The sequence below is a fragment of the Lonchura striata genome, chromosome 4, assembly GCF_046129695.1.
Source record: "Lonchura striata isolate bLonStr1 chromosome 4, bLonStr1.mat, whole genome shotgun sequence".
Taxonomy (NCBI): Eukaryota; Metazoa; Chordata; class Aves; order Passeriformes; family Estrildidae; genus Lonchura; species Lonchura striata.
In genome coordinates, this window is record NC_134606.1 from 47158676 (window position 1) to 47283785 (window position 125110).

The window sequence follows — 125110 nt, forward strand, 5'->3', positions numbered from 1 at the left end:
TAAAATTTAGTCTATGACAAAAGAGAGGAGTTTCTCTATTGCACTGCAGGTAATGTTTCAATGGTCTAACCTGAGCATTATTTCTGCACAGGGAGGAAAAATGGACCTCTTTCAAACGTCTCTAGTTTTCATTTTTTCCTTTCTTTTTGCATTTATTCGTATTTCTGCAAATATTTTTAATAATCTTTTCCATTTTTTGAGACTATTGATTGAGTCCTGGAGATACTTCTACAGTCAGAAACTTCCATCAGGGAGATGTTTCCCCTTCTGATATTGTGAAGCAGCAAATGATGAGGTAGGCAGTGGTTTATGTGAGGACAACACTGCTGAATGAAGCAGATGGAGGCAAAGTGCAATAAAAATCTGTTTTGTTGTACTTTAGTCTCCACTCCAGGGGCATCCCTGACTATTTGCTGCAGGCAACTTCTGAATGCCTTGTGGAACAAAGTTGCAGCTTGTCCCAGTGGCCAGAGACAAGTGTAAGGCTGGAAATGAATAATTTTTTCTTGGCTAAGCAAAACGGATACCCTCTGAATAGGCTTGAGGTGCCTGCTATCTACACATGCCTCTCACAGGTACATACAGAGATTTTGCTGAAAGCAAGAGATGGCTGGGGGAGTAAAAAGTTCATGCCACGAGTGCTTTCTTCCTGTGACTTGACTGTGGAAGCACAAGATGGATGCTCCACATGTGGAAGGATTTCAGGAGCACTGGCTGCTATTTGGAACATTGCTGGAGCACACAGTCCCAAATATGAAAGTATCGGCTAATCTATGCAATATTTGTATTCAGAAGATACTATACATGACAAACCATGTATATTTGTAAATGCCTTGTAAATGTTTTAATTGACTTTAGATTTTGCCCAGATATTGCAGGTGAAAGAAAAGAGCATTGGAGCAATTAAAATATACAATTTTTTCATTATTATTTTGTTCCGAACTTCCAAAGAGCAAAGCAAACAGAGGTTTCTCAGACCAGCCAGAGGAAGAAGGGTTGTCATCATTCTCCTTTTGCCAAATAGCTCACAGGGTAAGGAATGCTTTGAAGATTCTGTCTCCTGCAAATGTGATGTAACCAGCAAGATGAAGTAGGCAGACCAGATTACAAACATCTCTGAGAAGCTGTCAGGGTTTCTCAAGTGTAGGAGTGGTGTGATACCTCCTATCAGATCATACTGAGGAGAGTACCACCCTGCACTGACCTCCTTAAACCCTCCTGCTCAATCTTCTCTCTCTCTTGAGAACTCCCAGGATGCATGGTCTTGGGTTAGGAAGGTGAGGGAAGAGGGGAAAATCCCCAAGTCTGAACACAGAAAGAATCTCTAAAATGTTTACAAGACAGCAGCCAGGTGTCTTTGCAGTCAGGCTGGATGGGTTCAGCTGGGGAGAGGTGTTTCCCATCCTCTTTCAGGACTTCCAGCTGCAGCAGAGCAGAGCAGGAGGTCGAGCTGTGAGGAGGAGAGGCTTCCCTCCTGTGCTGGGAGAGGTCTCTTGGTTTCCAGTGTTGCTTTTGCTTACTTCCCCTGGCATTCCTCTGGGGTGGTGGAAAGGTAGCTGTTTCTCTTTGTGCCACTGAATTGAATTAAGCAGCTGTCCTTCAGACTGGCTTCAGCAGGACAGCACAAAGAGGGGCTGAAGTCTGGCCTAAACCTGTATTTTGCTGTGCATTTCTGAAGTTCAGGTTTTGTCCTCTTACATCTATATAAATTATTTGGGCCTTTTCTGTGTTTGGATATGACACAGAGGGGAAGTTAGCTAGACATTACACTTTATTTCCTTTCTCGCCCCATCTTTTGACATTTTTAAAGTGATTGACTGGAAGGAGTATAAAGAGGATGTATTAATATTTAACTATGCTGCAACAAATAATTGATGCTTTTAAAGTTTTCTTTCATTCAGACTGGTCTGGAGCTCTCTAGCCTAGTTTATTTTTGATTATAGAAATTCATTTCACTTAAATCATTCTATTATCAGCAGGATCTGCCCACATTTGGTTAGACTAAATAGCTCTATAAACCACAGTGTTTTTTCCAATTGCTTTGAATCAAAGTTGCATTAGCAAAAAAAAAAAAACACTTTTGCTGAGGTTGGCCTGGATCTTATTAATGCATAAAATTCATATTAAGGGGTCTTTAATGTGTATCTGTGATGCTGTGCTAGTCACAGCTTTATCTTAGTTTTGAGAAAAGTCTACTGAAAGTCTCTAGTTTTCCCACTTACAGTCTTGTTCATGCTCATAACTTTCAAGCTTCTACTGCTCTTTTCTTTTGCCACTCTTTTGATCAGCAGTGTCCTTTAGTCCTTTGGTGCTTTACAAACTCTTATCTTCTGGCAGGTAAAGCTTACAGGTCAGAAATGAGAAAAATCTGCCTTATTGTTTCAAACAGCTGCATTTATGTTGTTAATATATCTGCTTTTTCTGAATGGCTTCATACTGCTATGTAAGACATGTTACATTCATTTTATGAATCCTTCATGGGTCTCGTCTGACCTCGTAATTGTATATGCCATCAAATGTTGAGGGGGTCTTGAGGAGAAGGGGTAAGTTGCTGGGTTGTAAAATTGGGGTGGTCTTCAAGTTTTTTGATGCTGTAATATTGTTTTGTGAATTACTCCAACAGTAGGAAAAAGAGATACAAGTTGATTTCGAGGTTATTTTCTGTACAGCTCTTCAAGAGAGAATTGATAAAATACCTTAGAGCTACTGAGAGAAGGACCTCTGAGTGACACTAAAAGGGTTTTAAATCTGTGCTTAACATTACAGTTTTGCACATGATACCGAGATTAGAAAAGGTGATAAAAGCCTTCTGTATATTTACAAGGCCATTTTTTAACATTGGGTCATGTTCTGAATCCCTCTGCTCCTGCCAGTAATTGCATTCAAGTATTGTGATGGATTTACAGAACTGCATCTTATCTTTTAAGAGCATTAAGCAGATGTCAAAAGTCAGAGAATCCCCATGGTTGTGTTTATTTATTTATTAGTATATTGTCTTCTAAAGTGTTTTTATTGTTCTTGGTAACTAGTAGTATTGTCTGTGGTCTGATCTCCACCAATCTCCCCTGTTCTATTTACGTATCTGATTAGTTCCTGTATGAGAATGTATTAATATGTTAGTTGCTCTGTAAGTTCCTAACTTGCATGCCATGTGTTTATCCTGTTGGTGGTCTTAACTTTGGAAATGCAGGAAGTTTTTTACTGCTTCATGGCACTGCAGATCATATCTTGTATCTATTGAAATTACTCCTCCTCCTCATTTTGTTCCTGCTTTAATTGGCTGAAGTACTGAATTAACACACAAACAATTTAAAAAATTTATTCCAGGGGAGAGATAAATGACATTTAATCTCTTTGAGACTGCATCTGTATTGTATTAATAGATTGAATTCAGGATCCTGTCATTCAAAATATTATTTATAAGGCACTTTGTCTTATCTTTATGGACCTCTGCTTCAGCATAAATAACCCTTGAGACAGTGCTGAATGTCTGAGGTTGGTGCTCAGAGAGAGGGCCATATTAGATGGTAAGTACCTAAAATAACTGGCTTTAAAATATATTTTATATTGTACATTGCTAAGTAAAGTAAACTCATCTCTGGTTATTACTTTTAATGTAGGCTTCAGGTTGGGAAAATGAATAAGAATCATTATGCACTATACTTCATGCTGAAATGTCATGTTCTGCAGGCATTGGCTCTGTCTTAGGCTTCCAGTGTAACGTGGCCCAAAACCCTGGAGTTAAATTCTGCCCTCTGGCAAAACAGTCCTATATCATGCTGGCAAATGCATTACTGCATAGAAAAATAAATGAAGTGTAGTTTTCTCTGTGGTAGTCTTAACAATTCTAAGACATGATCAATTTAGATGTGTGAAGCAGAAATCCCTGTGTTCAAGGAAATTAACTGGGGTGTGGGAATGTTTCTTGTGCCTCCCATCATGTAAAGGATGTGTTGTGGTTTTATTGGGAACTGGCTGAAACAGCAGCTTTTCACAAGTGAGCTGGATCTGAGTCGAAATGGACAGCTGTTAGGAGAACACACATGGCACCTGCAGGGCATAGCTCCTCAGTTTGCTCTTTTGTTTAAAAGATCAAAATGGCTTTTCCTTAGTTTTAATGGGATTATGCCTCTATCTTTATTTGATCACACAAAGTTCTTGTTAGTTTCAAAACCTCTATCCTTATTGCTGCACATTAGACCTATGAATCCACACGTTTCTTGCACCCACTTTCCCATATGAAGCATCTGGAAACAGATTTGGATTTGTTACATGGAAATTCCAGGGAAAGTGAAGAAGTCAGCCTTGGATAAAAGGGAACCATAACTGGGGAAAGTGGAACTGAAAAAATCCTAGATGTAGGGGAAAAAGAAGTCCTACTGATGAGATATATATTATGCTGTGGAATAGTTTCTCCTGATTAAATCCTATCATTGAAGGTTTTCCTTTATTTAAATAATATATGTAAAAATGTTTTTGGAAGAAATCCTGTGTGACTGAGGATATGTTGACCTGAGTTCCAACCTTGCTCTGAAATTTCATATTTAGAAATCATCAATTAAAATAAATAACAATAACAGTTAAATTATCCTCTAATTTGTAGATTTTTAGGGCTTCCATATTGGGCTGATTGATCCAGTTGTTCAGTTGCTTGCCATCATTCTCACAGTGAATATGCAGTTATTTGCACATGTAACAACTTTGCAAGTCTAATTCCTGAGAGTTCACTAATTGTACATGTTTGATGGCTAAAAGTGCCTTATTTATGCCACAGTTAATTAGCTGTGTTGATTTGCAGGACATTAGCCCCAGTGCTTGAGCTAGGAACACTCCATTAATATGTCCTTTAATGTTATTGGGAAAGGTGAGCGTAGCTCCTGGTATAAACTATTAATACACTCTTATGTGTTCTCTGCAAAGGACTTTTGTTTTGATGATCAGACCTGGCTTTTCTGAAGAACTCTGCACCTCACATGTATTAATTATCTAGATGCTGAAGTGAGAAAATGTTACCGCATTTTAACAAGAACCCTTTTTCCATTTAAAAAAAATAGATGTTGCCTGCAGTTAAACATCAATAGTATGAACTTTCTGAAGACTTGGTTCAGGAAAACAAAAGAAAAAATAGCAGCTGTCATGGCAATAATAAGATCGACTTTTATAGTAAGGAAAAAACAGTTTCTGTGTCCACATTCTGCGGGCTGTGCTTTTCTTTCTCCTCTCTCAGTTATGACTCGCATGCTACATGCTGTAAGCAGTCCAACCTCACTAACAAACCACATTTTGGGATTGATCTAGGAGTTTCTTCTTCAATGTCATGTACAATAGGAGCAGGGGAATAAAGCACACTAATCTCCAGATGAATTTGGCATCTCTTACTCAAAAATAATTTTATTTTCCTTTGGACCCCCTTGAAAGTCAAGTTTATATAATAATGAACTCCAGGAAGGAGCTGGAGCTCATTTACTATTTGAATAGTACAAAACCTTTCAAAATAGGTTGACATTATTCAATATGCAGATAAAGAGAACTGGTATAAAACTGCTTTTTTCCTTCTTTTTTTCATAAATACTTCAGTTGTTTGTTACCATGAGAAGTAGAGATTAATTTACAAATTCATCTTTCCTATTCACAATTTCAGAATTTTTATTCCACTTGTCTCTAGGTACTGTGTGCAATTACTGTGCAGCCTGCCAGGAAGAGAGACATAATGAAATAAGAGTGTCCTTCAATTAACAGTGGCAGGTTGAATGGACAGTATGACCAAGAAAACATTTCCCACCCATCCTTCTGCAGAGCACACAAGTGTGATTAGGGACTGAGACATCCATTCTGCTGCCTGTTGTAAGGCCTAGTTATTTGAAACAACCTGCTTAGGGTGAGAAATAATCCTTAAAATAATTTCATAAGTGGACAAAATGTAGCCCACTTATGAAATGCAAAGCAGCCAGCCTGGAACTCCTGGATTTACCATGCTCTAAGAACTGCCACACAGATATGCTAATAAATTCTTACCAGATTATTATCTTCTGCAGTTTGATTAAATAACTTATCCTTTATTTAAAAAATTACATAATTTCATACAACAAAAAGATTCCATTTGTATTTTTAAAGAAACTCTTTTAATCTGCAGTACAGAAGATTTACATAATTTTCAGTGACAAAACTAATCTGTACATAATTTTCTTTCTTTAAGAATCCCTGCATCAAATAACCTAAATTATTGAAGATCCACAACCACTTCTAATTGTTTATTTGATTTCTTTGGATCAAGCGATGTTCCAGTTTGCTTGAACACCACCCCAAATATGTAGAAAGGGCAACTTCCAGTTTTTTCACAACAATTCTCTTAGGATCACCTGTATTCCTCAAGTGCTTTTATTGTTCTATAAAAAACAGCTTACACTAGGGATACACCTTAGCTCTATCTTAAGATGTCTGGTCCCTGATGAAAAGCTATAGGTCCATTTTGCTGTTCAGTCTAACTAATGACCAGTCACAATAATGAAAAAAATTAAAACTACTGATGATTCATCAGATTTCTTTTTTTTGCAAAATCAAGGCAATGCAACAGCCTAAGTCCAAATGTTTTCATTGTCCTTGAGGCTGTTGTTTTTATTCTATTTCCCTTTTTTCAAAGAATATTGTTTCTGCAAAGATGACAATTCAGGAAAATTCAGGAAGCAGTGAAGCCTCACTTACTAAGAAGTCTCTGCTTTTCCATTAATAAATGGCATACTGTCTTCAGAAAAAAAATCTGCTTGGATGTGTACACATCAGAAGATATCAGTAATGAAAAGCCAAGAACAAATGTGGTTGCTTCCCTGAGTGAAGAGAAGGAGTCTGACACACTTACTGATGTTTTCTTTGTCTTTTATCTCTTGAGACCTGAATATTATTGTTCTCAAATCTGTGTTCCTCTCTTTGGTTATTGCAACAGTAATTGTTCAGCAACTGGACTGGGGATTGCTTATGTTGTGCATGGCTTTTGGGGTTTTATATTGCTTTGGGAGATCCTTCCTGGGTTTGATGCTAGTTTAAGGGAAATGCGTGCAACAATTAATTTTTTAGAGATGGATCTGAAAATCAAAATCTCATATATATATTTTTAAGTGTTAGAGCTGATATTTGGCTTCTGCTGCTTAGGACCACATCTGGTGAAATGTACTGGAAAAAAATCTAAAGGTAAATTTTATGATTTGTTCAGATTTATGTTCTGAAATAAATGGCTTCATTTTGGTCAGTTCCAGGCCAGTAGCAGCACCATTTCCTTGAAAAAGGACCTGCTTAGTGTCCATTGCTGAGGAACAATGGGGAGAAATAAGCAAGAAAGTTATTGGGATTGGGGAGCAGGAGCAAGTCATGGCACGTGAAGCTGAAGTCATAGGGCATCACAAGCCTGATTGGGTGAGCTCTAGGAAAGAGAAGAAAATGGAGACTTTACTGATAGTTCAGTATTTACAGTAGAGGAATAAAACTGAGCACAGGATCAAAGTAACAGCAGTATAGCTCGTAACTAAACCTGTTGTCTTGCCTGCTTATGGTTTTAGAGTAGTCCAAATTGTAATTGAGTAGCTCACATAAAAGAGAGCACGGTCTTGTACCATTTTTAGACATTAATCTGAGTGCATTCTCTTCAGTTTATCTTCTTGGGCATCTTACAACATTTTTTTCTTACATTGATATTTTTCAGTAGATTGATTTATTAATTTGTGTTCCACTTATCTGCATGTCAGATGACTAACCACTTCACAAGGAAAACAACACAAATAGAATCTGGCTTTAGCAATCTACCAAAGTAATGTACTTCCAAAAGTTTTCACTGTTATCTAATTCTGTGTCACTGATTTGAATCCAATAGCAGCACGTGTGGTGCTCTGAAGGGTAGTTGCTTGAGGTTTTAGTTTTACTAAGTTTATGGCACTTATGGATCTGTAAATGCCACTAGTTGACTGAGTAATTTTATTTTAGACATCTTTCCCATCTTCACAATTCTTCTGGTCGGTCAGGAATATGTTGGGCACTTCATCCTTTACAGGGAGTTTAGAAAATTCTCATGTGTGATGACTGTTCTAAATTTGGGGGCACTGGCTTGTCTTGACTGGTATAGTTGCAAAAATTAGTTGCAAACAAAACATTTATATCTGGTTTTGAGAGCATGTTAAAACAGTAAGCATGGTTACAAGAGTGATGCCTAATGGTTCCATACAGTTTTTACTCTAGCTGGAATTGGTACATTCTCTGTTAAAGCCCTGGCTCCTAGCAATGGGGATTTTGTGAAAGGTGCTATTAGCAGCTGAAGTCAGGCATAAAAATCCCTCACTTTCTTCTAAGCCTTTCCTCAAACTTTTACAAAACCAGCTGTTGCAATAATACACACGGTTCTTTTCCAGTTCAGCTCAGAACTCTTGTTGTTCTCCACCTATGAATGTAGCAGGGAGGGCAAGTTAGGCTTCATTTTGCTCTTTGTACAAGACATTTATTGCATGGAGCTCCAGGACTCTGAAGAGCAGGCTTGGCAATAATTCTTTTTGTTTCATTTTTTCTGAACTTGAGAAATATGTTATACTTCCTAGTATGCCCTTCTCCAAAGATTTTTGTCAGTTAATAGCAGCTGAGGAGCAAGTGGGTCTTCCCTCTTTGTAGTGGATTTCATGTCATTCACCATTTTCCATTGAATGTTTGTGTTTTCCCCATATCTTTGAACATGCAATTTCAGCTGAATATGCTTTACATAATTTATTAGCCTGATTCTTTGTTTAGCTGCCCTGTGGAAAAGGGTCAGCAAACACAATTGTAATGGCTCCTGAGGAATTTCTTTGACGATTGAATAACTTCAGAGTGGCACAAACCATTCTTTCATCCCCTGAGTCCTCCTACTTTGTGTGTTTCCAGTGTACAAGGAACACAGTTCTATTACTTTGGGATTCAGCTATTCTCTTTTCTGCAGCAACATTATTCCATAGGAGATTCTGCTTTTAATTAAACATTTGTAGCCTACACATAAAGGAGGATTGACTGTCCTTCCCTTTCCATTTACACTTCCTAATGGATGTATATTCAGCAAAACAAGCTGACACTATGTTTTTTCAATTGAATTCTATGACAGAGACCAATAAGCAGAGTGTGGTTGTACCACAGAGTGGTAAAATTCAATTTCTGAGGAGATGAAGAAAAACAAAACATGCAAGAAATATAGGCATGAATGGATTAAGTAATGAATCTGATAAAAAACTGAAGATTTCCCATTCTCCAGAGAGTTATAACAAAGTGTAGCTGCATCCAATACATGTATTAATAGATTGTGTTAGTTGGTCTAGGGACATCAAGGTGTCACTGTAGGCAGTTTAGTGGGCAGCTGTGTTTAAAAATGTAAGTTATATGCTAGAATGTATAAGGGTGAAGTATCATATGGAAAATATTAAAGGTCTTTATAGAAACATATGATGCTGTATCATTTAGAATAATTCTTTGAGCTAGTTATCTTGTGGAAAAAATTACTCATGCAAGTAAAAGAAATTAAAATGGAAAGGCTAGAATTGTTTCCTTAGACAAGAGGGGAAAAGCTGCCATAAAACTGTAAAAAAAGGTTTCAGAGAGAGTAGTGCAACAAGGGCACATTCATGACAATTCAAGGAAGCAAATTCAAAACTGATGAAAAGAAATAGCAACAGAATGTGTGGTTAGACTGGAAACTCCACCATAATAAGTCAAGGAAAGCAGCAATTGAGCGAGAGTCAAAAAAGGAACGGAATGCTTTATATAGATGAAAAATTCATTTTCTGAACTGGTTTTAGTAACTGTAAAAGTTCTGTTTGTTCTGTTCCATGTTCCAGCGATTATTTGCAATTTTGTATGAAAGAGTAAATGGATGGAAAGATCCTGGGAGCATGAACCTTGACCGGGACACTGCACTGCTATCTGTATGCCCAGTTACTATTTTTTTTTTTTGCACGTCTAGCTTCTGGACGTGTTCTTTATTAAACAGAGGTACAGATTGAAAGGGTGGCTAGATGGCACTTTTTTTCCTTATTAGCTCCTAATTTAAATGTTTTGACACTTTGCTGGGTGATGGGAAGTATAAGTTTGAATCTTCTCAGCCTAATGAGTGGATTTAAGAAAGGTTTCCCTATTTTTTTTTGTAATTTCTCTAACTTCTTTTCTCCTTTATAGTGGGCTGAAAGCATTCCTCTTTTACAGAAAATATTTTAAATCTGTTACATCTATATTCAGCAGGAGTGGACTTCAGGTTTTGTGAATGAAAGGCCTCTGTACTGTTGTTTCAAATATCTGAGTACAAGAGACAAAGAAAGAAATCAGAGTGTAAACAGTCCCTAAATTTAGATTCTGTCTTAGAGCAGAGACAGAGGAGCAGATGCTGCAGATATCACCTGTGGGTGTCCAGAGCTGTTATTGGCTACCTGCCCATCTCACGGTGCACACATCCCATATACACTTGGGATTTTGGACCAACCTGTTCTATGAGGTGCCGGTGACTCTAAATGTTAGGATAGAGATCTACTGGATTGTGGGTCCAGTCCTCCATTTCAAAGCCACCTGCTGAGTATATACTGTGACAAAACTGAATGTTGCATTTTGCTCTTCATGTGCCATGACACTATAACTACTTACAAAACCAAAGTCATAAATCGTTTCCTCTTCATCAAAATGAAAATAAGGTGAAGTCCTTGGTATGGGATCTCATCCAAATTGCAACATCCTTACTGATAGTCTTTCATTTATTTCAGAGACTGTTGTAACACCTAAGGATACAGTAGTAAGAGAATAATTACACTAACATTTTTCAAATTAAAAATAAAAATCCATAGTTCAACATTTTTTAATTTCTTGGTAACAAAAGTGATTATAGAATTGAATGATCTCAGTAGGTGCTTGCTTGTTAGGCTTTGTGCAGCACAAACAAGGCAGCAATGAAAAGAATAGAATCTCAATTCAGTTTATCTTATTGCCTTTTCTAAGAGCATTTATTATTTTTAAAAGTTAGCTTTAAACTATGAAGATTATAGATCCTAGATATAAAATGCCTTCAATTATACTCTTTAGTGATGTCTTTTATGTAATAATTTTCCTCCTTTGCGCTAGTTGTTTTCTCATGTAATAGTATTGCTTAATGTCTGGGGTTGTACTTCAAGCACAAATGAGAATACTGGAGAGAAAAAATGGAACCAAACATCAAATTAATCAAAAAGCAATGTGAACAAAATAAAAGCTCCATTTGGGAGTTTGCAGGTATCTGCAGCCTCAGGGCTGCAGTATACATTTCTGTCAGCACTGTTTATGTGAAAAATAGCATTGACATAATGTAATTGGTGCAGTAATGTAGCACTTACACAGTTGTGTATGATCACTTAAGACATAAAATGGAAAGTTTAAGATATTTTATTTGAACAATCCTGGTGCATATGGTACACCATTTCTTTTTCATATAGACTTGGGTGTCTATCTGTGATCACCCAAAATTAGCAGCATGTTGTGATCCTCTGTCTGGGAATGAGCACATTGCAGGTTCATCAAGAGCAGGGTGGGTTAGCATATGACCAACATTTGCAGTCAGATTTCAGGGATTCTAAATGTTCATCAGCTCAGCAGAAAACCAAGGAGAGAAAAAAAAGCCCATGCCAGAATTTTGCTCTTTGGTACAGAATATTCATAAAGTAATGCTATCTTTATGATGAGCTTATTATCCAGCTAATCTTGGATTTCTGTTTCAAATTTAAATGTTAGTGAAGAAAGTGGTATCTTTAAAGATGAGAAAAGTAGAGCAATGCTGTTGTTGGGGTTTATTATTTTTTTAATCATCTAACAACCCTCATTTTTCTTCATATGCCCTAAAAAAAAAAAAAAAAAAAAAGGTGTTTTTCACTTTTTTTCCTGTATTCCAGTAGATGTTTCTTGAACTGGTTGGTTTTGGGGGCTTTCTTTGTTTGTTCTGTTTGGTTGTTGGTATTTTGGAGGGTTGACTTTTTATTTTTCTTGTTTCCTTTTAACTGACACTATATATCACTATATAGAATGCAGAATAAAACTTGGCACATAAAAATAATGCTGAGAAAATAATTTATTTTCAGAAGAGTTATTTAGCAAATTATTGGTTTTACGTTTTCTAAGCAACCAATTGCAGCTGGTACCTAAGCAGCAAGACTTGGAGCTTGCAAAACTCTAGGTGTAAATTCTGTATCTTAATTGGTGCTCATCTCTCTCTCTTCTCATTTATTTTTAATCCTACTTCATACTGTGGATTATGAGGTGTAGTTTACCACTTCAATGATATGATTCCCAGTCTTTCCTTCTTCAAATATTCTCTTAACACCAGAAGAACTGGTGGTGGGCTGTATTGTCTTTATAATTTGAAACGTATTCCTTTATTTGCCTTAGGTCCCTTATAACAAGTTTAATCTGTTTTGCACCTCCTTCTTCACTCCTTCATTAATCTTTATAAAAGTAGGCTCTGCCCCAAATAGATTTAGTGTTCCAGAAAGAGAAAAGAAGAAACCCTGATTTATTTTTTCACTGGGGCTGTCTTTTTCTCCCATAAGAGTGAAAAATAAGAATATAATATCTCTGAAGTTTTGTGTTCTTAGGGGAGTTTTTGAAAAGTACAGAACTTTTTCTTTCAGAGTCTCTTTTTCCTAAAATTTATCCCCTGTCATTACTGAAATGCTCCAGAGATATTAAGAATACATTTATAAAGTCATACTTTCGGACAATTACATTGATATTATTAAGTACCCATGTAATTCTTAGCTGGCAAAAAGAGGCTATGTGCTACTCCATTTTTTTCATGGTATCACATCTGTACACCTTAGCATTACCTATGTACTGCTGTTTTTGGTCCAGTTCTGTTCCACTAATTTCAATCATTACTTGGCCAGCTGTAGAGGGATTAGGGAGGCAGTTAAGAATGTTTGTCAGCTATGTTTTATTTTTGTCTATAGGAAGCATATGTGTCATTCAGCATTGTCAATACATTACTCATATTATTTAAAAATGGCAGGCTTATTATATTTACAATAGATTGTAAATGCTGGAAATATGTTTTTAATACACAACAAATAATATATTACATTAGAAATTCATATTTCTTTCCCATGCATCCTTGAGGAGCTGAATGGACACTCTATACATCAGGATTCATCACCATCCACATTCCAGTGTCCCAGGCAGGCACATGTGCCTGATTTGGTTGTTTCCTATAGGTAAATGATGCTGAAGCTGAGTGAGGTGCATGTATATCCAGCTGGATGTCACACTGGCATTAACCCAGGTGTATACCCACAGGCATATATCATTTTCTACTTGGATGAATGTTGTGCACTCTACGTTAAAAACATTCTTTGTGTATTTGTCTCCATGCAGACAGTCTGATTTTTCATCCTTATGTAGTTTTCTTTGCTTAAAGCATATATAAAAATGCTCCCTGTTCCATGAGAAAGAAGCTGAAAATACATAATAGTTCATTTTATCCTAAGTCTTTTAAGAGTTTCATCAGGAGAAGGGTGGTCCATTTGTAGTAAGAAATATGCAAATGTTGTCTTTTTTCAGTTTGCAGTCTATTTAAGTGCAAGGCATGGATTTTTATGCATTTTTTCTTTGTTTTGAAATTGCTGAGAGAGCATTTCAAGCAAAAGCTTTGGGATTATAAATTGTTTCAAAATAATTTATTTAAATTCAGTATTCATTATTTATAAATTGTTGTTAATTCTTGCCCACATGGATAAAACTTGCAAAAACTTTGGGAAGAAAATCAATGGCATTTCTCAAGGGTGCAACCATTTTTGGGCTGAACTTTCCCACATATGGGTATTTATGATTTTCATAACTTTGCAGAATCTGTGTGTGTCTAGTGTGTTCTGGTTGACTTCATGGAGTAATAAGACTTTATTTTTTTTTAAATCTCTTTAGAATGTGTTTCTGATGCTGCTGTTCAGGGTTTAACTACATTCCCTGTAGACCAGGAATACCTTGTAGAAGTTAGTTGTTGAGACAGAAATAACTTGTGACAATGGGCTAAGAAAGCCAAGGCTTTTTTTGCTTCCTATCTTCAGGCAGGAGTTTTGAAGTAGTGGAAAATTAATAAAGGCAGAACAAAGAAGCCAGATGTTGTAAGAGGGACTAGAGGAGATTCAAAAAATACTTTCAGCAGAATGAGAGAAGATATAGGCATACTTATAGGATGGGAGGTAGTTTTGTTGACTGAGGTCAAAGACAGCTAAAGTGGGCTGAACTCTCTCATTCTGAGAACTACTTCTAAATATTTGGGAAGGTTTCACTTCATTGGCAGACTTTCTCAAACATATTGAAACACAGTCAGTTAAGACAAATGGTGTTTTAATCCAGCGTGGAGCCATTTTGGATGTCTGGCTGTCTATGTGTGCAGTGCCCTCCAAAAACATAAGTGGCACAGAGGAGAATAATTCAGGTTCTCCTTCAGGCATAGAGTTATAGAAAAATGTTAGCTCAAATTATGAAGTTGCCTCAAGGACCTCCCTCAGGTGAGATCTCAGGAGAGAATCTATGCCCCAGAAATGTTTATAATTTCATAAATACTAGAGTTTGGTGAGTTATGTGCAACATGGTGATCAGCCTAACATCACAGAGGTTGTAGCATTATCAGTTCTACATCACCTTTTATCCAAAAAACCTTTAAACACAGCAAGGGACCAACACAGTAATGACTAAGACCTGCTACCTCTAGAAGCTGACAACAAGTCTAGAACTGTGGAAAAGACTGTTTTTAAACTGTTGTCTGCTTGAGCCAGACAATTTAAGCTGTTTCATCACTGAATGGAGTATAAATTTTAGATAATTCTTTAGGGAAGACAATGTGGTTTTGGAACTGCAAGCCAATAACATCTATTATAGGTGCCATGGATCTTGCAAGATACTTTACTTTGACATTTTAAATTATTACTATCAAAGTAATCTATGTTTATTGACCAAACCTTTTCATTAGGTGAAAAGCATTTGCTTGTGTAATTAACTTGTGCCTGAATAATTTATTTTTCTAGAAATTACCAGAATAAGATAGCTTTAGGAACTTCTGAGATGAACCAGTAAAGGTTTGTGAATGAATAGCAGCTGTGAGACTGATAAATGAAGATAAAAAGACCAATGCAATGGCATGACTTTACCATCTCTCAGGTGTAATCTCTGGTGTATTTAGCAAGTAAAAAAATCTGGACTAAATCATTCCCTGATAAAGCAGTAGTATCTGTGGGACTCCTGTGTATTTATATAGATTGTAACATGAAAAGAATTTTTGCCAGCTGATGTTAATGTATTGAATTGTGGGAATTAATTAATGTATTGAACTTTGTGAATTTTTTTATTTTTACATGTGTTTTAAGTAAATAAATGGTTTTCTCATGTACCTTGCAGAAGATGGAAATGCTTCTTTCAGGCATTTATTTTTGCTTTGATATGAAAAGGAAAATAGTTTTCAAACAACCATTCATCTTTTTATGTAATTTACTTACTATGTGACACATTTCTGTAGTGTCAGGATCTATTGTTTATTATAATCTGAACTATTTAGTACTCTAACCATTTAAACTCTGTCTCAAAAGAAACTTGGAAAAATAATTCAGTTTGACAATAATAATTTGAAATCTCCTTTTTCCTACAAAAGTAATTTCTTGATATAGATAAGAACTTTTTGCTTAACTGCTCCTGTCCTATCACATTTTTCTTTCCTACATAGTAGTGCATTTCCATTTTTTTATGGCCAACAAGCACTGAAGGAACACAAGGGCGAATGCACGGTAGAAATAAACAATCCATTCAAACATATGGGAAAGCCAGATTTCTTAGAAAAACATCATTTCTTTACTCCCTTTTAAGGAAGTCTTGAGGAGAATGTGTGTTTTTAAAACATCAAGGCACTTTGCATTTTTAAGAACCGTAAATATGTATAGTTTGTCTATTTTGTTCATATGTGCTAGTAGTATCAGCCTTCCTGAGGCCAAGCTCTCACTTTTTGGTCTCATGTCCCTTCCAGGCCCCTGGTAACATACTGCCCACATTGCATTATGGGCTCAGAGGCAGAATGTTTCCACAACATGCCATAAAATTGTGAATTGTGGAAAGTACTAACTGCTAATAATCTCTTATGAATGGGGTGAGGAGAAACCCTAAGGTTAGTATTTTGTGCTTTTCCAAAATGATTACAAGCAAGAGGGCTGCAATTCAAAGAGCATTCAGTAGACTTGGAATGTAACCTTGAGATGCAAAACCTATTGCTTAGTCAGAAAAATTGCTTTTGTAAAAATACAGTTATTGTCTTGTTTTCTTTCTTTAGGGAGTTAGATAACAAACTATGAGAACTAGAGAAACAAACTAGAGAACTGAGTCTGTGATACACAAGGATTTTGTGTTTAGAAATTACTGTGGTGCCAAGGAGAGGGTCCTCGAGTCTTTCTCTGTAGCATTCAGCATGCACCACCTCTTCCACCTTCCTCTGGAAACTTGAGCTGTAAGAGGCACAGAAATCATTTAGGCTCCAGCTCCTTTCAAATGCTCATCATCTGACTGTAGGGTTCCTCTTATAGCAAAGTTGAAAAAAATAATCTGTGAGACTTCGAAGTGAAGGATAGGGACACTGTATTCTTAAAGCAATACAAACAGTAGCATGAAACATATACACAGTGAACATAAACAGCAACAATTGTGTTAAGAATAAAATATATAAGGAATTGTAAAGTTTTGCTTTATGACATGGAATAAAGGCAGCACCAACAATGTGTGAACTCAAGATTTACCAGCGTAGCAGTCAGAGGTTATGTCCTGTTGCCTGCCTTGTTGGCTGGGACTAGCACCCTGCCCCTGACTCTGCAGCTGGAAGAACATGTGTTAGCTAGATGCCTTGTACATGGAATGGAGTCTGATCTCCAATGCACTATGAATTTCCTCTCAGCCTGTTTCATGCTAGGTCTTTGGGTCCCCCAGCCATGTATAGGAAAGTTAACCTTGAGATTACTATGGCTCTGAGTGACAAGGTGTCTTGTTCTGAGTGGAAGGGACTCTGTACACTGAGCTCCAGCCACTTTCCTAAGCCATTCAATCACTAATATCATTAATGAAAGAAACCTGGAAATTATTGCTAATTTTTGTAAGTTAATAGGAGATAGAGCTGCTAACATGGGACTTTATAAGATGAAGAATGTTAGAGGACTTCTTTTCTGTTAACCCTGCAGTTAATTGCATAGCAACTTATAAACTTCTGGACTACTATCCTAGCAGTGGAAAATCACATCTACCATTCTTGTTGGGCTAATGGCAGATATACCAGTTTGTGCTTTTAAATGAATCCACCACTGTGATATGTGTTGTGTTAACAATATTATTTTAGTGTGTATTTATTAACCAGTAATACAAGACATGAGCTGACAGCAGAACTAGCATTATGTTTTACTGAGGACAACAGAATCTCCTGTATAGGACAAATTTATGCCAATGGTTTCAGAATTTTTTTGTTTATACTAAAACTGGTGTATGTGGAATACAGAAAATTTCTTTCCTTCTGTTCCATGAAAAATAATTAATATTATAAGAAAATCTGCTGGTTGGAGCTTGTAATAACTACATTTATTTTCCTTAGTTGATAATTCTTGTATCAATGAAATTATGGTGAAATCATATTTCTTACTCTTTTCTTACTAGCAAAGAATTTGGGAAAAATGTTTTCTAGAAAATAACAGCCTACTTCTAAAAATAGTTTTATGTGGAATGTTGGTCTTTTGGTCTGGGGTCTGTAGCTGATAGGTTCTATATTGAACTGGTGGCTTCAACTGATCCTTGCTAGAAATTTCTGGAAAAAAAATGACTTAAGTTAGTGCCCTCAACTAGTATCAAAATGGTATGAATTCAGATGCACTCTCTGTATTTTTGTTTATATTCACCTTTAAATCATGTTTGAATATGTGATAAGAGAAAGGAAATGAGAGGAGAAGAGGGAAACAAACCATCACTTCTCTAATTCTCTGGGCTCATGAGTCTTAGGTAAAAGTGAAAAGTAAAGATATTCATAACAGAGAATCTGATTAAAAGGTCTGTTTTAGATTGCAGTGTAAGCAGGAAATGATGAATCTTGGCAGAGTCTCAACTGTGAAACAATGCAGTGAAGAAAGCTGATGCTGAAGCTTTGGATAGACAGGAGAAAAAGAGGACTCAGAAAATAGGAAATTACAGACATATTTCATTTTGGCAGAGCCAGAGAAATTGGTTATTATTACCACCATTATATGAACAGTTACTTATTATCTGTCCTGAAGAAAAACAGGGGCAGGTTAATTCTCTAACCGATAGTCTGAAAATAAAACCAGTGACCTGGGGATTGAGTGCTAGCATAAAATATAGCTAGACTACTTTTTCTCTTTCTGGAGAAACATAATTTTGAGAGGCAAATCATGGACTTGTAATTAGCAATAGGAAGCTCAGCATGGGCATTGGGGTCACACTAGACAAATTCAGCAGTTGATATGCCTAATCCTAGTCAATCCTCATCCTTAACATCAAAGGGACACTCAGTGAAATATATGCTTTTAAATTTATTCATGGTTAATTAATTTCTTTTGTTCTCTCTGCTTTTAAGAAAAAAAAAAAAGAGGTAGTATGCAGATTATTCTTTAAATTATTATATAGTATTCCAGTAGAGTAGGGAGATTCTAGACTTTCTCAAAAGAGAGAAAAATCAGTGACTCCTCATATCTTCAGGCCAGCTTCCATTGCTTGCTGAAACCAAAGGAAGAACTGCAAAGGGTGGGAAATGACAGAGTTGTAATATTCTGAGTATTTCTGTTCTTATGTTATCACACATGAAGATTTGAGCTATTTATATTCAAAATTACCTAATGAAAAATGTTGGGAACCTGATTTTAAAACAGTAAGTTCCTTGCCTAATGATCTGATGCAAAATGAGGTACACTTGAAATGTACCTGAAAATGTAACTATAAAATATTTATTCCTTGTCTTAATGTTTCCTACTGATAAAGACTCTCTTTGTTGCTGAATGTGATCTTCTCTGAAGTTCTTATTTTAATATTTACTGAATGAATGTGGCTTAGTAATACCAGTCATTTCACATCCCTTGGGCAACTATCTTAGTGCTTTTTACATGTTTGAATTAAAATTGCCTTACTTTATATAGGAGAGAATATTCTCAGTGAATATTTTATGTCCAAGAGCTATGACTTCCTTCCTGATTGCCAGAGATGACATTTGTTGACATCTTCACTTTGTGGAAACCACAACCTTTCATCTTTCTGTGAAATATGAAGATGAATGGTACTATTGCATTGTGCAGCAGTGCTGGATTGGGGTAAATCTCTGAAATGTATGGAACTCCTGTTTTTGTTTTCTTGATGAACTGTGTTTTTGACTTGATATTAGCAGTGTATTAATTAGTTCCTGCAGTTATGGAAAATGCACGTACAAGGTTTCAAAGGAATTTTAAATGTGAAAAGGTGGTGGCGTTGGTGTGGTGTTGGTGGTGGTGGTGTTGCTGCCTGACATGTAGGAGTCTTCCTAGTAGTCCATAAATCCATAAACGTCGTGTGTGTGTGTGTGCACTGGAAAAGAAGCTTAAAATATGTGCTGGAAATATTAAAGCAGAGGAATTGGGATTTTTGATGCATGCGGGATGAAGCTTGAATGAATGTTGGTGAAGTCCCATGTTCATCAGTAGTCTCTCAAATATTAAACAGTAATTTGTTACCCTAGGTGCAAGGCACCCTGTAGATCTGAGCTGTACTTCCTGGAGCATCTTCAGGTGTATCAGCATCACAAATGGCCAAAATATTTTTAGCAACAGAGTTATCAATTTATCATTTCTTCTTGATTATACTTGATGGAGAATTTCCTTTTGAAAATAGAGAAAGTTTCTGCTTATGTATTGGACATTTCTTCCATCTCTGTGCTGGGCAGTGGGACTCCCCTAAAGGGAAAAGTTACCTCTGTCTAGTCCAAAGAGCTTTTTGTGGCTGACCCACCACCTTTTTTATTTCTCTCAGTCCCCGCCCAACATTCATACACATCAGGGATGTTTCTTGTAGTTGCAAAATAAGTCTGGTAAGATTTAACGAGGTCTTTAACTTTTTTCTTCTGAAATGTTTCTGCCTGTTTCTGAACACTTAATATACAGAAAATCCATTTGCTAGAACTTAGGGAGTTTATAATCCTTGGGAAGTTTTCTGCTCTTGTTGGTTGATATCTTTGGATTGGTGCAATCATAACAGGAGTTTTAGAGGACCTACCCTTGAACATAGTAATACTTGGGAGCAATTGATCACTGTATTCCCACTATTGTCTTAGTGGCATTGCTCTGAGCTCTGTTACAACAGTATCTGGCTCCTTAAAAAAAAAAGTCTTAAATACAAATGAAACCATGCCATCTCTTTATGAGTCTCTCTGAGGTTTTATGGCTTTATGTAGAACCCTTTAACTATGTCTTTGAGAAGCAGCTGCATTTGCCACACTTAGAAATCATCCCTAATAATTTTCCTACTTATGCCAAGCTAAAATAAAACACCTCTGGTGCTCCCTCTGAAACTTTCCACTCCGGATAAGGCCAAATGAGTATTTTTGGAAATGTTTCTTAGAAAGGTTGGTATAGTTAGGCTTGCTTTCTTTTTCCTTGTCTGTTTATTTATATGGCAAAAGGCATTTTTTTGCATTGATCTGAAAGGGCAGTATTCCATCTGGCCTCAGACTCAGCATTCACCCCTTTCCTCAGTTTGGGCTTGAGAAACTGTCTTGTAGTGTATATGAAAATTTAATCTAATGAATCTCTCTGGTTATAAATAGCTATTTTTAAAGTACTGGTTTGTAGTGCATGTACTTGAATAGACAGTTGCCTGCTTAAGAAACAGATTCATTACCAACCCTCCTTTTGCAAACTCCTGTTTGTGATAATGCTATATATTATTATTATAAATGGCTGATAGCAGACCTTTGTTTCCCACAAAACTGGGTGAAAAAATAGAGAAATTGATGATCAGACATTGTTTACTCCTAGTGTCCTTGGTCTTCTGTATGCCTTCTGTATTCTCCACATTTTCACTCAGCCTTTGTAATTTGCACAGTTATACCAAACTCTCTTATTTTCTTCTAGTCTTGGAATAACTTTTTGATAGGCGAGACTAAATTATTGGAATAGTGAGCAATATAGTGTTACAACAATGTTGCTGAAATGGTAGATTGGAGCTTGATAGAAGTTAGTGCATGTCTCTTGTAGCTTTGATTTCTCTAAAATTGCTTCTGTTACATTTTTGGAAATGTGGCTGGCCAATCAATTGTTTTCTCCACACCTAGACAAAGGAAAAGCTAACGAGGAAAGTTGAGGCTGAGCAGTAGAGAAAGTAATAATTAAGTAGTAAAGGATTCTGAACCAAACTTAAAAGTTGCCCAAACTTTCTAGGCAAAAGGATCTGTTGAAATGGTCTTTTGGGTAGTAATTGAGAAATACTTGCCATATTTCAGTTTTCCTGGAAAAATGTATGGAAAGAGGCAGTTGACCATATTTTGGATCCACATAAGTGCTTTTCCACATATGTTCAATCCCAGCAATTTGAAATACTTGCACTTGGTAGGAGATGCAAAGGAAATTCAGACTTTTGATGCCTTCATATGAGTAGAAGTGTCTAATGTTGCACAAGTCTGAGTAGTTTGGATAAAGGGTCTAATCTTTGACATCTGAGATTGAATCCCATATTTCTGGCAGACATTGGAAAATTCTTCAACTAAAATCCTAGGTGTATTTTACTTCCCCAGGCAATGCAGAGCCACATCAGACTCGAATATTTTTGTCCCTTTCTGCCACTGTAAGAATTTCTCACTGTAATTTTCTTCCCCTTGTTATCTGCAACATTTCCTCTAGTTTCTCATTCTTGCACTGCTCATGCTCACCAGAATGCACTGCAATGTGAGCAGGAGGTGTGAGACTGACTCAGTTCAGCAGCAGAGAGAGTAGAAACATCTGGGAAGACTTGATAGATCTGTTGCCTTCTCTGTGCAGAACGAAGCATTACTCTAATGAATAGTGCAAGCATTTGCACTTGTTTTACTGAAATCTCGCTGCCTCTGCTGAGCAGTACATTCTTAAAAAGCTGAATTCCACTTCTATTATTCCAGGTCTGTCTTTACTTATCTTATATGGCAACATATCCTTCTTACACATTAGTTTTACCTGGTTTATGCTGAGAGAGAATAAATAATACCATGACTTACCTGTATTCTTTGAAGTAGCATAACTAAAAAAATAATTAAGCAACCAATGACTGATTTTTGTTAGCATTTAGGGTTGAAGTCATGCTCAAGATCTGTAAATCTTACTGGGCTAAGTCTCTTTGACTTATTTACCTTTGTAGTTGTGGCTTTGTTCTCTTCTTTGGTGTGCTATTTTCCACATTGTGCACTTCCCAGTCTTGGCACATGCATCCATTTGGAGAAGATACTCTCTGTTATGATTACAGCAGCTGCTCTGCAGATACCTGTTTGTCCTGGCCAAAGCAAAATCACCAGTCATGAGTGAGTAGCTTCAGGTTTGGTTGTTTTATGGACAACATGAAGATCTTTCACATTCATTGGTCATACAAATGATTGATAGACCTCATTATTTTAAAAGAACTATTGTACTGTAATGTTTCCAGATGTTTTCCAATAGAAGCTGTGTTATTACTATGGGGAAGTATCAATCAGTAAATAACCCATGTCACTCGTTGCCCTTCTATGCAATCACAGTGTTCTGATCTTGTGGTTTGGCTTCATTTACAAAGGACTCATCAATTCAAATGGATTATTGTTCTGTATGTTGCACTGCAGAGGGACAGCCTGAGTGCAGGATATGATCAACCTACTATGAACTAAGTGCAATCAACTGTGATCAATACTCAAGTGTAAAGTCAACAAGCAAAGCTGAAATGCTGCAAAAATATTATTTTAAATGAACTGGTAGAGGAATTTGGCCATCTGTTATTCAGCCTTTGCTCCACTGTTGTGCTAGAAAGCAGTCTGCTCTTCTTTTCCTGAAATGACTGTGATGCTTGCAACTAGAAAATGTGAATTTGTTTCCAGCAGTCTTATTTACTAACACTGCCTTCAAAACTATGATAGTAATTGTAATGTAAGAGCTAGACAGTTCTGATGTCAGTCAGGAAAAAGCATTGATGCATTGATTCTCAGTGTGAGAACTAGCGGCTTGGAGGAGTTTTACTTTCTGTGGCCCTCCCAAATTAATAGAGACTTCAAAGTTTCAGTTAACTGAAATAAAATCAAGAATGGAAATTTTGTTCAAGAGCATGTGGAAATCTGTAAAACCAAATCTGTAAGCAGTGTAATGTCAAATCTAAATGAGTTTGTCCAAATTCATTCAAAACAAGGATTAGTATCCCTTGCAATTCTGATGCTAAGTTCTGTGATGTTTAGTAATACTGGTTTTTAACCCTCAGTCTTTAGAGCTGTTTTTTTAAAAAAATATTTTTAAAATGTGTTGAAGCAAAGGTTGTCTCTGGCATAAATGAAAAGTGGCATTTACATTTTCTAGTTTTTTTGAGGTTTAGATCCAGAGAAGAAAATAAATTAAATGGGCTGTGGTGAAAAAATCATATTCATTTGAGTACTCACACCATTCAGAAGGACCTGGCCCATGAATTTGAAGCACTTGGAAGGTTCTGTTCACAGAAATTGCTTGCAGGAGGGGGCTCTGCAAGACTTCACAAAAGTTACTTATGGAGCTGTTTCCAAGTTTCCTCTGTTCTGATGGTTCTGTGCCAGTTCCCACCCTCTAGAAGCAGCAAAGCAGCCTGAGTAACCATTGCTGGTAATATCTGTATTTTTTGTGATGGGCTTTGCAGTCTTCATTCATCATTAGACTGTGTTGGCCATTTGCTCAGACTTCTGTTACCCTCTCTTAGAAGGAGAGAGGATAGAAGGTAAAACAAAAGTGTTCATTCAGTAGCTCTTGAATCATCATGTGAGAACCAAGTATTGATTTGTTACGAGGCAAAGTGCCTTGATAGAAACTTTGGATGTGTTCTGCATCCGGATGGTGGGTTGTACTGCTTTAGCACCTATGCATCACTATTGGAGAAGGTCATCACCTCAAAAAAATAGTATTTGATAACTAATAATACCTGTTGTAAAAGAGATTTTTTGAATATATAGATTTTTATGTTGCTACTGAGGTCTCTAACCCAAGGAATCTATTGCTGCAATTGCTGAATTAGTGCTCGTACCAGCTGCAGCTTCATGCATGTGCTAAGCACTCACGACTAGTGTTCCCTTGATTCACTCAGTGTCTAAATGACTCTTTTGTCTTGTCTGTCCTTGATCAATCTTTGTCAGCCTGCCATTGCACTTGCCCATCAAATTCAGCTTTTTTTACATGATTTTTTCACAGAGAAATGTGAAATTTTGTTGCACATGCCAAAGATGGTGAGTTTATGTGTGAGTACATGGGTATTTGGACTATATAAAATATTAATAAGTGAAATTTGGGGTCTTCTTTATTGATTTTTACTATTTACCTGAAAGTTGCTCAACTTCTTGTATGTAGGGAAATGACTGGGACAAGAACAATGTGGCTCACAACATACAGAACTGAAGTGGATAAGGTGATCTTACATGTAAGATGTCTGTCTGCATCATAAAGACATCTGGAATGCTGCTTTTCTGCATGGAACTAACTTTAAACTGAAAATTGAAAAGCGTTATGAAGGCTAACTCAGAAGGTACCGCCCATAAGAAGAATTTTCATTAACAGTAATCCCTGAACAAATATTTGTATATGGACAGAAACTGCTTGAAACTCCATCTAAACATTCCTTCCCATTAGACCTTTTCCTTTCCATATTTCCTTTGAACTTCTTAATATGTTTAGAATTCTGTTTCCTCTGAGCCAACTGGGGGCAAATGCTGATTTCATTTACACTGGTTTACTAATATTACTTTGAAAAAACAAATGCATTATGTTTTCTATGGTACTTCACTACTTCCAGTGGTACATTTTCCTATGGTACTTCACTATTTCCAATGTGGCTGAATACACACACATCTGCAGCCCAATTAACTGTTCAAACATGGCTTGACAAAAAAGTGTGGACTGTTTCTCAGAAATAATATTGGTTTACAAAGTGCTTTTATTTTACCTAAGATGTTTTGTATTTCTGTAAGGAATATCTTTACTATATCCTTGTAGTGAGTTATCAAATTTCATTTGCCTCTTGGGAAGGCTTTTTCTGTTTTTTGAATATGCTTCATGGTTCTTTTTTGGAAAGAAAGGAATTTAAACTGTTCTACCACTACAACCTCTATGGTTCTGTCCCTGCTTTTCTGTATTAACTTTTGTATTCCCATCTTGTCACAATCTCTTTGGTCCTTGACAGTGGCGATATCTTTTCTTTCAGGCATGCTGACCTCTCTCATTCCCTTTGAAGCACTTAAGATCATATCCAAGAGCTGCATTCCAGCTGTGGTGCCTTCTGAGGTACTGAATATATTAAGATAAAAAGAAATAAGCTCAGCTATATTAATAAGAAGCTGAAATGTTTATGCAGGCATGAGCTTTGAGAAATTAGATACTCAAAAATAAAGACTTGAATAGGAAGGATGAAGTAACTAAACTGAAAGTATGAAGAGAGATGCTCCTTTTTCAACATGTTCTGGTTGAGTCAGTGGTCATATAAAATTTATTACTACTGTAACTATTTAATATCTAAGAGAAAAATACTTTTCTTAGAGAACATAATGTGAAAAACTTGCAAATTCTCTAGAAGTCCTTTGACTCGTTTATAAAGTTCAGTGAGGCAATTGTAACTGGCCTCAGTTCTCATATCTCGTGTTTCTTATGCTTCATAAGAATATATAAACCCATGTGGGGATAATTTGCATAATCATAAAACAAATGCAAGAGGATTTTTTTCCAATTTGAGCATTGCAAAGTCTGTTCTCTGCTCAGACTCATATCTGACCTCAAAGTTGATAGGTGTAGGAGATCAAGAAGAAGTAAAAATGAGGAGTGGTTAAACAAGATGGCAAGTCCAGTTTTAGGGATCCCAGTATAGGCTCAAATATGTTGTTGGGAGGCATTATAATGGATCAAACTGACCCAGAATAGTTCTACTAGTTGAAATGTGCTTGGAGAGAGTAACTTTACCCTGGTGGGTTTAATTTCCTGGCAGAATAGAAGAGATCACAGGTTCTTTGGGCCTGTTATTTCTGACTTGTGTGTTCAAAGAGAGCTCAAGACTGAAAACTGCCTGTGGCTCCATTTTTTTCTGTGACATCCTGGATGTCTAACAGGAGGCTCACACACTTCCTCCAGACTATGGTAGCACTCAGAACCCTTTTTCTCAAAGCTGCATACAAAGCAGTGATTTTTTTCTCCAGCACAGATAAAAACTCATTAAACAATGAGGAATTCTGCCATGCCAGGACTGGCTGCCTTCTTTGGCCCACTCAGAAGGTACCGCCCTTAAGCATATATTTCCTGTATCTTATTAAATTGAAGTCAAATAAGGTGTTTTTCTGACTCACATCAGAGGAAAGTTATATATACCTAAAGCTCCATTTTGGGAATAATTCTGTGTTAAACCAACGTGATCAAATCCTGTCTTTAAAGTTATGCACATGTCTAAGTGCTTCAGTGCACTGAAAACTTTCAACATTTCTAAAAGCATTTAGTTGGAACAGTTTTTAAATTGCTGTGTTTAGTTTCTGTTCTTAAAATTGGAACAGTTGTATTTTCATCGTGGCAGGAATGAACAGAAACCAGAAATAGCGACTTCTCTGAAATTAGTTCAGGGGTGATATACAGAGCAGTGGGACTTGCCAAAGTTATATTCTGACTCTATTTTACTTGAGGGGAAGACAGTTTTCACTGTTGATACTAAAGAAAAGAAAACCACATCTGATATAGATAACTAATTAGATTTTATTTTTCCCAAAACAATTTTTCCAGGAGGTCAAGGAGTTAGATAGTTGTTAAGACTTCCGTCTAAGGAAGGATCATAAATATAAAAACTGGTGAAAATCCTGTTGTGTATTGGTCAGTATATTCCTATGTGTCATGTCAGCTTCAGGTTCTGAGGATGTGAACAATGCAAATGGCCTGACCATTAATGTGGATTTTCCCATAAACAGAGCATTAGTAAACAGGAGAGGAGAGCAAGTAGACAACAGTAAACTTAATGAGAAATAGGTTTGCATATCACAAAACAAGTTTATAGGGTTATTGTCTGAGAGCTGTATAAGAAGCATCTCTGGTTTTTAAGTTTTCTTTTGACCACAAAGGATTTTTTTTATGTGCTATGCAAGAATGAAGACCTTAGACTTCAGATGTTGCCTTCTTTATTTCATTAATGTTAATACAGGAAATCAAAAAAGATCACAAAAACACTATGTCTCATTATCAGGATGTTTCTTTTGATTCTGAACATGCCAGCAAAGCATGCTTGATCCAGCAACATCAAAAGATGAAGCCATTTGTGCTTCGTTGGTTTGCCTCAGTTTTTTTTTTTTCTTCAAGGCAGAAGGTTTAACTTTTTTACTTGAGCCCCAAGTCATGAGACTGCAAGTGTACATCTCTTATTGCATCTGTATTTTATGGGAATATCTTACTTGAAGCACAACAGATGGACTCATTTTAGCCAAGACTCAGAACCTTCAAAAGTTACAGTATTGATATGTGGATACATAGGGACATACTTTTATTACTGAGGGGCAGAGATTGTTGATTTTAGTGCTTCTATACCACAGAGGAATAGACAACAAGAAGGCTTGCAGCAATACTTTTGTTTTTAATAACAAAAATGATTGCATGAGGAATAGTTGCTGAATCAATTATTTACTATTTTTATATGGCTACTGCATTACAAATTTTATCTGACCATGCAGATCACTTAAAATCATTTTGGTGAGTCTAGCTGTGCAGGAATTGTCAAAAATTCATGCTGGGTTTCTGCTAATGCATGCTACACTGCATTAAAACACAGAATAATGTTATAACTAACACATATATTAAACTTAGAAACATATTCTAACTAGCACATTTTAAATTACAGCAATACCTATATTTTACTTGAGACCATGAGCCAATGGCTGTGTTTCAAGTATTCAGAGAGCAGTCTTGATCATATTACAGATGAAATAAAGCAAATTTTTGCATAGGTGGTGTGGTATAACAGACCTGAGGGCTTCCATTGGAAGTTCCTGAAAACTTCCATTGGGTAGACTTCAGTGAGCTGGTATAATTTGCTAAATTTAACCATCCACATTGTACTGAAAGATGCACTGCAGGCTAAGTGGATGGCATACACACTGCTAAGATCCATGCTTTATCACAGTGTGATAAAATATATTTCTGCAACTGTAATAATATGAAAATTGGTAGAATTTTTTGTTGAATGGTTTTGACCCTTGATGAAGGTTCTGACATGGTCACTGTAGCTAGCTGCAAGTCAGTATAAATGGTGTAGGGAGACACCTGAGAGTTAGTTAAACATGATGAAGTGATGCTTTGCTTATTTTGCCAGTTTGGAAGGTATATATTTCACCTCTTGACAATTTTCCCATAATATTCCACATTTGATGACAAATCCAAGGTGACAGTTGGAAGGCTCTTTCTATTGTTTCATGCTTACCAGTAGGCTTGAAGTGGACCAAGGTTGTAATGAATTCCAGAAAGCCAAGAGATTTTCCATCATGCACAATATCAAAATGTGGATCTATACTCAACACGAAATGCAATAATGGAACAGTCCATGGGGCTGGGGAGCGTGGGGGATTCATAATAGGAAATGTACCCTCTTGTTCACCTTTCAAAATCCAGACCAGGTGAGCAGCAGCTAATAGATTTTCCTGTTAGCTCCTGGGTGGCCTTTGTGAGGAGAGAGTTGCACTGAGGAAACACACGGGCTGAGGGATGGAGGATCCAGGTGATCCCAGAGACATGCTGGGTACTCCTCTGTGGGGCACCAGGGGGGCCACAGGTGGTTCTGAAGGACCTGGGACTGCTGCACTGCACCCACCTTTGCCAGAAACGGTGTGTGAGCAGCAGCCAACCTTTTAGCCTCCAATACAGCTGGTGCAGGCTCCAGGTGCAGACAAAGCAAGTAGAGGGATGATTCCCAGAAACACCAGTGTGTCTTATTTGCCAGTACCATCCCATGGAAATCCTGCGTGTGAAGCCAAATAATGCAGGGGGGCAGCTAGAAGTAAGGGCATGGAGGGAGCAGCACTTCCTTGATTTGTCATCTCAGCTCTCTAAATTGTCTTTCTCCCAAATTCCCCATTTGTCTTGAGTGCTCTTTCTTTTTTTTTTTTTGCTTTTCTTGTGAGTGCTTCTCATACTTATAATTTGCATTACATCTAATTAAACACCACTTCACTGCAGCAAGATGCCTCTCAGGCTCTGAAATATATCACCTGTCTCAGAGTTGTGTAAGTTGGCAGCTGAGAAGTGACTAGACAGATATTTAAATACAACTGTACTATAGAGTTAAATTCAAGTATATTCATTAATTCAAATAGCTGGTAATTTTAAGATTTTGTGCCACCATTTTTACATCTTAGGCATGTGTATTAATTTTCCCCATTCTTTGGTGAATAGCTGAATATTTTCACCTCAATGCATGGTTCATGTCCCTGAGGATGTGAATTTGCCTCCTTTCTTTTCAGGGAGTTACAAAAGAACAGTTTTCAGGCCATTTTTTCTTCCCCTGATTAAAGCTGTTTACAGAAAGTGTGTGAAATACTCAAATCAAAGTATGAAATACTAATGCTTTAACAAATGCTCTAGTCTGAAACAGGTACATTTGTCTGCACTGGAAATTTGAAGCATGAGACTGAGTCCAGGAGGACAATATAGACAAATGCTACCAACCAAATGCTTATCTTATTAAAGCATTTATTAAGCACTTGGGATCTTAAACCAACATGGTCTTGTTACAATACTGTGCTGATATTTTGTAGTTGTTAATTGAAGTTCTTTTTTTTTCACTGGTTGTCTTGCTCTACTGGAATGTACTTTACTGAGCCAACTCTGTTACAGGAAACTTGGGAAAATTTGCACAGTGCTTTTGTGGGGACATCCTGAACTAAATAAACCTCAAACATTTTAGTTTGTGGTTTTTTTAAGTGATTTTAGATTAGTCTTTGGTTCTACATGGAATTATATTACGTTTACATGATTAAGGGGCTGGAACATAAGATCTGATGTCTTGGCATTTTAAATATATCAGGGTTTTATGAATTAAAACTGTTTTTTTTTTTTTTTTTCTGGAGGAGGGTGGGGCTGGGTTGAGGAAGGTTTGTATGTGAGGGAAGTAATAAAATCAAAGAAGTGACCAAAGAAAATATTTGCCTGAGTCTACTGGCTGTCTTGCATAGCTCTGATTGCTAAAAACTGAGCAGATCTCATGATATTTTATGATACAAACTAACCAATTAAATTTTTCTGTTTATACATTGTACTTTTTCTACTCTGTTTTCATCTGAAATGTCTTGATAAGAAGCAGTAAATGTAAGTTGGGGTCACAAACTCATAATATTTTGGCAGTAGATAGCAGTGTGAGAGCAAATTTGAAAGAAAGTGTTAAGCTTTAAAGGTCTGCAGTTTGACAGGCTGTTATCTTTTATCCTTCCAGCACAAATCTTTATGCTGACTTTTCTTGTATCCCTTCATTCCCTGAGGGAACTTGAGTTCGTTCACATGTTGCTGGACAAGAGACAAAGAAGATCTGTTCAACACATGCAGAACAGATGCTCAGGGGAGGAGGGGGAATTTTCCAGTGCAGTTACTGTAATATCCATTGCTGCTGTCTTGCTCTCTGTGTAAGCTCTGCTGGCCTCTCCAGAGCTGGTCCTGGGGATTTTCCCATCTTGGAGACAGCCCACCCAAGTCAGCTGCTCTTGAAGACAATTGCCTATCAAAAATACTCTCAAAGAGTGTCACCTGTTTCCATACTTCCTTTTCAAGAAGGGAGAATAAAATAGATGGAACCACTGAACGACTTGTTTCTCAAAGATGCAGCTTAAGGTATACAAGATGTAGCGTGAGGAGAGAACACATGCTGCTGGTGCCCACTCACAGCAATGGTGCTCAACTTTTGCTTCCCTTTTCTACGTCGTGTGGTTGAACAAGTTGTGGACTTGTTCCAGCAGGAGGTGAGGAGGTGTTATGACTCCTGTGCTCATCTGAGGCACATAGGCACATGATACAGAAGGCACACAATGCAGGCAGATAAAGTTAGAGCTATGGCTATTTAAGAAATACATTAACTTTTTCAGCAAGCACTTGATCCTGTGGAGCAGGGAAAGGCACTGCTATTGATGTGAAAAGAGATGACAGGCAAATGGTCTTTGCAATTTTTCTAGCACCTTTTGCAAAGATCATTAAAGGAGTTTTCTGCCAGGGTGGTCAAAAATAGTTTGAGTTGGTTGTGCTGACTTCAGTCCTTGGAATAACAGCACTGAAGATGCTGTTAGTATAGACAAATGGAAATTAATTGTTAGCATAGAAATACTGAAGGCATAGAGAAATTACTCTTAGGTGTGAACCCTCAGTAAATTACGCTTAATTTTTTTCCTGTTGTTTCCAACAGTACATGGAAACACATAAAAAATGTATGCAGAAAATAATTAGCTCTTTTTAATCAATATCTCTAATGTTGGAGTCCACCTCAGCCTAGCTAAAACAGCAAATACACATTCTGCTTCAGCTCACCAGAGGATCAAAAATTAATTAGAAGTAAAAATACAGTCTACTGCTATACATCACTTTTCCCCAGGCTCCACCATTGCATTTGACCAATAGAATGAAGATTCACATTTAAAACCAGCCATAAACAAGGCTGCTATAGCATTATATGACTACTGAATGGCTTTGTCACAATGCAATAAGGCTCAATTACTACTTGCACAAACCAAACTTTGGGACCCCTGATTAGGAACAGGGATTTAGGGACTTGAAAAGCACCTTTTCACACAGGACAAATATTTTAGGTAGGGAAATATTTGCACAAGCTCCTAGGAAAGAGAGGTCTTTCTTCAAACATTGAAAATAAAGAAAAAAAAAAAAATAGAAACCATCTGGCCTTGACAGAAAGCAGAAATGTCCTTGTGACACAGTGAAACCTGGCTAAAGTGGGGAGTGTAAAAATTTACCACCCAGCCTGGGAAATGGTCCAGGCTGCTTCCTCTCTCTCTGAGGAAAGCTGTGCAAAGCTGCATTTTCGGTTGTGTGCAAACAGATATAGTTCGATGGGTTTATTTTGTTCTCAAGGAGTGATGGAATGTGTTCTGGCTCCTCCAGACCATTTGGGTTCGTGAGGGCTCTGGGACACTTGGGACAGGCTAAGGCAGATGAAGCATTGCCTGGAATTGATGAGTTGCAGTATATGATTTTGTTCAAGTGATTGAGACTGGAAAAACCCCAACATTCAGAGTACTTTCCAGGTAGGCACTGTCTTCCTATTTGGAGACTATCTCAGCTGGCCTGAAAGAATTGCTTGCGTTTCCTCCCTCAGTAGTTCTGCCCTTTTGCAGTAGTTTCCTGTTTGATGTTGACTAAGGGGAAGAAATGGCATGTGTTCAATAGTTGCATTCATTTCTGACAGAGACATCTCAGAAGACAAAATCTGGACTCCTGCTCCTTTTTCTTCTCTTCTAATTTGCTACCTGTTTCTGCCTTGTTACAAGCAGACTGACTACAGTAGGGGATGAACTGTGAAAAGTCAGTGCCATCTGGTCACCCTTGGCTGGAAGAGCTGTTTGTTGAGATGTGCTTGTGCTGGATTAATTATTGCAGCTTCCTTACAGTTTTTACTGTTCTTCCTTTTGGAAATAAATATAACACAACCTGTAACCATATTTGGTGTTATCAATAATATCTTGAAACAAAGTTGTAAGAAATGTGATATATTCTGGTGGTTTTATTTATTTTGTTTTGTTCAAATGACTGAGGACATTTAATGTGTGATGCTGAGTGGGATTTCAGAGTATTTACTTAATTGATATGGAATGTTTTAAAATTATTAGGCTCAGGACAGTGAGTTGTAGCTTGATATTGTGATGAAACTCATAAATGTGAACTCCCTTTACACAAATAGGATGATCAAACAACAAACAAGAATGTGCTTTGAGTGATAAGCTTCTTTAGTGATGTTCAATTTTCATTCACTTTAGGTGGAATTATTTACCTTCTTTATTACTGAACCAGCTAGTAGTTAAGTTTATGACCTTTCCTAAATAGTTTACAAAAATGTTATTGCAAATGGAGCTGATAACAAGCAAAAACCTCAACAACCTGCATCAGGAAAAAAAAACCCTGTAATGTAACAGTCATTTCAAAGTTTAGTAAAATAAAATTGTTAGAAACTCAAATTTCACAGAACATAAAGGGATCTCTATGCCATAGAAATGTGTATAAGCTTAAGTTGTGCATTTTCTGGAACATATTTTCATAAACCCAAGAACGTAGTCAAGTGGTTTTACTCTTATGGTTTCCTGGGGCTACTTCTAGTTTATAGAGATTAGTCCAGGGAATATCCCAAGTTTTTTATTTTTATTATTCACACTTTACACTGTGGTTTAGATTAAACTACCCCTTGCCAGTTTTGGAAGACATTCTCTTTACTTTCTTGATGCTTCCTCATATTCTAATATTCTATTAGATACCATGGCGAGTTAAATTTTTGAGAACAATAACAATACAAATACGGAATTTTCTTTTTCCTAGTCTTGCCTCCTGTTTAAATGCACATTCAGTAGCTTTTTACTTTCTTTCTTTATTTTTTTTTAACATAATAGAATCATAGTGCTTATTAGTTGTGCCATCTGATTTCAAAGTAAAAGTTATTTAGCCACAGAGGCCACCTTTGAATCCTTGAACTGGCAAGAACAGTACTTGCCCAGTTTTAATCACATCAGCTGGATTTCAGCCAAATCTCTTTGAGCTTAGAGTTTCTGTGTTTAAGCATCTCAGTTGTGATTCCAGGATCAGCTTCATATGGTCCAGAATATTCTTGCATTTAAGTACCTTCTAGTTCTGATCTGAAGGGATCATCTGGACCTTCTGTCACTTCAGCTGGTTGTCTGAGGGTATGAGGCTCCTGGCTCTGCTAATGTAATGAAAATAGGCAACTTGCACAGCTGTGGTTCATATAGAAGGATAGTGCATTGCCAATACTTTTACAGGATGTTTTTTGAACTTCTTGTTAGTCTAAGCTTCTCTCCCTTTTCCTGTGCTTCTGTGGTTGGATATTAATATATATTAAAATTTAGGATTACTCTAAAAGTTATTTTTGAATGCAAAGTGAATACATATTGCTTAGAGGAGACTTGGTATCTCATGCCTTTGGTATTACTACTTTATCTATCTTGACTTAAAAAAAAATAAGGGGGAAGGAAGAAAGGTTCCTCTGACCCTAAAATTCCAGATGCCTGAGATTAAAAGAAAGAACTGGGTTATCCCATAATCTATGCTGGCACTATAGCTGCTAAGTAATTTAATGTGACTGCTGTGGAAATGATGATGTATGCCATCAATTCCTGTGAACACAGCTGTGTTTCATCAATCTCTATTTCCCATGAGACAGAGAACTATCAACGACTTTTACACACTTGATGTCAGCATTTGGGTAGGTCTGAAGTTTAATTATTTTATGGAGTTTTGCATCAGTTGTTTCTTGGTCCCCACATGTCTTATGATTTTATTCAGTAGCTAGTGAGCCACAGTTTTTTAATAGCTAACAAACAGAAATCTCATAAAAAAACAACTGCTTTCTTCATAGGAACTGAGATAGAAAGTGACAATATCCCACTTTTTGAGCTGTTCTGTCATACATCAAATGACAGTCAAATCAGCTCCCTTCCTGACTGTCAAGGTTTCCCTAGTCTGGGGTGCTCAGCCTTTGCACCATTCTAGACTAAATTTTGCTTGGCTGCGGACTTCCACTTCTCTAATTTTTTCCTCTCACTGCTTCTTTCTTCTTCCTCTCTTATGCTTAGAGGTGTTTCTTTATTTCCATCTCTTTTTGCCTTGACACCATAATGAATTAATTTCAAGTAATAATTTTCTTTTCTCCAGAGAAAATTCTCCTAATTCTCACCTCAAAATGTGAAGTCCCCTCAAGCTGCAGTCACTGACAGCCAATAGTCCCAGTGACAAGGTTCCCATGGTACTGCACTAAATGGACAGAAAAATCCTAAAGGAGGTCGTTCTGATTTTGCTACATTTTGTGTTTGTTACAGAACCAAAAAAGGAGTTTTGATTTACTGTGACTGAATTCAGTCATGACATGGGGCAAAAAGTTTGATTCCAGTTGTTGGAAGGCCCTAGATGTAATTCTGCCTCCCTGCCATGTTTCAGGTTTTATGCAGGAGCTGCTGCCAGGCTGTACTGCACACACAATGTGCTATGGAATGTTCCAGTGGAACCCTTGTTATCTAGATCAGGCAGGGATTTATCCTTGCTGGATGATTTAAAGCATCTCATATACTTGCATATATTACTTTATTGTGCACCAGCTCTGTTTATCAGCTTCTCATACATGAAGAAATAAAACCCTCATATGCTTCTCCTAACACCTTTGCAATGCATATCAGGAATATAACATCATTTCTGCTTGAGTAAAACGAGGCCTTCCAGTATTTTATTTACTTCTACCTGTTGGAGCAAATGTAAGGTTTGTTAATTTACACTTCATATTTTGGCTTCATATTAGACTGCATAAACAATGTGAGATCTCCACAGATAAGAGAAAAGGAGGAAACTCTGCATGTTAGGGTTTTCCTCAGTTTAAATGCTAAAGATTCTTACCTGGAGATGTTTATTCAGGAAAAAAAAAGTTTGACTATATTTAGACATTTATAACATTAGTGCAAGTGGAAAAAAAAAAATCTCAGTTCTGCTATGTTGGTAAAAATTTCTAATAGTAATACTTCTGTTTACAGCAGAATTATATTTTTCAGCTCTGTTTTTTTAAATCATTTTTGCCTTAATGTCTCTCTCCCTTTTAGTCCAAAGTGCCTAATTTTGTTTTTAATTTATAAGCACACTGGATATTGGGCTGTATTAGAATACTAGAATGTTCTGGTGCAAATCTGTTGTACAATACTGATGGGATGATACAAACTGATGGGATGATATGTGCAAACACAGACAATCCATTACTAGATTCACAACTGAGCTAATTAAGTGTTATAATGTGGGTGACCCCACAAAGCACATCTTACTTGACAGTTGTGATGCTTTAGCACTTTAGTGAAATGTATGAGGTTAGAGGTGGATTTTTTAGTTACAGCATCATGTTTTGCAACATGAATTAGACTTGGAAGAAGGTAGAAAAGGCAGCAAATAATATTTGGGGTTCCATTTTTAGGTATTGCTGGGCTTTGGTCCAAATACTAGGTATAATTTTACCAAGCTCTTTGTAAATATGACCCTCAAAAATAATTTCTTCTGCTTGTCTTTTGCTAGAGCAGAGATACATGTCTCCCCAAGTAAGCCCAGAAAGAGACGTAGAAATCTCTATAATATGCTAGGATTTGACTTGCAAGGAGAAGTGAGTTATTAAAAGAAATAGAAGAAAAATGAAGGAAAACCTATGCCTTTAATGAACAGAATAAAGGAGAAAAGAGAACGTTGATTTAATCTATTGATTTGCTGTGAAGTAAAAGAACAGATGTTTTCTGTTAGGTCCCTGGATAAAATTCAGTAGGCGCCACTAATACTTAGGGACTGGTGACTCCTGATAAGATTGAAAATTGATGTCTGCTCTATTGTAACCAAATGGAGATGGCAGGTTAGGCTGCTTTAGGTGACTCATTTCAGAGTACTTGAATACAGAAGAAATATCTCATTTTCCTAGGCTGAGACACAGATGAGAAATGTTTTGCCAACAGTTTCCAGCTCCAAAGATATCAGCCATGAAGAGTTTAATACTTACGGTAGGCAGTGGATCACATAAAGCTCCTTTGTTGTAGGTCTGAATCCCTTTGGGTGAAAAAGGTAGAAAAATGGTAGATTATCTTTATTTGCCTGATTTCTGTTTGTCAATCACCTCTTTGAATGTCTAATCCAATAATTATCTACAGAGGTGCTCAGGGAGATGTGATTACACTGTAGAGGTGTTGGAAGCAAGTCCATTTCAACATTGGCCCAGTTTATCTGACTGCTTCTCCTTCAACAGATCCAAACATTAAACAGATCACATTTAATGGAAGTTCAAAGGCTTTCCCAAAAGGTTCAGAATTCTCTGTGATCAAGGAAAGAAAAAAACGTTTCTTGTTTGCCTTCTTGGAAACCACTCAAAGCAATGTAATTCTGGAATTCAGATTGTCCCATAGTGCTTTTTGAGAGAACTGTGTAAAGATTGCTGAGGTCAGTGTGTAGATGTTCCCAGGTGTCTGGTCAGCTTTAAGGCAAGGAGAGCAGAAAATCCATGCAGAATACCCTGTGAATGCAAAAAAAGCACACATGTGGTGTGTGTGTGTTACGTACATGTGTGTATATATGTCAGGCAAAGGATTTGAATTCTTGCTTTCAGTATGAAATCCACCTCAGAAACTGCAGTACTAGGCAGGATCTTTCTGCAAAGTGACTGGAATCTATTCTTCACACTTCTCTTACAAGCAAGACTAGAAGACCTTCCTCCTCACCCTTCCTGAGATTTTTGGCACGGGGCTTTTACTTATTTAAATACATGCACATGCACACCCCTTCATATTTACTGCCATGCCTTGCTGCTTCTTCTCTGCCTCCTAAAAGGTGCTGTAAGCTGCACAGAGAAGTATTTTAAATAAGAGAAATACAGGTTTGAAAGCTGTGTTTTCCTGATGAAGTGACTTCTAAGTATGTGCTTGGGCTTTTCTAGTTTTGTTGTTTAGTTATTTTGCAGTAGAAGATGCCATGAAATGGCAGACAATTCAGATTTTGGTATCATCCATAGAAAGTGGCTGTGGCAACTGTGGGACTCCTCTGCAAGATGTGGTGTGTAAAACATGGCACTTGGACTCCAGCCTGGGGCAGATTAGTTCCTACTTGTGGGTGAAACTTGTAGAGAAGACAGAAAACCTATAAAGAGCTCTAAGGCCCTTAATGAGAGACTTATGTAGAATAAAATGACGTACTCTTTAAAAGACTTGAAGAAAGCGAGAAAGAATTTGAGAAAAAGCATGGCATAGTTTTGATGTGATGTCTTAGGTATGAGCTAGTCAATACTGTTTATAAATCTCCCCTTTTTAATGCATCAGGTCAAAAATTATATTGACCTCTAAACATTGCTAACTAGTTGAAATGAGTCTCAAATATAATCCAGCTGATGGGTAATAGGCATTACAGGCTTGGAATGAAGTCAGATGAATGGAAACATAATTTGACTTTCCAAGTTTCTTTTAGTTTTAAAGTATTTTAAATGTCTGATTATAACAGACTTTGTACAGAGTGGTTTACTTTCAGCTGTTAGGCAGATCCACATTTCTAAGGAGGGTTTCCTGAGAGTTGCTGAGAGCTGGGCAATGTTTCCTATTCTTCTTGAGAAAGCTATAGGGTTTTTAGCTGCATGATCAACTTTACTTAGACAATGACATCTGTAACCTCCTACAATTCTATTTGTGGTCTTGTCTCAGTGTAACACATAATCCCATGCTCAAATTCAAGCCATTCAGTTGTCCTGTTGAAATCAATGAAATTAATAAAGAGAAAAGGAATTGTTTGCGTGCTCAGTATTAAAATACAAAGTATTTATAAATTCTGAAGGACAAAAAAATATTTAAATCGTCTAATCAGGTTCTTTGCACAATCCAGCCTGCAGATCATTAATCTGTGTTTTATATGGTTCTTCAGGATCTGGGACCATAGAAAATGTATTTTTTAAGACTATCCAATGCTGAATTGAAGGCTTCAAGTGACAGACAGTCATTGTTTGTGTATTGGCTGGCTAAATGATTTACCTTCACTTAGAAAAAATATACTTCCAATTTCTAACCTGAATTTTTACAGATTCAGCTGCTGAATCTAGTGTTTTATCTGGTTTCAATAGCCCGTATCCTCTTCTACTTAAATAGACATGCAAGAACATCACTGTATTCCTCTCTAACCTTCCTTTTGAAGGAAGCAAGTGAGCTGAATTGTGAAACCTTGAATATTTGTTGTACTTCTTTTGTTAGCCTATTCCAATTTTGTTTAATTTCAAAAGTGTTTGGAAACTTTTAAATTGAGAGCAATGTGCCTTGTCTGGAGGGAGAATTTTCTGAGGAGCAGCAAGCCTGATGCTGAGAAGCGTGAGCAGTTTGGTTCAGATAAGGACATAGAACTGCAGGCTGGTAAACAAACCTCGTTCCAAATTCCTCGTGCTAATTCAAATATGTACTATCTGTCTAGACTCTGCATGAGAAAAGCTCCCTGATGTTGCAGCAGGGATGCAATAGAAGATATGGAAATGGGGAACAAAAACAGGTGGGAATGAGAGCAGTTGTGCCCACAAATCTTGTGCTTTTTTCCTTGTTAGCAAGGAGAGTTGGCCTTTTGATGCCTGTGCTCACCATCAGCATTGGAGACCATATCACGTCTCACAAGGCTGGGTGCTGGCAGGGAGCTGAAACAGAGCTGTTTGAAGAGCTAGCTGGAAATTCATTGAGAAGGTGCATGCTAATCTCTGAGCATTCGTTTGCAGCCAAAATCTGTGCAAACAGAATGCTGATGATACAGAATCAGTCAAATGACTTGTCTTTGGTCTAAGACTAGTCTAGGACAAACTGCAGCATTATCGAACTTCTGGCATCCAGTTTCCCATACTCAGAACATCTGTCCACCTGTTCTATCTTTCGTGTTGGTCCCCTGGCGTTCAGGCCAACCATCCATATCAGATTTGCTCTAGGAATTTGCTGAACCGACCCAAGGCTCTTGCCAGGATAAGGAATACATTATCGCCGGTGTGTTGGAAGGATGTTGATGGAGCGGATGGAGCCGGCGCCCATTCCCGCAGCTGCCGTTCCCGCGGCCGCCAGCAGGTGGCGCTGCTCACTGCGCGCCGCGGCGGCCCCGCTGCCGGCCGGGAGCCGCGGGGAGCGGGAATCCCGGAATCCCGGAATCCCGGAATCCCGGAATCCCTCCGGCTGCTCCGCCGGCCGCGGAGCGCCGCGGAGAGCTCCCTCTGCGGTGAAAGCAAAGATGGAGAGCTGCATTCCTGCCAGATGGAATCAGTGGGAGCCGCCGGTGTTGTCAGGGTTCCCGGGGGTCTGGGGACAATCAGGGAAGGTGTCCGGCGTGCTGATTCCTTGCACGGTCAAAGCAAGGAAATCTCTTCTCGCTGGTGGACTCGAGGGAATGGCCCGGAGTTGTCCTGGCTGGGGCAGTTATGCGGGATATCCGAAAAAGGTTCTCCCAGAGGGTGGCTGGGCCCTGGACAGGCTCCCCAGGGAGGTGTCGCAGCTCCAGCCTGACAAGAGCCCCAGCAGTTCGACGCTCTCAGGCACTGCTGTGGCTCTTGGCCATGTGCTGTGCGGGGCCAGGAGCTGAATTCCGTGATCCTTGTGGCTCCCCTCCAACTCGCCTTATTCTGGGATGCTGTGAGCCAGACCCAATGAGGGACATGCAAGAGCTGTAAGAAAGCCTTGCAGTCCTGGAAGTGCCAAAACTCAAACAAAACTAGCCTGCATGAGCCATTCCTAATTAAAGAACTAAAACCCAACAAAATAAAATGTCATAGATTATTGGGAATTTGATTAGCTTTTAGGAAAAGGCTCTTCATCCAGAGGTTTGTTAGGCACTGGAACAGGCTTCCCAGGGAAGTGGTCACAGGAGCAAGGTTGACAGAGCTCAAGAAGTGTTTGGACAATGCTCGCAGGCACAGGATGTGACTCTTAGAGTGTCCTGTGCAGGAGTTAGACTCGATGATCCTTGGGGTCCCTTCCAGCACAGGTTATTCTTATTATTCCATGAATGAAGAATGTGGAAATTAGGGATTATAGCCTCGTAAAATTGAGGTGTTGCTTTCTTTGAGTGAGGTGAAATTGTAAATTTAGTGTTCAAATAAGTGTTTACAGGAAAAAAACAAAATGGGTAGCAAGCATGAATTGCTTTCAGCCTGTTCACTTGAAAGTTATGTGTGTACACATTCCATGGGAAGTTCATGTGGCTGGCTTTGTGTGGCTCTGCTGCCTCAAGTGGGGCAACACAGACACAGAATTTTAATACATGATGTGGAGTTAACAGGTGAACTTTGGACTTCCACATTTCCTTTATTTCATGGTTGAAAAATTATTTGTATACAGCATACAGAAAATCATAGCATTGTTTCAGCAAAATTTTTGCTCTTGCAATCTTTTTATTAATAAAATGTACTTATAATGACTTGTATGTCTAATCAAGAAAGAGTGACTTATCCATGGAGGTGGTTAGCTTACTATTTGTTTTAGAAAAATACATGACTATATGATTTTCTTTGGGAGGTAACAGAAATCTATTTCTATTGAGAAGAAATATAATTTGCATTTAAATTATATTAACCTGTGGACACACATTTCTCTTGAAGGTTTTAATCCACTATCGTAACCCTTGTTCCATTCCCCTGTATTTTGGGAGACATCTTCCGTGCAGAGTTAGATACAAAATTGTACAGCTTCTTTGCAAATAAACCTTGGGCCTCTAAAACGCTCCAAACTAACAAAAAAAGAAAAACCCCAAAACAAAACAAAAAAGCCCAAACAAACAAAAAACCCCAACAACAATAACAACAACCCCCCCCCCAAAAAAAAAAACCAAAACACAACAAAACAAAACAAAAAACCACCCCAAACAACCAGTGTCTTTTTAGCTAATGTTACTGGAACATATTTGGTTAATATTACTGGAAGTAACATAGGTTAAAAAATTGGGATATAGTTGCATTGTTGCAGCATGAAACCAACAAAGAAGGGTTATTCTTCTTCTTCTTTATTCTCCCTATAGGCTAATAGTATGAAATGTGCGAAGTCCCAGCTCAGGCTAGATGCCTCTGCAACAAGTTACTCTCATCAGCAGCGTTAAAAAAATAAAATGAAAAAGCAATAGCTGCAGCCACATGAGCATTATCAAGTGGGAATTTCATGCAGGTGCTCTCCTGACACCCACTGTCCCTCAGAACAAGTTTCTACAGGGCCAAGCTTTCAAGATCAGCTTGAAATTCCTATTCATTGATTTAGAGGTCTGGCTGAAGGGCATATTGAGTATTTGTCTTGCAGTCTCTTTCTGAGGGCAAAATAGTCACACTTTCAAAAGGCATAAATACTTTTCAACTTACAAATCAACTGTAATTAGTCATAGAATCTTATGCAAGAAGCATCCTTAGATATGCTTTGAGTTTTCTATCATGAAGAAATACAATATTTTCTTTAGGATGCTTAATCCATTTAATGAAAAATAATTAGAAAAAAAGGGAGACTTAACTGTTCTGATACATTTTTGTCATTGATTGTGATTGATTAAAACTGGGAATTATTGACTACCTGTGAATAGCACCCTCTCAGAAATAATTTATTTCCATTACTGGTCTTAGTAAACAAGATGATACATTTCTTTTGAACATATACTTTAAATTAGTTGCAGCTCCTACTTGGAAGAGGAATATTTGTAATTGACCTTTTTTGTTTGCTTATTTCTTTTACTCATTTGTGAGGCTTTTATTAGAGCCTTCCATCTCTTGCTTTTTGCTTTAGCAATGGTAATTCACATTTGTATGCGACTAATTCAGTGGTCACTCCACAGGAGGGTATTAAGTAAAATACTCAGTGTCTTTCCCAGAGACCAGGTTCTTTGCAGGGAAAAGCACCATGAGAACAAGAATTAGAATGAATTTTGGTCCTGGTGGAGATTTGTAAAAGATGTCTTCTGCAGGTACTGGGAAGAGGCTCTTCATGCAAGGGTGGAGGCAGCTTCAAGGGTCAGTCTCTGATCGTGGTTTCTGATGATACCTTCGTCATCCTGAGCTGAAGCTGCTGATCAAAGTTTATGTTTTTATTCTCTTTGGTAGCTACTGCACAGAGCTTTGATGTATCACAACTTGAAACACCACAGAGCTTTTCTCTGCCAGCCCAGATTACTTATGGGAAAGGGATCAAATAAAACCGATTTAGGTACTACAGTTAGCAATGCTGACATCATCAGTAGTCCCCTTTCAATTCCTCTGCCAGCTTTGACTCTCTTTTGCTTTACTATTTGGAAATGGCATTAAATGCTGATGAGGCAGTATATTTCAAGTTTCCAAAGTCCTGTGAGTCATTCTTAGACAGTCAAACTTTTTTTGGGGTATAGGTGCCTGACATTAACTGCTCCTGATATGGTGCCTGATCACATCCAGGAAGCTATTTCAATACTGCTGCATTCCTGCTCTGGTTGGACAAAATGCAGTATATCTTTTATTTCCTGCTCATAACTGGATCGTAAAGTGAGTTTTTAGAGCTTTAGGAGACTTTGTGCATCTGAACAGAATCTTAATTGTTGGTATGTTCTTCTTCAAAGTGAAGGGTGTCATGGCTTTAAGATTCTGAATCTAAATCTCATGGAAGCTGAGGTAATAGAGGTTCAGTGATTTGGGTCCTCTTTCAGGTTCTTACCTGTAATTTGTTCCTAATCAAAGCTGCATTTCTTGCACAGGAGAGAAGTACCTGATGATTACAGAAAGTTTGCAGAGAAAGACAGAGGAAGGAGACAAATATCATTCATGACTCTTTATCCATAGTAAGGGTGCAGATGTCTGTTAGTGCATGTTGTTTGCTAAATCCATTCAATTTCCTAACCTTGTGCCACCTTGCACAAGTTTGCAATAAGGTTAATGTGCAGCAACTCTGAGAATATCTACTCAAAAGCATTTATCATCCTGCCTCTCACAGATGCCTCTGCCTTCACTTGAAGCACTTTGAGCTGCATAACCTCTTTTTTCTTTTTAAGATCTGAGATGAAAATGGGTGAAAACATGTGAGCATGAAACAGATTCTCTATCCCTTTTGTCAATTTTTTAATCAAGTGTCAGGTATCAAGTTAAGAAATTATGGGGTTTGAGTGTAAAATTGTGTCTTTGGATGATTTCTGCCTAATTTTCTGAAACAGTAGCACTATTTCTCAGAAATTAACAGTAGGATAAATGATAATTATATTTCTTAGATCATACCACATCTGATTGGCTGCTCTATGCACATCACTGGAATACTGCAGGAGAATGAGTTTAGTCCAGGTTCATTCACATTGTATCTTCTATTCAGTTTAGGACTTCAAGGTTTTGTTTCGCTTTTTCCTCCTCAGCCATACTTTTGATTGTGAAGAACATTTTTCTTTGCATCTGTAAAACTTTGGTTGGTGATCTCTCTAAGGACTGTTAATTACCTCCTATGGCAGTGTCTTAGTAGAAAGAAAACTTCAATTAAAATATGCTATTTAAACCCCTCTGTTAAGATAATAAGACAATTTTATTTTAAAATACCTATCCCAAGGATGATTTTAATCAAGATAAAAAACAGCATGAAAAAAGGAGGATTTTTTTGAACTAAGCAAATTTTATCTGCAACTAGTTTTGAGTACTTTGGGAATATGTTGCTTCAGAAATCACCTCATTCTTTTGGTGGAGTGACTGTGTTTTTTAGGTATGCCTGAAAAGACCAAAAGCCATTTTGGATGTAGAGAGCAGGAGTGCAGAGACCATCACACCCATCAGCACCAGGTTCTTCTTGTTTTATGTTACAGCTATGTAATGTTTAAATAAAAATAAATTAAGTGTTAAGTATAAAGTCTTCCTGCCCTAGTGTGAATAACAACATACTCCTGGCATGACAATCAAGCAGTTGTTAGCTCTGTGCTGGAGATGATCTCATAGTTGGTTTAATCAAAAATCTAATCTATGCTGTTGAGAGGGCCATAGCTTTGGAAATTCAATCTTTTATCGTTTAGCCAAGAACTTTCGTTGGTGTCCTTTGGGTCACATTGGAAGGCTCATTTTGTTGTGCTAGGGTTTTCTGAGTGAGAAATCACACAGAGTTTTTGTTGTGGGGCCTCAGAAGGCTTTTCTCACACAGGCTGGGATGCATTAGGGAAATGAGTAAACTGGGGTCATATCATACATGCCTACTCTGTCCACTGCTGTCTGTGTGTTTTGATAGATGAGATGAAAATTGTATTTATTTGCATTGAATACTATTACTTTTCTATAAAGAGGTAACAAATTCTTGGTATGGCTTTCTTTTTTATTTTATTTTCTTTTTAATTTTTTTTTATATTGGAAAACCACTTAGGAATCCACAAAGTCAAAAGCCAAAAGCTTGCTTGTAAAAATTTCTAGTTTCTTACCTCGAGTGCTTGTAAGTTGCAAATGCTGTTTTTAGAACAACTGCTGTTAACAAGCAAGCTTTTCCAATTAGTTTTGAATGGAATATTGAAATATGAAAGATAAACTGTAGTTACATGAGTTTTATTATTCTTATAATTTTCTGTTCCCTGTATTTTCTAAGAGGCAGATTATAATCTGGTAAGAAAGTCTGATACTTCAGTCTAGAAGAAACCCCTTTTATATGAGAAGGGAAAGATGCCTGAGATGTTTGATGTGGGAACCTCTATCATACTGTATTATCTGGAAATAAGAATGGAAAGTCATTGAGATTCAGCAGTTTCTACCATAGAAACTAGAGAGACATGAAAGGAAGAATCCTGCCAGATGCAGTCTTGGGTGTCATAGTAAATCCCCTCATTTGAATCCAAATCCTATTTGCATTGTGTTCAATAGCAAAATTCCAACATAACAGCAGATTTGGAAGGAACCTTATCAGGGCCTTATTTCATAGCCTGTGACAATAAATCATCTTCCTTAAAACAGTTTTCATGCATTTCTGTATGACCTCAAAACTTCTCCTATAACTACAAAACAGCAAAGAGGTATTTATTGTGCAAAGGCTAATGTAAGGCAACTGTAAAAGTGATCTGCCTGCAATGTTTTATTTTGCTGGACTGTGCAGTTCAGTTTGGTGTTTCAAGAGTCACAGCAATTCTGCAGATTCATGGCTTCCCTGAGAGCTGTAGTGGCAAATCCTTGCTCCGCTCTCATTGCAGTGGCTGGGCCTGTGCCCAGTACTTGATAACCAAGTTATCTCACAAAGTGATACAAAACCCCTTTTGATTTAATGCAAGAGGACATTCTTCTGTCAGTTGGTAGAATTTAAAAGTCCACAGGTTCTGGATCCAAGCAGACACTTAGGGGTTCTTTTATCTCTGAGCATGCAGCCTGGGCAAGTCACAGACTCTTGCAGCCCCATTGACATCCCCAGGACTCAGCACTGGTGCATATATCCAAGGTTTATTGGTGCTTTCAGGAGTTTTAAATTAAAACCAACCATTCAAATAAGATATTCTCAATTCCAGTTTCATGAGCCACACTTCATCTTTATCACTTGTGTTTCTTCCTATGTGTTGCCTGTATCTCCTGATAGTGATGAACTGTAATTCACTTTGAAAGAGTTGGGAGTATAATTTCATCTCTTGGGCATACTAATTCCCCTGAATGCCATGCTAGGAATGTATTAGTATCTCTTTTATATGCCAGAGGAATGTGGAATATGCATACTGGTAGTGTGTTTGGAGCCCAAGGGAGGGCAAGTGAGGAGAGAGGCTGGGCTGATGGAAATGCTGTTCCCTGCGGGAGTTAGGAGTGGTGGAATTTGCTGTGCCACGCTTTCATACTGAGCCTGTTCTCTGCTTTGCCAGTGGCATCCCTACACAATGTTATATCAGCTATTCCCAACCCTTCACCGACACCACCCTCTTTTGTGTGACCTTAGGTCAACCCTGGGCAAAATACAAGGAACTGGGTGATGCAGTTTCTTCCTGAGCTTACAGTTGACAATAACAAGTGTGAAAACAAGGAGGCAAGAAGGACAACTCAGATCTGTTTCATGCCTCTTTTAATTTTAGCTGTCATTTATGCATTCATGTTTGTGTTGCGCTGGTATTGACTGAAGCCCCATTGGTTGTTAAAAGTTCTCACTAATTAAGAAGATGATATGTTTTCCTGGCAATTTTTTTAAGCTCCTTGCTTTGTGTGTCTGACTGAGGGTAAACTTTATCAGCTGTATGCTCTTTCATGTGCTTTCTATTTCTGATAAATTAAAAAAAAGCACCTTTTTCAGTCTTTAGTCACAATCCTGGATGGATGTTGGTTTTTTTTTTAAACAGGAGTATTTCTCAACATTATCAGTGTTGTTATGAAAACTATTGTTGTCTTCATTGTCCTTGTAGCCCTTTTCCACTCAGAACATTTATTTAATTCACTTAATAAAGTTATAAATCAAGCCATTAGTAATAATACTGGAAATACTTAAGCTGAGGACAGGTTCCTTGGCTACATCTATATACATACATATATATGTGTGTGCATATTTCCAGTTAGTGAGCCACTAATAAGAGCTCCTTGAATACAGTGCTTCTTCTAGTCTGTCTCCCCTGGTGGCTTATGAAAATGTCAAGGAAGACAGTATTAGAAGACTTGCTCTGCTAAGAACTATATGACATCTACTGCATCTCCACTAGGCATGTATCCTGTTACAGGAGAGGAGATTGGTTTATGTGACATGGATTAATGTCTGATAAATCTACATTTGTAAAATACTAACATTTACATTTAGTAGGATTGCATGCTTCCTTTTTTGAGCATAAGCCTTCTGCTTTAAACTTTCTGTCTCATAGCAGTTCTTTTAGTTCTTTCAGTGCTTGCTTTTCATTCCTGTTCAAGTATTGTGATGAGGTAATATTCCACCTTTCATGTTTCTGGGTTGTGGTGTTTGTTAATTTGTTTTGGTACAAATTGAATTTTTCTTGTTAAATTTAAAGCTGTACTTTTGATACTTGATCTTGCTGGAGAGTATCCTTGTTATTTTTTGAGTGTTTTTATCAGTAATAATCAGCAATAATTCAGAGGCTGAGTGCTGTGCTAACAAAGGCATAATCCCACTGGAGTCCTTGGGAATTTTCAAAAATGAACATGCAATTATTGTCAGGATTTCAGTAGCTGAATGGGCATTTGGACAGAGTACTATTCCAGTTCCCAATCCCAAGTTTCTCTCCCCACCCAAGTCAAGGAACTGTCTGCAATTACTGCTCTATAAAGGGCTTAGCCAACTGTGGGATGCTGAACACTCAAAAATCCCATTGAGAGGGAATTGTTGATCTTGCCCTTTCTCTGGATAAGGCTGTATATGTTTCTAGCTAGATTGCTCCAGAGACCTAGCAGTGAGTCTGGAGGGCATTTTCCTAGGCTGTTGCTCAAATATCTGCTTGCAAATATGCAAAATATTCCCAAAGGACAAAATGTTGTTGGTAACATGACACACCCTCCCACCACCCCAGAGAATAATGTCTATTAAACTCTTTTTAATTAGTTGTGGTATTACAGATCCTGAGCAGTGCATATTCACAAAACCATTGTGAAGCCACTGTCCTGTCCCATTTCTCCCTAAGAGGCCTTTGATTCTCTTGGTCCTATTCCGTGGCTCACCAGTGCTATTGAAGTAATTATTTAGGCTTTTCAAAACCTGCCCTCAGGCTCTCAGCTTCTTTGAACATGCCTCAGCTTTTCCAGTCCTTTCTTCATACTCTGTACCATGGAGTACTGTTGTGAAACACATTTTCTGCATTCTTACCCCTTCTAGGGCTTCCATATTGAAATGTTCTCCAAACCGCTTTATTTGAGGTTAAAGCTCCAAAGTTCTGAAAGCTCTGATTTTATAGACTTGAGGGGACAACCAAATAGGACCTTAAAGGGGATCATCTGTAGAGTTTTTTGAACAGCAGGCTTTAGGAATGGTTTTGTAAAAAATAAGGTTTTCAGTTCAGTATTTGTTTTAAATGAAGAGTAGACATCTTGCAACAATTGCAATAACTCATAAATATAGTCTGTTTCTGCTGTCATCTTATTTTGGGCTTTTAGAAAAATACATTGAATATATTTTTTTCTAGAAAACTGACATTCTGAGCAGCTTCTACTTACTTGATTAGCCCTAGTATTGAGGTGTTGGCAAGAGTCAGAAGAGGAGAGTGGCATTTTAGAAAAGAAAAAAGTGTGGTAGCTGCAACCTTTAAAATAATTTTAGTGGGAAAGGAGTTGAGGCAATGGATGGTTAGAAAGAAAAGCTTGCACTTTGACTTATTTCAGCCACAGAAGGCTGAAAAGTGAGGGGGCTGTCTTCAGCTGGAATGTTTGTTAGAAAGACTAGGATTTAGCTTAATTTGAACAAAGAATTGAGGACTGAGTTTGCTCTTCAGTAGTAAAATTAAAGTATATTTCATGTTTATATTTTGTGTTTGTTTTCTTCTTGACATTCCCCTCCCTTCACAAAACAAAATGAAATACACTAGATGAAAGCAGAATTTACCTTAAAATTTAATTTGATGGATTTTTCTGAATGAAAAGCATTTAGGTTGCTGCTCCCTTCCTCTACATATGTGGCAGCACAGGATGTATGAGCATAAATGTCAGGCAGCTGGGAGCTGTTTGTTTTTGGAGAACTGGAAGCTCTTTGAAAACTGCAGGAGTAGATATGTTTCTGAAGTTTTATTTCTTTGTTTAGCTTTCTGTCATCCAGAAGTGCAGTGTTTACTTAAACGTTATACAAGCTCAGTGTTGTAAATTAACAAGTACTGTTGTAAATTAGGACTCTTGGCTTTAAACTGCTGGACTCAATGTTATAATTGAAAACATCTCTACAAACACTCAGCTGTTGAGTCCTAACTGTATAGAAATACCTTGATTTCAGAATACGACATTCACAAACAGGTCTGAAAGGTTAGGCTGAACTAGACCTGAGGTGTACATTTGAATTTTTTTATCAAATGAAATCTGCCATGCAAATCTGAGAAATTCATGCAATCTAAGCTCTGACGCCCTCTTCCTGTGACAGAACTCCTGTATAGCTCCTGTGTGTTATTGATAAATGTGTATACAGTCCCAAGCATTATATTTTAATTTATATGGTTTAAAGACTGTCTTTCCTTTCTGAAGGAAAATTTATCACATTGGCATTCATGTTTCATGTAAATTTCTCCATCGTGCTGCATGTAAACACAGTCACATTGAGAGATGGAGACGGAAGCTCAGAGCAAGACAGAGGAAAATGTTGGAGGTAAGGCAGCTCTAACCCTAAATAAGAGTTAAGCAATCCCACAGAGGTGTGTTTTGCAGTAGAAATGTGATGGAATAGAAGGAACACAAACAAGTCAAGACATTAACATTGTTTCAAAGAGTGCAACTGCAAGAAGAATCAAATAGGTAAGAAAAGACAAAGCTGGGAATGTCTTAATAAGTAGAAAAACACTTCAGTGTGCACTCTTCATCCTGTGATCTCTGTTTAAAAAAGAATGTATGCATCTTATCCATATGTGATGGAACTATTTATTTAAGAGGGTAATAGAGTGTGAACAATGCAAGTGGAAATGATTGAGCAGTAACAGGATAAACACCATACAGAGATCTTACTTCTCAATAGGCTGTGTGCTTTCTGTAAAAAAAAAAAAAAAAAAGAAAAGAAAAAAAAGGAGATTTCACGATTTCACACAGTCACAGAATTGTTAGGAAGGGACCTCTGGATATCATCTAGTCTAATCCCTGCCAAGGCAGGGCCACCTAGAGCAGGTGACAGGGGAACATGACCAGGTGGGATTTGAATGTCTCCAGAGAAGAACTCCACAATGTGTCCCTGGGTAGCCTGTTCCAGTGCTCTGCCATCCTCAGTGTAAAGGCGTGTGACCTCATGTTGAGGTGAAATTCCTTGCATTTTAGTTTATGGCCATTTCTCTTTGTCCTTTCACTGTGAACTACTGTAAAGACTCTGGCACCATCCTCTTGGCACCTGCCTTTGATATTTGTAAGCATTGATGAGATCCCCTCTCAGTCTTCTCTTCTCCAGGCCCCAAATCTGGGTCCCAAAAAGACCCAGCTCCCACAGTCTCTCTTCATAAGAGAGATGCTCCAGACCCCAAATCTCTTTGTGGCCCTCCTCTGGATGTGCTCCAGAATCTCCTTGCCTCTCTTGTCATCAGGAGCCCAGAGCTGGACACAGCACTCCAGATGTGCCTCACCAGGGCTGAGTAAAGGATCACCTCCCTTGATGTGCTGGCCACACTCTTCCTGATGCACCCCAGGTTACCATCACCCTCCTGGCCACAAGGGCACTGCTGGCTCATTTCAAGTGAGAGATGTAAGTGAGAGCTTTCTTTAAATGATGCTGCTTCATTCAGGTGTTAAACATGAGGCTTGAAATCACTTGAAACTTAGGATGTTTCAGAGAGTAGAAACCAGTCTATCTTGTTTTCTTCTGCATGATGGCAGAGTGTGGGACTTTGAGGTTACTGAGTTTTGGGGAGTTACTGTAGGAAGGGAACATGTCATGTGTGGCTTGCTTAGTTAAAATGATGGCTCAGGCATTTTACCTCCAATTCCTCAAGGGATGAGTTCCCACAGCTGTGTACATCCCTACATAAGCTCTGGGCAAAATTGCTGGTATTGCAAGTGTTGCAATATCTCAGATCATGGGACAAATACTCAGTTTTGGTTGCTTTTCTGATATTTGAAATTACAGAGGCAGCTGCTGCCCTGTTTTTCTGTTTTTCTGTTAAAACCCCATCAGTTTACCTACATGCTGGCTGGAACATGCCATGTAGTGTCCCTGCTGGTATTGTTCCTCAATCTGAGAAAAGATGGTTTGCTCCCCAGCTGTCTCCTGCTTCTCTCACTACAGGGGCACTCAGCTTCCATCCTATACCTTGGAGCAGGATGTGGCTGAGGCTAAAACCACCAAGGGTGATTCTGCAGCTTGGAATTTCCCCGTGGCTGTTGTGTCCATCTTCTAAGTATAGCAGCAGAAAAACATTCAATTCAGCAATTGCTTTTGTTAAGAGCTGATTTTAAATGCTGCTATGAACTCGGTTTTGTGTCATTGCAGTGATGTACCACGATTTGGTTGAGCACCAGGCCCATCTGAGCTCACAAAGCATTTGGACAAGGCATTTTAGAAACATTTTTGAGGGTGTGATGTGCAGTATTGGACTCTTGATCCTTGTGGGTCCCCTTCAACTCAGGAAATTCTGTGATTCCATGATAACTGCTCATTTTGTTGGCTTTTGCTGAGAGGTTTTTTGTGTCTCATGTATCTTCAGGAGACTAAAACACTCTGTGTAAGCTGCTGTACAGTATTTTTCATTTTTTCATGGCAAATAAAATGCTTGTTAAACCTCAAGTGCCTCTGTTAGGATGAAATTACATGTGAAGTTACAAGGCAGTATTTACATGACTTCCTCATGTGAATGAATGTATTGGTAACTTTATTCCAATAACAAATAAAGTCAAGACCTCTCAAGTGTTAGCCATAATCATGAAACCAGATTCTTTTATATGAGATTGTGGAGGTGTCAGAATTAAATTCTTGCAATTCAAAAGGGCAAGCATTTTAAACAATCTTAGAAGAAACCTGCACCACTTTTTCAAGCCTCCATTTAAGTATGCTTCTTACTAAAAGAGATTATATAATACTTGGACACATTAGAAGTCTAGTAAAGCAATTTTAATTTAGCAGCCAAGTGAAAAAAAAAAAATTAGTGTGCTTTCTGTTGGCAAACTGTAGCACTCAGGTATGGTCAGTTCTGGCAGTTCTAATCTAACACGCCTTAAGAAATACATTTAAACCTTTTTTTCTGCCACTTTTTTATTTTTCCTTTTTTTTTTTTCTTTTTCTTTTGTCTGTACATCCAGCTATAGGTGGTAGCTAACATAGCAAAGCATGTAATCAGGTGTAGTCAAAATTGCTGCCAGGGTGAGAAACCATAATCTCTTAAAGCTAGAATTATGAATTTTCATCTTGAGTTTTTCTTAAGCAGTGCTAAACACCTTCACAGCACTCCCAGCTCTGCTTCCAGTGGCATTCCTGGGACTTGATTTATCAATGGTAACAAACATAAACCTGGCTGAGAGCCTGTGATCCCAGTCAGCCTTCCCTGTACCAGCCATTGCATGGCCTTCTGACTCCAGCAGTTTCTTCTGCTCCCATGCTGCCCCCCAGTACTGCTGATGCTGCTGTCATCTGGCAGGGTCAATGACATCGTTGGCCAGCCCTGGTCTAAAATAACCCTCATTCTGCTTTCATTTGTGTAAGATTAATTTTGTAAACATTTTTGTTTGTGTAAAATTATTTTTTTTCCTTGGTTTTTCACATGGTCTTACGGAAAGCTGAACCAGCTCAGCTGAAAGATGTCATGGGAAGAAGGGAGGATGAGGAAGGAGTTGCCTAAACTGGCCCTGATGCTGAAAATTGAAAATCTAGGACTGGAGCTTCAGTGTATAGGTCTATAGCATGGTGGCTTAGCTGGCAAAGCAAATTTCCTTGTTCCTGCTCTGCCCCACCAGCATTCAGAGATTTTATGTAAGAAACTACAAAACAAATGCATGCTTTGTGTGCACTGAGGAGAGCAGCAGACTGGACCTCAGCTATAAGTGGTCCAAGCATTGCTGCATGGAGCCCTCTGGGAACTCATTTACCTTGCAATGCAAATTTGCACTCTTTTGCCTGCAGCCTGTGCTTTGCTTGTATTACAGGACTAAATATTGACCTTCTTAATTCCCTCTCTTTGTCACACTTGTTTATGGCTCAGAAGCAGCGCATGGAGGGTGGAGAAGCATGTGTTTTTTCCTGTTTGTATTAGCCATTTGGTCTAGATCAAGAAATATATGATCAATGTTTATTAAACATGATCAATTGCAGACAAGTAAGTTCACATCACTACCACTAACATTTTTCCATTTAAACTCTTAATTCTCCCTCTTGTGACCTCAAAAATGGGAATTTATTACAGTCTGCTAGCATTTGAACATTTCTAATGTTATAGACAGAGATTTGTGGATGTTCAGGGCCTAGAGGATCTCAAGCCAGACCAGCAGATAGCAGATCTGTTAATGTAAACTTTAGGGACTGTTTTTACAAAAATAAACACTAATTTCAATAAAAGCTGACTCTATTTTCAGGGTTACAGGCTAAAATGTGCCTGTACTGAGCTGTGTAACAAGCAGAGCATGTGGAAACTCCCATTGAATAAGCCAGACAAAGGACCAGCGAGACCTCTGGTCCAGTGCCGTGATTGTTTTTTAAGAACCTGAATCATATTATGCCTGGTGATTTGTTAAATTTGCATTCAAATTTGAGTTCAAAGCTGAAACTGTGGCCAGCCTAAAGTCACCTGGAGTTTTGCCTTTGACATCAAAGGGCCACACTTTTTATCCAGTTCCACTTTTTATCCAGTTGCTGAGTGATTTGAAGGAGCTCTTTTTGAGCTCCTCTGCAGAGACGGGTCTATTTGATGTACAGCTCTTCACCATGGCAGCAAAATCCTTTCTCGATGAAGTTTATGTGCTCCTCTCACTTATTCCTTCTCCTGAAGTTATAAATCTCTGTTTAGGGCACCAAAATCCTTTTCTGCAACAGCTGGTACTGATTTCAAGGATGCTTCAGGTAAAGAAAAAACATCAGCAGAGCAATATAATTCCTGTTGGCAGGCATCTTCCCCTAGATATTAAAAAAAGAGAGTAGATATTTTCTCTCTGTCGTGCTTGTTTTTTAGAAGAAAAAGCATTCAAGAAATACCACTTACATCCCCAAAGCAGTGACTAGAGACACTTGCCATCATCCTCCATCCTGTCTCTCTAGGAAATGTAGGACACATAGGAGAACTGCAGAAAATGATGATATGAAAGGATGCAAGACTTCCCTAGGGAGTGATAGGGTAGGTTCCTTTTCATGTGTTTTAAAAGTCACCTACAGTAACTCTTAGAACAATGCTGTCCCATTGCAGTCCTCATGGCTGAAATACCTAATATGCAAATAGCCAGGATACTTAATAATTTTCCTTCTTCCTTCTCTCCCCAAAACTCTTATGGAGGCCCTGGCTGTTCTCTTAGCTCAAATAATGTTTGACAGCTCAGAAACAAGACAAAAGACAACCTCTTTTTTTTTTTTTTTTTTTTTTTTTAATCCAGATAATTTAATACAATAAAGAAGCAAAGACATCAAAGCAAGGAAGTCATATACATTGTACAAAGCATTGGGAATCTGTTCTCTTTTCAAAATTTTGACATGTGCTATGTACTGTGGTTACAGCTATTAAGAAAATACAGACATCTTTCCATGCACTCCTCTTGCCATTTAAAACAATAATGTGAAATCTGTTTTGATGCTGCACAGAGACACACACAGAGCTTTATTGCTGGCTTTAGTGAAGGTGGGTACAATACGTTGGCCTTGTACTTCATTAGGGCAAGAGCATGGCAGTTCATGAGAGAATTGAGAGACATGCATTAGATTTATGACACAGTGCAAGTTTTTGTATGCAGACTGCTTTCTTGTTCCGTCTTCAGAGCTCTGCTTAACTTCTTTTGAAGCACATTTCATTATCCTTTATTGCCTGGGTGGGTGTTTTCAGAGATTTTCCTGCCCTACACCATAAGAGTTAGCAGGAATGTTATTGGGATGTAACATGGAAATGCAGGATCTGCTGTTATGATCTGCTCTTATGATCTCTCATATTTCAAGGGTACCACGTAAGCCTGCGCCAGTATCATCTCTAATCAGCTCAGCAGTTACTGAAACAGTTGGTAGAGGTGAGAAATGTTATAAAAATTTTTCAGAAAAGTCTCTTTTATGGATCAGGTGATCATAAGACCCCCAAGCTCCAATTTACCTTCAAGCAGTTAAATTATATACACATTGAACATAAGGACTTAACATAATTTAGTCCTTTTGGGAGGAGAGGATGAGCTGTAAGTTGTGTCTTCTACTGGGATTCCAAATACAATGTCCTGGCTTCTTAATTTTAGAAGTTGAGACTGAGCTATCTCAGTTACCAAGTTGATTATGTTAATAGGCTCAGGTTGTTTTAATTATCATTCCCATAACTGTTGTACAGCTGTGGGGAGATGGTTCTAGAAGATAAATAAATATTGAATTTATGAGAAGGGCTGGGATACAAGGTTTCAGATGGGGATGGATGAATGATGGTTATTGGGCTGTATTATTTAGCAGTTTATAAATTAATTGCTTTGCTCTATTATGTTGCCTGTCTGCAGGTTTAGGTGAAAATTTAAGTGTGAAAATAACATTTTCACACATATTTAATTGGCAGGAAGTATCAAATTCCAAAATCCTGCTTCTTGCTTAGGTAGGAATGTGAAACAACAAAACTGATATTAAAAATAAAAAGGTATTTGTGAAAATTATGTGTGAAAGCACCAGGTCAGGGCTCTCTTGAGAAGATTTCCAACTTCCTGAGTTATCTCAGGATCATGAACTTTCTAGTTTAGTAGGGGTAAGTGGAGATAGGAAAAGTTAATAGGCCATTTTTAATACAGGAGAGAAGCTTTTCTTTCCTATCAGGTGTAAGCGTAGTTGTACTTTCCCCTGAACACGTTCTGATCTCTGCTTCTGGTGAAAGCTTTGGAAATAAACATTCATCTCTTCTGAAGGCTTCTAATATGAACAGTAAAACTTTGTGGGTTTTTATCCCTTTGGTTATGAACCATGATGGGCTACACAAAGAAAGTAGACCATATTTGGTAAGGATCAGGCTTTGTTGCTAGCAAATTTTATTCATATAAATAATGTGTCTTATTGCTATAAAGTATTGGCTAAAGAGACAGGCTAGACATTGACTAAAGAGATAGGCATCCATCAACAACAAAACTGTGAACCAGACCAACGGAATATAAGCAAAGGAATGGAGTTGTTTTCATCTTGAATCTTTAGATGGATTCCTGAAATTATTTGGTGCTCTTCTAGTTGCTTAAGTTCCCATTGAACTTGGATTTGTCTTGATCTAGTCAATTCCAGACATTGTTACTTAATCTTTTACATATCCCAAGATGTCACTTGGATTACTAGCCAGACTTTTTTATGCTGTCAACCATAATTTCCCCTGGAATAACTGCTTTGCTGCATCCAGATAAACATCTTCATATGACAAACATTTATTGTTGCCCAACATGGAGAAATTCCATCTCCTACTCCAGTTGGGATGACAAGATTTTCAGACAGCAGTAGGAACTTCTAAGTAAACTCTTACATTAGGGATATAAACTCATATTAAAATCCTATTTATAATCTGCAGATATTCCTTATGGAAAGGGGATTTTAGGACTGATGCATCTCTTTGGGTTGGTGAGCCCATAATGTCAGGCTGAAATACATTCAAGCCACCTGCTAAGTGCACAGCTGAACCTAACACAGCTGAAGGAGGCCTTGAGGTAAATGTATGGGTCACAAGTTAATAGCTGGAAAATATGCCAAAGTCTAACAATTGGAAAAGATGTTTGCTATGCTGCTTTTTGGTATGAGGCTGATAAAATGGCAAAGGAGGGAGTAACAGTAACTTGAGTTGCATGACTGGATACAACAGTTCCTCATTTGTCACATGAAAAATTAAATTAACATTTCAAAAGGCATTTTATACTTTTCAGATGAGATTGGGATTCCAAATGTAATATATAATCTGTAAGTCAGAAGTTCACTTTTCAGATGTATTATGTCATTTTTGAGCATATCTAGAGAAATAGGATTAATTTGAAATTTCCCTCTATCTTTTTATTTGTTGCTGCTTTTAGTATAACCGTACTGCATTCTTTATTAATTATGGAGAACGATGATCATAAAACAAGAATCCCATATTCTGTGTATCTCCAATTTGTATCACAGGAATAGAATACTGCATTATTACCATTGGCAGTAGCAATAACAATTCTTATTCTTTTCATATGAATCAGGCTTTATTAGCATTAGGCCAAATATTATGGATTATGACATAGTAAGACTCTTTAAGCGTATGGGTAATTGCAGGGGCACAAATAAGCAAAAAAGAAACTGCAGTATACTTTGGGTAGCCCTGTGTTTTAATCCAATCTTGTAAAATTTCCAGCACATGTTAAACTTTGCTCATGTGAATGGTGCTGCTGCTGGCTAAGAGCTGAATTATCTATCCAGAACAAGAGCATGGCTTTAAGGGGGAGCTGCCAGCCTGTGGCACAGGAGGCACATGTGACCTGTGAAATATCTCCACATATCTGAGAGCCCCTGAAGTGTTAGCCTGGGACAAACCTGCTTGCTGCAAGCGCCATGTCCTCAACAGCAGGGCTCCATTTCCAAATAGCTACTGCCTTAAAGGGGACAGATGAGCCCTCTTAGAAGGACATGATAGGGAAGATCCTTTCCCAGGACCTAATTTTGGAAGACATTCAGAGACATGCCTCCATCCACTTTACTCAGTGGTGTGTAAGGAGGGAGGTTTTTTCTTTCCATAGGAGTTTTTTTTCTTTCAAAAACAGGGAAGAGCATATCCAAAACATGATGGTACTGTGTATATTAGTACATTTCTTACAGCTTCTGGGCATTTATTTATTAGGTTAGAAATCTTTTTTTTTTCCCCAAAGAAATCTGAAAACACTTAGGAAAATATTCTTGATATGCTGTGCCTTTGATAGTTAGCTGAAACAACAGGGCTTCAGTAGTTTCCAAGTCTAGCTTTGCTTTAAATGCTGCTGACTGGACGAAGTATTTCTATTCCCTAATTCAGAACATTTCCTTTCCTGGACTCAAAAAAGGAACTCTCAGAAAACTAGAAGGTGCAGAAAACTTGAGCATAAAACACGATGAATACCTTTGTGCAGCACATGGTCCTGTAAAGAAGCATCTCTTAAGCGAGGTGACCACTCTCCACCTACTGAGATGCAGTTGTTGTGTAGCTCACTAGAGGGCATGTGGCCGTGCTTTATAATCCTGAAGATAAAGAAATTATCTTTATTAGGGGGGGGTGGTTGGGGGTGGTTGGGGGGAAGAAAAAAATGTATGAACTAGATATTGCTCCACTGAAAGCAGAAAATGTTAAGAATTGTACTCACTGATTTCAATTACTCATGTGAGTACATTGTTGGAAAAATAAGTTTAGATTAGTCTTGCAGTATGCATATAATGGCTTTTCTTTACCAGGGAACGGAAGCAGAGGTATGTGCTGCAATTTACTCTGAATTCATTTTATCTTATTTTTTTTTCTTGCTATTTTTCCTGCTGGTTCTCTGGGAGAAAAAATGTAGATACCATAATGATCCCTTCTTATGGAAGCTGCCAGAAAAAGCAACTCAGATATTTGCTATAAATATTTCAGAATATCTAGCATTTCTATTTGTAACCACTTAATCTTGTACACATGTTAAAGGAAATCAAGTTTTAAAAACAATTATTTTAGATTTAAGTTTTCTTTAGGCAATAGAAACCAGAGGACCTGGTTATTTTTAATATGCCCCTACCTTGGAGCTTTAAAATATAGAGACATTTGGGTCAGTTGTTTTCATTTGCTGTATAAACAACCCCTAAATCTCCTGAATTTCCTAAGTATTTCCAGTTGTTTTCAGTTTTGGGGGTAAAAAAAGACATAATCCAAATAAGTCTAGCAAAACCAGTTTCCCCCTCATTTTTCGTGTCTTGTGGTAAGCCTGAGTGCAAAGCTCTTTGTCCTTTACAAGCGTGGTGAGTTTGCATTTGCTGAAGAGGACACAGTATGGATGCAGAATGAAATATGGCAGAGGACATTGCTTTGGGACACCTGGGCCAAATTCTGGACTGCTTCACTTAGCTTTTGTTTTAGTTCAAACCCTTACTAGTACAAACAGAACTTCGTTGAGCAGTGGCCTGTGTTTTGCCAACAGTTGCCTGTGTTTTGTTCCTCATCATCTCCTAACTCTAAGACCTAGATTTAGAAAGGAGCAAACAAACAACAACAAAAAAAAAAAAAAAAAAAAAATCCAGGAATTCTATAGGTGTAGGCAGTGAAGAGCATTGCAGAGGGACTCTATTGTTTGCTGAGGTTTTTTGTTGCCTCTCCCATCCTTGTCTAAGGAGGCAAGTGGTGAAATGTTTGTGTGGTCCATGACTGGCCACTGGAACCTGTCAGCTCCCCTCTGAAATGCAATTCAGTTGAAACACAGCTGCTCATTTTTTCTCCCTGACCCATGTCACTATCATGGCACTTCTCTAGCTTTTTTGTGTGCTCTGGGTACTAGTGTCTGGTTAGCATCCAGCCCCACCTAAGCTTCCAAATCTCTTTAATTTGCCTTCCATTCCTGATGTATGCACTGGTATTGTTCTGAGCTCACTCCTCTGCTCAGCCACTGCGTCACCCCAGATCTGCCTTCGCACAACTCCCATGGCTTTTGTCTCCTGCTCTGTTAGTGTAGCCTTTGTGAAGGGATAGCTCTGAATTTCATGAGGGAAAACCATAGTGCATCTGAGCAGAGAATATTAAAAGCAGAAGGGAGATAAAAAGCTAAACATTAGAATATGTTACCCTCCTTTATAATTTCTCAAGGTTCTCTATTTCAGCAGTGCCTACAGAAAGCTCCTGAAAGATGCCATGGCCGAGTCAGAGGAGAGTAGATCGCACTGTGGCTTCAATTGTAGCATAAAAAGATGGAAAGCACAAACATATGAGAACCAAATATCAGTGGCTATATACTCCTTTCATACCCTACATTTTGAATGACCTCCTGTTTGGGTCACAACCTGTGGTGACCCCTGGGCTGCATGCTGGTGGATTTGAAACAGAGAGTGTAAGGGTCACACTGGTGCTGCTAGCAGCCAAGGTGGGGCAGCTGTTGGGGCAAACCACAAAGCCTCTTGGCTAGCAGGGCTTTCTGCTGCAGCCAGGAGCAGCCAGCCTGCTCACAAATAGCTCTTGGTGGTTCATGAGACATTGCCCTGTGCTCACCTTGTCACATCTGCCACCTGGAGAAGGGATGTGAAGCTGGCAGGTGGCTTGGCAACAGCAATGTCAAATAAAAATCTGCTCTGGGAGATAGGACAGTGGTGGCAGAGCCTCTGCAGAGCATATTTGTCATGTAAGAAAAGTCCCTGGCTATATTCTCCATCTCGTCTGCATTAAGACAGAAAACAGCTGGGGTTAAGCTGAGGTACTTCAAAATTGTATGTAAAATCAGCTAGTTGCACTAATGAAGGGCTGGTACCAACCATCTCCTGACATTACCTTACATTCTCATTCTGAGAACACAACAAACCTGATGCTGTTCAGCCATAATTAAGAAAAAAAGAGTAAACTAAAGCAGTCTCTCTGCTGAAGAAAATTAATTTGATGCATCAAAGTAGCAACAAAACTTTTTTTTTTCCCTATATTTTTTCCCTTACTAAAGAACCTATTCTGCATCTGCCATGAAGATTTGGATGGTGGATTGAGATCACACTGAAAGTCAGGGTGGCCTACATCAGAAAAGTTGCATTTCACAGAACATTTGCTATTGATATGTTGGGAAAGTGTCAGACTTGTGGGAGGACTGGAGAGTATTTGCATGATACATTAATAAGAAACAGTTTAGTATACTAGATTACTAAAGCATGGTTAATTTTGAAGCCAAAGCCCACACATTCTTAACTTTGTTTCCCAGCTGAAGAGCCAGTGTGCTCTCATGTATTGTACAGAAACTGGAGTGTTGTTCTTTGAAAGCAAACTCAATGTTTAGAAAATCCAAAATTCAGCTAACAGCTCAGCATATAGGCATCACACAGGGTGTTATTTAAGCTGCAATGGAGAAATGTCAGTACAGTCAGTATCTGTATTTGCAGTATGTGTGTTTTGGAAAAGCAGGTTACATAGGTTCTTTCTTTACAAGTCTTCTGAAACTGAGATAGATTCATTTGTTTCATTTGAGGTTCAGTATGTGACAGGGTGATGGGAGGTCTGCTCAACAGTTCCTAGAGACTTTAATGTGCTAGTTTTGATGGGGAACTGCCTTTTGAGACTGCATTCATCCTCTCAGGAACATTTTGAACCAAAATTTTATGAACTTCAGAATTTAATTTACTTTAACCAAGTTTGCTGTACCCAGCTACTGTACTTGTCTTCTGCAAGCATTACTCGTCTTTCCCACCTTGAGAAAAGAACTTGGCCTATGGAAATGTATGTTTTCTAGAGCTATTTTTAAATATGATATTGAAAACGTGGTCCTATTTCCTATGATCATATGAAGAATTAGAACTAGAGTAGATTAAGTTTCTTCTCATTTTAATCAATGCAATCTAAAAATATACAACCTCCAAGTCAAAACTGGGGTGGCATTGCTGCTGGAGAATGAAAAAGCTATCAAAAGCTACTGTGATTAGCTGGTCATCTGTAAATTTAGTGTTTAGGAGCAGAGAGGTAATAATGTCAAAGTCAGAGAGATATTGCATGTGAGTAAGTTTTAATCATCTGGATTGATTTTTTATTATTATTTTTTGGGAAGGATTTTTCTCTCTGATAATGAAAGCATGGCAACAGTGGCTTTCATTGAAGCAGCAGAGCTCCACCATCCAGATCCTTCATGCTGAGCTTGTGCCTTACAGTTAATGTCACTGTTGCTCTTGAGTTTGGTAATGGTGTCCCCTCAAAAGTGCCTTAGATTCTTGCTCCTTTGGTATGTTAGATTTTTTACATTCCTGTCTGAAAAATACCTAACTCTGGGAATAACCATCTGGACTGCTTTGATGATTTCTTGCTGACCATGTGGGTTGTGTGTGGTAGCAGATAGAAAAATCCAGTCTCTTAGCCACTAAATAATAAATAGTACCATGCAATTTGGAAGGGTGTTTTTTCCACAGAGCTCCTGGCTCCTGCCCCAGAGATACTGAGTTGATGATCATCTGTAAACTGGTGGGGACAGAGATAACAAAAAACTATAATAAAACCATGTGAATGTTAAATTTTAATGTTAAAAAATAATAAAATAGGTATATCAGTAAACCCAAATTATTTTTTCTTTGATTATGCACAGAATCCCTGTGAAGAACCTTCTCTTCTTCAGTTTTAGATAAAGTGGTTTTATCACAATAGTGTTCTTCTGATGTATGGAGGCATGGATATAAAAGATTTTTTCAGTAAACATATACAGTATTTAAGTATTTATGTCAGAATTGATGCTTTGCTTTAATAAGAATTATAAGTAGAAATTAGCACTTTATTTTTTTTATTCATCATTCCCCTTGTTTCAATGTTGCGGGCTACTTACTGTTTTTTTGTGAAAAATTCCTAACCAAGGAAGACTAAGATTTAGCATGTCTCAGTACCATATTGGTTTTCATTTGGTATGTAAAATTGGGAAGATAGCATAGCCTAGACATAGAGTATAGGGTAGAAGTGAGATATTCTTTCTCACTAGAAATCAGAGCCAACTCTAGGCAGATACATAGTAGTAAAAAATTGGAGATTGGAAAATGTAAGTTAAATGTCCAAAGTTGACCAGACTGGTGAAGAAAACCAGAGTCAATGTATTCAGCTGCAGGTTTGAAGCCTTGGGGACACCACCTGCACTGCTGTGTCCATCTCTGGGGTCCCCACCACAGGAAGGAGATAGACCTGTTGGAGTGAGTCCAAAGGAGGGGCCACAAAGTTGATTGGAGGGATGGAGCACCTCTTGAATGATGAAAGGATGAGAGAATTGGGATTGCTCAACCCAAACCAGTCTGTGATCCTGTGATTCTATTTAAACTCTTCTCATCCCCCATAAACCATACTTAGATTATTATCTGGTTTACTTTTTGTGTTGACTCTCTTAGTATTCATTCAGTTTCTTAGATTTTTCTCCCTAAGAATTTGAATTCAACTGTTTTAATAATTAATTTTCTTTCTACTGATACTTTATGCAAAATTGAGATGGCTAGTAGCACCTTTTGTTACAGTCAATCTTTTCATGGGGATTCCAAACCTATTATTATTGAACTGGGTAATATGAGTGATTTTAGTACCTTTTGTGTGAGGACACACGTTCATATTTTAGACTGTAAACTAATGCTTCAAACCTCTAGGGAAGAATAAGGGATCAAGTCTGGGCTGAAAGAATCAGACACTTGACATGAGAATCATTCTAAAACCTAACATTTTAATGTTTCCATTAATTCATTATGTTGTGCTCTGAAAAAAAAGGAAAGTCATATTCAAAGATCAAAGTCTACATACCTTTCTACACACAAACTAGCATTTAATCTAGATTATATATGTAAATAAAGTTGCAACTAGCTCCTAAGACATAAAAAGCAAAGGTCAGATGATGGAAATAAAGGGAAAAACTTGTAAGTCTGTTCTGCATTTCTTGGCAGCTAATATACTCAGTATTCTGGTATTTGTTATGTAGAAAAATAGAGCTGCCTATTGTGGATAACAGCAAATAAGGCAAAGGACAAGTTTTGTTCCTCTTGTAACTCCATCAGTGTCAATGCACTTAAACCAGGAATTAATTTGGCAGGGGTCTCTGAGTCACCCGCTGAGGTTCAAGTGCTAACTTCTTCTAAGGCCCAGAGAAGTTATGCTGAGTAGGGCTGGCAGAAAGGTTCAATTAACCCTTTCAGCTGGAAAACTGGGACAGAGCAGGCTCTGGAGCACAGTGATAGAAGGAGCCAAGCCTTGGGAAGAAAGCTAAGGCTGAGGTTTACATAGTCATTGTCTTTGAATTACCAAAGGCCGGAGTGAGGCTGGGTTACCAAATGCCAGAATGGGAGTAAATTTAGATGCTCCCAGGATTGTTTGTCCTTTGAGCAGTGAAGCAAGCTCCCTTCTAACTAGAAAACTGGGCTGCACACCAAAAGGGAGAGCCTCCCTTTTCTTCCCCTTCTCACCTTTATTTGTCATTTTCCTAGACCGAGAGAAAAATGGGGAAATACCTACAGCCAGGGAGCTGAGTATAAATATATACTGGCAAGAGGAAAACTGCAGCACATTGTTCTGACCTGTAACCATTGAGCTTCACAGTTGCTCTCCATCACCTCTGCATTAAGCCAGGAATGAAGCCTGCATAGTTCACTAAATGACTATCCTAATTTTACCTTCTTCAAAGATTTTAGGGAGAAAAATATACAATAATCCTGCATTTTGCTCCTACTTTATTTAGCAGCTATTTAGACAATATCTTTAAAACAATATGGACTGAATTCCTTATTTTTTTGTTGTCCAGTTTCAGTGACAGATCAAAGAGATGGGTATCTTTGTTGCTACCTTGAGGTTCTTTTTTCTCTGCTATGCAAGCAGAAAAATCAAATACAATTGTATTAACCTGTTAGTAGAACAGATTTTCAGTCTTTTTAATGAACTAACCATTCAGCATAAATTCTTATATTGTGGAAAAGGAATTTTTGCCCTGTCATATTATCTCCTGATTCAAAAGCAATATACTTGTGGTACAAAAACTGGGGTGGGGGGTGGGGGGAGGTGGAGTGAGAAGGGTTTATAAAGAAGCTTATTTTAAAATATTGATATCTTTATTTTTTAGGTATTTTTTTAAAATAAAGACAGGGTGAAAATTTAACAGTCATACAGAGAAGGAAGCAACCTCAGTTATTTACAAACAGAGGGCCTGCTGTTACCCTGAGAATGGGATTTTTATTACAGCCTCTAGATACACCATCCTAGCTCCAAACCCATATATAAGGTAGGTTTGAAAGCCAAAGCATATGAACAAAGATATTTTTACATTTGGTCTTTTATACAGTCTTCAGTTGTGACTGCTGAGGACAACATGAAATCTGTTTATCAGAGAATATGAAATAAATGTAATAAACAACAATCAGTTTTTTCAGTCCTTATTATAACTAAGGTTGCACAACCATTTCCATTCTAACTCTTTTTAACTTCATAATTTTCTTCTGCTTTCATTTCAGAGGAGGGAATTTTCCTTACAGTTATTTTTCTTTGGAAACTTTGAGTAACTTGGCTCAATATTGCTAAAAATATTGCAAAGAAAATGGGTGTATGTAGGTTTGCTAATTATAGATATTTTTCTTGCTTTAACAACTCTTCAACATATGCAGCGGGGGTGGGGAGAGAGGCTGAAATTTCAGCTATTTCCATATCAAGCCAGCCGCCTTTCTGAGCTACCGCGGATTAATGTTTTGGTTTGTAAGTTGTGATCCTCTGGAAAACCACGTGCTGAGCATTCCCAGTGTAGCTCACATACATCCTCCCCATGGCTCTTGGTGCTGGGGAAAGCTCTGGTGGGGCCAGCAGCATGTGGCTGGCCCCCATCAGCTCCTGTCAGGGAGACTGGGGAGTTTAGCTCGTAGTCTCCCAGGGGTGGGACCTGCCCCTTCATTGTGTTTGGCTGAAACGTTCCTTTTGGAAAGAACCTCTTTGTCTGATCAATGCTAAAATACTTTGGGAGTGTGGTGACATTTAGTTCTCTGACATGGTGAAGGTGTTTTGGAGAAAATAATGAAATGGCTTGAATTAATTAAGATGACCTATTATTACACTGGCTTTTGAAGCAATGTTTATCAATGGTTATTAATTTTGATGGGCTGGGAGCGCTTTGTCATCCTTCCAAGAAGTTGGTTATTCCTGTTCCAAAGGGTTAATTGTTGTCAGAGAAGCTGATTGAAATCCTGGACTGTGAGCAGCCAAGCTGGCCACAGCACACTGTGTTGTGAATTAGCTCTGACACCATCCTGGACTGTTTTAATCAGGGAAAGGAGTTATTTATGAGGAATAACTGTAACATTCAGTACTCATCTTTTTCAAAAAAATATCAGTAGGAGAAAAAACATAAATAAGGATTTCAAAACAGTTTTATTGCATCATTTGCCTTCCTGCTCACGAGGCGCATGGCGTTAGGAATTAGACCCAAAAATACAGGAATCAAAGGACGTGCTATTTCTCCTGCCGTTTCCGTGCCCGGGGTTGCACGCTGTGAGCCTGCCTCTCTCCAGGCTGCGGTTGTGCCCCTGCTCGGGCTGCAGCCGGAGCCTCCCGCCGCCACTCAGCCGGGTCAGGCGGCGACTGCACCGGCGGCTGCGCTCGCTGACAGCTCTGGGGCGAGGGCAACCTTTGGAGAGGAAGAGGTGAGCTGGGGCTGCTTGATGTGGCCAGGCAGGACGTCAGCGGGGGATGCTCCGCCAGCCAGCGGCGGTGAGGCGGCAGCCGGCGGGGCCGGCCGGGCCGCGCTCCCGGCCGGCAGTGCCACCGCTGCCAGCACCGACTGCGCGTCCCAGCGCTGCGCCGAGGGATGGCGGAGGAGGAGTCTGCCCTCCCCTGGCCCTCGGTCCCAGCAAATGCAGCAGGGTCTCCACGGCGCTCCTGGCTCGCAGGGCTATGGCTGCGGCTTTCACACAACATCTGCCAGGAGGGAGAGAGGAGGAGGCGCAGGCAGACAGTTCCCGGGGCAGGAGTCCCACCTATGGACTTGAGTGCAACGTGGCATAAGCTCTAATGAGGGGTTTCCTCGTGGTAATACAGAAATGTTACCTGTGGTGGCCATGGGTTGTATTACTGTGGATTTCTGGACACCCATGTCATGTCTCCAGGCCCCAGCTTGTCCTCCGAGTGCTTTGCTGGGGCCACATCCCAGGCCATGAGATGTTTCATGGAAGTGCTGGGCTGGGAGCACCCTGCTGCCCTTGGTCCCCATTCCACCACCAGTGCCTGTACGCTCTTGCCCTTCTACTGCTGTGCAAAGCCTTTTCTGCTGAGAGGGTTTGGTTGTGAGCTAAATTGATAAATTATGAAAAAAGGAAGTCAATGAACCCAAAAGTCATCCCCAAGGAGAGAAGGAAGACAGAAGGGAAAGGAAGAGATCCTTAATGTACTTTGAAAAAAATAATATTGTTGAGCTGTAGCCTTAGCAAAAACTAGTTATTGTTTGATGATCCTGATTGAATTTTTTAGTCAGAACTTAAATAAAAGACAGAGTGGGCCCCAGGAGCAGTGCTAGGAGAGATTTGGCCATATCCAGATTGTTAGAGTTTATGTGAGGGGCAGTGAAAATTCAGTGCAGCTGGTAAACCTAAAAAATAATAACAAAAAACAATACACCTCTGTGTAATAGAATGTCTTTTGTATGACAAGTTTTCCTAAATGCTTTATATAGAATTAAAAACAGATTTAATTTGAAGAACAGGTAACTTTGTTTGTTTAAAGGAAAGAAAAACATAGGACATTAGAGTTAACTAAAGCTGGTGTAAATCAAAAAGGGTTCAACTAAAGTCACATGGCTTAAAGCATAGATGCTGTAAAATACACAGGATTGTAATCGGGCCCATAATATTTTACATTTACAATGTGTAATTTTGCTCCTTTGGAGCAGGTCAGGTGAAGGATCTCCTCATTACATCCTATTTCCCTTTTGTCTTTAAATTTGGCCTATTAATTTTTTGCATTCCTTCATTTCTTGCTTTTGTCTTGACTTCTGCTTGATTCTGCCTTTTCCAAATATTTAATATTTTAAAACTTTCAGAGTCAAAGGAGGGGGAAGGAGACAAAAGGTTTCTTTTCTTTTCCGTGTCTCTCCTGACACCTTCCCCACACCAAATCCTATTCTCCTCCCAAAAAAAAAATGAAAAAAGGCCTACAATTAACTTAATGGAACTCCCTTCCAAAAAGAAAAACAAAGAGATAGTAGAAAAGGAGTCAAAATATTGATATTTTTCAATTGAAATACTCCAGATTTAAAAAAATTTTATGCCTTTTTTTTTTTTTTTTTTTGTCAAGAATAAGTTGAATAACTGGAAGAATTCTACAAAACTTTTGTTTGCTTAAGGCCACTCAATTCTCTCATCAAATTTGTAAACAAGCTTAATTAAAAAAAGCACCAAAGCATTTGTGAAATAGAAGTATATGTCTGAACCATTTAAACCTCCAACATTTATTCAGGGAATGAATACCAGGTTTAGAAATAAAGAGAATCTCTGTGGTGTGTCTCCTCTCCATGGGTGCAAGTGAGACAAATTAAAACCCCTATGTTTCTTACATAAAGCATGCTAGTTTAGCTCGAAAGAGATACAAATGCAGACTTCTGTATTGCAATAAATATGGTTTTTATAATGAAAGGAAAACTGAACACTTGTGGCCTGCTGATGTAGTTCTCAGTGTTTGCACTGGAGGTCTCACTGGCATTTAATGAGCTTGGCTCTCTTGGCTGTCAGGCTTCTGTGCCTGGGTTGTAACCAGCTCAGACTCTCTCTCCTTCTTCCTAGTGGAATTCTTCAGGAAGAAACAGCAGTTAATGTGGAACATACCCTGAATCGAGGGATAAGTCCCACCTCTGGAGGATCCCAGGAAGATTTGTAGTTATGTGTGCAATGGTGAGGAGCAGATTCAGTCCCTGCAGGACGGTACTTGGTGAGAGATTTCTTGTGACCTTCCCACATGTGATGTAGGATTTGCCATTGACTCTGGTTTTTTTGGGTAGTGCTGCTCCCATTATTCTGTATGGTTACTTGCAAAGTGTATTTTGGGCACAAAATACTGGATTGCTCTGGGTGGTTTGACAAACCACACACAAAGTATGTGGGCCTTAGCTTCTTCAGAATAAGCATCCAAACTTAGTGGAGAACTTAGAGGTAAACTGTGTTCCTGCATGACCTCTGGTGTGACAACCTCTGCTTAGTGCACTCCATGCACTTGGTTCTCTTGTAGCGGAGCACCATGGAGAAACAAAATGAGCCCTGTGGCATTTTAATGTTTTAGAAGTTCTTGATGTTTCTCAAAACCTAAGCTGCAGTGGCACAGTCATAAATCTGAAACACAGAGATGCTTCTTGATATTTTTGCCTCCATACTATTTTATTTAAGTGGATATTATGAAATAAGTCTGTGTACAGGCTCTGAGGTGCATCAGGGCTGCTGTAACGAGGAGCATAGGAAATGTACACATCAGTTTGGAAGACTGTATTTGACTGGTTTGAAGTAGAAAAGGCATGGGTTGAATGCTAGTTAAAAGTGGGGGAAAAAACACCAAAACAAAAAACTCCCAATCAGACTACCAAGTAGCTTGTTTCTCTACAAGTATCATGATTTTGTTAAGGGAACAAAAACAAAAGCTCCTCCCTAACAGAGATTAAGTGCTCTGCCCATCTACTTCTGCTTTCTGTGGTCTTGAGCATCCTGTTGGTCTGGCAGCAGCTGCCCTGCAGTGAAGTGGGTTGTTGCTTCCTCTGGAGGGAAATGTCTGTCAGGGTAATAAAGCAAAACCTGTTTCCATTTCCTCAGAGATGCTGTGAAATATCTTCCCTTCAGAGCAGTGAGTCACAAGATAGGTCCTGCCCTGTTGTAAAGTTACCCATTTCTATTCCCACTAAATTTAAATTCATGCCCAGAAACTTAGTTGAATACAACTGACTGATGAACTTCAATGAATCTGGACAGATTGACAAAATGAGTTTGGGGCACCTGTTCTGAGATAGCTGAAAAGCTTTGATATTCCATCCCAGTTTTCTTCAAATTTCTAAATGTTATGGATATACAAGGACTTTGTTATTTATATCCAAAGACTTGTAATGTGGCTTGCATTTTCCATTTATTAATGTAAGTAAAAATTTTAATAAGACATATATTTAATTAATTTAGACAGAGTCTACTTACTATTTGATCCTTTAGGTGCTGTGTGCCTCTTTTATTACTGCCCATGTCCATTTATTTCAAGAAGAGCTGTATGATATTTACATGAGGTCATTGTATTGTGTTTTTACTGTCATGAATTCTCTTTGCTTATATCATCAAATTATTTTGTTCTGTGGTGGAAATACTCTACAAAAATGAAACTTTGGTGGATAATATTCTACCACTGACTTAAAAATTTGTGTTCATTCCTGGGTAAGAGAAGCAGGTGAGATAAGAATTTTCCATGATATTACCTATTAGAGCTTTTCCTGTAGGTATGGATAGTTGTTTGCTTTTGGGTTTAGGAGGGCTGAAGCACCATGAGGCCTGGTGGCAAAAGCCAAGTCAAAAACAATCCAAAAAGCCTGGCTTATATCTCTCTCCTATGAAGTAGCAAATTCCTTTCTGATTTTTTGTAAACATTTCCTTAAAAACGTCTTCAAGCATTACTGAGGATTAAGTCAGAAAGGTAATTTTAGTTTATTTGAAGCTGCCTGCACAAAGATAGGAAAAAAAAAAGGAAATGCTATGAAGTATAGAAACTTGACGGGGTTTTTTTTCATTCTTTGCTCTTTGCCAAGCTAAGTACAAAAAAAAATTTAAATTTTTGAACCTAAGTTTTTTAAATCAAGTCCAATAAAATTTCTTCCAGTTTCAAACCCAGTAAACACAAACTCATCTGAAGCCTGAGTCAGAACAAGTACCATACTCTGCAGAAGAGTTTAAAACTCAGTCTTGGCACTGACAAGTCATTTCCGTTGTTCCTTATTTAAAAAAAAAAATAGTAGTAATCTCCTGAGGAGATAATTTGATAAGGAAGATAAAATATCCCAAAACTGCCCCAGGAGATGTATTTAAATTCTCTCAAACAATTTTAAGCTTTGAGCTGTGGATAAAGACAAATTACTCCAATCTTCACAAGGTGCTCTGTTTAATATAATGAGGTTAGGACACATTGCTAGCAGTCACATGACGCTAGCTAGACAACACTTGACAAACCTTTTCCAAGGTGGTGTGGTTCCTGGGGCATTCCTGCAGAGAGCTCCCATGTCCCCAGCCTGGCTCCTGCTCACTTGGAGGGAGCAGCAGCTCTGGAGGCCAAAACGGTGTCTTGGCTCCTTTCTGGTTTTTCTTGCCTTGGCAACTGCCGTTTGCACAGCGTTTAATTTAGAATAAATGAAATTTCAAAGTGCACATATTGTCTTGTTCCCCCCTTTCTGCTATGTAAAGGGCCAGAGTAAGAGGAGATGATTGATAGATTAGAGGAGGGATCCTCCATAAGAGGGAAAAACATGGCAATTCTCTCCACTGTTCCCAGACAAGGTAGTGTTCATACAAGAACACGTGGGACAGCAAGAATGCTGTTCCATTCACCATCTTTTGTTCCCTCCACCCCACTTTCGCATGCCATGGGGAAGGACAAGGCTTGTAGCTGTTCCATGGCAGTAACTGAGTGCCTAATGGTGATGTTCTCTGTTTCATTCTAGATCTTTTGCAGGGAGAAGTTAAGAGCTGTACTATTCTGCTAATTTGATGCTTTGTGTCCCTGTGTATCTTCCTGTTTCTGAAACACGCTGTTTTGGTGCTGCAGCCAGGTGAGATGTTGGATGGTGTGAGTGTAGTTCATAGCACTGGATTTTTTATTACAATCGGATGTGTGCAAATGTCAAGGAAATTGAGAAGGTGGATACGAAGAAAGTGTCTTAGGTTGATGTTGGCACTGTGGTATTGACTAGGGGCAGGTGTGGAAGAGTGCAGCTTCTTGGGGCTGCACTCTTTTTTTTCTATCTTTGTGCAGCTTTTAAGGGCTGGACGTGCCCTTAACTTGGACATCGCTGGCTCGGGCAGCAGGTTGGGCAGGATTCGCTCGCCGGCCCCGCTGCCTCCCAGCTCTGCGGGTATGACGGGCGGCGCGTCCGAGCGTTTCGGGGAGCTCGCCACGCGTCCCAGAGCGGCAGCCCGGGCTCGGGGAAGGGGCTCGGCGGGGCTGAGCCCCGGCGGGGCCGGGCGAGGCAGGAGCCGAGCCGGGAGCGGAGCACGCCCGGCCCGGGCTGACCCCGCCGCAGGGATGGGGAACCCGCCAGGCTCGAGCAAAGCGGGGACGGAAGGCGCTGCGCCATCCCCGGGGATGGGGATTGCGAGCTGCGGAGCGAGAGACTTCGAGTGCGAGGGGGAGCAGCGCAGGAAGCCCGACCGGGGCTCTGCCTCCCCTGCCGGGTCCCGCCGCCGGTGGGGCCGGTCCCGGGGCTGCCCCGCCGCCGGATGCCCAGAACCCCTCGCCTCGCACCGGCCGGGCTGCAGGAGGAGGAGGAGAGGAGGAGGAGGAGGAAGAGTAGGAGGAGACCGGGCGCTTTCACTCCTGCTGACTGCTGAGGCAAAAGGCAGAAAAAGGAGGAGGGGAATAAAAAGTAAAGAGGAGGGAGAGAGAGTGAAAGAAAACTAAGCCCAGCTTTTGCCGGTGCTGCTTGGATTGGATCTGGTTTGAGTTTCCTCTCTGCTGGCTTGAGCAGCGAGAGAAGGAGGAGTGGGGGGAAGTAACTCTCTCACTCTTTCTCTGAAGCTTTAGCAAACGTGCTGGTGCCTGTGCTGGCGGGGAGCTGCCCGGGTGCAGTCTCCTCGCAGCTTATTGCTCTCAGTTTCTAGAGAACTGCCTGGACTTCTCGAGGACCTGGAGGAAAAAGGCATCACAGACCTGACAGTTGCTCACTGCCTATAGACTTATCACTTTTTTTTTTTTTTTTTTTTCCTAGGGGATTCTTTTTTAAAAAAGTATTTTTCTCCCGTGTCTCAGAACAGCAGTTCCTTGGGTGGCTCTGAAATCCATTGCTTCCTTAACAACTTTGGGAGATATTTTTAAAAACTTTTTCCCTCCTCTCTTCTGTTTTCATAGCAAAAAAAAAAAAAAAAAAAAAAAAAAAAAAAAAAAAAAAATAGAAAAGAGAAAAGGAGAAAAAAAGATAATCCTTTTGGGGGAGGGGAGATGATCGTGCTGATGTGGAATAAGTGCTCCTGCTGTCTCCTCTTACTAGCCGCGGTCCTGATCGTGGAGAGCTCCCAGCTAGACAGCTCCAGCTCCAAGGTGAACTCCATCAAGTCCACCCTGATGGGGGAGGCTCCAACTCAGGCAACCAACAGATCTGCAGGCATCCACCAGGGACTGATGCTTGCTAGCAGTAAGAAGGGCAAAATGCTAGAGCAGATGGGAAAACCTCCCAAGCACTATCACCGGCAAGGAGAGGTAGGACATTGCTTCATTGCTTGAATGTCTGTCCGTGTGCTGTATGTAAATAATTGATGGTCTTCCCCCTCACATTCTTTTCAGAGCTTTAATGTGCTAAATTAATTAATTTACTGCACTGGGCTTTCCTGCGATTATATAATCTCATAATAGATGTTAAGAGCGGTGCAAGTGGGAGGTTTAAACCATTCATCTGTATGGTTAATAACTGATGGAAGAAAGAGCAACATAAAAAACTATCATCTTCAGCATTTCTTTTTTTGACTCCTTCAAAAGGCTGCCAGAAGCAAAGGAAGAAATTTCATGTTAACTTTCAAGGCAGTAAATGAATTGAATTTGAATAGGTGAGGAAAATTTGAACATGAAGTAAAAATTCACAGCAGTGTAACAAACTTGGTTTTAGAAATCGCATCTGGCAAGTTGATTTCTGGTATCTTTATCCTTGGTGAGAATAAAAAAGCATGCTATCTCTGTGGTAGACTTTATGGTACAGTCCTTTGATTAATAAGACAGAAAACGAATTCTAGGTTCCTTGTCCAGAATATCCTTCAGTGATTGTAGAAGTTTTGTTTGGCTATGGGAGTTTGAATGTAAAGAAGATAGAAAAGGTTATATATATATTAAAAAAAAAAAAGGCTAAGGGGAAAAAACCCCAACACCCTGACTTGCTTGTGCAGTCTTCTTTCCTCTCTACCCTGCCTGGAAACTTGCAAGTCTGATACAAAATAATCTTCATTCAACTATCTTTGCGCTAAACTATAAAGCAGCATTTTAAGTCATTGGTCCTGTTTTTCCCTCTCAAGTCTTAACTTGGATGGTACGAATGTTGCATGTTGTGATGTTGAAAGAGGTGGACTTCTTCAGAAAATGTAGGTTTTATTGGGTATTATTGGTATCTCTAAATACAGCTGCTTTTCATAAGCAACAGCGTAGCAGCAAGAGAGCTGCCAAAATTCAGCACTAAAAAGGCAAAATACTCAATGACTGAAGTGTCTGTGCTTGCTTAAATTTTCCTTATTGCAGCAGAGAAGCTGAAAATATAAGTAATCCACTGAATTTGCTAAAGTGTTTCACATAAGCTTCCTAATAATTGAATGTTATAATTTGGTTTTGTGTGCAAGCATAGTAACAATAGTGGTAGTTTTGGTTTTTGTATGTGAGAAATTTCCAAGCTTTCTTTCCCTAACCACTCAACTGCTTTATAATTTATCCAGAATTTGGTTGCCTCTCCTTACCTCTAAGCAAAGTTTAGCAAGAGATGCTGTGATGAGGTTTCATATTACTAAAGTACTGTGCTCTTCTCTAGTTCACATTTTACTAATTACAATTACATTACTATGTTGAATCACGTTGAGGAGATAGAGGTGCCCAATGCACCTTCTTGTATGTTCCCCTTGGATTTTCTTTTGTTTTCAACATATTCACAAAGTATCCAAATTCAGGTCCTATTTTCCCACTGAGCGTTAGCAGTCTCATGAGTTTTGTGAGTATGTGCTGCCCAGTTTTTGCCTTTTGGAAAAGTCTCGCCACCTTCCCCTGTGTACAACATCCTTAGAACTTCCCAGTGGATTCAGTGCAATGTTGAGAATCACTGATTATAATTCACCCAGTTCCTGAAAAACAATTTGTGCTACCCACTGGTTATATTTGCAAGATTTACCCCTAACTTACCAGCCTGGACTGGGGTTTCTGGGTGCTTCTAGTTATTGGCATGAACTCACAAGGCACACTTCAAGTGAGAGACAGTGCTGTAAGCATCTGTAGTAGTAGTAGAAGAGACATCATGCATATTAAGCTTTCATGTTTGTAGCATAAGGAAAGACCCCCAGAGAATTGGTGGCTATGACTCCCAGGGAGTGAAGCCTGACCTCCCAATAAGGGCTGTCAGCACTGAATTTACCCTCTCTCCCTGAGATTCTGTCCCCAGATCCTGCATGGCCTCCCACAGATGTATGCGAAAATGACACAGATTTGCTCCCAATAATTCTAGATGCTACTTTTGGCCATCTGCCTGAAGCAACACAGTTAATTCAGAATTGCAATAAAAAGAAGAAAAAAAGGGAAAAGACAAGGAAAAGAAAATGAGACGACAGAAAAAAAGGAAAGAGAAAAAAGAGAAGAAAAGAGAAAAAGAGTATCTTTTGTGAAAATGTTTTCTCTTTGGTGATACTTCCAGCTGTAGGGCTGGTAAGCCGCTGCGTTTTTTCACAGCGGTGTCACGCATATCAACCAATTAAGACATGACATTTTCATAATCTTTTTTGAAGTACTCTCTTATTAGGTTAGTACTTAATTTGTTTAGGTTATGGGACTTTGCACTGAAGTTTACCATGCCACTTGCAAAAGAGCAGGACTCTGCATTTCTTTCTAAAACAATCTGTTGAATTAGTGGAATTTGTAATGTCTCAAAAGTAAGAGTATCTTTTATATCTTGGCAACATTAGATGGTGAGTTGAGTATCTTGTTTACAATTAGGAAATAGTTTTAATGAGGACCAAAGATATGCATGTTAAAGAAAAATTAATAGAATTTTGCTGTTGTGAGGTCTCTGAGCTGTGCTTTCAGGTCTGCACATACACGTGGTGGAAATCACCAAAACTGATGAAAGGACCATCAGACTACAACCCATTTGCTTTTCAATTATGTTAATTCTCAGGACTAGGAGCAACTTGGGAGTGTTTAATCAGCAATAAATCAACTGATACAATAGTTCATGGCTTATCTGGAGTGTTGTTGTTTTCCAGCTGGTAGTTAAAGTGCTTCTGCCCAGAAAGGGAAGATCCAGTGCTCTTTTGTCAGGCGAAGTTCCAGTTTAAATTAATGAAAATACTCACATGAGCAAAGCAAGTTGATCCAGCTTGCAGAGACACTGGAGGGGCAAATGTGAATTTTAGTAAGACTTAACATTTTTATGTCTTTCTGAGGAATATTATTTATTTTCTGGTCTTATTCCCTTTACTGCCTTGGATCAGCAGAGAATGAGAAGCACTGATGTGCTAAATCGGTGAGATTTCATTCTCTTCACTGTTCTTTACTGTCACTGCTGCTTTTCCTTTTCTACAATCTGTTAATGTTTCCCCAATTTCACAGAGAATCAGAAAGTGTCTACAGCATTTGCACAAGGAAAAAATATGCTCAAAAATAGTACTGTACAATGCATGCTAATCTATGTTACTTTTGGGTGGGGGGAGTCTGGATTATAAACTGTCAGCTATTTATTTCCTTTCAAAACTTGATTTAGAAAAATGCTTCTAGGGACATCCAACACCTCAGTTCTGTGACCTGTCTGTGGAAGTGTTCTGGATATAACCCCCTCTCTAGGAAAATATGATACAGTGAACAGGTCATAATTGACAGTGAAGATAGATTAGTTTTACTGTGTGTTAGCTATAGCTTCTGCTGTGTTTGGGTAAGGTCTTCCATGTGAGTACTCTAGCTCAACTATAGAGATGCAACCTGAAAGGAAAAATAGAACATATTGTACAGTGCTTGAAAGGCATAGCCATTCCACAGATTCCTGGCTGATGACTTTGCAGCCTCTTTAATTCATTTCACCATCTTTTAGACTTCTTGCCTCTGGGTTTTAGTCCTCTCTGTCCTCTGAGACCTGTCCCCACTGTCAATGCTGGGTTTTGCAGGCTTTCACACTCAATCACCTGTAATGATCTGGTAGGCTGTGACCTACCAGGCTTTATTTCCAGCTGTTTTCCTTCTTTAATCCATGGGTGCTCATATCTTCTTCCCTTCCCACCTCCTGGCCACAAGCTGTCATTTCAGCTTATTCCCCAGCAAAATGTGTCTCTCATTCCCTTTGTCCCTTTGCTGCTGCATAGCTGTTTGGGTTGGTGCTTCCCACTGAGACTTTCCCTTCCCCAGGAACACGATGGGAGCAGTAGCAATGAAGGGAAGAACTGGGACTTTCAGTAGAGGGAAGTGGCACATCTGTGAGGCTGACTAAGAGATAATGAGTTCTGGAAAAGGGAGGAGTGAAAAGCTGGGACAAGTTTTAGTGTTGCAGAGGCACAACAGAGAGCTATCAGATAAGCTTTAGTATTCCAAATGTGTTTGGATTAATGTTAAGATGTGTTTATTTATTTTTTTTTTTAATTCTATTGCAGTTTGTGCTAAGATGTTTGAGACTACAGGAGCCAAACCAAAGAGGCATTTATTCAAATGACTAATTTGATACTGATCTCATATCTATTAATGCATGGACATACATGTGTTTCTTGGACAGGACATAGTTACCCACAAGGACTTGCTAGAAAATGTTTGGATGATGCTTTGTAGCGAGTAAAACAGCATGAGATGTAGTAATTGAATGCAGTGCCCTGACAATGTTACAATAAAATGTACCAAAGACATCAAAAATGTAACCACAATATCTTAAATAGCTAGCAACCAAAACAGTAAAAATTATTTCTTCATGGGAATTAAAAATTATTTTAATTATTTGGATTAAAAATAAATTAATTTAAATAGCTAGAAATTACATCCAGCAATAGCTGTCTTTCATTTTTTTTAATTAAAAAAATACAGAATTGCTAAATCTCCAGAGGCCACCAGAGAATTAATTCTTTGCTCTTGTTGTTTGGTGTTAGAAATCTGTGTGACTTATTGGTTTATTGGCAGCAGTCTTGCTAAATAACCTATTGGCTTCCCTCTTAATTGCAAAAAAATGGGGTGCAGAATATTATCTCCTTCCTGGGTCATGCTTGGTGTCCCCTTCAAATTGTCATTATCTTAATATAGAGCAAAAGCTCCTGTAAAGCAGCTTTGCTCCAAGTATTTCCTATTAGTTTTGCAACAACGCTTAGAAAATTTCTAGAACTCTGATGTGCTGCTGGTGTGCAAGTACTTAGGAGGAGTCAGTTTCTGTATGGAAAGTCTGTCAGAGCTTAATGACAGCACAGAAGATGATGAAGCATGATTACATTTTCCCCTCAGAAAAGTGAGTCTGATTAACTCATTATGTTTGATTAACTGATGCTTTGCAGATGCAAGTATAGCACAAGTTTAATTTTGATCTTAATTATCTCAACACCGGATGTATCTTGCAAGCACTTCGTATCTCATGGCTTGTCAATAGAGCCTTTGGTCCTTTTACACTTGTACTTACAAATGCCTCACCCTGGAAATGTCGTTCAGGAGGAATTTAGCTCTGCAAAGGAGGAGCCCCATGAAGCTTCTGCTTCTGTTCGGTTTTCCAGCATGGCTTTCCTCTCCAGGTTTTGTATATCTGCTTTATTTTTTTTTAAGTATATCCAAACAAGTTTTAGATATATGTAAAAATGTTAATTTGGAGAACACCTTCAAAACAGAGAGCTTCCCCTCCTGCAAGTGCTTGCCAAGGTCCGTACCGAGTTCATGCTAGCGCCTGTGTGCACGGCGTGGTTGTGGCTGGCAGGGATCAGGGTGTGGTAGGACACACCTGGAGCCAGCCACCCCTGCTTGGCCCATCATTGCCATGGGGCTTGTCACCATGTCCTGTGGAGTTTTGTGTTGGTTTTGGCACCACAGTCATGAAATGTTTAAGATGGATTTAAGGAGCTGAAGTCTGTACGACACTGCAGACATGGTGGAGAAAGGTAGAAGCCACCATTCTGCTCTTCCTGCACTGATAAAATTCCAAGTGTATTAAGCATTTTATATTTATTCCTTTTTTTTTTAGTGAACTGAATATAATTCTTTTGAAATCTTTCTCTTTTACTGCTGTGTTCTAGGTGGTGTTTCTGGTACTTTTAGGTTGAAACCTATAGGAAGCTTCTATGAGCTTAATATCCATGGATGTGAAAGGCCAATACAAAAGCCAAGAAGATCAGAAGGTTTGCTTTGCTACTCTTTTAAGATGAATTTTACCTGCAAAAGTTTTTATTTTCATTAGAGACCATGAATTTCATCTTGTCTTTTTCTTCACCGAGTATAGGATGTGCACTGGCAGTGTGTGTGTGTCCCCAGAACATCACTTTTCTTCCATATAACTTTTTTCCTTTTTGGCTGAAGGTCAAATTTATTCTAAGTGATCATCAAGCAATTCTCAAATTGTAACAAAATGCGGAAATAGACGATTTATGGTATTTCCAGGCTAATTGCAGAATCCTTTGCTCTAGAATGGGCTACAGAAAGTAGTGTTAGAGAGTGAGCAGCATGGCTTAAAACGATACATATGTTTATACTAAAGAACAGCATAATACTAAATCACAGCAATCTTCAAATAAAATAATGAGTTTTGTTCATCTTGGTTACAGTTTTTTGGGGATAGGTCTTAAATCCATCTTTGATTTATACATTTGTGTTCACACAAAGAGAACTTGAGTTATGAAAATAAATAGAATACAAACACAGTGGGAACATGGAGTTCACTCATTCAGCAGCTATTTTGCTCTTACTAACGGAAAGAGCAGAGCATTGCTAGAAAAAAAGAAAAAAAACTTAAAAGTTGTTGGGTTCCCCCCCTCAAAGCACATAAGCACACGGTTCAGCCCCTTGGGACTTTCTTAAAGCTAAGCTTTGATATGATTGAATTTTCATATGCATAGTAATGAATCTTTGAGACATGCATGTTGCACATATGTAGTGCAAATGGCACTGGTTTAGCATTTTTTGCAGTAAGCAAAGGCAGACTGCTCTGCACATGCTTGGGAATGAGGTGTTGCTTCACTCTGCAAGCCCTCTGCCTCATTCTCTGTGCATCATGTAAGTGTGAACCAGGCTGTGCATGCTTTTAAAAGCATATTTATCGGTCCAGTGAATGAGAGGACAGGGTTCAGTTCTACGTGTTTTGGCAGCTTGCCTTGAGTAAAGCAGTGACTTGCTGTCAGCATGATCTCCTCTCTGCAATCTGAAATGACTACAGTGGAGATCTCTTAAAGGAACTGCGAACACAATGCGTTGATGTTGCAGCAGGAAACTTTTGTTCTTGGAATCTCATTCTTAACTGGAACAGCATCAGGGAAAGTAGTGCATCTGGTGGGGGAAAATGTCCTTTACTTTTCCTTTTGCACAGAGCAAGGCACTTCCAGAATCGGGTTTGTTTTTGGGATTTTTTTGTTATATGTTCCTACAGAAAATTATGCACCTCTTCTTGGCAGTCTGAAAAGATACTAAACTGGACATTCTGCTGTGGCCTGACCTGTCAGGATTAGTACATACTGCAGTGTGCTTGCCATATTTCTTTGTTCCTTTCCTTTTGACTTGAGAATGAGAGTGCAGGGTGCTCCCACCTTGTTTGTTATGGACTCAGGATGCTGTTTTCTACCTCAAAAAATAAAAGTTTGTGTTTCTTTTTATCTTCTGGGATTTTAGGTTGCCCACACAGTGACTGAGGTATGAGTATTTTACTCTCCATTTGGTAGGAGTATTGGGTGTGTACTTTTTTTTTTTTTTTTTTTTCCAAACATCATCTCCCTGTCATTCTTCAGGAGGGAGGGAAGACAGGGCATATCAAATGGTCATGTTTTACCAGACCAGCCATTCATAGATTTTGGTTTATCATCCACTGAGATAGCAATAATGACACAATTTGGCTCATATAACCAACTACTCTGTGTGAACTGAACACAATGGGGCTGCCCAGCGAGACTGAAAGTTGTTCTTTCAGACTTGTTCAGTTGCTGTTACTCCCAACAAGACTAAATTTCCATTTGTATATTATTCATAACCAATTCCTGTGGTAGGGTGAGAGAGTGTGGGTGTGGGTCAGAATTCAGGAATGGGAATTTTGGGAACCAAGGAAGGACCATAAAAACAGGAGGTTGCCACCCTTTCTCCACACTTTCTCCATATGGAGCCAAATGTTGATGTTGCCTCATGTCATCTTGCAGGTGAAGAGAAAAACTGCCGAGGCTTAGAAGTCTACTTTATAGTTTGGTGGTAGTACTAAACTGCTTAGCTGCATACAATGTTTTGTAATTGTTTAAATAAATACAGAGTTTTTAAAATGCTCTTTAGGAATTCTTGTAAACTTCTGTGCTTGGATTTGTCCCCATTGCTATCTTCCAGACATCCCACTCCTCGCCAGGAAAATTGCTTTTTAACAAGAAGAATACTCTGGAAATTACTTTCTGAGAGGGTCCTGGCCACAGCAGCTGCAACGAATTGCCACTGAACTTCAGTCCCAGTTGTTTTTTATTGCTAAAAGGATAAGTGACCAAGTGAATACTTGTATTCTAGATTCATGGCAGTTTATTAAGTATTGAATTGTAGTGTGTGATTTTGTCTAACCAGAAGATTAAGGTTTTCTCTGTGGAGAAAAATTTCTCTCAGACTTTGTACTGATGCTTAAGCTGCAAGAGGGTGAGAAAGTCCTGCCAGTCCCAAACTGTTCTGTGGTTAGGCTGGCTTTGGGTTTTCCTCTGCTGGGGCTGGCCAGTGATGTCAGTGTAAGTAGAGCTGTAACAGCATGAGGCAGCTGAAAAGTCACAGCACCGCAATCCATTGCACGTTGGTCTACCTCCTGCTGAGGAAACAAGTCCATGGGGAGCATTTCCTGAGCAAGAGGCTTTTGAGTAGCAGCACAGCTTCAGCATAGCTCAGATCATGCTACCTGGGAAGCATTTTTGTCATGATTTTCCAAATAAGCAACACAGATCCCAGGAAGGTCAGTAAAGGATGGAGCAAAACCTTGAGATGGTACAGGAGTCATGCTTGTGTCCTGGAGCAGGATTTGCTGCCTGGAAAGAAGGTGCAGATCTGCTTGCCCTCCTCTGAGCCTCTCTGCTCTAACTTCGAGGATCCCTCCTTCCCCAGACTTGCTGGCCTCACTGTCACTGCTGTAGCTTTGAGGCTTGGGTTTAGTTTTTTCCAATGCATTTTAAAGGATGATGCCTTTTCTTAAGCACTATCCTCTCAAGTTATCAGTGAAGAATAGATAAGAGAATCTTTATTTCAGGCACACATGTGCACTCCAGGTGTGAAGAGAACTCTTAAACTGTTTATGAGTGCACAAAGCCTCATGAACAAAGGGGGCAGAAAAGAACGTTGTCATTTTAAGGCAAAATGTGTTTTAAGGCCCTGTTAAAAAATAAAGCCAAAACAGAGCTGCAAATGGGCTGCAGATTGTCTGTGTAAGAGGGATTAACACTCTGAAAATCTCTGATAGGCTTGTGCCACAGACAGTCCCAGTTAGCCAAGATGCTATTTGACATGGAGGGGGTATCCACTGTCAGGCTCTCATCTTGGAGAGTTACCCACAAAATTCTCTGCCAATAGTCATACACAGGTGGGCAGGATAGCACTGCCTTAACTCTGTTTTAAAGGTTTTAGATGACTAGAAGTCAATGGAGACATTGTATGAAAGGTGTGATAGTGGGGTGTGAGTTCCAGATCTGGGTGCCCTGTCACTTTTAAGTTTGGTGGGGTTGAAATCTGTTTTACTGTTAAACGTGAGAAGGGTAAGGATGGCTAAAATGAGAGAAAACACATTGCTTTAACAGCCACGTAAGGCTATCTTAATTTGTTTGGAACAGTGTTCAGGTACACTGAGGGTAGCATCCACAATGGTGGTGACCATTCAGTACCCAAACAAAAGTGATGTAACTCACTCCCCTCCAGCACTGTTTTCCAGCAAATGCACCAAAAAAATTTGGCCATAGACAGAAGTTCATGCTGCTAGAAATGCGACACTTCAGCTCTTTGCTCTGCAAAATATGCTGTTTTATTGCTCTTCTTATCCAAAAAGTGCCACACACTTCTGCACAGAAAGCCATCTCAAAGGTTTGGCCCTGTTTACTGATAGGATGAGTCTGGAATGTATTTATGTACCTAACTCCCTGAATGTTTTCAGTGGGAATTAGGTTCTGCATGCATTTAGGGAGTGTAGTCATGGTCTTTTCCATGCACAAGAGAAATTCAGAGGAAGTCATCTGTCTGAGACTCAGTGCAAGGCATACTCAGGGACAAGGACCTCTCTTCTCTTTCATCACGTAGGTAAGGTAGTCCAAGTCTGGTCATCAGAATAATTTCTTATAGCTATTATTACTGGAAAGTTTAATCAGAAAAATTTATGCTGTTCCCTCAATGATGAAATAATTATATAGAAAACCAATTATAGATCATATCTAATGTGGCAGACATGGTTACACCAGCCCTTCTCTCTGGGTTACAGTCTTTATCCAGAATAACTTTTTTCTTAAACCAGCTTTTAAAGTTTTTTTCCCTGTAAAACTGGACATGGATGCAGAGATGTTGCAAGGAGAGCTGTAGTGCTTGTCTTTAATGAGCCTCTTCCTGACCCACCCTGTGTAAAGCAGTTGACACATCATGTGTTATGCAGCTGGGACGGCTACCCTGGCACATAGCTCTGATATGTGAACGTTTTGACTTTGGCCTTTTGGAAGCACTGGTCCCATGCTGTTCTCCAGAGTCATGTTTAAGTAATTTCCCAGATACCGTGGATATAGGGCCGGTAGGAGCAAAAGTTGAAGTGGAATTCATGAGTACAGATTTAGCTGATTCTGTGAAAATAGATTGCACAACACAGACTGACAGTTTCTGGATTTGATTTTCTCTCTTTCCTTGGTTTGACCTCCAGTGCTCCTTCCGTCAGCTGGTCAGTATTTGGCTCTGAAGTTGTAGAGTTTGTGCATTGTGTGTGTGAATGTTTTTTTTTTGTTTGTTTCAATTTTTTACTGGGGTTCTTGTTTTGCTTTTGCAATGGATCCTTTAGATTTGAATTCTACCCCCTGATCAAAGGGCAGGCTGGTTTCTCTGAGACAGCAGCTGGAGGGTTTGAAGGATGCTGAGGTGGCACAGGGGTGAAATTCAGGCAGGGTGATCCACACTGCTGTACAATTTGAGCAGACAAGAGCAGCTGTGGACAAGGTTCGTGCCCTGTCAGTGGAACAGTGCACATCTCTGTCCCTGTAGTATGGGAGCTCGGCTGCTGCTGATGCTCTTGGCTCTCCTGGAAGTGTTCTTGTATGGTTTGACCATTTGTTAGTAAAATGGTCACTGCATTGACTTTTGATTCCCTTCTGTCCTAAATGACCCTATTGTCAGGAAATCAATTTAAAGAGTAGCTACTAGAACACATTTTGTGACCATTTTCATCTTCTGAAGTTCATTTTAATGGTATGTTTCACCAGAATATTTTTCAGAACAAAAGATTCTCTAATGCACTTCTGTTCCAAGAACATGTGTGAGGCTGAGTCTTCCTTCTTCCTCCCAGCCTACCTCACAAAACACTCCCTCAATACACAGCCTTAATCACATTTGCAAGTAAAATGCTGGAGTTAATCTTTCAAAACAGCATTTTTTACCAGACTAATGACAGATCAAAATCTTTGCTCTTCAAACACTTGTGCCAATGGAGCTATAGCTCAAGTACATGAACTTTAAAGAAACGGAATTGCCAAGGTATAACCCATTTTGTAACTGATTAGAATAACTGATATTTGATCAAAAATAAGCAGGGTTAAACTGCCCCCACTTCACTACACAGGGAGGCTATGAGCAAAGCTTCACATAAACCTTTCAGAACTGAAGCTGTTCAACTTACTGGCAAATGTTCTGGAAAATGGGCACAGAAATTTTTACCAAAATTTATTCACAACAGTAAAAACTTAAGTGGACCACAGAGTGGCAATAAATGCCAGTATACTGACCATCTGAGAGAAAAATCTCATGGGTAAAATTTCATTTCTAACAGTGTAAAGCAATATAATATGGCACCATGTGATGGCAATTTGGCATATAAGTGATAACCTGTAATTTAGAGTCAATTTAGCGATCTTTCATGGTGAAGCAGCAGCAGAGAGACAAAAATTAAATACTAAAAACATAGTAAAAAAATCCAACTGGAATATCAGGAAGTGAAAAAAATCCAGAGGGCATTTTAAAATTTGTTCTAATCTCATGGTGCTGGGTAATTGTTAAAAGACATAAAAAAAATCAGGATTAAATGGAGAAGCAGGACAGCAGGTATGATCATAACACCAGGGCTGCTTAAACACAGGAGAAAATAATTAGAATGCAAAGACCAAGTTTGGAAAAGGGATGTCCATGGGAGAGCAGGATGGAGAGAAATAAAGTACTGAAGAGTCAGATGAAGTAAGTGGGGAGCAATCACTCAGTGTTTGCTGTAGAAGAGCCAAGAGCAGACAGTCTGAAATTATCAGACAACCAGGAGCTACTTTTTCACGTTGTGGAGCTCATTGCCACATGATGCTGTGAGAGCCATGTGTGAAAACTGCTCACATGGAGAGGAGACAGACATAGAGACGAGAGATGGCGCTGGTAGGTACTGAGCTTCCAGCCTCAGATGTGTCTAAGTGGCTGTCGGCTGAAGCTGGGAGAATGCAACTGGAAGAAATCCTTCTGTGCTTGCCTGTAATCTTATTCCTCTGAGTATTTACATCTAGCTGGATGCTGGCCTGGCCACTTTTCTCTGATAGGCTATAGCTACTTTTGTGTACTTATGCAGTTAATAATTTTTATCAAGATAAAAATCAATAATTTTTTTAATCAATATCATAAGTAGCCCAGCTTGTTGCCTTATTTATCAAGAAACTTAAGCATATCAGGTTCAATGTAAGCATTTTTGTTTTGTGTACTTCTGTGAGGATGTGCATATACAAATATTATGCAAAAACTGAGCTACTGAGCTGAACCCAATCCTTGGGTCTATGACACCAGGCACTGATTTTCTTATCCTCTCCAATGCGCATAGACATCAGTGTTAACATTCCCATGAATGCCACTGTGGCTTTGTTATCCACATTTTTAGTCAAAATGTTAAATAGTTCAAAGAGATTGCTGCAGCAAACGGAAAACATGACTACAATGAAAAGGAAATGGAAAAAAGAAGAAAGAGGCAAAGAGGTTTAGAATAGATTTAAAAAGTATGCAGGTTACACAAGTCAGGGGAGACTTTTCAAAGATTTTTGCTAAAATTCAATCAGCTACAGAAGTAAATACTTTCCAAAAAGGGTAAGACATCCAAGTAATTCATTACTCAGAATGAAGATTTTTGGGGTTAGGAGGGTATTATTTTGCTTTTCTTTCTAATTTCCTCAAGAATTTTGCTAAAGAGTAAATCCTCCCCTTGCAAATTATCATTATACACAGGGCTAAGTATCTGTAAATTTTTGAAAAGTCCAGTGTTTCCAAAGTTGTTACAGCTTTGATGGAAACTACTCTGATGCCAGCAAAGTACAGGGTTGGTTGGCTTTGTCTACAAATAGATTAAAGCTGAGGAAAAAGAATAGCTCAGGATTGCAGTCAAACTCCAATAATCTCCTGTTTTATCTTTGAAGTCAATTTGACCAGAAATTTTAGGGGCCTGAATAGAAGTCACAGTGTTATAAGTGCTGGTATGTGTATGTTTGTGTGCAAGTCTTTCCCTGCTTTCAGCAGATCTTTCTCTGCATTTAGGCAAAAGTTGGAGTTCACAAAATATTGTGTTCCCTCTGTTGTTTTCCCCTTGCAGCAGTCTCTGGTCACCATCTCTGTCTTAATGAATATTGATAGTATTAAAAAAAAAAAAAATTAAACCATCCTTTGATCTTCTCTTCCACCTGCAAACTCCAAAAGAGTTGAAAGTCATGGTTAACACACATGTTGAAATACTTTGGCATTCAAACTTGGATTCCAACCATGCAGGTTCAGTAAAAAACTTGGCAGGGCTGCTGCCTCTCCACTGTGCTTAACAGCAAGGTGTGACATCTTGTGACCAGTTGATTGATGTGAAGACACTTGATGCATTTATGGTTAATGCAGTACATGAATTTTGGTAGATGGGACCAAGTCCAGTCTGCTCCCTTCTCCAAAGCAGACATGGAAAGGAACTTGCTATCCTGAACTTGTCTGCTTGCTAAAATCTCTGACACCTTTTTTGCTGGTGAAAAAAAAAAAAGCCAGGTAACGGTGTGTATTTGTTCATTCTGTTGTTTTTGTGCATATAGTGTATTAGCTATCTGAGCAGAGTGCTCTGTGAAACCGTATTTACAAGGGCCACAAATGCTTTGTTAGTTGGACTTCAAGCATAATATTTGGTTGGCTCAGTCATCAGCTATGCTAAATTTCTATGGCATGGATTCCAAAAACCTGTCAGTGCATGCCATCTGAATTTCCCCATCATTAAAATGCTCCCCTTTGAAACAAATATATGATATTTTAAGGAACTAAAAACGTTTGGAAGATGATGACATAGATGACCAATCTAAACATTTATGCAGTGGGGAGTATTTTTAGAGAAGAGAAACACAGTTTCTCTAAAGTTTAATAGGAAGTGCACAGGTTGAATATGATCCTGCTTAAGTCAATATGCTTTTAAACAGTAGTTTTTCTAAACTTGCCTTGGAATATTTTTACTTTTAAAGATGCATACCTAACATAAAAAATTACTGGAACAAAAAGAAGCTGTTTTTTATTTTTCAGTTGTTAAATATATAAAAAAAAGGTGCCATTTTCACAATTGTTATAGATTCTAAGCAGACCAATATCATAATTTATTGTAGAAAGGAAGAATATTTATTTTGAGAACCTGCATTTGCTCTTGAATCAGCAGGTTATGCTGCATTCATTTTGTATCCTTCTCAGCTTTCATGCTCTCTCATCCATCTCTTTCTGATAGTAAACTCTTGAGTGTATAGAAATTTAGGTTCCCAGGACTCTGAATTAGACAGGAACTCAATTAATCTGACAGACTTTGGAAACTGGGACTGTAATTCCCAGTTCATTTAGATACTTAATGATCATTCAATCTTCTGTTTTTCTACTTGCTCACTCACTTTTTACACAGTAGGAGTCAGTCAGTCTTCAGATCAGAAGCATATGGTACCCCTCCAGCAGACAAACATTTTCCACCAACATTTTGAAGAGAATGAAAATCTAAATAAATAACCCCCAAGGCTGAAAGCAGCCTATTCACCAAACAGTAATTCCACAGGAAAAATAAATGTTCAGCAAAGTGATCTTTCATTTGAAAATTGGATCCAGACTCTACAAACTGAGAAGGGTGAGCAACTCTGTCATATGTGGCGCAATGCAGTTTGTCTGCAAAGTGTGCTGCTACAAGGTACTGATGTTCTGCTTATGGGGAAAAGCAACCTGGGCAAAAATTAAACTGCTTGTTTGTCAGCAAACTGTTGAAATCATGGTACCATGAATGTTATCCCTCATGAATTATAAATGGTTAATGTGTATGGTAGTTCAGAGTTATGCAATTCAGGACAGACTCATCTTTCAACGCTTTGTTTTGAAAAGTGTAGATTTTTGTTCTTTGAAGAAAGATGGTAAAATCATTATGTCTGAAAGGCAAATGAAAATGAGTCTTTTAGGAAGGTCAGACACATAGTTCTATGTTGATATTTTGCTCTAATATTGTAGTTTCTTGTTAATTAATCATTGCTGCCTTGTTTTTTTTTGCAAGGAAAAGAATTAACTTCTTCCATGGAGTTACCTTTAGTAGTAGTAGTAGTAGTAGTAGTAGTATCTTATTGAGGATGGAGGGAGGAAAAGTAGTGTAAGGACTTAAAAGCCAGTTATCTTGTCAAAATGCAGTGGAATAACTTGGCTGCCTCTTCAAGCAGCCATGTGAATTTGAAATCTAATGATTCTTTTCTGAAAAGAAAAATCACTGTAAGCTATCATAACTTAGAAAATCTCATTTTTCCTGAGTTGCACTTATTTTTTTCCACCTGTGCAACTCATCTGAATTGAAAGGAAATTCAACAATACAGTCAATAATTGTAAGTTTGTGATACTTATAAGAGCTAAATCCAGTATCTTTGTGCTTCAGGCTAAGGTGAATTTGTGCTTAAATTGATTTAGCAAGTGATCAGTCAGAAAAAGATTTTAAGAAGGTAGCTAAAGCATTTCTACATTTAAAATACTTACAAAATTTTATCCAAGGACATAATTTTAGGGGTGGTGTAGTAAAGACAATATCTTTCATTTTCCTGCTGTAATAGGATATGCTAATTTGATATTTTTTATATTATTTATGATTTATATATCTGTGCATATGTGGATATATACTAAGACCATTTATCATATATGGATTAAGCAGGAAGTTTATCATTTACTTTCCGGGGTTTTTTTCCCCAATACCGTGTTATTATTAGAACTGCTTTTGCAATCTCTAGTATGAGGAAAAGGGAAAACACCATAAAAGAAGTTCAAGAAGTATTGATAAAGACCCAAAACCTTCAGTTTCTGTTAGAGGAAAAAACATCCTATAAGAAATTAGGTATTTTGGAAACTAAATTATGAATGATTTTAAAATTAATTATTCACTCTTACTAAATGCTCAAAGCATAGCAAATTTAATTTTCTAAATAGTTGTGAAGGTAAGGTTAGAGTCTGGAAATAAAGTAAAATTATTATAAAACAGGTTGCTTTAAAAATGGCATAATGTGCTTTCATGTGTATTGTTTTCCAAAGTTTAAATTAAGTCAGTTCACAAATGGGATTATTATTCTATCTCTAGGAGATTAAACCTTTCCTGAGATCAGAAATCACTTTTTCTGATTCACTCATTACCCATAGCAATAATTCTGTGATTACTTTTTGGTCAAGAATTTTGCTGTTTATGCACGTGCTAGAAAAGATTACTTTCTGGATTCAGTTTAATAGGTGTGATAAATGAGGGGAAATATTTACTGTGTTAAGGAAATTCAGAAAACAACTGATTTTAGATGGATCTGATGGCACAATTTAACATTATCCCTTACTTCAGCAACCTGATTTTGGGTAGAAAGACTAATTAGGACATTTGTAGCACAAAGCTAGTGTTTCTGTGGTTAAAGAAGCATTGTTGAATCATAAACAAATTTCTACTTGCTTTGACTAGGTCCCCTACAAAAAATAACCACAGTAATAATAAATGTAACATTGGTCTCATATAGGTGTGCAAGAAATGTGCATTGTCAACTACAATCTGATTCCTTGGTACTACTTGTCATATGCCTGTAGAAATTACTGGGAGATTACAAATTTCTACCAACAGCAAATCTGTCTCTGTCAATAACATAATATTCTTTTAATTCCTATAATTTTAAACCACAATGGCACAAAAAAAGCCTGCATTAACTCTTTCCTCTTATAAGTGTGCATCTTGGCATATCTGACATCTAGCAGTAGTTAGGAATGCCAGCCAGCCTTCCATGTCTGTTTTTATAAAGTTGTATGCTATTGGAACTGCCCTACAGTATGTGTTGTCTTTGTCCTACCCCTCAGCTTCAGAGCCACATTTTAAAACATGGCTATAATGCTTTTTTGCTTGTATAGATAAATCTGTTAGCTGGTGTTTCTGTCTTGTGTTTATCATGAAAACTCATTGGAAAACTCAGTTATATCACATAATTTCTAAACCACTTCCTGCTTGGTAAGGTAAGGATGGGATTGATAAAACAAAGAAGTGTTCATTTGATGTGTGGTTTTGTGACTCACTGGGTAAATCTATTTATGCTGTGTGACTCCAGTAGGTTTTCAAATAACATCAAGGAGATATTTATTGGCACCGCTGTTTTTGTGGCACTGAGAAAAGAATAAATAAGTGTAAAGGAACAGCTGTTTGAAGTTCTTCTAGGAGAATTTAAATCCCATATTTTCCAATGTGAATGAGTCTGCATTTGAATGCTAAACCAGAAAGGTTTATAGTGCATATGGTACCTATTTGAATTTTTTAAATGTCTAATTTCTGCTGTGGAAATGGAGGCCAGCTTGACTTATTTATTGTGGGATGCAGAAGGAAATCACGACCCTTTGCAGGGACACGTTAGAATCCCTGCACCATTCAGCCAGTTTTCTCCTGTCACACCTACTTAAATTTTCAAAAAGAAGCTTTAATGTATTGAGTGTGCTCTGGATCTTACTAGTTCCGAGCACTTATGACAGCTTTCAGAGATTGCTGGTGGCTCCCAGTAGATTGTAATTCTAGAAACAGGAGCCTGATGCTAAGCATCACCACCTGTTCCCCATTATTTTCCTTCAGAAGAAAACAATGCAAGTATAAGATTACATACTAATGGAACTAATTTTCACTAAATAGGTACACTTGGTCACATGTTATTTGGTGGCCCATAAAAGAAAAAGAGGAAAATAGTATGCTGTTTTCAAAAGGGAGAAACAAATAAAACTTAAATTCAGAGTTTCCTAACCAGGATAGCTAAACCAAATTTTTCCATGGCAGGTATATCAATATGCAATATATAAGTACATACAGATTGCTTGTTGGAATAGCTGTGTTTTCAATTTGATTTGTTGTCATATCCTAAAAGGCTTTGGACTTTATTCATCTCTTTGGGAATTCCCTTTAGAGCTAGACTTGAACCTTTTTGGCATTTGCACTGAATTCCTATTTCTGCTTTGCTTAAAACAATGCAGGTCTCATCTCTAACCAAGGTTTCTCTACTGCCCCTCAGTAGAAAAACATTATAAGCAGATACAGCAGGGTTATAATGATACTTGCAAGTTAAGTAGTTGTTTGTTACATTCTGTTACCATTTGCCATACACCAGCGTGGTCCCATGTTATATCTCTGCTATATGGTCATTGACATGTATCAGGTAAGTGAAGGAATGTTTAACATGAACTCATCACTTATCTGCTTTTCTTATAGGTGTTAGTATGCACATGTAGGCAGTACATTTTTGAAGCATGGAAGCATGTGTATGTCTCCCTCCCTTGGAATCCTGAGCACGTCAGCATTCATGTAGTACCTGTGATAGCCTGGCCTGCTCGGGGTACTCACCAGTCCTGCTTTTAGGTGCAGACCAGCCTCTAAATTGCATTAATATATCTGCTTCTTAGCACTTCTTGTAGCTGTTTTTCCTTTTGCTAATATCTTATTTCCAAGACCATGCTAAAAAAAGTAGCTTTTTTTTTTTTAAAAAAAAAAAAAAAGTTTTATGCTGCTTGTGTTCCTTGGTGATTCTTCTTTGAGAATCCATGTCAGACTGTTGGTAGCCTTTCAGTAGTCTTGCTTCTTGCAAACTCTTCAGTAAAAAATGGTGGGTTTTTTGAGATATAGCATACTTTTTGAGGTGTGTTATTTCCTGATTTTTGCAAACAAGGTTCAGCAGTTCATTGAATGGCAGCAAATTAAGGGTGATTTTCCCTTCTTGCACCTTTGGGGAGATGAGGTGTTATTAGGAGTGTTTCTTTGCTGGGTTTGTGCTTGTGAGACAAACCCTTCAGTCAGTAATCCCATCAAAATGAATGGGGTCATGTGTGTGGGACACTCTGTAGCTAGTAAAAGTAATTTTGTGGCCTAGGTGTGGTGGCTGTATGAGCCAGCGTAAATGGAAGTACTGTCTCAGCCATGATTACCAATGGAAAAGACTTAGGATCAAGCCTTTGGTCTGGTTTATTCTCTCAGATGTGTTTGTTCTATAGTATTGTACCGGATTCTTAACTCTGAAACTGATGTTTTGCGCAGAGGAAGCAGAAATAAATTTATGGAGTGCTCTGTAGCTGCTTTTTCTGAATGAAGTACTGCTCTAATGACATATATTCAGGGACTAGGTATGTCTGCAAATCAGATTATTTAAGCTTTTAAGAGTTTCATTTCAGATGTACTGAATGGATTCTGGTGGACATTGTCAGGCCATGACATTACTCAGAACATAGATAATTCAACGTGGTGTTTCTGAAAAACTGACAGACATGGTCTCAGCATTCCTGTGATCAGAACAAAGCATTTTTATGCCTCTTTTCAAAAGTGTTTCCAAGCTGCTTTAAAATAACTGAAAGTGAATGCTTCCAACCAGCAGAAAACTTACATTTCATAGTTTTTCTTCTGTCATGTATTGATGACCAGCTCTTCAAATCTTTTATCATGAGCTGTCTGTAATGAGTAAATCTATTTTGAAGCTCAGTGAAACCATGGGATCACTATGAGGACTACTCACATTAGGGAGAAATTACAAGATCATGGGTTTTTAGCCTTCTGATTTACAAAATAACTTTAAAACATCATTCTGATTTTGGCTGGGAAAGCCCCTTTGTTGGCCAGACACAAAATTTCCATTTGTTTACACCAGGTTTTTTGAACAGAGCAGATAACAGCAGTGCTGGATTCAACATCTAAAAGCTCTCTGGCAGGATAGGTGCCTGCACCCAGCCTGCTAAGCATTGTAGCTTTACTCTTATTCATGTAGCTTGCTAATAAAAGCAGTGATCTGGGAGAGTCTTGAGCAGAGTTCTGCCTAATGGAGTCTCATTTAAGCTGTGGCTTGCTGCTTTTCTTTTGAACTTCCCAAAAGTCTTTCTTGAATTACACTCTATAAGAATGATAAGGGTACTGCTGCACGTTCCTCAGCAAATCTGTAACACACAGGGTGTTTTTCCACTTAGATGTGTTTGTATTTACATGGGAGTTGGGCCTAAGACAGAGTCTTGTTTCCAGACCAGATGTACTTTGACTTGAAGACTCTAAGATCATTAACTTTGATTTTTGGTGCATTGTAAACAACTGTGGCTTAGCCATGGGTAAAACACAGCTGACACTGAAAAGAAATGAGGGAAGAAAGTCAATGTTTGTATAAATAGCTGAAAGAGGTGCTGAGGAGGATCCAGGCATTTGTATTTTGCTCTTAGCATGCACTCCCTACCCCACCAGTCTACAAATGGCTGGGTCTTAGTGATGTGACAAATTGTTTCACTGCTGCTAATGCTGATATTTGTCAGTGCGTTCCATCCCACTTCACTGAGTTTTATAATGAAGACTTAAAACTACAGCAGAGGAATAGGTCAGTGATTGCAAGGGGGTGCATGTAGATCAACTTTGTCCTCTCTTTAAAGAAAAATTGACTAACTGCACTAGGATGTGCTTCTTCCTGTTTTTTTCCAGGTCTCATGATCATGCTAAGTCTTGTTAATTCAAGATAAGGAAAAATAAGAAAATATTTGGAAAGGGATGTTTTGGAACAGAATGATTATGTTCTCTCAGAATGTTTTAGAAAAACATCAAAATAGCAATGTGGCTGTATTTTATATTCAAGAAATATTCTGAAGTCTACATATGACATGTTTCTGAGGGACTACTCGGTATCCATGCTCATGCTCTTTGACACAGTCCACCTGTAGGCTTCAGCCTGATTGCATTGGTTTAACTGAGAAAAAAAAAAATCTCTTTTATTGAATAAACCTGGATAAATATACCTACATCAAATTAAATCTTTGAAAGTACACTATGTGCTATCTAAAGCTTGAGCTAAGTACTGAGTAATTAATATACCCTATTGTTGCAGCTGAAGATAGTCTGATGCCCTCAAACCAAGAATTTTCATCATTTATTTATACTGACAAAGTTTACCCCTCTAAAATATATTATCTCCTGGCTGTTAACCCTTTAAGATAAGCACTGACTTGCCTTCAGGCGAAGTCCTGAAGAGATGTGCTTAAGTGAGGGTCTTTTGATTAAAATGAGAATAGTGCACCAAAATGACCAATTATAGGTTTTCAGGCTGAAAGCAGCAGCAAGGCTTGTGCCCCAGTGCCTCAGTTTAGAGAGATCCTCTGAGAAGGCAAAGTGCTGATTGTGCCTGTCTCGTACCAACCTTTGAGTTGGTTTCAAGGAAAATCCACCTGATTTAGGAAGCACTCTAACTTTTAAACAGTGGTACTTTGTTACTTCATGGGCTGATTTTCCTACCTGGGAGAAACTTCTTAGGACAATGGGAATTGTGACTGTTTGAGACTTTTAGTCTGTGGAAAAGGGGTCATTTTCTGTTTTGTTTTGGGTTTTTTTTCCTGTGGTTTTTTTTTACAAAATATGCAAGCACTGAGGTGAATTTAGTCACTTGGCTATGCCAAGAACTGCCTAGTGGGTTTTGCAACTCTTCCAGCAAAGCAGGTGTGTAACCACCACTGATGTAAGAGCTGGTTCAGTGCAGGTGGAGAGAGATCCTCAGGGCAAATTGCTCATCAGAGCTAAAGACATGGCCCAAAGGGAAATGTGCTGTCTTGTTGTTTTAATTCCAATGTATTCTGAGCAATCCTGTCTTCTGGAGATTTAGAAGAGCAGGAAACTGAAAGGGAATTGCTTGACTTGGGAAATACCTCTTTTATGACTAAGGAAAACCACCTAGTGTTCATTACTTTTCTGTGATGAAGTACTTTTAATTCATGTCAGCCTGGTCTGTTTTTCTTCCTCCTTGTCATGAAAGAAAATAATATGTTACACAATAGGTGAATCACACTTTGTGTACAGTTAACTATTACAAATGTGCATATATTGTCAGAAATATAAATATAAATAACATCAAGGATCTGAATAATGTCAATACTGCTAGCTGAACTACATGAGATTTAGTTATAACTAGTTTTATCTGTCTAACTAAAATTATTTTTTTTTCCCTTGGAGTGTCAACGTGAATTATGGGGAAACAGTAAGTCATATCTCCCTATCTCCCATATCTTCTAGCAAACACTGTAGTGAAAATTAAGGAAGGAAATCTTCTTTTGTCATAATTACATAGGCATGGTCAATGTTTGATTTCAGAATAAAATTTAAGGAGAACTCTGCACAAAGCCATGCTCTAAAAGATTTTTGCCAGTTGTTAAATATACTGAATTTTTCTGTAAAATATGCTTTCAAAAATCAAGTTATTTCTCTAAAATATGCTTCCATGGGTTTCACTCAAAAGTAGGATTCATTTTTTCACATCTGGCTGGTAAATGTGACTGTCTTGATTTGTGTTTGTCACTCTGTAAAGGAGATAATTGTTATAGTCATTATAGCTTATATTTAGCACATCTGAAAAGAAGGGTATAAATTCAGAAAAAAATTAATCATACAGTTAAATGAATTATTTCTGTTCTGTGTACTTCTTATGTGGCCTTGGTGTGCACAGCAAGCCATTTATACCCCACTACCTTGGGTCCATCTGCTTAAAAGAAAGAAAAAAGAGAAGGCAGACAAAACCAATGAAATAAAACACTTGAAATCTTTTCTACCCTTGTTGGTTTTTGCTGTAGGCTATCTAGCAGGTAAAGAAATGATCATGTACAATTTTAAGAAAGCACAGCACCCAGACAGCACAGCACCTAGACACTGCCTCTGGGCAAGGTTGCAATGCCAACAAGAGGAGGCCAGACACAGGATGACTCTATGTTTGCAATCCTGGGCATGTAAATGTGAAAAATGCCTGCTAACAAAGTGTGCAGTACCCTGGGGAATGCAACTCATGCAGAATAGAAGTTGTCAAGAAGGTGGTGCAATATTACCATGGTTCCTGCTTCTTTGCCTTTCCTAACAAGAATCAGATATACACGGAAGTTTTCACTACAATAAAGTTGCGAGAACTAAAAAGTAGTATCAGGTTCCTGCATCTGGCTTAGCTTTAGAAGTGGAAATATAGTAATGGGATAAATAAAAGGGCCACCCACTATAAAGTGTGGGTGACCAGTATAAGGAAAAAGCACCCCCCCTTTAATGCTTATTATTCCAAAGGCTGTTACAAAGAAATTGCTCTCAGTCTGATGTAGTGCCAGACACAGGGGATTAAACTTTTTAACGACTTTTTGTTGACCAACATCCAAGACATCTAGGAGATTCTGTAACTCCACATAAAGAATATTATTTTCAGACATGAAGAGAGTGCTTGAAAACATAAATTCAGAAGATAGGATAAAAGGTAGCAGGGAAAAGGATAAATGCATGTCTCAGCAGAAGAACAGTTTATTTTGAGGGTGGAGAACAGATTTAGAGCTAATTCCATGTTAAATGCCAGAATTCTAGATGATTGCTTGCTAACAATAACTAGAATAGGACAATGTCCATTTTGGCTTGATTCAGAAATTGTGTGGGAATATCCTTCTTTCTTTCTTTTCCCTCTCTTTTTTCTTTCATTTCTCTTAGATTAGGTCGGCATTTTTCCCTACAAATTAGATATTTTCTGAAATCCTACTGTTCTGTCTCTTTATGGTCCCTAGCACTGAAGGAGGTCTTGCTTGAAGATGGAAAAGGGCCCAAAAGATTGAGAAGAGGGTGTAGTTGGAGTTCAGTGTCTGGAATGAAAGATGGTCCCCCTGTGACTATTGCAGACTGAAACTAAGAGCAGTCTCTACTAACTCAGGGGCTGCAGGCATAAATGTAGTCTGAAGCCACCCTGTTCTTGCCTCCTGGACTGCATGTGCTCGCTCTCTCTTCTGAGAATTGGGGTCTGGGTTTGTTTGAATTAATAGTGAAGTCATTACACTATGTAAATATGTTAGTTTTCATCTGGTTTTACTCACAAGCTATTCTTGCCTTGCTGTGCTGTTCCTGTTTTCTTGTTTGTGCAAAATTAACCAGGAGCATTTTAAAAGAAAAGAGGGGGAAAGGGTGAATAGTGTTGAAACCTTGATTGCTACGTTATTTACCACAGGCTGAAGTGGTAGGCAGTTCCAACTTAATCATATAATAAGAGTACAATGACATTTTTAATGGAGCTTTTAGGAATCCTTTCCCTTTGTCATCTTTGGCCTTCTTTGTGTAAACTGTGATAATTTGCCTTAATAGCCTAGTATTACAATTTTTCATTTTAGTCTTACTGAAGAGTCAGCTGAGCAGCAGCATGAGTCTAAGCACTTCACAGAGGTTGCCTGTGCCCTCGGGAGGCTGTGACCAAGTGTTTTCCCAGGACAGCTGGTTTTCTGCAGGTAGTCCCACTGCATAAGCACTGCTGGCTCCTCATCCAAGCACAACTGCTCCTAGAATGAGTCAGGATGAGGAGCTACTCTCATACTGTACTTCTTCCTGTTGCTATGAATAGGAAAGCCCCCAGCTGCATTATTGACTTGTCCTGTTTCTCAGTCTCACTCATGCAGACCAATTGTAAAAACTGAAGAAATACTAACTTTTTTTGTTTCTTTCTTTTTCCTTAAAACTCATGGACTTCTGTGGCAATGCCTCTGAATCATCTGTGGTACAAGAGATTGGAAAATGGGAGCTGGTGCAAGTACTCCAGAGCTGGTTGGTTGTTCTGACATTAAAGCTGGAATGATGGAATTTTGATGTCTGATTTCAATTCTTTGTAGGTGCTTTGGCATTCTCAGCTCCCCCTGCAATGGAGCAGTCACAGCCATCATATTGCAGAGGGGCTCACCAAGAACAGGGAAAGAGAGAAGGTGTTCAGAATATCAGATGACAGTGGTGGTTTCTGATGCATAGAGGAAAGAACTGGGGGTTGGAAGAGGCATGAGTCAGGTGTTCCCACACAGATGACCATCAGAGAAGGAGACAATAATGCTAACATTCAGTAATGATGTTAGATTGTGGTCAGCAGTCTGCTGAGGCGGAGACTGCAGTTCATCCTTCTCAGACATATGACATCTGGCTACCTTTCCAGCTGCCACAAACTCATGTTTTCAGGGCTGCCCTTTTAAATATGAGAAGCAGAGAAAGCACATTTTGAAAAATGGTGTCTTAAATGCTTTGTATTCTGCAATGCAAAGTGCGTTCTGTAAGGAATACCAAAGTAATTTCCAGGGTGAGGATTGCAGATGCTGCACAAATGTTTATAACCTGAAAGCATTCTCTGTCCAGGCAGTGTAGCAGAAAAAGGAGAGTTTTTGCACTGACTTCAGTAAGACAGATTTTCCCCTTGTTTTTCTAGAATTTGTGAATGTTTAAAAACAAAGGCAGTTTACTTGCTTAGCCGGAATACTACAGAAGGTAAATCTTGCTCTGTATACATGCTTGCAGAGATGGCTCCCAATAAAGGCTCCGCCTTGACAGTGTGCCATGATTTGTAGATGTTCAAACCCAGGTGTTAAACAGTAATTTGCTGCCAGTTTCCAGCAGTGTTATTCTACACCCAACCACATCATCTGAGTATTTCCCTCTGGTTTAATGCCTGGTACTTCAGGAGCCATACGGTCCGCTAGAGCTGTTTTAATCTGGATAGTATTCTTAGTATTACAGCTGCTCATCCATTGCAGTAAATGTGTTGATCAAAAAGCCAGAAGACTCTCATGCTGAAACGGATGATAAATAGCCAGTTAGAGACAAAACTAAAAAGAAAAACCATCAGAGAAGAAGTGGGGAAAAGGCAGAGATAAAAGGGCAAGAACAGTCTGCTGAAAAGACTGGACATAGAACAAAGCATGTGTTAACAAACCTTCATTTTTTGAGCAGCCTTTGGTGATGCATTTGAAAATGACATAAAATCAAGACTTGGAGGCTTCCTGTCATATTGACTTAGAAAGACACTGTTGACTTCAGAGATTATCTAACATTGTTTTGATGCTGCTGCTGGTGGTTCACCAAACAATGTGAATCGGACACATTGAGATAGAGCCTGTAAGATTTGGGGTCAAACTGAATGTTCCCCAAATTTTTGTACCTTCTTTAATCATATCTTCTGTAAAGTCACAGTTCTACAAAGCAGGAAGCCACCTTAAAATTCAAGCAGAGTTGGTGGCTCGCGATCTCTCCAAATGTTGAGGAGGAAATGCTGCTATGAAATAATCATGGTCACAATACCAGGTAGACAGGGAAAAGCTGAGCACCTCAGTATGTACACTGTGCATGGGGCAGGAAACATAGTTTGCTTCCTTTGAGACGACAAGATTCAGCAGAGTGATGGACCTAAGGGTTATAGTTTGTCTTAAAGATGGGATAGAATAGGAAAACTCGTAGCTGTGCTGCCTCAGGGACAATAATGTATATGTTGTATTCTGGAGCAAGTTTGATGCTGTTCTGTGATAAACAATGTACATATTTGTGCATATTTTGGGCATACTGTGCTGCCCTTTAAGTTACTTGAAAATGTAACTAATTTCTGGTTTTATCTAAATGAGGAATTGAAGGGAATTAAGTGAAATAAAAATTTAAGGTGGATTATTCTAAGTGTGTTAAACATTTGGGTTTATACTTTAGTGACACATGTAAAATGCACTAAAGTATGGCAGGTTTAATTGAGATAATAGTATGCTCCCAGAAATTTTGCTGAACCACCTGCAGTCTTTCAGATTACCTTCTTCCATATGTCCTTCTGAAGCCAAGGCCAGCTTTAAATAGACACTACCTTCTCCCAGTAGGATGCAAAGTGTAGGTAGTTCTGTAAGAGAAGGTGTAGATTTATAAGCTGTATATTAACAGGTTGGAGTGATCTAGATAGTGTAGACCTAAAATGCTTGTTGAAATTCATTATGTGGGCTGAGAGACCCATAGGGTCACATGTGAATGAGATATCATTCAGGAAAATCCTTGGAGGTTTTTTTATGTCTGCGCTGGGAGAGTCACCGCTAGCACTGACTAGTGCTGTGTGAAATAGGGCAGCACAGCTCCCCTGTTTATTTGGAGGTGTTTGACTCTCTTTCCACCAGATGCATCTACACACTCCCCCTGAGCACAGCTCCCTCCACAACTTCCTAGTGCTTGCAGAACAGGATGTTGTTTTCCATGGCATTATTTTGTGGACAAGGAAAACTTATGAGAGGACCCCTGTGAGTTTGCTGATACAGGGACTCAGTTCAGAGGGACCTCAGTGAGATTTGTTTTCTGGTTGTTAAGATCTGAGTTTTCTTTGGCTCTAGCATATCATGAGAGCTGAACTACTGCAGGTCATAGAAATGTTCTTTCCCTGAGAAAGGGAAAGAAAAGGGTGGTCTAGCAGTAGATTGAGAATTCCTTTGAAAATGAATATTTATTGTTTAAAAATGTATGCTTCTGGGACCATTATCCACACAGTTTGAAGGAATGATCTTTGGAAGCTGCAGTATATGTACCCATGATGTAGCACTCTGTGAATCAGACCTCATGTAACAGCAATGTTGTGTTAAATTGAAGAGTTAAAAATAAATTGTCTCAAGAAGAAAGTGCTTGTACTGAATCTAGAGGCTGAATGTGGCACCTTTCTCTTTAGGTCTGGCAGAGAAGTGGGTCAGAGTTATATTATTTTAACAAAAAGGAGGTTTGGTAAGAAAAAATGAATCATTGAACTTGCTATGGCAACTGAAAGAAGTAAAACTGCTTAATTGCAACTACTGTTAAGTTTTTATTTTAGGAAGGATCTGTGCCACAGCAGTCACTGAGAGTTGAGAGTTTCTGGTTTCTCAGTCTGAGACAGGATCCATGTCTGGAGCTGTCTGAGAGCACAGCATGATTTCCTCTGTGGGATAAATTAACCATGGCTTTGTGCTTGCACACAGTGAGATCCTTTGCTATCATCTGTGCCTGTGCTGAGCTAAGAATAGAAAAAAGCAACATCAGCAGTGCTGTGGGAAAAATACATCACTCCAGATGGCTGCTGATAAACACTTTTTTTGTTTGGGATTAATAATAAAATAGTAAATAATGGTCATTTCTCATCCACAGCTTAACTTACATGTCTGCTTAGCAGTTAGGAGAAAGGCTGAAGTTTGTCAAAAGTGGATTTATCTGGATACACCTGAGAAGCTATCAGTAAGTAGTTTAGTTGCCTTGTAGGGCAAAAGACAACCCACAAAGAGCTGGGAGTTTGCTTTGTTTGTTGGTTATTAAAAGGCTTTGAATTCCCCTCTTACCCCCTCCGTTCTGCTTTATCACATTCATGTGGTGCTGAATAAAGAGCTATTATTTCCATTGTTACTAAGGTTTGTATCCTGTGAGATCATGTTAGGATTTCTCTCAGACTTCTGAGAGAAACTTCACTCTGTCTCCAAAGAAGCGAGTGGGACGAATCCCACATGTGATGTATTCATTTAGCTCTACAGGCCACATGTTGCATACAACTGTCCCACCAATGTTGATATGTTAAAAGCCAAAACAAATTTGAGACCCAACTCAGAATCAGGCCCAACTGGGGAGCCAAACAATGACTTGCATTCTTTGTAGTTAGTCTTGACAGCAGGCTACTTGGTTAAAGCATATGTTTGCATTTCCTAATTTATTGGCATGCTTTTAATTTGTATTACTAATTCTTCAGAGAAAGAGAAAAGAAAAAGAAAACATGGCACCCCTGTGGCTATTTCATATGTTTGCTCCATGGGGATCAAGTCCTTGTTCTGAAAGATAGTTCTGTCCTGTCCAAAGCAGGATGGGTAGGAGAGACTCTCACCATGACTGAGCCAGTTGGTTGCTTCATTGTGCCTGATGGCTTTGGAGTATTAAGCAATATGCCCAAGACTAAAGGCAAACAAGCTCTTTTGTTCATCTCTCAAGTGGAGGTTGGAAACTCTGTCCTCTTGCCTATAGTTCAGGACAGTTTTGATCATCTAGCCAGCATACTGGCTACAGAGAGGTCAGCTTCCACCTCCTTCACAGTAATTATTTTAAAATTTGAAAAATTGAAATAGAGAAAATAACTTTTTCTCCTTAAGTAACAAGTGAGCAATAAACAGTTGCAGTACCGATTCATTTGTGGTAACCTGTCTCATAGACATTGTACGAATGTCAAAGATTGTGTAGATGTGATATAGAAAAGATTTTGGCAGCAGAAAATGTCTGTAGTATGAGGTAGCACAGCCTAGTGGCACAGGTGTTTGCACAGGATATTAATAAATAGGGATAGTATGTACAAGACTGAGTAAGAGTCTAAATTAGTTTTCTGACATATGGGTACCTAGGAAGCAAGGCCATTCCTGGTTAATGTATGTGTCCATTTCCTTGAGTCCCCTGTCTCACCTTTGCAATATAGCTACTGCCTCTTTGCCAAGGGAGAGAGGATGATGAAGGACTGACCTGGTAGCTCTGGAGAGCTCTCACTTCTTGGCTGTACAGCTGGTTGTAGCTTTTCTCCTCTTCTGCTCAGTCCCCACTATCATCAGGCGATGATTGTATGGCCCAAATCTGGCAGCGTATGCAGAACAGTAAGTGCAGTGGTACTGTCATTTCTGTGGTACATAAACTGTATCTGTCTTACTGAGTGCTGCTTGGCATCTGCAGTGAAAGGCTAATGGACAACCTCCATGCTGTTTATTCTGCTGTGAGGGGTAGTAGCTATGATTTTCTGCCAGGACTGACTCTGCACTTGGATTTTATGATGTATTTTTTTTAAAGTTTATTACTTCTGGGGGAATCACTACTGATATCTGTTCCATCAAAACACCTATTTGAGCACAGCTCCTCTCAGTGTTGAAGGTGGGTCTGAAGCCAGCAGTGTCTTGACTACTTGTGCTGGATAAGTGATGACATGGTCTAGGTAAAAATGCCAGTGGCTCTTCCTGCCTTTCACTGTCTTGATTAGCTAGTACGGTGTGGAGTACTTCAGCATAAAAACAAATGAGACATCATAATACGTGCAGATGAGAGCCTGGTGACTAAGGCACTGCCTGGGAGTATTGTCTTCAAATATTTGCTGGAGGCCATGCTGAAATTCAAGACCTTATCTCCCAAAGCTCAATAAAGTATGTTTGCCATCAGTCTTCTCACCCTTCAGCACATTGTAGCATCTGTCTTACTCTCCCCCTGGAGTGCTTCTCCATTACATTTTATAGTGCCAGACAGAGAGACTCAAACTGTTTGACTTCTTAGCACAACAGTCTCACCACTTAATATTGCTACAGCTTGCAGTGAAACTCTGTGGTGTCGATAAAATATATGTGATAGCAAACGATCCAGCAAAAATATCATTGAGGAAAGGGGCTAAGAGCTCCTCTGTCAAAAGGGGAAGACAAAGGTAAACATAAACCTCACTGCTGCATGATTCTCAAATCATGGGAATGACATTACCCACATAGCCAGAAAATACAGATAGTTCCTTATGCAGTGTTCCTGGGAAGTTAACATAAAAAGGAAAATCTTAGTGCTTGGAATGACTTGTTCAACTATAAGAATCCCCAATGTTTGTCCTCTATCCTCTGCATAATTTTCCTTGAGTATTTCTATTATGCATTCATGAAATTTTGAATATAAATTCAGCTAGGAAAGAATATTCTCTTTCTCCAAGAGAAAAGTTTAACATCTCTGTGTTGTTGTGACCTGACTGGTAAAGATTAGTCTTGGTGGACTGATGCAGGTGACATTTGGGCACAGCACAAGCAACACCCATTTCAATGTCTAGCCTGAATCCTCCAACATTGTGAAAATCCCTTTGCTGTACAGTTTTGGACAAGTAATCAACACTATCTTTTATACAAGGATTGTAATGGCTAATTAGAATGGCTGAGGAAAAACCATGTCAGTAAACAATGCTCTTAATCAGACAACAAATTCTAAAAAGTGACTCATTATCACAGGCAAATCTAGTTCATGTCATGCTACGGGTGACTTGATTGCCTGTAAGCGGGATAAAAAAAAAGATTGTTTAAATGCAGCTTCAGGGAGAGCTATGTATTTTATCTCAGTTTCATCTGGTTTCCCATAATATCAAAGCTGTGCTTAGTGGATGGAGATTTACAACCAGAAAATGATACGTGTAGCTGAGGAATGCGAAGGGATGATGTGCCTTATAGAATTAGTTATCATTGCTGGGGAAGTAGAGCTGGTTTACAGCTTGCTTCTTCCCTCTCCATCTGGGACTGATCTGTGTCTTTGTGTTGTATATAGGAAATGTTCTCTACAATTCTCTGAACGTAAAGACTTTGTTCCAGGCACTGTGGTGCAGGAGATTTTGGAAATCTTGACTTATGCATAGATAATAGTTAACATGCACATTTTTCCATGTTTTCTTTACCCTGTATTTTGAAGAGGTGTACCTAGATTGACTCAAGTGACAACAAAGGAATAATTATAGATGCATTTCCCTCCTGGTAGCAAAGGCTAAGAACACAATATATTATTTTCTTTTATTTTTCTCTTTCTATAATGAATGCTACACGGCAATAGAAATTACTCTGCTGAGAGCAGGAATTATGTCAATTCTAATGAACGTCTAGTGACTAGGAAACAGACACAAGGTTATAAAGGCATTTTTGTTTTAAGGTCCTGATGATTGATAGCCAGGCTATAAATGGATAGTGATTTTGGCAGATCAAAATAGTTGGTGGCAGCAGGCATTTGCAAGAGTGTTTCTAGTATGGCTGGCTGGTAACTGGTCTTTTGAGTGGACCTGTTAGTTATTATCTAAGCTACATGTAACAGACTTCTTTTTTTGATGCGCTGCAGTCATTTGCCTTAGGTAGGTCAATTTTGGCTTATTGTAATTCAGAAGTATAATTTTTATTTTAGAATGGGCTCTAGATTGGGAAGAAAGGCTGGGTTCTGTTGATTTTCCTAGCAATTTTTGAAGTTGTCTTTTATTACTTTTATCATCTGTCAAGGACAGAGCGCAGAGCTGACAATTTAGATGCGTATCTTAAAATATCTTTTCCATGTCACTCAGCTTAAAAGCCAAAAGTAAAACAATCACTAGATATGGTATGTGAGAGCATTCATTAGCGCCATTCAGGATCAGGGAACTCTTTTTTTTTTTTAAGAAGCTATTTGAGGAACCAAAATAAAACTGCAAGTAGGCTTCTTGCTGACAAGTTGCAGGTGTATGCCACATGCCCATATTGGAAAAAAGATGCGGTTATGAAGGTCTTGATGACAGACAAGGGTCTAAAATGCCTTCATCTCCAGGTTTTAGCCAGTTCATCTGTTTTTTATTTGCATTTCCTGCAGCTAGCAGAGTTAGTATTTTCCAAATTCAGTATAACCATGCACAGGTCTATATAAAATGGCTTTTCTTTTTTTTTTTTTTTTGCATTGTAAGGATCATAGGCTAATAAGGTATAATTTAAATTAAGAAAGTCTTACTTTTATAGTAACTATATAATAAATTTTCAGTCAGTTTTATTTATTAGTTTTGGAAAAATGAGGGAAAGGAGTGATGGGATTGAGAAAAGAACAGTTTCACTCCACTTTGATAAAATAAGTAGAATATGCTTATGCCTAAAGAGTACCAAAAAGGTATTTCTATTGGTATCTTATTGGTACTTCTAGCTTAAAAGATCTGGCCTTCTTTGGTTTCATCCTCTTGAGGAAATGTCCATTCTTAAGGCTAAAAGACTTCCACATAGTTTGGATTACTCCAAACAGCTGCACCCTGGAAAAATTCTCAAAGGCACATATTCAGAGGGCAGAAGTAATGAGGCAGCAGCATTTGGGAAATATCCAGCCAGCACTTTTGGTACTGTAAAGTAAATTTTGACAACCAACTCATGAAGTCACATGAGAAATGGCATCCCCTCCCACTACTGACATGAGAGAAATATGTTAGGTTTTCTTTGAAGATCTCTTGTTTCTTATGTGATTCTCAACAGAATCACATGAAGACTGATAAACAAGAGTTTCTCCATCTAGAGAAATTACTTCCAAAGTGCACTCTTAAAGATTTGGAAGTTTTTTATTTTCTGAGAGAAATATAAGTCTTGATTTCAAAAATTATTACAGAAAAGTAATAATTCTACACTGGAAATTAGTTGGGCATTTTTTTTGGGGGAGGAACGATTAATTAAAAAATAATTTTGAACAGCAATAGTTTTATTTATTTGAAATACTGGAGAAAATTAGTTGAGGAAATGTAAACATAATTTTCCAGGAAGTGTACAAAATTTATTGTCATCTTTTTTTATTTAAACAAATTCCTCAAGAATAATTTTGAGGAATGGAAAAAAATCTGTAATAAATTTTACAGGAAGTAAAATTAGATTCAAACAGATACCACAGTTGTAGCTGTGTGGGAGTCAGCAGAAAGCATCCTGGAATGTGGCAGTGTGTGTTATTATGTCTCTTTCAAGAATCCTCTCTTTTCCTTTTGTAGGAATAAAGTTTTCTTTATCTTTATTGGAGAATGCAGTGCTTTTGCCTTTTTTTTTTTTTCTTTTAAAAGTGTTTTCCTGTGAAGTAATGCTGGCTTTGATGAATAGAGAAGAATTGTATACCCATGTATCTGCTTGCAGGGAATTATATGTGTAAGTTATTTTGTGCTCTATAATACATTCCATGCTGCATACCATAGGGTGCTGTTTAGCAGGTGGCAAGTATAAGGAGTATACTGAGACCAGAAGTGAATGAAAGGTTATCAAAGTGAAATGCTGACCAGTGATGTTTATTCACTTCCAAGGAGTCCCACCGCTGTGGGCCAGGGATGAGTGGTGAAGTTAGAGACATTTGAATGAGTGTGATGCAGATACTCATGGTGACAACACTGAGCTTAGTGATTATAAACCAGTGTGTATGACAATTGTCAAAGGAAGAATGCCTCCTCAGAATTTTAAATGAAATGTTATCTATTGTAATGTGTGTTTTGGTATTGTTACTGGCTTTCATGGCTGTGTTGATTATTCATTGTGGAGTTTTAAGCTCTTGCCTATGAATCCACAAAAAGGTGTATTCTCTTGTGCCCACATATGTTTGAAATAAGGAAAGTTGAAACCATGAGTAAGCAGGTTCCATCTTTTCTTTAAGCAATGACTAGCAGTTGTGTGAGCTTAAAGATTGCTGTATAACTGCAGCGGAGCACCCCTAGTTGCATCTTCTTGCCCAGTGAATTGTTACCTTAGCTATTGTTTTACTTTGGAGGTTTCAGCAGCGGTAGTTTATTTTCTTGGTTTTTGTTTGTTTGCTTTTTTTTTTTTTTTTTTTTTAAATGGATTGCGTTCATTCCTTGTGCAAAGGAGTGCCTCACTGTAAACCTTTCTCTTCCCCGCCAGGCCTATCCTTGCACTAATGACAAGGAATGCGAAGTTGGGCGGTACTGCCACAGCCCTCACCAAGCCACGTCTGCGTGCATGCTGTGCCGGAGGAAGAAGAAGCGCTGCCACCGGGACGGGATGTGCTGCCCCGGGAACCGCTGCAACAACGGTACGGCTGCCAGCTCCGGCTTCTCTGCACAACACCAGCCTTCTCGACATCATCTGTTTCTAGCAACAGTATTTTTTCCTGGGTGACAGCTCTTCTTGTTCTAAGCCAAGAACACTTAATTGTCTACTTCATCCCACGCTGCCTATTTTTCTTTAATAGTATTTCTATGTTTAGGGCTCAGGTACTACCAGTATTTTCTTATATTTTGTGGTGGAGAAACACAAAAATGCTGCTTAAAATCACAGCTCTACATTCAGTGTGCTTTGGTTCATTGGAAGACTGCACAGAAGTCATATTTTAAGGAAGCAAAGGAGATTTAATGAATCCTGAATCTACCCTCCCTGAGGAGATTTATAGCCATACTGTTTGCATTTCCATGGAGACTGGAGAGAGATGTCTGTAAGAAGCTCTCCAGGGGCTCAGACCATAAAGCCAGAGTGACAGAGAGACTGTCTGACAGTGAGTGAAGCAGACCTGTGGTGAGGCTAAGTGCCAGGAGCCAGAGGTGAATGTGTCATTAGAGCTTAGCTTCACTGAGGCCAAACCCCGGTGCTTTCATCATCCTGACCTGGCCAGTCAGTGCATGCCTCTCAGCTGCTTTTTCTCTTATTCAAATATTTGAGTGGTTGTCTTTATCTTGCAGGTATTTGCATACCAATGACTGAAAGCATCCTTACTCCTCACATCCCTGCTCTAGAAGGGCCACGCAACAAGAAGAATGGCCATTATGCGAGCAAGGATTTGGGATGGCACAACCTGGGGAGACCCCGATCCAAGCTGTCACACATAAAGGGTAAGATGACATTTGGACTGGACTGCTCTGTTCCTTTGTGACAAGAATCATGTTATTGCTGTTAAGATACAGCAGTGGAAACCAGAAATAGGCAGTAATTTCACAGGGAGTGAATGTATTGTGAGAGATCACAGCACAACTCAGAAAGTGATGTAATGTCAACCGACAGCTCCTGTGATTGAAACAGCATCTGCTTTCTTCTCTGTATCAGATGTGGACTAACAATCATGTTATCAGTTGTGCAAGACTGCAGACATCCTCCTCTTGTAACAGCCATGTAATTGAACACTTGTAATTCTGCTTACAATCCTGTAGTTGAATTTCTCCTTACTAAGTCTTATGGCAGGTCTCATGAATTACCCCCTTGAACTTTCCTAATTAATATTTTTTCTTGTGTTTGCATCCTTCAAATAGCCACAGGTGGAAATACCACCTCTTCTTTTTGTCAGTTCCATTTGCATAAGTCTGCACTGAATCTGTACTTTCACATTTTAACATGAGATAAAATAATTTGATTGTTCTTTTTAGGACACGAAGGCGATCCCTGCCTACGGTCATCAGACTGCATTGAGGGACACTGCTGTGCTCGCCACTTCTGGACCAAAATTTGCAAGCCTGTGTTGCATCAGGGGGAGGTGTGCACCAAACAGCGCAAGAAAGGGTCCCATGGACTGGAGATTTTCCAACGATGTGACTGTGCCAAGGGCTTGTCTTGTAAAGTATGGAAAGATGCCACCTCCTCTTCTAAATCAAGACTTCATGTGTGCCAGAAGATCTGAATGAGGATTGGGAAGATATTAACTGACTGTGGCTTTATGTGCTTAATGCATTATGGCATGGCGGAAAAAGGGGACTGCAAATGAAAGTGGAATGCTAAAGTATCAATTAGAGTGTGAGTAGAAGTCACATCAAATGCATTTCTTTTTGAGCTGGTGGTAAACACAAATGTAGTTGGAGTTCACCTACCACGCAGTTCTCCTGTAAATAATTCTACAGTTTCTGGGGAATGCTAGTATGCAGACAAGTAGAGTGGAAATGAATGTCACTTACCTTGCTGTGTTGTCCCATGATGTTTCAGGGGTTCAGTGTTAGGGCTACAGTGGGTCTACAGCGAGGTAAGGATTTTCTACAGAAATTGTATACATTGTACTCCTATAGGAAGCAGTGCATGCCAGGAAGACTCATCTGTCAACACATCACTGCAGGTGTGAGAAATGGAAATAAAGTTACTGTGAATGTCTACATGCCCTCATTATTCAGGGCTGACATTCAGCAAGGAAGCACTCCTGCAGGACAAGAGTGCTATGTTTTGTGGGCCCTTATGAAGGAGGTGAAAACTGGCCATCCCAAAATTTCAAGAGAGCAGCAGTTTATCTTAGAGGAGGCATTTAAACAGAGTTTTGTTTCCTATACATGGGTAAATTGAAATGTTTATGTAGTTCAATGTCATAGTAAGGCACTTAATTGCTTGTATTTTTCTCAGTTTACTTCTAATATACATTGGGTTGAACAGATGAAGCAAATATGTGTGCATGCTGAATCCAGAATTATATACAGGCAGTTCCTCATTAGTCCTAAATATACTTTCCTTGCCTAAGCATTCTTGCATTATAGACATTTCCAAAAGAAATAGCAGAGTGTTGAAGTGCTTAACACGAAGAGCTTTGAAGTTGTTTCTCTATTGCTGTTATAATATATTCAACACCTCAACGTTTGTTGAAATCTTTCAAGCATAGTGCTACAAACTCAAATTTTACATCTTATGGCACTCTGCAGCAGTATAATGGATTTGTTCTCAAGACAGCAGAGAAGGAGTTGAGTCTTGTGAGTATCTCCTCTCCTGCAGAAGAGGATGTAAGAAGATGGCATGATTTGTTAAACATCGTGTGATGTCACAGCATACCAGCCTCCAGCATGTATTCAGCCTGAGAACTGGTGTCCTCTCACTCTGGAGTGTTCTTCCAGGAATGACAGAAATACATAGACTGTGGAAACAGCTGCCAACCCTACGTTGTTTGTGTATTGGTTAGAATAAGGACAGCCTCTCTCCCATGACTTGTCTCCCAGCTCTTTTCAAACCTATAAAGTTTTACTTATTTTCAAATATTCCTTTGTATAAACTTTGGTAAAGAGACTGATATTATTTTAAAGAAGTTCAATTCTGTAAGTGACCTACTGCTATGTTGTAATTACCCATTTATGATTACCCATTTTCATGTTCTATGGTACAAAGATAAAAAGATACTTTTCTGTTTATTCAGTTCTGCACAACATGGGTAGGCCAGTGTGTAGTTTTACTTTGAAGACCACATTGCCATTACCTGATATATTTTTCCACCAGTGAGATACTTTAAAGTTTTAGCTTGGCTACACTGCTTGATTCAGCCTTCCTAATTAGAAAACAGACCTCATCTTCATTGCCCTAATCTTTCATAAGAGTCTAAAGCAGAAGAGTATTTCACACACCTCCTTCCCTACTAGAAATAACTCTTCTTACTCCAGCATTTTCCAATGTCACTGAAACAGAAATAAGGTTCAGGAATTGCAAAATACTATAAAAGTCCAGGAACCAATTTTACAAGTTTTATTTACACTGACACAGCACATACTCAGAAGAGGAACTCAAGTGTTCTCATTGCTCAAGTGCTCGCTACATATAAAAGAAAATGAGCAAGGGGGTTGCAGAAATGGGGTCCCAGCATTTTTCAGCTCTTCTTATTTGGCCTACCCGCCATTTTGCTCTTGCAAAACGCAGTTATTTGTAATAATTTATTTACAGGAAATGTTTAATGAGATGTATTTTCTTATAGAGATATTTCTTACACAAAGCTTTGTAGCAAAATATATTTGCAGCCTGTTGAATTTAATGTAGAAAAAATGTATAATAAGATTAAATATATTAAATTTCTTTTCACATTCCACCCCAAGTATGTTACCCATATTCTTTTTCCTTACTTGCTACTTAAGAAGAGTAGTTATTTACAGAAAGACATGCAAATCAATTGAGAAAACAATCTTGTATCTTAGCTATGCAAGTAAAAACATCTGATTGTATTTGTGTCTGTGTGTAGGCTGAGTTCTGGTAAAGAATATGAAGGTCATCTTAAAATACCCAGACATCATTTCTACAAAACTGGTTTAAGTGACAACTACCTGAATGTTTCTCTTGGGCCGCTTTAACCCTAAGCACTCAAGAATATATTTTGAAAATAATGCACTTGGTTGTGTAATATAAAATCAACCAGGTTAAGTAGAAAAGGTATCCAGACACATTTCCTGGATAGTGATATATACCAGAGGGATTCATGCTGGATAAAGGTGGTATTCAAATTACATAGCATTTTGTTAGAGGCTACAGCATACAAATGCACTCCTGCAAAATCTATAACTAGCAATTCTGAAATGGCAACTTACAGCATTCAGCTCTAATAAGATGAAACAATCCATGTGACACAACTGCGAATACCATTAATAAAACCAGCAGAGTTTTGATCCCAGGAAAACTCCTGCAGAGCACAATAAATATTGCAAAATAATGCCTGTGGTTATTGAGCAATGGTCTTGATATCCCTGCTAGTTGTTTCTGGTAACCCTTTGCTCCAACAGATGTACATTTGGGGGATGGAATGATCTCCAAGTCACACAAGTGATTGTATAAAATGAAAAGGTTTAGCTACTGTCATTTGCAATATTTGATTGGTAGGCCTTTGAAAATTCCAACGCTTTTGACATCAACATAATAAAGTTGTGAGCATTTTCAGAGCCCAATGACTTCAACAAAGACTGCCAAAGCCTTCAGAGATTTCATCTGGGAACAAAAACAATAGGCACAGGCAGTTCTTTGCACACCACAAATGCTGAGCCACATAGCTGAACAGAGTAGCATGCGAGCAGTTTCAAAAGACTGAACTTTGGTTGTTTAAAAGACAGTCAGTCAATGTTTTGTGAAATATACATCAGTCTGAGAATAAAAGAACAGCTAAATTTTGGGATAATTGCTCTCACTCACTGTGTCACTCATCACGGGAATTAGAAATGTGTTTGGTTCAGTAACATTTCAGAAATCTGCTGTCATGACACAAGTACACAAGATGTTATTGCTGAACAATTCAAACCATTTTCCTATTAGCCTAGAATAGCTTCAACAATGCAACATCTCTTTGGAAATACTTACTAACTTTCCTAAAAATATGGATTTCTACTTTATAACTACATATATTTGATTCACAGTATAAATGTGGGTGTGTATCTATTACTGTACTATTTGCTTTGTCTCATTTTGTTTGCAACCTATAGTATTTATTATTTTAAACATTTTTAATTAAAACAATTAAAATTATTTATCTGCTTCTATAACAACACTTTCAACAGCAAACATCCAGCAACTGCCACCTAAACCAGAATTCACTGAAATTTAAGCCATCTTCTGCATATCCTGACTTTCCAGCTCATTGTCTCAGCAACAGCAAAATAGCCCTCACCAAACACTATAAAATATCTTGGGCAGAGGCTGAGAAGAGACATTCCTAAACTATTCCTTCCCTCTCTACTTTCACTTTAGAGCTCTGCATCATCACCCCCACTAGCAAAAGTAAGTGCTATCCAAGAAAGTTTGTATTTTTCATCCCTTCTAGTTTGCTTTCTTTCTAGGAAAGCCATTTAAGAAAGAGATCCTGAAGGTCAAACCCACAGAAACTCATATAACAGAGGCTCTAAGCTCAGGCTTTTAAGAGTTTTGAGATCTATCCTCTAAATTTCAAAAACTTGATTGCTAGGAGAATTAGGTATATATCAAAACCACATTTATAAAAAATAAAGAAATCTTGTTATTTGGTTTGTCACTCACATTTTCTGAAAAAAAAACTGCCCACAGTGGTGGAGTAAAAGCAAACACTTCCTCCTCACCCAAGCAACTTTCCCTGTAGTCCCTGACAAAGGGAAAACAGTTGGTTTGTATTTCTTTTGCTCTAAGCACAGTGTACACAAAGGAATAATTAATTTTGTTTTATAATAAAGTTATGGTTTCTTACCTTGCTTACCAGTCTGAGGTATGATATCTTGCTTTTGCTGCATTAGACAGGAGTGAAGAAACAGTTAGCTTCAAGGTCTGTGCTCCCTCATTTAAATCCTAGTGTTTCACTGAAATAAACACAGACTTTCAGCTCAAGTGCCTTATCAGCTAATACAGTTTTTCACATGCTCGCCACTACCAAAGACTGCTACAGTACAACACAGACCCTGTATCCATTTTTACCATTTGTTTAGGTTCAACTTTACCTGGCTTCTATGAGTTACTGAGAAGCCCCAGATGTCTGCTGCAGGCCACTCTCACTGCTCTGCCAGCTCTTTTCTGCACAGCCCTGCTTGTGGCAGAAATGCAGGAGGTGAGGGGAAAGCACTGAAAAAGCTGGAGGTGGCAAGAGTGGGAGCCAGCCCAAAGCTTGAAACGGTGGGTACAGGCGGCAAGCTAACTCACAAAAAGTACTTAGATGCTGTTGCAAACACTGTGAACATTAATGGTATCCCAAACAATATTTAGGAGCAGGGAAAGGCAAATGCCCCTCTCTTTGCTCCTGAGCCACGACCCCACAGTACTGTCCCAAGGAGGGGAGGCATGTTTTAGTGGCTCAGGTCCCCCAAAAGCTGAAGTGTTGAGCCCATTTTCCCTGGAAGTAGTATGCCTCTCACCTTGGTCTTCTGTGTATCCAAATCCTGGGAATTCCAGAGGCTTTGGATTCAGGCACATTGTTTGGATAACATTGTTATAGCTCAGAGCCTGCCCGTGCTTAGGGCACTGAAAGTCTGTGCAGAAGGAAGAGGCAAAAGCAGGAGACAGCTGCTCTTTACAGAGCTCCAGCTGGTCCTGGAGCTGTTATTTTGACCACCACTGATGTGACTGACCCTGATGGATATATGGCATTGGATAGAGCGCGTTGCAAATTTTTTTGTTCTGGCAGCTCCCTGGGTTTTTTTGGGAATTGCTTATTGTTATAGCATGAGTGTCAATTACTTATTTGCAAATGTCTGGTACCAATAAACTCTGCTCTTTGCAGTACCAGCTTACAGCTTGATTTAGAAGTGGTTTTCTGCCTGCCAACTTCCTGAAGCAGAGGAAATAATCCTTTAGAGGAAACTAAGATTTGAATAAGAACAGGGGTGGGTTTTGTTTAATTTTTTTTCCTTGTTAAAAAAAATATTTAGAAAAAAAGAAGAAAACACCATTAACACACAAAGATTTATTGAACAAATAGTAGTTTTAGGGTCTTTAGCAAAGCTTGTACTGTAATTCTCCACTGTTGTTATCAGTTGGCTGAAGAATAGTTACGAAATCAGAAATGTATACCAGTGTGGTTGCTGTGGTATGGTTCCAATTTTCTATTCCTCATAAGCTATTTATTTCTGAGAGTATCTTATTCAGCAATATTCACTCAAACTTGCAAATTTTTTGTTTTAAAAATCAAGTATTAAACATTCAATTATTCAGTACAATTTTAATCATAGGACTCACAAGTATTGTTTCTTTCCTTAGTGAAGGTAATTTTTAATTGAGCCATCCAAGCATATAGATACATTGAAAAGTACTGAATGACATAATGAGTTCCAGAAGAAATTTGCCAGGAATTTTGGAATTCAGCACTCTAATGAATCCAATGACCACCCAAAGCTTTAGAAAAATCCACCTCAAAGTTTTTTGGGCAATGTCTTTTTGTCAATATCTGAGCAGTTTTGGATATTGCAACAGTGCTTAAAAGAAAATCCTAATATATGTGCTCCCAAAGGGCAGTCAAGAAATATTTTTGAAGTTCAGAAGAGGGTGCTAACTGTCCTTGCCAATGCAGCACACTGATAGCTGGTAATACTGTACATTTGGAGACCTATTGGATTAAACTATTGGCCTTTTTAATTACTTGAAAGCCAGTGCTCTTTATCCTGGAGCTTCCTTCCAATCTGTGTAGAGATCAATGGTTATGGAGGGAATGTTCTGCATGTCATAGATAATTTCATTAGATGAATAGAAGTAGAAATTTCATTAGAAATTCATCAGGATGGCTGTAAACACCTCTGGAGCAAAAGGCCTTCCCTCTGCTACCACAACTTCCAGTGAGAACTCAAAATGTATCAAAACCTATGAATTCATCAGATTAATTTTGATTTCTCTGCATCTCTGGATTTTGCGTTTTGGCGGAGTCAGATGTGAAAATGCCAAAATACAATTTTCATACTGTCTCCAGCCTGACAACATTTAGAATCTCACAATAATAAGCGCCATTGCAGAACTTGTTTTCATGAGATTTGTAGCTCAAAACACAGATCCAGAATGTTCAGAAGCTTTGAGTAGAATACAGAATTCCTTATATTTATTCAATTACCAACTCTGAAACTTGTTGAGATTCCCATGTTAAAAGATCTTGTAGAAATGTATTCTTATGTGATTGAATACCATATTGTGCAATGCATGAAGTACATACTCAAAAAGCAGAAAAGATCAAATTAAGAAACTTTCTTTCCACATCTGATGCTGAAAACTAAGTGACTCATGACAGAGTACAATTATTCAGCCCTCAGCTTGTATTGTACAGGGACTATATTAACGATTCAAACCAAAAATAGAGAAGTGGAGAAGTGTGTTAGCACAACTCACCTGAAAGCTAGAGTGGCACCAAAACTGTATTATTATATATAATATAAAAATAAAAATAAATATATAACTATATAAATATAAAAATACCTATGTAATAACTAATCTTCATGCACCCCACACTAACTAATCATTGCACTGCAGTATACCTGTCAACATTTACAGCAACAGGACTTCACCCATGTGAAAATTACTTATTGAAAATATTTGGTTGTCAACAGGCAATTCCCATCATGGTGCCATAAACCTGTCCATGCAGTTTGTGTGTTGACAGTCATTACTATCATTAGTGAAAACATCTCTAATTATGCAATCAGGAAGACACTCATATGAAGAAATGGTGCTTTGCATGCATTCATTTTAACAAAAGTTGTAATTACTTACCTATAATCTGAGTCAACTTCCTTGGTGCTGCCTTTCCCATCTGGATGAAGAGGTACATTTTTACATGACCAAACATATTTAATGAGCTTCTCAGCTGTGTTATCAGAGAAATTTTACATGTCCTAAAAACAACACAGGAAATTAGTTTTCATCTATGAGTTCAAATCAAGTTTTATTTTTAATTATACATTAACATATCTGCATTTTTTAAAAAAGATTAACTGTTCTAATTTTCAGACTGTTTCATGTTTATTCCACTTCTAACCCAGTTTCAGAATTTAAATTTAAATCAAAGAAATTGCATGGAATGTAGAAGTAAGCAGAACTGAATGATCATTTTTAATTTCTACTGAACACTAAATATAATCAAGTAGACAAACTGTCAGGAAAATATGAGATGAAGCCTGCAACAACTTGAAATAAATGCTGGAATTCCTGTTTATTTCAATACATTCTGAGTGTTTCCTTAAATACATGTCTGATACACAAACATTTAGAGTATATAGAGGCTGATTTAGCAATGATTCCCTCCCTCAGTCATCAGGAGTAACAACATTACAGGAACAGAAAATAATTGCAGGAGAAGATTCATGGAGGAGAATAAGGAGGTTTGGTTCAAGGGTTGATGGTTTATTGACATTTTAGACAGAAAATTACTGTGAAGATGATGATGAAATGCTATAAAGTAATGAGAGGTTGAAAGAAGTAACCTGATGCAATAGTTAAAAATTCTTCACGTTAGAAAGAAGCAGTATGTCATCATAATACTCATGTGCATTATGAGATACTTTATTTTACCTGCTTAGCCCATTTAAACAGTCAAGAATACTGTTCTAAAGCACAGCTCACACATGATATCAAATAATATTTCCCTCAAAGTCATTTCAGTTGAAATCACTGAGATAGAAGGTGGCTTGTTTCATGTTTAAATACATCTGTTTTATCCCCATTTGGTTTAAACTGGATTTGTTTTTTTCTGTCTGGGTGAAGAAGACACATCTAGCCACTCACATTTCAATTAATATAGGGAAATTGGTGAGACTATTGAAACATGCACAGAAACTGCTAAAGTGATCAAGAGGTCAAATCAGCTTCATTGACACATTAGTAACTGTGGAGACACTCAAGTACTGTAGTTTAAAGGTCATCAGAACTAGAACTTGTGGCAAAATCTATGGAAAATAATTTTTTACACTTTTACTGCTTCCATTTGAGGCTGGAAAGCAGGATTTTTTATGAGGGATTTTTATTTTTGAATAGCTCTAGATAAAAATTCCTTTTGAGTATTCCTTCCCACTCTGGGACCTCAACATAAGGAGCACATGGACTTGTTGGAGTGAGTCCAGTGGAGGTCATGAAAATGCTCAGAGGGTTGGAGCACCTCTCCTCTGCAGACAGGTTGGGAGTGCTGGAATTGTTTAGCCTGGAGAAGAGAAGGTTCTGGAGAGACCTTACAGCACCTTCCAGTGTCTGAAGGGGGCCTACAGGAAAGCTGGAGAGGGACATATTACAAGGGCATGTAGTGATAGGACAAAGGAGAATGGCTTTAAACTGAAAGAGGGCAGGTTTAGTTTAGATATTAGGAAGAAAGCCCTTCTTATGAGGCTGGTGAAGCACTGGAATGGTTTGCCCAGAGAAGCTGTGGATGCCCCATCCCTGGAGGTGTTCAATATCAGCTTGGATGGGGCTTTGAGCAACCAGAATTCATGGAAGTGTCCTTGCCTGTGGCTGGGGAGCTCAAACTAGCTGATCTCTAAAGTCCCTTTCAAGCCTATCAATTTTTAATTTTTTTTCCTTAACCAAGTGTTCAATATTGATGTTGCATCTTTTTTTACAACAAACAACCCACTACAACACTGACATTTAGAAAATTTCCTTAAAGAATAGCAAGAAATGTAGACTCCATGCCTCCTTAAGTCACAGGAATGGTCTCCAGTTCTTAGCAGGGAAATATTAGCAATGAGAAATTAATTGTAACTTCCCTTCTGTTTGATATAAGAATTGGAAAACATATTTTCTCTAGAAAAACTAGTTTGGATTATGTCTGGGAACATTAGTGAATAAGTTTACTAGAAGACTTTTGTATAATGAGTTAACAATAAAAATAACAAAAACAACAACATAATAACAGCAATAATAATATTTTTCTAGTTTTCTAGAAGATTTTACTACATTTTAAAATATGTTATTTTTAAGCCTTAAAAATGTACAGGACTTAATAAAGGATTTAGCCAAAGAGAAGACCTGGCACAGGATTCCTTCCAGCAAATTTTAACTGTCTGAAGGTTAAGTGACATAACAAGATTATACAGACTAGAGACAGTGAAAAAAATAATCCACCTGCCCCATGTCAGAGCCTGCTTCTGTAGAAGACTGCCTGGTGCTTGGTACTTGCCTCTGTTTCTCCACTGAGCAGAGGGAGAGCTTCAACACTGAGTTCATACCACACCTGTAGCTTTCAGATGAGTAAGGAACAGAGAATATGAATTGTACCCTTTGTGCATAGGAGGGAAAGGTTTAAGCAGTGTATGCACAGCAGGAGGAGTGGGTCAAATACTGCCTAAGATCAATGTTTGAAGATCTATCACTATCTATATTTTAACCTTCCTATAGCTCACATTAGCATGGTGCAGTTTTTGCACCTAATGAATATTTTATAAACTGCCTCTCATTGCATCTGGTTCTTGATCTGTTCTTCAAACCTGTAACAGAGTGCAGGGCTGCCTTGACCCTCCAAGGACATCTGTGACACCCTCCTGAGCATCCCTCCCTCCTGGATCTGCCTGATGATGCCCCCCTCACAAACTAATCATCAAATTTTCAGCCAGAGTTTTGCCTCTCATTAACCCCTTGTTTCTGGAAGACATTCCCCGTAGACACCAGGACATCCACAGGTGTCTTTGACATCAGCTGAACCACCAGCATGGCCTGTTGTTTTGTTTTTCTTATTCCCCCACCAGTCTGCAGCCATATCTCTGAAGTCTAAACCCTTTGGTGTTGGGGCTGAATTTTTCTTCTGTGTTTGTACTTAGCACAAGAGCATACAAATTCACATACAAAATCTATTGCCATCCTTATTTTTACTACTATATATATATACATTTACTACAAATTTCAGATGGGATTATTCTGTTAACAATTCTTAGAGCCAAATGAATACACAGCATTGTCCTGCCTCACACTACAATTTTCAAGTTGTTTCATGACCCCCCACCATGTTCAGAGACATAAGTGTAGGAAGTATGCCTGTTGTCAGTAAGCTGAAAAAAAATTAGGAGTTTTCAAACCAAAAAAGGCGAGAAATTTATTGTTAAAAAAAAAAAAGGGAAACTTCATACTCTGCATAAAAGTGATCCTAATACAAGCTCTGGGAAGCTTTTCAGTAAGAATGTGAATCAAGCTGTGGCTATCCTCTAAGACATGCTGCAAACACAAGCAAACTGATGGCAGTTCCTCAGTGTCTTCTCACAGGGAGGTAGAATTGCTGGTTCTGCATCTGAACGTTTCCATCTACAAGAAAAACACTTTAAAGTATCTTGCCATCACACTTGATATCATGCTAACTGCAGAAACTCTTACTATCTGCTGTTCCCATCCCATGAAAAACATGACTTCACTATACTGGGATTACAAACTTCTCCTCAAGCAATGTGGTAATTTAAATTCCATTTCCCATATGGACAAGGCAAACAAGCTGTAGATGGACCTTCCAGCTATTCTTTCTTTTTAATAACTGATGCATGATGGTCATATGCTAAACTCATTTGTCAATCTAGTTTTTTTATCCATTGCCTGGAAAATACAGCAACTTAACCCTGGATGGATGGAAGAGAGACTTGAGGGCCATGAATTAAAAACAGCCTGCTTGGAGGAGTGAGGACAGGTGCCGGCTTTGGCCAGCTGAGCAGGTGGAGGAGCTGCTTGTGAGCAGCAAGGGTCCAGACAGACCCACTGATTAGGAGGGTGATAAGAACATGGCACTTTGTTGAGGCAGTCTCAAACCCCGTAACCTCTCACCTGAAGCACCCTGGTCAGAGCCCAGCCATGTCCAGGGAGCTCCTCCTTGTCCTGGTGATGTGCTGGTGAAGGCTCTGCACACCCAGTGCTCACTGGGCTTGGACCTATTCCCAGAGACGTCGAGTTCTGTGCTTTGGTCCAACTGGCAGTCTCAGTTTTGCTCTAATGAGACCCAAGGTGGAAATAAGCTGGAGAGGTGCATTCCTGCTTTCCTCCTGACAAGTGCCTCTCAGGGGAGCTGCTTGCACACTGCTGTGGCCATGCCAGCTGTGCCATCAGCTCACGCCACCCTGGGATGAGAGAAATGACATAACCTGGCCACCACACAGCACATGGGGAGGGGTCTCCTCAGGAAAGGAAGAAGCCATGTGCACCTGTGGTTTTATTAGGAAAAAAAAAAAGCAAGCCTTAAGGACCATACTTCTATATAATTTAAAAAAATTTCAACCTCTTTTAAATGTTTTCAAACACTGACATCATGTTTCTAACAAAAAATAGTGTAGTTCTACTTGTATTAGTTTTGTCCCTCAGGGACCTTTTTCTTGTATTTCATCACATCTGAGCTAGGAAAACCAAGGACAAATTTAAAAAATCTGTATTTGGAGATACAAATTAGGAACTGGTTTTGACTGGTGAAAGACAGACACTTTAGCACAATATGTAAAAATGGGTTTGGAATATACTAGACAATAAACAGGGTGAAGAAAGATATTTACACTACTTAGCTGTTCTAAAGCAAGGCATGTTCTCAGCCAGAGTTTAAAAACACAGATCCAACAATTTAATTTATGTATTTTGAGCTTAATAAAAAAGGCTTAAGCTTTTAAATTACTTTAATATTATATAAAAAATTTCATGGGCTAGATTTCTACTGCAGGTTTTTTTGTATATGGAATAAGTTGAACTAAACTTGTCTCTGAATGAGATCACATTTAAAATGGTTATAGTGATTTAATTGAATTTACAATTCTAGGAAAAAAAACCCAAACTTTCCAGTGCTTGTTTCTACAAGGTAAGTGTTTTGCAGAGACAAAACACTTAATTTATTATTCATAAATTCTAAGATACCAGTCCTGAGATGGGAGGCATTTTAAATTTGTCTAAGATATTGGAAAATGTTGAATTAAGTGAGACTTTCAGAAACATAAACCTTTTAGTAATTATCCTGGCTTTTAAGTTGTATTCTTCAATAACGTACATTAAATATTTTTTTCTTATGACTGTTCTAATTGTTACATAGCTGTTGCAACCCTTGTACCTGTCATATCATTAGCAGATATACCTACAGAATTGCAACTTGAATTTAAATCCTATTGGTAAAATTTTAATAACCTGGGTATAAAAAGAGCCCATGTACTTTTGTAACATTTATAAACCCTGCATATCATGCCACACTTCTTACTCCAGTGCAAGATACATCCTGCCTGGATAAAAGCCTGACTCAGGCTGGGAGAGCAGCTTCTCAAGGGCTTGGTCTGGAGGAAAGGAGAGGGGGGAGTCCTGGTGCCACAGCCCTTTCCCCACCTGCAGCACGCCATGCCAGGGGCTTGGACACCCTCTGTTAAGGGCAGTGTGTTCCCCTCAGACAGGATTTCCTCTGACTCAAGCCGAAGAAGCTTTGCAAAAGGAACTTTGTGAAGTCAACAACCAGGCACTGACACCAGCAGAGAAGCTGTAGAAAAATCTAAATCAGGAACTGAAAAAATTCTCTCTATTCAGACTGGGCTTAAGCCACTCTTGATGCTTGATCCAAGCTTATTCCAATCTTATCTCAGTCCCTCCACCTCTGCAGTGCTCCACAGCCCTTATTTTCTTCTCTTTCCCTATTGTTTGCTACAAATTTTCCCCATTCCTTGTCTTTTTAATCCCTAAACAATATTCTTCTGCCAAAAAGGGAGAATTAACATGCTATTTATCATCACAACATTAATAGCTACGTATTACTTCTCTCCCCCTTTTGTCTATTCCTATACTACTCTCCAAGGCAAGAAGATTGCCTCTTACCCTACCCTTTGTATCGTGTCCAGCAAAATGTGCCTGGTTTTGGTTGGTGCCTCATAAATAACACAACCAGTAAAGCCTCTGCAAGAAGAAAAGCAAGGAAACTTCCTCACCAGGATTTTTGATGGTGATATTTTCTCAAGCTGTACTCTGACAGAAAGTACCATGGTCTCACTAAGTAGAAAATTATATTTTTAATAACTTAAATAGGTGAGTTGTTTATACTCACAGCACAGGCTATAATTCTTAGCTCATGGCCTAATAAATGCTTCAATTTCTGAAGTTTACCACCTTTTCTTTTTGAATTTCTTTTCACTACTCAGATAGTACAGCTGCAATACTTAGTTTCTTGAAAACTGCAAAACTAAAGCAACCCAGAATCCCATTCGTCCCAAACTCCTGCATGTCATTTTTTTAGGACAGTTTTGAACAGAATAATTACACCAAGACCCAGATAATCTATGTAACATAATAAGAAATCAGACAGTATGAGAAGAGTGCAAACCTGTGAAACTTGTTCCAAAGAAGCTATAAAAACAAACTGCCAGCAGTGCTTGCCAGGTTTCCTAATGTTCTTACCCATTCCCTTTCTCAACAGGCACTTGAGGCTCTTCCGAGCTTCGGTTCGCGCCGACCCTCGCTCCTGTGCACGGTCCTGTGCGGCGGGGACGGGGTCGCCCCGTGGGCACGTCTCACTGCAGATGCGTTGCCAGTCGCTGTGCCTTCCCTAAGCCATGACTGAAACCTGCAGCAGACACCAGCTGGCTCCTCAGCCTTCTGCCTTCTTGACTTGCCCTTCCCTGAACCGTCTCTCTTACCCTCCTATGGACACTGTCCCTTTGTTATTACCTGCAATAGCCACAAGCCCTGTGGGTTTTATGCTCCTGGCCAGGCTTCAAGTTCCAGCGCTTCCCTTGCTTCTCACCCTCTGCACACTAATCAGGGTTTCCCAAGTGGGGTCTGGGATGTAGATGCCTGTTTAACTTCTATCCTCAGCATTTCAAAACCATTAGTCAGGGCCTGGACTGTGGCCATCAGAATACAAGTACTGTAAGGTAAACAGTAACTCCCATGTTTTCCTCACCCCCTGCATCTGGAAGACAAATAATGAGTCCCAGAGTGTATTGTTTATTCTCATCCCATATTAATTTTATTTATAATAGTCAGCTACTAGCCTTTTCCTGGATATTAAGTGGAGCACAGCAAGGTACCACAAAGCATGGAGATGGGTACCATGAGATGGGAAGATGGCCAACTTGTGCCTTCACACACTTCACCATATTCTGACCTTTATCTCCAACTAGCAATCCTGGTCATTTTGTTCTAACAAGTTACCTGTGACAATATGTATTACCTGCAAAACAAATGCTTGATCCAGACCAACCTGTGGTCAGAGCAAGCTTTTCTGAGTTAAACCCCATGAAATCCCTGAGTGATCATGCTTCTACCTGCATTACTATAAATAACATCCATCCCAACTGTTAAACTCATCTGCGAGGACCATGCCTTCAGCTCATTGCTGTTAATTCGTTCAGGCTCCCCTCTTCTTCATTTTAGGTAATGTCAGGTTTCTTCTCCCTTGGGTGAGATAATACTGTGCTCACAAATCCCCAGCTCGTGGGAAGGACAGAAGACAATGGGAGCTTGTAGAAGACAGAGACAGTCAGAGAAAACTTGAAGACAATCTTCACTTCCCCTGTCAGTCTCAGGCTTGAGACTATTGGGGTCTATTGGTTTGCTTAAATTTTCTTTTGGCAACAGCCGTTTCCTAAAATATCCATCAATTCTCTGATCATTTACCAAATCACTTTACTTCTATTTGTGCAAGCTGCAATGCTTTTATTCATTTTAAGTCATCCCTTTGTTTACCAGTATCAACTGTTATTGAAGCTCAGCTTTTAAACTGTGCTTACATTCACGTTATGTAACTTGTATTAAATATACTA

The 125110-nt window shown here is 38.7% G+C and overlaps 1 protein-coding gene and 1 long non-coding RNA gene across 2 annotated transcripts; one reads left to right on the plus strand and one right to left on the minus strand.

Annotated features, from left to right (window-relative positions):
- Window positions 1–73433: 73433 nt before the first annotated feature.
- On the plus strand, window positions 73434–112050 carry DKK2 (dickkopf Wnt signaling pathway inhibitor 2). Its single transcript, XM_021525501.3, has 4 exons — window positions 73434–73691; window positions 108180–108330; window positions 108974–109123; window positions 109652–112050. The coding sequence occupies exons 1-4, from the start codon at window positions 73434–73436 to the stop codon at window positions 109900–109902; spliced, it is 810 nt and encodes a 269-aa protein (XP_021381176.1). The 3' UTR covers window positions 109903–112050.
- LOC110468010 (uncharacterized) lies at window positions 100639–117188 on the minus strand. Its single transcript, XR_002464968.1, has 3 exons — window positions 117147–117188; window positions 114154–114262; window positions 100639–100681 (listed from the first exon to the last, which is right to left on the minus strand). It is a non-coding gene; the product is annotated as an uncharacterized LOC110468010 (long non-coding RNA).
- Window positions 117189–125110: the final 7922 nt, after the last annotated feature.

Excerpts from the sequence above, each read along its gene's own strand:
- DKK2 (XM_021525501.3), top strand. The coding sequence starts at position 73,434 with ATGATCGTGCTGATGTGGAATAAGTGCTCCTGCTGTCTCCTCTTACTA. Across the intron at positions 73,692-108,179 it reads ACTATCACCGGCAAGGAGAG|GCCTATCCTTGCACTAATGA; the intron begins GTAGGACATTGC and ends CTTCCCCGCCAG. Across the intron at positions 108,331-108,973 it reads CGGGAACCGCTGCAACAACG|GTATTTGCATACCAATGACT; the intron begins GTACGGCTGCCA and ends TTTATCTTGCAG.